Source organism: Echeneis naucrates, chromosome 8 (assembly GCF_900963305.1).
Source record: "Echeneis naucrates chromosome 8, fEcheNa1.1, whole genome shotgun sequence".
NCBI lineage: Eukaryota > Metazoa > Chordata > Actinopteri > Carangiformes > Echeneidae > Echeneis > Echeneis naucrates.
The window spans coordinates 11,302,627-11,440,814 of record NC_042518.1 but is presented as its reverse complement, the minus strand read 5'-3'; the positions used below and the strand labels follow the sequence as shown (position 1 = coordinate 11,440,814).

Below are 138,188 nucleotides of genomic sequence, written 5' to 3'. Positions count from 1 at the left end.
CCCTGCTGTCAGCAGCAGCGTTTCCAGCAGCAGACTCACACCGCTCCTCACCGGCTGACAAAAGCTTTTTCCTCCACAACTGCAGACCACGTTTCTGGTGTTGGTGCGAACCGCGTCGTCTCCAACCCGAGGAGAAATGTCAGGGAAGTTGGTGCTGTTGGAGCCAATGGGAAAACTGAGGGGGCCGAACTGCGCTACCCTAAAACGGTCAGTGGGGTTGGACTGCCCAACACAACACAACGCACACTGCTGGTTAGTCAACGTGTGTGTGCGCGCCCTACAGGCTCTGGGTACACACTAAATAACACATCATGCTTACGCTCACTTTATGGCTATTTAACACACGCCTGCAATTTAAATGCGCTCGTATTAATGTATTTAAGGTACAGTGCACACTTAGGTGCAGTCCGCGCGCGCAGCCTTTACAATTTCACGCGGCGCCCAAAAAGGTGCGAATGAATTTCCCGCTCTGCTAAATAACAGCACGCTCCTAACAAACTCTGCAGCTCGACCAATCAGCGCGATGACCCGACTTTGACTGACTTGTTACAATCGGACAAAAGGAGCAACGCGGTCAACCCCTGCTGCTAAACACAAACACAGGCTGGAGTTCTGCTTCTGCTCCGCTTTGATTTACTCTACATACAAATATAGCCCGTGATTGTGTACAATCACAAGCTGAAGAGCAAAAGCTGCGTGAAGCCATCATCTTCTCATAATCCTCAATGAACAGCTGAACTCAGTCAATAACTGATGCTGAAAAGCAGGAAAGAAGTGAGTGTTGTTTTCGTTCGTTTGTATTTTTCTGTACAGTGTTTTATTATTCCCCCTCCTTATTCTTAATGTTAAATGTTTGTTTTTATGTAAAGCACATAGACTCTGAAATGAGCTGCATAAATAAAGCTAGTTCACAGCAGTAAGTCTACAGAGAGAGAACAGGCAAACCTCTGCAGAGTTGTAACACCAATTCCTACAAACAAAAGATAATTACACTAAATTAACACGCCAAAGGCAATGCCAGTTTGCAGCTGCAGAGATGTTTTTATGCCACCAACTTTCCAATGGAGAACCCTTATCTTATAGTTTATACTAAAAGATAAAGAAAAAGTTTATTCTGGGTAAGAAAAGGAAAGAAAAAAAATTCCTGGAGCTAAATAAATCTGACATGACACTGATGGAAAGAGACAAGTTGTGTGGCCTCACAACTGGGCCATAGCAGTTAGTAGTAAATTCCCTGTCTCCACCACCTGTTGACTGAATATTAGGTCCCTGTTCCCTCTAGTGTCAAGAATGTGCCAGATGACACTAAATAATGAGGCCCTGCAATAACATTTTGACATTTAAAAAATAAAAATTGGAAACTAAAACTGAAGAAGGAAACCTATGTCTAATTATAAATTATGTGGGTGGTGAAACTAAAAAAAGAAACAAAACAAACAAAACTCGGATTTTAGTTTTTTTTTTTATTTTTTTCTTCATATCTTCTGACGTTAAAACAAATGTTCACTCTCAGTATGTAAATCTGTTTTTCTTCCACTGTTTTATTTTTTTGTTAGATGGGAAACAACTGCTCATTGTGCCATGAATGCAGAAGTCCGCTCAAGTAAGGCAGTTGACTAACCTTGTGGTGGTGGTTAGTTGTGGGTCCCCACCAGCCAGACAAGCTGCAGGAAATACGGCCCCACTCTCTCCATCCTGAGTTACAGCGTCCAGAAGTGTCTTCACAGAACTTTAAGATGTCACAGCGAAGTGGACCTTTGACTGTGAGTTGACAACAAGTCATCACTGTTAGGATACAAAAATCTGTGCTGTTATTTGTATCAAGCTTTAATGGTATCTGTTCTACCAGGTGAGACACGACGACGCCCCTAAATAAAGACCATCCTCAGAACGTGAAATGTCTCTGGGTCAGGGTGTCGCCATGACAATACCTAAACTAAATGAGGCGATTAGACTGTAATATATTAGTGCTTTAGTTCTTTTAATGCCATTTGTTTGTGCCAGTGGAACCTTTTGCCGTGTCTAATTTGTTTTCCAATACAAGTTGCTGTTGTTAACTTTTTCAAGTCAGGTTTTGTTTTCAATGGCAAATTTCATTTTCAATGCCTAAGTTTAGTATTAATGCAGAAAGTTATTGCCAATGCCAGGACTGTAAAACATGTGCAATTCACGCAATTGTGTGAGTACAGGACGACCCTGCATCCTGTGTCATTTGCTTCCTGTCTCAGTGAAAGTGACAGATAAATACACACAGCGCAGCAGCAGAGGCTGAAACAGCAGGAGTGAAAGTGTCCGCTCCCTCTTCTTCCCATTTACATCACAGGATCAGCCTTCACCCCTGCGATTGGACTGTGCATCACAAGGGTCAATCTGGAAATCAATACATCACTGAGAACTGCACAGTAAATCCTAAATGAATAATGGAGATCAACTGCAGGTCAGAATCATGTGATCTGTCAACATTAGTAAAACAAACTAACTAGGTTAATTTAAACACGGGGAAACAGTTCTGAAAATGTTTTTGTGTAGTCAGGCTTTAAGCATGGCCAAGACAAGGCAGCTGCAGAGTTGTAAAATTTCTGTCCAAGTATACTATTGCTACAGTCTGTCAGGGTCAGACAGTCAGTCAGCCCTTGTGTCTTTGTGTTAGGGTCAGTTTAATTTTGTTGTCACTTCCTGTTTTATTTTGAAGTCCTTGTTTTTTCCCTGTCATCCTGTCAAGCTTCCCATCTGTTGATTGCCTTCCCAGCCCTCATGTGCCTGCCTCTGGCGCCTCCATTTGGGTCCTCACTCCTGCATTCCCGTGACACAGTCAACATCTTCCCGGATATCTCACAGCAGAGCAGCTGGTCCAAAAGTGTGAGCCAACCAGACATTCAGGTGTTTTTCTGCTACTTACCTACATACATTCAATATCGATCTGAGACCCAATATTAAAGGTTTAAATCCTTCTCCTATATAATTTTTTTTATCATTTCTTTTTCAGACATTTGAAAAAAGGTTATCTCTGCCTTCTGACTTTGCACTTGGAAAAAAAAACTTTGAACCAATAAACATCTAACATTCACTTCACTTTACATCTCAGATTCTAAATGGATGCCATTAATTCAGACTTGCTTTTTTTTTTTTTTTGGTGTAATTTAAGCAATGAGTGGCATTTAGTGTAGGATTGGTAGGTGGTAGAATTTCAGAGGGAGCGCTCAAACCTAATTAGTTATTAGGCCAATCAATTGATCATTAAATCTCAATTTTCTACAGTTCTCAAACAAAACTTGACAACGCTGAATTGGTGTTGGAGTTTGAGAAAGGCTGCGTTGCATATTTGGAATAGCATCTGTCGCAGTTCAGATGGAAGCCCTGTGGCACAAACCAGAGGCAGTGGATGGTAGGAATGCCTGTTTGAAGCAAAGAGACGCTCACAGAGATGCAGGGAGGAGAATGGGAGGGAGTGAGTGCGTGCATGAGAGAGAGAGATGAGAGTGAAAGCAACACAGGTCGAGTGTGAAACTAATGTCAGACTCGTTTTTCTCGTTTGTGCATTTCTCTTGAAGGTGGAACGTGCCCGTGTAAACAGCTAAGCTCAGTGCACATACAGCTCAGCACAGGGATTGGTTTCTGTGCATTGGATTTAAACACTGGAGCCGCACTAAAAGGTACAGTGATGAATCTAGATTTAAGGTGTTAACGTTGCTGTGTAAACTGCGTGTGTGTGTGTGATACCTGTCATATGTTACACAGCTGCTTTGCATCAGACGCTTTGTACACTGTGAACACTGTGTGAGGGCACAGTTGGAAAGAGTTAACGCAGTGGTGTTCACTGCTTCTTGAACCTGCTGGAGGAGAAATTACAGGTGGAAGGTGAGAAAAGAGCTAAAGTGTATGTCTCCATCGAGCTCTGGTGGTTTTGTCAGCTGCATTTCATGCACCTGACAGTGGTTTTTCCTGTCAAATGCATGTGTCACTTTGGCGCACACAGACCTGCAATTGCACAGAATAGTTTGCATTCTTCCAATCAGCTTTAGGAATCTATCGCTATTCATCGGCTTTTATTAAATATTGGTCTAGATCAGTTAAAAACTGTAAATCAGTTGAGATAACAGTGAATCTTGGGGCTGAGACAACAGCATTGAAGGAACAAGAAATTATGAAAACATTGACTCAGGTAAAGCTGATATGAAGGAAAAAAGCTGAAATGTTTTAAACACTGTTCCTTGCAGAATATGCATACTTGATTTATTGTTTGCATGCTTGCACGCTAGATGTCTGCTCAGGTGGTCCCCAGAAAGCCTCCAGGGGTCCAGGTCATGATACCCCCGAGTCAGCAGCGGCCTCCTGGTGGCTGGCCAATCTACAGATATTCTAGCAAAGGTAGGTACACTCTTCTCTGCACACTATCTTCCTGCTTAGAACCAGTCGACTAATTCTGGCTCTGTTTTTTTCTATATTCATGATTGAGTTTGGTTTAATGGCTTTTTTCTTCTTCTGCACAGAGAATCGAGACTACGACGACTCCCGTCATACGTTTTCGGTGAACGCAGAGAGAGAAGTGGTGTGTACATGTGTAATAGTTTAGCTCTTCATCTGCGTAGACAATAATGTGGACCAGGTGTTTATCTTTAACTGAGAGCAGATGGCAACATGTGCAAAGATTTAAACAAAGTGTGAAACCCTGATTGAACGAAGAGACAGAAACTGTCTATATGCAAGTGAGGACATAACAGCAGTGATGAGGTGATAGCAATCTGCATATTGTTTAGAGCAGAAAAAAAGAAACATTTGTTATTTGTCACATTTGTATTTGTATGTACATTTTTAAAGAAGGAAGAAAACTGCCTCAGCAGTGATAGTGTAATATTCTGAGGCGTGGCCACCTCTTACTGAAGAAAAAGGCCTTCACATTAAAATGTGTCACAGGTAGCCTTTGGGATGTTTGTCTGTTGAAATAGAGCAATTTATTTTAGACTCTATAATTAGTAACGTCAAAACATATATTTCCAGTGGTGTTCTGTTTAATACCTGAAAAGAAAAGTGAGACAAATGCCAGAAAAAGGATTGGTGCCCTTGGAAAGAGATTGTTAAAAATACTTTGTTTTTGCTTTTTTGTTTAAAGTTGTATCATGGCTGGCTGTTGTAAGCTTTGATTCACAAGATGTTCATGTGGATGTGGTGTTTGGACAAAATAAGATTAACAGATTAGAAGTTTATGAATAAGCCAACGCCTCTTCCATCACAATTATTGAACATGATTAGCCCTACATGTGTAAAGTTATCTCCGGGCTATTACATTAGATGATGTGGTGGCTCTTTGTATCTTGTTTGGCTTAACTCATAGCTTTTTCAACTGTACAACATAACTGCGCTGCACACATTATTAAAATAGTTTCTGTTAATTACACGGGCAGCTCAAACATTCAGCGTATGTCTTTTGTCAGGGGATTCTGAACCACTGCTTTGACGATGTGGAGCGATTCATGGGACGATTGCAACAGACGGCTGAGGCCCAGAGCATTCTCAACCAGAGGAAGAAGAAGAAGGGGAGCAGGAAGAGCAACAATCCAAACCAGGAAGGTGAGAAGAGGGGGGTGCAGAGTAACAAGTAGAAGCAGGAAACTTGCCACAGGATGAACATTTGCACACTATTCAACAGACACTTTGCCAAGTGAAAACGACATCATTTAGAAAATTCTTGGCCGCAGTATTGGATCAGCAAGAAACACAACAATATGCTTCATTCACTATTTTGGGTTGATGGTGTTCCCATCATGAATTAGCTGTTGAGAAAAACGATCCAATTATTCACATTCAACAACTGTGACTTCATCGCTGGGACCTGGCAGTTGAGGTGTGATAGGTAGTTCTTGTATGTGCTTGCCTTGATAACCTTGATTTCTGGTCAGTGAACACTGGGCTAGGTGTAACCACAGACAAGACTAAAGACAATGAACATATGACATTAGTCATTGACTTTGCTTTGTAAAAGGGTGCTTGCTGGAACAAGCATGATGAAGCATGACTTTATTTTACTGTAATCTTTCTAATATTCTTTGGTAATTATACTTTCTATTATTATTTGACTTCCTAGCTATTTAACTGTGCTGTTGTGTGTGTGCAGATGATTTGTTGACCACAAAAGCTTGCCCTCCACCAGCAGAAGACTTTGTGGACATCTTTCAGAAAATCAAGTACTCCCTCAGTCTCCTGGTGAGAGCAGACAAGTCATGTGGCAACTGAAAGAATGTGATGACAGTGTGATGAAACTGCTGGAAATCAAAAAATGTTCATGACTATTTACTGTTGTCTCTAGGACCGTGTCAAGTCATTCATCTCACAGCCGGCCGCCCCGGACCTGCTGCATCACATCTTCGTGCCTCTTAGACTAGTGAGTCACCATTGTTTCTTTCAGAGGCTCCTCTCTGTGTGACACTGACCACGGTGACCTTTTTCACAGATGGTGAAAACCACCGGAGGGCCGGGGTTAGGCATGGCAGTGGTTAGTCCAGCTATGACCAGTGGGGCAGTTGTGCTGCTTCAGGAGCATCTCACTGAAGAGGAAAAGGAACTTTGGACTTCACTAGGGCCCAACTGGACTTCACCCTAGTCTGTGTTTGTGTGCATACTTGTGCAAATTGTTGTTATTAGAGCGTGCCATGTTGTACTAACAAAACCCCAAACCCCCTCTTTCCCCAGTTCGCACCTCAATTTATCGGTTCCTCCGTATTCACCTGTCTTCCTTGATGGATGGCAGCCTCAGGCTTATGACTCATCTGGCCAGCATTTGGAAGATCCCATCAAGCTGCAGCACAAGCAGGATGCTCTAAGGGAAGGGAGGGAGGCACGACAAATGGCAGAGAACCCTGATGAAGGCACAGACGATGTGTAAGCCTGTAGACATGAAAAGAAGAAATCATAATTATTTCTTATAACAGCAGTGGCAATAACAGCCTAATTCCTGATAGATGTAAACAACAGTATGGTGTTCAGTAAAATAGTTAGTGAGCAATGATTTCTGATTTGTCATCGTCTACATTTATGCTTTGAAACGACATTTTCAGAGATGGAAACAGGCTCCCACCGGAGGGAGAAAGATTTTTCTGCTGCAGTTATGACTTTGTGGCCAGAAACAGCAGTGAACTCTCTGTGCTACATGGGGAAACATTGGAGGTAAAAACCGATAATTAGAACGACCTGTTACACCTGTAAAACTACATAAACTGAGCGCAAACACATGTGGGACACTTGTTTTTGATCACATTTTTCATTGTCATTTAAGACCTTTTTGGAACAAGACTTATCTTGCAAAAGTTGTTCACAAATGACTTGAAATCTGAATTAGTGAGAACTCCTTCTTTGCCAAGACCACCCATCCACCTGACAGTTGTGGCCTATCAAGAGTCGGTTTCTGGTAGTTTGTGCAGTGTGGGTTGTCGGTCTGAGACGCTGTTACAGGTGAAGGGGCTGGAGGACACCGGAGACAACAAAGGGCTCTGTTCGACATTCAGCATGCCAAGTAAAAGCCCTCTTGAAATATGTGGCATCTTTGTCATTGTGTTGTGTGTGAAAAGTACACATTGACCAGGTGGAGGCACAGCTGCTGTGCTTGTCTTACCTTAATATGTAGGTGCGATAACTTGGCAAAGAGGAAGCTTTCGCTGACATGGATTTAACAAAACAGAAATAGCCCCCTGTGTTTGAGTTCATATTTCAACTTGTGAAACAAAGCAAAAGTGTTCTTTAATCCAGGATATATAGATGGAGTTTGTCACAGAACCCAACTGATTTGTGTGGCGTCTTCCCCACAGGTAATTGAGTCATCAAAGCGATGGTGGAAGTGTCGAAATCGTTTTGACCAGATTGGATTTGTTCCCTTTAACATCCTGGAGCCGCTGTCTGCTCTGAACAACACACAGAGGGATAACTTAGTGGAACGCACAGAGTCAAAGGTACAACCACACACCTTGAAAACACACTGTGGTTTTCAATCTCATGCATTTAGCAGTTTTTAATTAATTCCTAATTTGACACCACAGAGGACCCCTCTGAGCCCCCTGAGCCCTCTGAGCCCTTCGACAAAGTTTTTCCCATATGCTCCATCAAGCCCGGTTGGGACTAGTCCAACTGCAACCAGCCCAACAGTGCGGCCGCAGAGCATGATTTTACCATCTACAGCAATGGGGGAAGATAGTAACCGAGGTAACAAACTTCATTTGTACCAATTTTAAAGGGACTTGCTCATTGAACAAATCTGCATCCAGAGCCTAGTCAACAGCACACAATTCTAACAGCACTATGTTGTAGAGATTTCTCAATTTTAAGATGCTAATGCCAAACACACAAGTAACATTCAAAACCCTGGAGGTTAAAACCAAGTTTGAAAATACAGAACGATGCTTTAAACTTACCGTATTGTTTATTGGCTGTTTATGGCAATGTGCTGGTCTGCATGTGAGTTTTGTGTCTGTGCAGTCCTGATAATGAATGACGAGCTTCTTCAGAAGCTGGCTGAGAAAAGAGGCTCAGTCCGGCCCCCGGTGGTTTCCCGCACAGCTGACACTTTGGCTCCCCTGAACTACCACTCGCCCCCTGCTGAGGTGGAGGCCTGGCTCACCGCCAAGGGCTTCAGGCCACCGTGAGTGTCCACTGCTGGAGACACCTCCAGCTCTGACAGTTTCCTCCAACCTGATTCAGTCAGGCAGTCGAACCTCTTGGCTCGCTTATAGCCATGTTTCCTCTTCTCAAGCTCCTGTAGTTACCCTGTAGAATATCACATCCAACATGGGTTGTGTGCTAAAACGGATTAAATGTAGGCATCTTCCTTCTATCCAGTGGCGTAATGGCTTTTACAGTACCAGGTAATTTCAAAATAAAATAGATTTTATTGTTTCAGTGGAGGAGGCTTCAGTGAGGTGTCCAGAGGTGCTTATTGGACGCTTTTATGTTAAGTGGTTTTCACAGATGAGTGCACTGTTCATGCTGTTTAGGTGCACACTAGCGCCCCCCACATGTCTAAATTTGTGTCGCAATTACGTTTCAGCAACTGGATTCTTTGTCATGGCACTGGTATCTGCAATTTTCTCTGACAATAAAAAGGCGAAAAGGAACCAACACTGAGTTCGCTGCACTTTTCTCCTCTGTTAGGACAATTCAGAGTCTGGGCATTTTAACAGCAGCGCAGCTATTTTCCCTGAATAAGGAGGAGCTCCGTGCAGTGTCACCAGAGGAAGGTGCACGAGTTTACAGCCAGATAATGGTGCAGAAGGCTCTTCTTGAGGTTTGTCCAGTCTTACTCTGGCTGTACGCACTCACTCAGTCATCCTCTCCCTCCCTCTCTCTCTCTCTTTCTGAGGTTATTGTTGAGTCAATGAGTCCTGAGCCAGTTGTTTGCTCAGCCTTGGGCTATGCAAGACTTGTCTCATTTTAGCACTTTTTTCTTGACCTACATTGAGAAGAGACTATTCACCTTTCAATTTATGAATTCAAAATGCACAAAAGCTGCTGGGTACCTTATAGGTCAATGGTGGAACTGGGGGTTTTCCTTTAGTTACTAAGGAGTTGAGGACCGTTTTGTCCTTGATCTGAAAAGTAGAGAAATTTCACATACAAGGTTTATTTAGCTTCACCTGTGTTTTTCAGACTTTAGTTTAATATATGACCAAATATCTACAATGCATGTATCAAAAAAACACCCTTGAAATTCCTCCTCTGTTGTGTCTCCTCAGGATGTGCGTAAGGCCTCAGAATTAGAGACAGTGATGGAGAAGCAAAAGCTGAAGATTGGTCTGAAATCAGATCCAGACGTATTCTGAGCGAGTTTTCCACGTCCATGAATTCAGATGTGGCATCAAAGACTATTGGACATAAATGTAGGGTTGCTAACAGTTTGGGCCACAGAGAGAAATGCAGATGGAGTTTAATTTTTTAGTCATACCTGTTGTTTTATCTCTTCTGTGCCACAGATTGATAAGGCAAGAAGCTGCGTTAAAGTCAGTCACTAACTAAAACTCAGAGTTTAAAGTTTTTCTTTTCATTTATTTGAGTCAATTATCAATTATTTGAAACATGACGATTGCATATGCCATATAATAAATATAACATGATCATTTTAATGTGGTATAGTTGCAAGGTAAACACTAGTACAATGGACTGAACTACTTTTCCAAGCTACAGTATAAAACCCATGAAATGCTTTATGCTTTATGATTAAAATGTTTCTCTCCACAAAACACTGTCGTCTGATTGATTTAGAGTTATTGGTTACATGTCAACCTGCTTTAAGATGATGCTACTTGTTGTAGAGAGTTGCTGTTTTAGATAAAATACACATTTTAACTTAGTTCATACAATTTCAGCAGTGACCTTCTGTGAGATGAAGTTTTAAGATGTTGCCTCTTCAATACATCAAACAAATGATCTAATTAGAGGAGTCATTTATGAGTTTCCCTCGATAGCCAAACCATCAAAACTCAATACTTAGCAGCCATGTGAAGAGCTGCGGCTGTTTTCACATTTACAGCACTACGTCTTCAGCAAAGACTGGACTGCGGTGATAGAATTTGTCACAGCATTGTGGCGATAGTTTGTATTTTAGGTGTAACTTTCCAGTTAGATAAGAGTCCCAACCGAAAAACATAAGTGTTTTTATGTTTTTCAGGCAATACGAAATACAGGAATTATTTCAGCTGAAAACAGTATCTGCTAAAATAGTAGTACAGATTCATAATTTAAGTGCGTGACAAACAGCATTAAGTCATTATTAAGAAATAAATAATTCAAAAAGCAAGTCATTCTAAAAACCAATATCCGTTTTGTGGAGGTAAAGTGTCATCCTACAGCGCTGTGAAGTGATAAACACATTGCTTGAGTACATTTGTAGTCCACCTGAGATTAAACAAAATGTGTAAACAGTGATTATTAGAAGAATTATTCACAATTCCTGACATATACTCTTCCTTACTCTAGACATCTTCGCAATGATTTTTTTCTGCTCCACACTTTATCTCCTTGTTTTAAATTTTTAAGCCAAGTAGAATTAACCCCCCCCCCCTTTTTTTTTTTTTTACACAGGTATTTAAGGACATAGTTCAAGTAACTTATTTTGCTGTTTAGCGTCGCACTTAATACACCTAAAAACAACACTGCTAAGTATGTAATTCATTAAATTATAATATTTAACTTTCATTAATTATTCTTCAGGGAGGCTTTATTGTGCATTTACATCCATTTAAGATGTGATTTAAAAAATTCAATTGAAAATCAGTGGCTGAGAAATATTAAATTGGTTAATTATTTGAAAGTCACATTTATTTTAATAAAACTCTTTGGGACTATAATTGCACTAATGTATGACCCCACCACTGACACGAGAGACACACCTTTGAGCAGCAGGACAGGTAGTTTTACTGATTCTTGCTGCGTTCAGGTCTCAGCTTCGTCACACCTCACAGGTGATGCTTTGGTCACAGCAGTCCCAGTTCAGGAGCTCTTTTCCTTGAAACCACAGCTGGATCTCCCTTTGAGCTCCCTCTTGTGAATCACTGGCGTGGACCACGTTCCTTTAAATGACCAGCAAACATCAACATTTTATCTCCAAGATACAAAAGAACCCCCCCCCCCTCAAAAAAAAAAAAATGCATTCTGTGGTTATACAGGATTCATAATTTGGGTAGGATTTTCATACAGTCCTGAAATGTATGATTGGTCACCTGCTAACATGGATGCTGAAGTCTCCGCGGACTGTGCCCGCCCGGGCCTCAGCAGGGTTAGTATGTCCCACCATGGAGCGTGATGTCTGCACTACATTGTGCCCTTCCCACACCTGAACAAAAATAGACCAAACACACAAAGAGCTGTGCACTAACAGTCGCTGGTGAAGTAAAAATGAGAGTCAGAGATGGAGCCCTCACCATAGCCACCACAGGTCCTGAGGTCATGTAGTGGAGCAGACTGGGGTAGAAGGGCTTGGTCCTCAGCTGGCCGTAATGCTGAGACAGAAGATCCTCAGACACCTTGTCAAAAAAAACAGCTGTAGTTTAACAAAAATGACTAGGGATGTTCCACTTTACTTAAACATCATAAAACACTCTTCCATACCTGCACCATTTTCAGGCCGACCAGCTTGAAGCCTCGCTGCTCAAACCGCTGAATTATTTGTCCAACCAGACGACGCTGAACTCCGTCCGGCTTAACAGCGATGAGAGTCCGCTCCTGAACACCTGAGCAACCTGCAGCATCAGACAGAGCAGATCAGCTGATCAGATGTTCACCATCATCCTGTTAGTGACCCCCCAAACTCCACTTTGTGAACAGACACATCACAAACACTGCCAGATGAGTCGCGCCTGCGCACTAGGCAGAGCTAATGAATGACTACACTCGATCAATTAAACGCAGAAGTGTTTGGCACGAGAACAACGTGGTCCGGTGACATTTTAATGTTGGTACGGCGCCATGAAGCGTCCGGGCCCGCTTGTTTCCCCACCATCACCATCACCTCCGCCTTCTGTCCCTCTAACCCAGTTCCAGTTCATGACCCCTGAGTTTGGCAAACCACTTTGTTTTCTCAACGGGTCCTTTAACTTCAGGACAAATACGTTACGCAGTGGCTTACACTCAGCACAAATAATAATCTGCTCTTTAATAAAAAACATTTATATCATCGTCACACATTTATTGATTAGGAATGAAACCTTAAACAGTAGTTTAAGTTAGTTCCCTCATCCAAGTTCATTTCTCTCACAGAAAAGAGTTCAGTCACTTACTGGATGCGCTCCGGTGTCCGGCCAGCCTGGCAGACGGAGATCCAGGAACCAAACATTTGGCGATGTGTTGGTTCCTGGAGAAGAAGTGTCGTCCAGTTGTGTTAAAAAGTCCTCTGCCGCTCTGAAACAGGATCATGTTTGGAGGCTTTGCTCTGTCAGACTCACCTGAGAGAATTCGACCCTCCTCAAACAACCCCCCCCCCCCCCTAACTGTCTGACACTGACACTTATTTAACTCCAGTCATGCCAGATGTTGCTGTCCCTGTCCTGGACACATCCCCCTCATGTCCAACAGTGGACAGGTGACCGAGCCAAAGCCCAACACTGGTCCTGCACCTCAATCCCAACCACCTGAGCCTTCACGATATTCACCAAACTGGAACTTCAAAACTGACGCAATAACGTCAAAGGGATGTTCCAACTAACCTGAACAGCATCTTTAGGACTGTGGACGAGAAAGACACTAAAACCGCCGGGTCCTACATTTCTCATACTGCAGTGGCACACTGTATTCAATTACACACAATCCTCCACAAACCAAGTTTGTAAAGCAGATTAGGCACTTTAGTCCCTGACTCTCCACAAAACAGAGGATGTTATACATGTGATCCCTGTGCAGGAAGTTCCATTCATTAAGACATTTCTTAGAAGGGCAATATATGTAACGGTATGAAATTGGTGGAATTGCTTTAAAACAAAACTACAACTGACAATTTCAGTGATTTCAAGACATTTTAGGCTCTTTTCAATGAAGGTTAAATCAGCACTAACAATTTAGTTATATTACATTTTATAATAAGAATATAAATATCTGAATTTAGCATCAAAGATATTTTGAGCTTTAATTACATCAAGTGTCAAGCTGTACCATTTGTAAGATATCAGTCCGTTTTCTACTATCCAGCAGTCACAAAGCTGAAGATACACAATAAAGCTGAAATCATATCTGGGAACATTTGTTTTCAGTCCTAAAAACAGCAACTGGGAAAGCTTTAAAAAAAATAGAGAAACATCTAAAGCCTTGATAGATCTGCAGCAGCAGACACAGAGTGAAGCTAGATGTTGGTGATGTTGTGTTACTCTTCCTGTGCTGGTACTTTCTATTGGCTGCATGTGATGTGTCACATGTGTCACGTGAAGACGTCTGTCCGTTGATGCTCCCCCCTGTCAGGGCACTTGTCCATTCCCACATTTAGATCTGGTCAATCTTATCCATTAACTGATTTGTGCTCATGTTTACAAAACGACAGGTTTAGAAATACTGTTCAGCAGTATAAGTAGGTGGATTTAAGATGCGATTGTAAAGCAAATTAGTGGAAACATACAGAAAACATTTGAATTTCTTAATGCAACCATTATCCTGACACACAATATTGTAATACAGGGAACAGTGGAGGTGAGCAGACCTATGAAATCTTGAATTAAACAACACCTGACTTTTACTAAAAAAAAGCACTTTATTTAATTAAGCAGATTTTTTCTTTTTCAGAATGGAATGATATGAAAGTTGAGAGTCCGTCTCCTTTGGAGATGAAAAAAATTGAAGGCAAAATGAATAAAAGCAGACATTTTAAAAACTCAAAATGAGTTGAAAGTGCTCAGTCCCAGCCCAGCTTTGTGCAGAGACGTGGGGAAGGAGGCCTGGCTCAGACTGCTCCAGGTCTGGGCGTAAGCCAACTGCAGACCAGGTTTACATCTCTTGCCAAATTATCATTGGCATTACATAAGGAGGGCACTGCTTTAAAAAAAAAAAAATATTAATGCGCCAACCTTCTACAGTAGAAATCAAAGAAAAACAGCAGCATCCTCAACCTCCAACTACTCAACCTTACAAATGTGTGTTCCTTCCCATTACTTTGAACAGGTGGAGCGAAGCTGAGTGGGAGTGTTGGGCAAAGTGGTCAGCACAGGCAATCCTTGAAGATCTTTGTTGATGTGGGGAGTGGTTCAACAGTCATTGTGCTATAGCTTGATGGTGCCAGTGGGCAGGCTACTATTGCAAAGTCTGTAGTAGCGAAGGTCATTAACCAACCGCTGCACACTTTGAGTGAACGAAGGCAGGTCCTTGAGGGAGGGGAGAAGAGTTGAACAGTTACATTTATTTACAGTTTGCGTGTTTAGGGTGCAGAGCAGACAAAAACTTTCACAAAGCATAATTACACTACACAGGAGTAGTTAGGACCAGTCTCTCATCATCAACTAATGACTTTCAGATCTAAGAGTGGAGTTTGTACGGTCTCATGTAGCAGATAAAGGTCCTGGTGTTGGTCTACCATGAGCTTTTAAATGCACCTGTTGTTGTGCAGCAAATGTTTAACAAAATGCAAGTAAGAAGCAGATTGGTCCACGTAGCAGCTGAGGAGCTAGTGTAGTGGTTCTTTTGTTTTTAGTTAGTCAATGTTATGCTCATTTTCTTGTTTATGGTTTGATCAGTTCCCAGGGGTTTATGGCTAGTCTTGCATGCCTGTATTTGTTAATAAACCTCATTAATATTGGGCAAACGGTACCAAACTGTCTGTACAGTCATAAGATGCTGAGCCTTATTCTTAGGACCAGTGTCCAGGACTTAGCGGCAACTAGTAGTGACATTTAGAGACTGCACCAAACTGAATAACTCTGCCCTTTCCATATGCGTCAAAGAAGCGACAGTGTCATGGAATGTAAAAATTTCAAAGCTGGGAAATGAAAAGTAAGTAATAAAATAAAGACCAATTAAAAGTTAGATTAAATAACTCAAAATTGTTAAGGTAGCTTGAGCTCAGTGAGGCTGCTCTGATCTACATGTTAAAAAGGTTGCTAGGATGGCTGGACATCATCCAGAGTAAACAAGGAATATGTCCCTTTTGCTTATATGTGGTAAGATTTTGGCACGTTTGGTACACACGTGTATTTGTACCGAACAGTTGGGGACGAGTAAACCTATTGTTTCACCTCTAATTGCCATAGCTACCCATTAGGTAGAGAATATCTCACACATTTGGAATTCTTACCTGTTCAAGCTTGAAGTTTCGGGCAAGAACAGTTCGTTGGCTGGTGTCCACACCCTGGCAGCCACTGAGGAACTCTGGCATGAAGGCAGAGTAGAAGGCATCAAAGTCGACAGAAGCCATGTTGTAAATAGCGAGGGTGATTTCCTCCTGAAGAAGGTCGTGGCTTTTGTGGAGAAGGACCTGCAGCAGCACGTTGATGAAATGGAAGAGCATCGAGGTCCGGAAAAGCTTCTAAAACACAATAAACATTCCAATTACTGCCTTGTGACACTCTGCTTCCACCAACCAAACAAGTGGGAGGAAATCATGTTCCCCTTCCTGAATCACAGTGTTGACTAATGACCATAATTGTTTTTTGATGAACTATATGAAGTAAAGCTGAAATATTCAAGAGTTTTGGTTTAATCTTGTTTGTGACAGGTGGCCTAAGACAGCTGGTCCGTTGCTTTAATTACAGGCAGGTCCAGTATTTTCTTTGTTCTCAACTATGTTGTGAAGGCATTCATGTGTTAAACTTAAACAGCAATTACTTTTATTTTGCCAGTCTGAGGTGACAACAGTACCATCATCCAGTGAACATCGAAATATAAAATACTGATATCAAAGCTGAACTTACTCTGTGGTACAACTTGTGCTTGCTGTTGAGTGACTCCAAATAGGAGAGATTCTGCTTGAAGATATGGATGTCAGGCTGCAGGAAAGATTGGCCAAATGCCTGGGAAAAGATCGGGAAATTACAAAACCAGGTTTAACTATAACTTTACTGATTAGCTGTGTTAAATTTGTCATCATTTGAGATAGATGAATCTAGTTACTGCAATCGGGTTTTATATTCCATATTAGTTCCATGTAACTAATAAGCTATATCATTATTATTGTTATTATTATCATCATCATCATTATTATTATAATATCAAGAAGAGAATTCTTACTCCTGTGAAAAATCCAAAGCCCAACAAAGGAAACAACTCCTGTCAAGGTTTTAAAGCAATCGTAGAAAGCAATGGAATTTTTATGCATCAGTGAAAAACAAAAACAAACAAATGGCAACAAAAACAAACAAACAAAAAAAACCCAACAACTGTAGATGCATATGCCAACCTGCATGGCAGCTGTGAACTGGGCTTCATTTTCCATAGTATCTTCAGCAGCTCCTTTTTGGACACTTGTTAAGACTGAAGTTTTAAAGAAGTACCTCCAGTTTTGGTGAAGTATTTGGTATAGCAACTCAAACATCTCTGCCTTCACATCTGGGGAAGACCGCTGTCAAAAACAGGGATGCATACCATCACAAACTGTACCCTTAAGCACTTGACAATTTTCATTTTCAGAATATTTAAATAAAACAAATCTGTGACAAGTTTCATTTTTATTCTCATTAACTACTGGTTTGTTTGTTCCTTTGTTAATATTATGAAGCCACATGCAAATTTCAGGTGCCCGCTGACTAACCAAATCAAGAAGAAAACCAAAGACACGATAACTTAGGACAAGTGACCACCAACTGACCTCTGCCACCACAGGATAAACCTGCTCCATGCAGAGAGAGAGGATGCTGGGGAGAAAAGGCTTGAAAGCTTGACCAGGCTCTTGCACCACCACCTGCAGGATTTTGAGGAACTTCTGCACCACTCTACACCCTGCACTGCCTTCTTGTAAAATACTGGCCGCCAGCTGTTCCCTGGAGCACATATAAGTGACATTACATTTAGTGTTGAGTGTGAGACAAGTATTTTCAGTGTATACCCAAATGCCCCATAAATCTAAAGACAAGATTTTATAGTAAAGTAAACAACTAATATAAATAACTGCAGCAAGAGACACATTTTTTACCTGGTGAACATGCTGAGGAAAGTGTGGATGATCTGCCCTGTGAAGGCAACACCCATCTGGACTCGCAATGCCTGAAACAGTGTCAAGAAGAAGGCCAGCATCTCATCCGTCACATCTGGGATACAGAGGTGAAAACGAAAAATTAGGCCAGTCAGATCACCTTTGTATTTTAGCTTTAAGTCCTCAGAATTCTTTCACATTAATTATACTACTCTTTATTACTGCATCTATCTAGTTAGAAATACTTGTGAAATAAATTAATATATGTTCATTTGTATTTTGTATGCTATTTGACAACAACTAGATGCATCTCTCAATGCCAGCTGCAAGAGCAGAGACTAAAATGAAGTGTTTAAATTCTTTAGTGACATGGATATGGCCTGTTGCTACATGTACTGTTATCACCTTGCCTACACGAGTAGGATAGCAGCAGAGAAATATTCCGTCTTACGGAAATATTACGTCTATTTGCCCAACATAGTGCAGTCAACCAAGACAGGAAAAGGATGGGCAGAAATGCAGTGTGACCCTTCACCTTCATCAGATTTTTAGTTAACTATAAATGGGCAGCCCAGCTGTTGAGGAGACACTGACCTGGCTGCTGAATAAACACTGGGAAAAGACTGAGTGACACTTGAACAGACTCCTGTAGACTCTGGTAACAGATCTGACGTGATTTTGTGGATTCCCCAGAGATGCTATCCACTATGTCCCTGAGCACAGGCAGAGTCTGCTGTATCACTGCTTTCACTGAAGAAGATAGAAGGGGTCAGAAAAAGGAGGGTTAGAATAGTCAGACAAGGTCTAACAAAAAAGAAAAGAATAGGAAGAAAAAGGAAATACTGACTGCCATCTAGAGCAGGTTGTCGTGGAGTAATATTCACTGTCCCTCTTAAAATACGATATTCACGCGTGAGGGCTGCTAACAGGCTGGCATGGTTGCTGGAGCGTGTTTGCCACTGCTGCTCACTCTCTGGTAAATTTGGCCATGGGAGCAGTAGCATGTTGGATAAAGCTCTACACACCAACATGTGAGCCTATGCGAGAAGAAATAGGCACATAGAAACACAGATTGCATATAATTATTTCAAATATTGAGGACGTTTCATACTAAAGACACTACTTGAAGGGAATCTGGGGAATATAAAAACAGATTTTCAAGTCATAAATTGTATGTTACAACACTAGCATGCAAAAACAACTTTGAAATGGTTTTGTTTTGTTTTAATATGCAAAGTAATAGAAACATTTACCTCTTGGGTAAGTCTTCGGGTACGATTTTCTGTTGTAATGAGGTTAAAAATGTTCTGAACAGCTGGTAAAGTGACCAAAAACACAGGCCGCACAGTAGATGTGATGGAGACCATCAGATGGCATGCTGAGAGCATGAGCTTTTCAGGTACCTTGAGATAAAGACAGTATTTAAGAACTATTTCGTGATTATTTCTCTGGTTTGAATGACTAAATAGAAACAAAAGGCAATACTATCTTTAACACAGAAATGTAACAGTTAATTTGTTATGTCCAGATTATGAATTACACAAATAGAAATACCTATTTTCATGGGCATAGTTATCCTTATACGAGGGTCCCACCCACGTTTTGAAATGATTCATTTGGACCCCCAACTTTTACCATTTTGATAATCAGACCATCAGTGAGTTCACGCTGTGTTTCAGAGTACTTTGCTTTATTATCAAACCCTCTCCTCTTGTTTATTTAGTGAAAACACAAAATAAATAAAACTCCAGCCCATGTTTTCACCGCTACCAGCTGCTTCTTGCATTTCACATGCGCACGCACAGGCTCCTTTTTCCATCTGACAACTCTGACAAGTGCACTGTGCAATTTGAGAAAACCCTGCATCTGTGCCCTGTATCAGCCTGCTGCCTTGCAATTGGGTCTGTGAGGCTGTGGCTATTTTCTGCTTTGGGTCCTGTCTATTGTTGCCAACATTACTGGCTGAGGTCTGCACTTTACTTGTGAGTGTGGATACAGTAAATGCCTGCGGTTCTTAGTAGCTGAACTGAAATACTGTAGGAGTAGCTTTTGTTTGTGTAATTTGAGACACAGACCAAGAGAAGCTACCTTAGCTGTAATGAGTGGACTACTGGCATCTATTGCAGAAGTGATGAGGTTGATGAACTGGCTCTGATTTTGACTGTGGACTTCACTGTAGAACTGTGCAAGCCAGTGAGAGTAGGCTTGCAATGCAGCAAGGGCCTGTGCATGTCTGTAACAAATAAATCAGCACAGAGTTAAACATGGTGGGATGAACAGCAATGATTATTCCTTATAAAGCTTGCTCCAATTTTTTTTTTTTACTCAAATCATCAGTGTTCATCAGTATTTATTGTTGGATTTATAAAATATTTCTGATAAACATCAGTCAGATTCATCTGCATTACTATCAATTCACTACTGACAGAAAATTATTATGTGACTTTATTATTATAAATGAAGTTCCTCAAAGAAAGACAAAGTAACCAACATCACCAACACTGTGCACTTTTCAGCAGCTCTTACTCATGCTGTGAAATATGACTGTTCTCCTAGCACCTGTTGGTAAAACCGTGCTCAATGCAGGACAGCAAAGTCTTTATAGTTGTAACCAGTGCGTCCCATGTAAAGGATTATGGGTAGATTTTTCTTCAAACATGTGATACTCACACGTCAGCAAGGTCTGGCTTTAGGACAGAAGGCACAGCAGTCTCCAGGTCATAAAGGTTGGTCTGGGAGCCGTAGCAAGTCACTTCAACCAACCTAGAAAAACAAAAAAGATTTTATGATGGTATGTTGCTCTTTTAATCAAGCAAAGTATACAGTACACAACAAAGTACACAACAAAAATACCAAACATTAAGCTCTTTCACATATTCATTAAGATAAGTAAATAATAATTGAAACAGGATTAACAGAGATTACATAATAATGACTATAGAAATTGTACAATGAAACTGTTCAACAGTTCTTTCGGAAACACAGACTTGTGATATATGTACAATACATTTTTTATGTCAGGGATGAGACGCAGAGCACTTACCTCTCCACTACTGCAAGTGCGTCACTGAATCGTGCGGCAAAAACTTCCCCAATGAAATGCTCAGCTAAGCGTCCCACAGCTTGAAGTAGGGAGCTGAGGTCCCTGAGAGAACAGTGAAGTCGACGGCAGTCATTCTCCGCGGTAATGTTTAGTCTCCGACCTGAAAAATGACAGTCCATTTAAAAATTTTATTTAAAGGATGGAGCACCATTCAATATGATTGTGGCTAAAATATAAGAGAGGATATAAAACTGACAATGTGTAAAATGCAAAGATTTCTTACTTGTACCAGTGGTGACAATAAACTGCTGCAAACCCAAGTATACATCCAAATTTTCTTGAAGGACTGGAAACTTGAGAAAGAGAAGAAGTATAAGGAGGAGGTCGCCAGCTGCCACAGACTGGTATGTATACATATTCTTAACAACAAATGTGTTTCCAAAATATTCTTGACTCCCCCCCCCAAACACATTATCATCTAAACTCTTCACTGAAAACAGCAAACATACAAACACATATTGTGACCAAAGAGTTGAAGGAGAAAATTTAACTGAAGATCACAGTATATTGTACAGTAACAGTCAAGCATCTTAACTTCCTATAGACCAACATAGTCATTCCCCCATTCTGTTTCCTCATTGATTAAATAACATATACACTTGCATCGATCTGAGCATACAGGGGGGGTGGTTATCTAAAAAAGTGTGGTGAGACCAAATGTTTGGCAAGGTGCCAAGTTATTGTCATAGTGCAATATCAAAGAAATTATTATCTGTCCACATTAGAGGGTACACAGACAGCATACATTCTTCCCATTAATCACAATGCACCTTGGAGGTTTGGATAAGTTGGATGGGACACCAGAGTTGAGGCTAAGGTTAAATTACTGTTTGCTTTATATTGTGTTTTGTACAACATTGCTGTGCATGTTCAATGTGATCTAGAAAACCTGTGGCTCGGCAGAGAAGTATTCTCTTTTACTTCCTGCTAAAACCAGCACGGTGCTTCAGTTACTTACCAAATTTCATAGCGAAGTGCAGTTGAATGAACACTTCTCTTTATACAATACAAAAGTTGTACAACATTGTGACTTGTACCTTTACTTCTTCGTTGAGCTCTGAAAGCTCAAATTTCAGCCCTTCCTTTTTCTCATTGCTCACAGAGCTACTGTGTTTGTGTCAGGACTGGGCTCACATTTGTCACCAATATATTATCAAATCGCCACCTCTTACCAAAGTAGAGAAAGCATGGGATGGGAGCAGCTCCATCACCTTGGCAACAACCTCCAGACTCTGACGCAGGTACTTCTGCCACTCAGTCTGTTTCTATAGATACCAAATGGATTTTAGTCTTTTTGTTGCTGCGGAAGATAAGCTTAACACATCAAGGGAAAAGGTGCATATGACAGATGAAACAGAGGACAATGAAATATCCTGTATGTAAAATGTTCTTACATCATCATCCAGAGTTTCATCATCCAGCTCTTCTAACTGTGCCTGGTTGTATCTGAATTGTATGCGGTTCAGAACCTCCCTTAACAGAAGAACTAAAGCATCTTTGTACCTGTCCAATCACACATGAATACATTTAACAACAATAATTTTAACCACACACAGAATAAGATAAATAACATTTGTGCGTATATTTTTTTGCATGATGCAATGTGAGATCAATCTTTTTGTTACATTTTTTTCTTACCTATTTAGGACACTGTCTCTGTCTGCTAGTCGACTTTTGATTTTGGTGGTTAGAAAATCCAAAAACACACTCCAGATATCCAAACAGGCAAAGTAGCCTTCATGGGTAGGCTGAATAAAAAGGAGGCAATTTTTCAGGAAACCAATATAAATCAAGACCCTGTAGTGCCTTGTATGAAGAGTTATGATTATTTTGATCAAATCATCATTACCTGGTTAAAGGTATACTTGAAAAGCAGGGCAAGAAATTCTACAATGGGAAACTGTGGACTGGACTCAATCCGTCTCAAGTGAACACTGACAAACAGGCGCAGAAAATCTGTGAACTTCTCCAAGTAACTGCAAAATTAAACATGAAACAGATACCACATCATCAATCTTAATATTAAGATATTGCTTTTACAGGTACTCATATGCTTGGGGCTGGTTATTAACTGTATATTTTATATCACTTTTATATCACTCTACTGACAACAGAGAGACAATATGGCTTGTGTGTCTACCCAAACTACAGGCCCACTCATGAAAATATAATCTGTTATCTGTCTGAGAGTTGGCCTATTTTGGAATACCACAGTGCAACTTCTGACAATACATAAAGCTTGACTGTAATGAAGATATGTATGATTCTTTAGGGATATCATGCTGAAATTGTCCAAGTACACTGTTGCCCGCGAACCCTATAATTATGTGCAAACACCAGTGATTGGAGCCATACCTCTCATCAAGTTCTTGTAGGCGGCTCTTGACTGTATGAGCATTATTCTCTCTTGTTAGCCTCTGCAGTAGAAAGAAGGTCTGTTGGAACATACGCAGCAGGTACTCCTCAAAATCCATTGGCACACAGTTCTTTGACACCAGTTCATTGACACAGGTCATTGCAAGTAAACCAAGTCGGGCGCGATCCACCTTGCTGCCTTGACTTTGGTGTCCATTTTGCCCTCCTCCATTTGATGTTGGAGGCATTGACCCAGGGTTAAGCTGCCCATTAGAAGAGGAGTTGGAGGAGACAAAGGATCCTGTCTTTGCCTTTGTATGAAGATCACAACCAAAACGTGCAAAATGGAAAATGGATGCCAACAGTGTAGGTGTGATGCTTGTGGACAGAGGGATCCAGCTGAACAGGTGAGCCAAACACTCCAAAACTAGACAGCAGAGCTGCTGACTCTCAGTGTCCAATGCTGCCATTGGCTGGCAGAGTAGCTTTGAATACTGGCTGCCCTGAAACAAACTGCCCAGCAATTCCACTGATGGATTGAAGAGACACAAAATTATACAATTAAAGCATAACAATGGTTAAGTCCTTGCAATTCTGACTAACTAAAGGATGGTTCACTCACCACTTTCACCTGAAGTCGGTGAGGGAGGTGGAGTGGAAGCTATGACACTGTGCTTGTCCCAATAGGTCTCCAGGATTCCTGTAAAATTATTGGCATGCTGTTAAGAACATATTTCTAGCAACACGTTTGTTCTGACTGGCAGTTCAAGTCCAATTTCAACACAAAATAACCAGAGAGAATGAAACTTATTTAAATCATGTGAACTCATTGAACAATCAGTAGCTTCAGCTTTTCTGCTGGTATTGCTCACTTAAAACAGAACTGAATTTCAGACTGTCCCTTCTTTGCAATGAGGCAGGTAACACTAACATCACAAGCCTTTTATATACAAAGATATTCCTTGGCAAAAAAATCCTAAATGTTGTTCTCACCTGTCAAAAGGCCAAGTACAGTTGGTACCTGCTCCAGCAGCAGTTTACGCAGCTCATCTTTCCTGGCAACACTCAGGTCTTCTCGAGGACATGCAAGTTCCTCTGATGTAGTTTTCAACATTATCAGCCCCAACTGAGCCAGAGCTGGGGTCTGGATCAACTGTGGTTCACAACAAATTAACAGACATTCAATATAAAAGACTAACTCAAGTTTCCTGTCAAATTTCCAAAGGCTGTTTTGGCAGGATACAAATCCAAAATGATTATTATTAGCATGTCATATCCTCTACTAGCTCTTGCCATCTGTTTAGGTTGACAGTTCAAGGCAGGTTTTAGAGTGGATCCAGGCCATCCTGTCTGAAGCAGAAACAACTTCTACCATCTAATACAATTAAAACACTTGCAGGAAGCTTGCACTGTGTTTACTCTATTACTTTTACGCACATAATCTAGAACAGTAACAGAGAAATAGGAAAGAGGCTTTTGAGGATGAACTTTACATACATAAATTCTGGGATGGTTAATATTCCATTGCATCTGCTGTAGACTGTGCACATGGGGGTCAGGATGATTAAATATCTGCACGCACAAAAGCTCTTTTAATGTGCTCTGGAGCAGTAATCCATGGAGCAACAGTACAACATATATAGGTTAAATTAAAAGTCTGAAATGCTACAAAAATAAATTTGACATGTGCAACAATTGAAAATAGAGAGGGGATATTTAGTGCAATTTCACATTACCAAAGGACACATGTTCAATGTAACAGAAGCTATGTTGAGTTGAGAAAGCCGTCATTCCTGTATTTATTTATTTTTGTATTTCTATTATTTCTTCTACAATTACTATTTTCACTATGTATTGTGTACTGCTGCCAATATATTGTGCTTTTTATTTTGTGAAGCACTTTGGTCAATGTTTGCAGTTTTAAATGTGCAACATAAATAAAGATTGACTTGAATTCATGAACTTCCACGTCATCAACCAGCAGCAAGTTAATGATGATAAAACTTGCACAAAAAGATTTGAATAGCATACATAACATCAACAGGGCTTACCTGAAGGGTGTTTGTGAAAAAATCATGGTAAAACATTGGCCAGTCCTGGCGACCAATGTCCACGATGACTTTACATAGTTTATTACGGATGAAATAGGGCACAGATTTGTGCTGACCGAGTAAGAGTTTGGGAAGACAGCTTCGAATCTCCATCTTGTCTTGTGAAGCAACTCCAATCCACATCTTGTTCACCAGGTTCTGGAAGTAAACAGCGGTAAAAACTGTTATCAATAATTAATGTGTTTAGTAATTCCTTTAATTATTAAGAAAGTATTATAAATTATAATGTCCACTAAATAACAAACTCCTAACACAACTTCAACTACAAACATGCATATCTTAAGACACAGCCACACTGGTAAAAAAAAAAAAAACAACAACAACAACAACAAAAATCTAGTAACACCCACTGACATCTCTTTATCTTTGATCTTTGTCTGAAATAAATAAATAAATTTTAATTGCCGACTACTGAACTATGGCTAGGAGAGGAGTCAAGCACCTTTTCTGGGGGACTTGCATGCATTAAAAAAACTTGCATTTTCAGAATATTTTTTTTCTGCTCCATATTATCAAAGCATAAAATGTAAAGAAGGCCTTGGATATTACCATAACATTAGATGTGTTTCTCACACCTAAAGAACTTACTTCAAATACTGTGAGGCTATACATCATTACATACTCATTCCGAGTATTGGAGAGGAAGAACAAGCAGTGCCGCCACGCTCCAGTCTGCTGTGCGAAGTTGTTCAGCAGCTCTTCTGCAGAAAAAAGGAAGTCGGTATGACCACTGACTGTAGTACTTGACATTATAGTACTTCAGAGGCAGACAGACTGAAAGTAATGCGTCACAACACAGGAAGCGTTTAAAAAAGTAACACAAAACACTTAATAGAAACAAATTAATGCCAGTTCACATGAAAATGCTCCACAATGAGAAATTTTAAGTCTTTGGCATAGAGAATCCAACGTCTAAAAACTTTAACATTTGAAAAATACATATTCAAGAGAAGACATCTGTTACTTAATCAAACAAGATGAGATGCACAATTTAATCAATTTTACTTTGAATAAAACTTATCTTGGATAGTAAACTGACCCTTGGAAGCACAAACATGTAAACACTCTTACTTGTACCATACTCTTAATTCTAAGGTGCAGAGGTAGAATTTACAAGGCCAAACTTACCAATTTCTCTCTTTCGCTCATTGGTTGTGCAGGTGTGAAAGAACTCTGTCATGAGGCTCTCCAGTGCACGTAACGATGCCTCCTCTGACGCCTAGTGTGTGGTTAAAAGGTGATGTTAAACAGAAAGTCTACATCTCATCTCTCTATTTACCAATATGCATAATCCAAACAACTGAATGTCACATTTCTACATCAAAGGCATCTAACCATTTGAGAGACAAACAAATAAATAAGTAAAAAAAAAAAAAAAAAACTTATTTCATGATCGTACCATGATGATGTGCATGTGTCATACAATATACATGTATAATCAGATACTCAAATGTACACCGATCACAAGTTGTTTTTAATCCCTTCCTTCAAAATCACTTCAACACATAGCCTATAGACTGATTTAAGGAAGTCCTTTTACAAGTTGCCACTTACAGGTGTATGCACCATCTTGCTCAGGTGAATTACACAATGAGCCGGAAATTAATCACCACATGGGCATGCCTGCACTGAGTTTTAGCAGGCCTTTGCACATGCGCCACATGTAACATGCACCACATCATGTGCACCTTTTCTGCATGGCCTTATGGAAACACTTCGGGGTCCAGAGATCACAACTGCATTCCGACTTATTGGGATGGTTCATATTTTAGCAATGATTATTCAAGTTACAGTCTGGACCACATACAATCTGAATCAAGTTTAAAAAAAAAAAAAATCTGCTGCGTTACAGCAGGTTTTGACAGGAGGAGGAAGTTAGAAAAAAATAGAGCAATTGCAACTTTTAAGAGCAGCTCGTGTGGCAGGCGGGTCTGAATTCCTTAAATAAGCCACAACTTGCCGAGGCTTCACACAGCTCGAAGCAAATAGTCGGTTCTGCAAGATGGGCGTCTTGTTCCGCGAAATGGCTTAACAGGCTGTCACATCCCGTGAAATGCCTGACCTTTTATAAACCGTTATGTGACTTAGCAATCACATAGGACCCTAGTGCATACTAGCATGTGCTAATAGCTATATTTACGCCACTTTAAATGCACACTTCACAACATTAGGTCTTCCTGTTCAGCTAGACTCATCAAAGGGTCTTGCACCACATTAGCTATTAGCAACTGCGACAGGACGACAACAGGAATAACAATGTTAAAAACACACCATACGTGATACTCACCATGTTTAGTTGGCCCAGACGGATTCTTCTGCTTTGTTAGTCTTGGGTTAATTGCAATAATGAGCCAACATTAGCTACCTGACTAGCCACTTCTGTAGCTAACGTTAGCTTTGGTATTGGTGGCTAACATATCCACAGAGGGGCCTCATCGTGGTCCGCTCGCCTCCTTCAGTCGGTGCTCCATGCACAGCTTAGCTAGCAAAGGTCGACGTGGTTGACTCTGCTTACAATACCGACAGAAGAAAAAAACACCGACTAATCGATCCTAGCCTAAAATAAAACGCTCCCCGCTTACCAAGTACACAGGCTTCACACTGAATCGGCTATCTCCGATCGGTAGGTTAGCTGCATTGTCGTGTGTAACTCCCTTTACCGCGAAGTTAAATATAGAAATCTTGTTTTATGGGACATCTACCACTGACTCCGACACCGGAGAAATGTGCAGCGTTAATTAGCTCCCTCGGTCCTGTCGAGGTTAGGTTAGCTAGCAGCTAACGCTGCAGCGGATGGCTAACACGTTAGCTTTTCTAGAAGGATGGAGGCATCATTTTCGTTAGCTTGCTGTCAAACGTAGACATGCTTCCAGGGCTGCTGGTCACGACATCTTGCCTTTGTCGTTTGCAATTTTAAAACGAGTGAATGTGCACAGCTAAGTGGCGTGTCTGCCAAATTTGTAAAAACACAAAAAAATATGTCACTAGGCGCGCTTGGTCCTGTTTTTCGGCTTTTCAGTGCTTAGGGCGGCTCAAAATTACAGCTAGCTTGTTGGTTTCAGGGTTTCGCTCCGCAACTTCCTCTTCTGCTGCAGAAGTGAACCAACCCCATTAGTTGGTGTGAAATCAGTAATCCCATGTCCGGTTACTTCCAAATTAAATCATAAAAAACGTCTTTGTGAATAACGATTTATGTGAATTTAAATGGTAAGGAGTAATACAGAAATAATGAAAATATATGCAATTGCTTACATAATTAAGACTGCTCTAACCCACCAAGACACATAGAGTACAATGGCTGGTTTACACAGTGGCAGATATGGGAAAAGACAAGACAGGAAGAAATGATAAATAGGGCACAGTTTATGTAAGGTTATATTCCCTCAAGATGTCCTGTTATGAAGAATGTGTACAGTACTGTATCCCAAAGCTGAAAATTATATCCATCTGCAGCACCTTCCACATAACATTATACAATTCAATGACATCTGAACCTGTTTATTCTCTCCACTCCACACTATTTGTTCCTTTATGGATGACACTTGGTTTTATGCTGCGTAAAAAGCCCATTCAGTTCAAACTTCAGTGTCATCCTGAATGCTGCTTGTCTCATGCAGGCCATTATTCCTCCGGTCCACCAATGAATGTCAATATCTGAATTAAGGTGACACGTGTCCACTGGAGGGTGAAAGAAGGAGCACATTTATATTTCAAATATATATTTGAGCAGTTCCTTTTAATTATAGGGTATTTGAGAAGATGAAGTAAAAAGGATAGGCAGAAACAAACTGCTACATCTATGTCATATAATTAAAATAGCTATAATACACAGGGATACAGTCCTTTCTGTACAGACCCTTTACACACAACAGACCTCATAGAAGTTGCATGTTACATTCTGTTTAAGAGATTTGAGCTGTGACACAACAGCAGCAATTACAGATGACAACTTGCTCCCCCATTGCAGGTAATTTATAAAAATGTACAGGTATCTGGAGGCAAAAGAGTAGTTTTCATTTGAAGTCAACTCAAATCCCATTTTAGGAATCTCTGTTTCCAAAATCATTCGGATTTTGCTGATAGGAAATACAAAGCAATCACCAAACCTGTAGAATAAAAAGCATTTGTGCAAAAAAGTTGTCACTTCACTGCCACAGTGTAATTAAAAGCGCATCTACACACTTTGTCAGAAACATGCTGTTGTGGATGTATTATAAAAGTATTTAATCCTTAATTATGTATTCAGACAGTCAAGTTAGGTAAAATGCCCCGAATATTATATTCAGTAAATTATATTAACATTTGATGAGCAAAGTATAACTTAATATAGTATAAAAGGCTACCATTCTAGGAGGAACCAAGAATGTCCATGTAACTTCAATTGATCACCTCTCCTTGGTGAGTGCATTGTCAAAATTGATATCAATGGCTCAGAGCTTGTCATTTTTCCTGGAGTTGTGCTGTTTTTGTGCTTGCATGCTGTATGCCCAGGCTCTGTCCACACCCTGGCCTTCAATTCTGCAGGGTTTCCAGTCAGGGAAGGGGAAACGTCCAGCGACCACTATGGCATCATCAGGGAGCTCGGCCTGCAACTTATCCTGCAATAAGGAAAGCTAGGAACACAAGTATTTAATTAAACGATTGCTTTCAGTGGGCTAACCTTCAGTTCATCCTCATTTCTGCATTTTGTCTAGTAGTAAGCTATGTTGACACAAACTATTATTCCATTAATTTTGTTACTTACCACGCTTGGAGCCAAAAACACTGTGACATTCTTGCATTCTGTCAAGTCAACCTGTGATAAGATACAATGCAGGATGTTAAGCAGCTAATGAAATCACAATTTAGCTTCAGCTATAAACATAATTATCACCTTTAATAAACATGATTTTGAATTTTTAATAAATGCTGTGATGTCTTAAGGTAACTGTTACATACTTGTACTACATCGTTGCTAAAACCAAGTACAGAAATATAGTGAGATGTCTTACCTTCCATAGATCTTCCCGTCGATATGTCACTTTTCCATGAAAGCCTGCTCTCCATGCATGAAAGTTGGAGAGGCGAATCAGCCAAGGGTTGAGCTCATAACCTACAGCAGGAGCGAAGCCCTGCCGATGGGCTTCCAAGACCTGAAAGGTTAAAATGACCACAGTCAAAATGCCGTTGAGCAGAGCAATACAAAAAGTTCCAAACATCTGGATCATACTTACAATACGACCATCACCAGATCCTAAATCCACAAGACTGCCCTTCCGACCTCTCAATAACGTGATGACATTAGCTACCTGAGCTCTGCTGGCTGGAATGTAGGGGACCTGGAAGATTTTTTTTTTTTTTTTTTTTAATGACAGGTTCCTTTGCTTTTTGGGAGAAACAGTTGCACCAATAATTCATTGTTTTGGAGATGTAGACCCATACCTGCAACCTTAGAGGGACTCTACGGAAACCTGGCTGAAGGATTCCCACCCACATAGCATACACAGCAAGTCCACTACCAACAGCTATTTGAGCAACACCCCATCCTCCAAGGTGCTCGGTCTTAAGCTCGGCAAAGACCTCATCTGGTGTATCATTATCCATTCCTTCATAAAATGTACAATATAAGAAGAAAGAAAATCATTTAAGAGAAAACACTGAAACGGGCTGAGTGAGCCTGAACAGGGTGTTTTGCCAATATGGGGAAGTTATGTCTCAATGTTTTTGTTATACACACACACGTGTTACCCGGACACTTAAGTACGTATTAACATGTAATGTACACTTTACTAACTTTACTCCACCGGGACAGATGACGTATGTGCAGCGATGTCAGTCACATGCATTTATTGCCTTTGTAGCCACTCCATTCTTACTAGGTTTGTTAACTACGGACACATTTATGAATGAGAAAACACTAACACAACTACGTCGCACACAGAAAGCGTCACGACAGCGCTAGTATTCATATAGTTAATAAAAACCTCAATGACCTGCAAGGCGGCGGACTCATTACCCCCTTGGACCAGTCCGTCTGTGAAATAATCCGTACGAGTCTGAGCACTCATATTCTTAGTTCCGGGAATGCGCCGCCGACAAAATCTGTCCAATGAACGTCTTTAATGGATTTGCACTTTTCATTTCTACAAAATGAATAGGCCATTTTAATGTGTTTTCCCCCTTGTGAAAACAAAATTAACAAAATACTTTTATTTGAATAAAAAAAAAAATATATATATATCACATATACATTAAAAATATTTAACACTAATATCTAGCAAAAACTGACAATTTATTCAACATCATTCACATTTTTTTGTGCTAAAATGTTTTAATTTAAAGTATCTCTTGTAGAAGTGTCAAATTAATTAGCAAAGAGAAAAATCCAGCTTGGAGACTTTTATCAGTCACTGTCTGCATCATCACTGATGATTCCCTGCAGGTTGGCCCAGTCTGTTGCTCGTCTGCGTCCTGTGTGTGTGTTTTCTTGATCGTCAGAGTCAGAGTTCAGACTGTGCTGATACACTGAAGATGGAGGGTTATGTTGCCATGCCTGTCTGCGTTTAGGACGGCCTGAGAAAGATATTTACATCAATCATACATCAGTAGTGTCAAATTCTGCATGTGCAATATAGTGGTAAATGATACTAGCAATTTAATTTCCTGAAACCTGTACAACCCCAATTCCAAAAAAAATTTGGATTGCTTTGCAAAATGTAAATAAAAACAGTGCAATCTCACAAACCTATACATTTAATCAACATTTTTCACAAATGTATAAAATGTTAAAATTGAAAAAAGAAGGCAATATTGTATTAGATGGCAGAAACACATATCAAAAAAGTTAAGGCCCTGTTTACTGCCATGTAGCAGCTCTGCTTCTTTAACTAAGACAGTCTGCAATTGTCTGGGAACTGAGACCACTTGCTGGAGTTGAGAGAAATATTTACCTTGTGTGGTAATGATGTTACTGGCATCGAGCGAAGCTAGTTCCTGAGCTTTTTCTCGCTTCTTTAGGACTTTTTTACATTTCTGGATTGTTGGTGTACCTGTGTGAAAACACATGCATGCACACACAGGCATTAAAATGTGTTATTGCCTCAGCCAACATTTGCCTCGTTTCAGTAAATTTATTGCACAAGTGGTAAAAATAGTTAAATTTCTTCACAGCCCAAAAATATGATTTAGGTGTGTGACTTTGGCCTTTAGTTTAGACTACAGATGAGGTAAAAGGGAATCAAAAACATTGACTTCTTTCACCTTAGTGCTAAATGTAATTTACTGAAAATCTGCTGAAGATATTCCAAAAAGCTCTGGAAGAGAAAACTAATACATCTGAATTTCAGACTCCAAAAATATGCAACTATGTCCAGAATGTGTGGTTTGCACAAAAAGGTGAAAGTATTACAACTGACCATGGACACCGAGATCTTCAAGTTCCTTCCTTAGAACAGTCACCATGGAGTTAATAGTGCGACAGTCTCCAAGGAGCTTCTTGTAATTACGTTTCACACCACAAAGCGCAATGTAGCGTTTGAGCCTAACAACTGCTTTGTTGTCACTCTGCAAGGGTCAGACAGGTTGTTAAGAAGAAATGCAATTTAATTATTTTTTTACAAAAATGATCCAATATGTAAGCCAACAAAACGCAGTCTTAGTTTTTCTGTCACTTAGCTGACAGTGACCATTCATAGTAGTTACCTACTATGAATGGTTGGAGACAATGTTTTTTTTGAAAATTTTAGAACCCAAAACAATACATGACAGATTAAATTATAGCGTGCAAAGACAAAATTATTATTTATGAATTAGTTTTACACCCTCCCTTGTTCATTCATTTAACTTTTTTATCAAGTTGCTCAAACATAATAAAATAAAAATTATAAACAGAGAAGCAAAAGCAATGACCTTTGCAAAAAAAATATTCAACATAATCACTCATGGACTCACCTTTTGACCTCGAGTACCCTCTCCTTTTTTTATTGTTTTGGATTTCTTTTTAATTTCTTGCTTTTCTTCTTTACCACTATCCTTTTCATCCTCTAAAGAGGGAAGTGATGATGAATCTGAGTCGGTGTCATTTTTCTTTTCCACCGAGACTTTCTCTTCTGTATACGAAAAAGAGAGAAAATGTAATTATAGTTTTATTTGTAACACTGTAAATAAATGAGCATTTAGATATAAAACATGCAGGTATTCATTTTGCATTGTTACCGTTTTCACTCTCATCTGATGACTCATTACTGTTGATTTTGTTCCTCCTTTCTGATTTGTTCTCTTTGTCAGTGTTGCTTTCTTTGTCACTCTGAGGTGTTTTCCTTCCTTGACGTGTATTGATGTCTTTCTTCTCCCCATTTTGCCTTTTCACCTTTTCTTTTGGACTGTGACTCTTGTCCCCTTTTTTTTCTGACTCACTGATTTCATCATCTGTAGAGCCTTCACTGTAAATCTCTTTATGGCTTCCACTTGTCTTGTGTTGTGATTTGTTCAACTCTTTTTCTGAATCGTCAGACCCAGATTTCATTTGGTTTTCCTCCTCACTCTCCTCACTTCCTGATTTGCACCCCCCTTTATCCTCCGGTTCTGTTGTCGACCACAAGAAAAAAGATGAAACATTTTGTGGTTTACAACCAAGCAGTGAGTGAAAGTTTTTACAATGACAACTACTGTTAATTCGTCTTGATTTAAGTGCAACTACTCCCCTGAACTCAGGCTTTGGACAAATGAGCCACGTAAATGATTCTCAAGTAAGTAAGTAATATAAATCACCTCCCTTTACAGCCCAGTCCAAAAGAGGACTGGGCTGTAAAGGGACAAACTTGATAGCGTGTGTACTCAGTAGGACATTTAACCACCTTAAAACTATAGGCATCTAAAAGGATTGCTCGAAAAAACACAAATGTAACCTGATGACGAACAACGGGATTTCTTTGCTTTGGATTCGTCTTCGTCCTCACTTGTCACCTCATTTTCCTTTCCTCTCTTCCTTTTGTTTTGGGGCTTCTTGGTCTCCACTTCATCTTCACTTCCATCATCAACCTGAAGGAAAAAAAATAAATGAATGAATGCATATGAACTAAATCAATGGCAGTGCAGGATTAAAAATGATCATTATACAATCATCTGTAACACAAAAGGTTTATGAGGAGAATTCGGATACCTGCATTTTCATCAGTTCCTCTGCAACCACCTGCTTCATACAATCTCTGGCTTCCGGACTTAATGATTCAAGACCAACATGGGCTAAATATCGTTCTCTCAAAAGTCGTAATGTGAGTTTACTGTAAAAAAAAAATAAAATAAAAAATTGACGTTTACATTTACATTTTACATTTAAAGCGCGAGAAGAAATAATTTACAGCAACAGCCCAAAATTTACTTTTACTTCTAATATTTGGAATATGGACTGTAAAACATGTAAAAGGCTGATCTTTAAGACTGGGTTGCCACTGATGGCAATACTTAAAGGTGATAAAGATGTTTTCCAATATCACAATTGTCATCCGAGCATTATGGCATGTCCAATTTTAAATAAATTTGATCCACAAAACCAATTTGTAATTGTTTGTAAATTTGTGGTCTTAATTTTCCTGTTGTGGATAAAACCAATTCCAAGTTCTCATTTCTAATTATTAGAGGTTATCAATTGTGATTACATTGGAGTGCACAATGGGGAAGTGATCTCAGCCTTTGGAGATTTGTTTAAAGAGCATCGTTCACAACATACACAAATATGATCTAGCATTTTGTGTAATTTTCTTCATCACTAAAGCAAGACTACAGTAAATGTCATATCCTCAGAAACTTGGCAAACCAATTTTAAATTTAGTGAGACTGTAACTTACTCAATCAGGAGTGTCAAACTCAATTCCACAGTGGGCCAAAATTAAAAACTGGGACAAAGTCGCGGGCAAAACTCAATATTTATTGAAAAATGGACTGCAACGATGCACCTTTCCCCTTCTCTCCAGATATGTAATGCTGAACCTTTTCAACATGACCGTTTCTTGTGTTTTTGTGCCACTGAAAAATCCCAGTCCTCCCCAGCAGGGGTCGTTTATAAATCTACTACTTTATTGGTGAAGTCCACTGACACTGACGCCTGATTGTTCCACACAACCTAAAGTGCGTCTTTGGCCTTGAAGTGCTCTTTTAGCTAAAGTTTGGTGACACCCCCCAAACAAACAAACGAAACAACACAAAACTCCCATCACGTGTGAGTGCTGTCTCCAGTGAATAAAGAGTGCGGCAGTGTTGTGTGCACCTTGTCCACGTTACCTCAGGTCGGGCTCACCGCAGAGCTCCCGCCACACAAACCCTCGGATGGAGGCTGTCTCCTCGTTAGACGCCATTCTGTCTCACCTGCTTCTTTACTGTCTTTTTGGCGGCAGCCCGACGTACACGGAAGTGACGTCAACGCAGCACCACGCCCATCGACACCACAAACAACGTGCAAAATCCACAGATATTATTTCTCTTACACTTTTCAGTAATCTGAATCAAATTTAAAATTTGGTTAAATTTGTCAAATATATCTGGCCTTTATATATATATATGTATATATCTTTTGTATCTCATTATACATTTGCTATAAGTTTAGATCCTTTCTTTCACTGAAAAAGCTTTGGAAATTAATTGTTCTTTTGATTGTTATATGTAACAATGTATATGTAATATATATTACATATACAATATACAATATTGAAAATGTCATTCCTGCTATCATCACATAAGCCTTTTCAGTAACATGTACATGTGTCTGAGTTCATTTATTTATCAAATGTAAGGATGGAAAAAGAACACCAAGAAGATAAAGTTGCATTTTTATAAGTAATTTATTCATAACATTCCCATGACCACCATTGGACGGAAGTTGTTTTAGTGCATATTTTAATGTATTCCAAGGTGATTTTATAAAGGGTCTGAGATACATATTGCTCTCATTCAATGTTTTATGTTTTTCCAGTATTCAAAGTGATTAGATTTACATATGACACCTTTGACTATTAAAAGAGAAAATATTTCCTCTTCCTTGAGGAAATAAAAATAAAACCTATTAATTGATCGATTACTATATGGCCTATTACTTGAAACAAATTTCATTGGTTTGGTATAAGACATCAAGCATATGTGAAAAATCATGGCTCAGAATGAAATATAACTAGGAAAGTGTCTGTTCCTTTTGAAACTTGGAACTGAAATGTGAATTCACAATTTCATCATTAACAGTAGTAAGTTCAAAATTGGATGTGTGCTATAGAGTGCATCATATCATTTAAAAAAATGTTTAAACTTACTGGAGCACTAGTTAACACAAAGATTGCATACAATACAGAAGTTAAATACCAAACAATAAATTAAGTTCATAAATTAATTAATAAAAAACCTCTTGAAGCAACAGCAGTAAACATTTAAATAAGGAAAATTGAGCTGCTCAACAATCTCATTCATTGACAACCTGGCTAAAAATGGCTACTCAGTTTTATTCCAGTGTTAACGTATCTTAAGAAAAAAAGACCAAAAAAAAAAAAAAAAACAAAAAAAAAAACAAACAAGCAAAGCAAAACAAAACCCAACTAATCTTTACCATTCTCGGGCAGCATCTCAGTCTGACGTCTGAAAAGGCAACAGATGTCTCACAACCTGAACAACTCACACAGTGTCTCCTACAAATCAAACACCAAAGGGCTGCTAGTGCACATTTTTTAGCACCTACGTTATCAGTAGGCTGACTGCTCTAGAAATAAATAAGCCAATTTTGGGATGGCAGGTCGGTTTTGAGGCCCATTCAGTGATTGTTGTTGTTCAACATCTGAAAATGTTTCTGCCAGTTTCTTTTCACAGGATATTTTACATATTTCCTATTTAAATTATGTACACAGTTTGTTTTCTTGTAAACAGAAGCATTTTCCATGCCCAAATGACTCTTAATTCAGTCATCAGTTCCTCTATTTCTGCAAAGACAACTCAAGAACTCAAGTAATGAAATAACTTACTACCAAGCTATTGCAATGATGAAGGACATCACTTTCATTCCACTAGCATTCAAAAACAAACATACATCATATCGCTCTCCGGATGTCCTGTGTTTTCACATTATTAGTCCTTATACACAGTTTGCTGCCCATGCCCTCTTTCATCATGCATTATATGCCTCCTTACATGGATCCGTCTCACTCTTCTGTCCCCTCCCACAGCCCCCTCTTCCTCTGACTGGCCAAGTGATGAGCCTGGGCCTCTTGAATCTAAAAGGTGTAAGCCTCCAGGACCAGATCCTCTGCCATTCTCATAGATGAGGATATTGAGGGTTTCTTCAAAGATTCGAGCCTCTGGAAACTCAACCTAAAAACAAAAAAACACAACAAAATGGTCAAATTTGGTCTTGGGTTGCAAATTTTGCATTTGAAGACTATATGCAGAGCATAATTAACTGCCTGCTGTTGAACTCAATCGAAGTCAAGAAATAAACACCAAAAATTTAACTATTGCCTCTAAACTTACTGTACCGATAACTACAAGCTTACTTTGGTCTGTTTCTTCTCGGTAGCATAGACAATGGAGGTGCAGCATACTTCAGCAATCTTGCGGCCTTCACCGTAGAAAGACCAACAGCAGATCTCATCCCCAAGCACATCTTTGACAAAGAGGACCCGACCATTAAATCGTAGCACAAGCTTGTCAAAGAGTTCAATATTCTTCAGCAGGTTATCATCAGAGTTGCTGGTCATAAAAGGAGAGAAAAGAGGAAATCTCAATCAGATTAGCAAGCACTTAATGAACATGTCAAACAGACAGGTTGTTGCATCAAATGTTTTTGTCAAATTCTGTGTACACACATGCAGTCAGCTGTACTTTTTACCTGGTATAAGAGTATTTATTGTTTCCCCTGTTGTTCTGCAATTTCACGACTGGCTGTAGAGAGAAGAAACAGGAAGAGTGGTATATCAATGAAAAATTGTTGGACACAGCAGACGAGGGTTTCCATTGCTCGCAACATTAAAACTTTTCAAGCCATTTTATATTTTGTCCATGCTCCATGTAATTGGTGGACCATTGTATTTTGAAGAAATGCTGTTTACCTTTCGACAAGTAGCAATCATCTTCTGTTCTTCTTTGGCTGAGGTTATCATCGGGATGCGGCACACACTTTCAAAGACATCCTTTTGTTTCTGAGGTTAAAATAAGGAAGCTCATTAAACAAAATGAGCCACTAACACACTATCCCAAATTATGAGTTAACTGATTAAAAATAAACAAACTTTACCTGCATGGCACTGAGGCAATGCTGAATGAGTCCCTGGACACGATAGTACTGAGCCTCTTTCAGAACCTCATCCAGCTCTCTGTGTTCTTCTGGAAGTGGTACTGAGCCATCTCGTAGGAAATTCAAAACCAGCCCAAAATGTCGGCCAGATCTATCCAAAACGACCCAGCCTTGGAAAGCAGGAAAAACGACTTTCAGTCAGTGGCAGTCTGGATTAAACTGTTACTTTTTGTCAGAATGAAATATAAAATATGCCAAAATTATTATATTATGGTTGATAGTGATAGAAAATCATCACATCTGCAGTAACTACATCATTAAAAACACAAGAAACCCATATTCCACTATGTGAAATTTGAAAATAATAATGTGAATATATTACAAAGGCGTGACATCCACCCACCTTCTGAGTCTATGGTAACATCTGTACCTCCGTTGCATATGCTCCGCAGGAGACTGTCTTCCTTGCTTAATGTCTGGACGGTCGTATAATGCAGTGAGCCGCCCACATTCAACTTGACATACTTGCTCCCCAGCAGACCCCGATTTCTGTGCTCATCCGCGCCGTGGCAGGCAGGCAGGGAGCCGGCAGGCTGGGCAGAGTCGGCAGCATGACCGCCGACCGAAGCCTCAGCAGACATGGAGCTGGAGAGTCACTTCCCGACTGTGATGCACAAGAACATGGTGGCTCTTTTAGAGATCTGAACAAAGACAGCGACCTTCTTCTTTATTCTGGTCCATTTCAGATGTCTCTTCACTGACAGTTGAAAGGGTAAACCAATCTCAATGCGCTTCATCTCCAACATTGCGTAATTCCTTTCCATGCAAACTATGTCGGTTGAGTACAAATCTTATTTCCACACTTCATCTCGGTGACACACATGAAGGATTTGTTTCAGAGTAGAGCAAAAAAAGTGTAACACAATGACATTTTACATTAGCTGCGGACAAGCTGCTCATTTCGACTACTGGGCGAGGTCGAGATGTTTTCATAGTACGAAAATAAAAACAAAACAATAATAATCCAGTGATGTCAAATTAGCTATACTCACCACACTGAACATCCAAGGGGGCTGCACGACTGGAGCTAGCTAAACTAAGATAGCTAATGTGTTGGCGTTAATTAGACAGCAAACCCGTAAATAACCCGGTAGGAAGAGCCCAAAACACAAAAACAACTTCAGGACGCAGCCGACATCTGACAGCTCATTTCAGCCGCAGCCTACACTGCTACACCGAGGCGGCTAACATCAGCTAGCCTGCTTAGCTACGCCTGAAGCCGGTGACACACCTTTGTTTTGGTATAGTTTCTTGGATGAACAATCCTAAATTACCCGTCGAAAAACGCAACGTGTTAGACGGAGAGCGGCCAAATCCATCGTTGAGATTATTGGCTGATGCTAATGTAAGAAGCTAAGTGGGTCAAACGGAAACGAAACTACACCGTCTTCTTCCTCTGCTTTCTTCTTCTACGGCCAAGGCGACAGCCTCTGAGGTAAAAGGGCGCCCCCTATACACAGACCACCGTACTGCATGAGTGTGAAAGCATGACCACAAAGAGGTATTACTCATTTCATTCAATCATTCATCCATTCATTTATTCATCTGTTGCCTCTTATCTGTTTCCAGGTCAATCCCAGCTCACATTGGGCGAGGACGGGGTCACCCTGTACAGGTGACCAGTCCATCACTAGGGCAACCAACAGAGAGAGACAAAGACCAACAACCACTCACACACACTGAGACCTACAGACAATTTAGAGTCACCACTTAATCCAAACATGTCTTTGGATGGTGGGAGGAAACTGGAGTACCGAGAAGAAACCCACGCAGATACAAACAGAACCTGAGACCTTCTTGTTGTGGGGTAACAGCGCTAACCACAATGCCGGCGTGCTGCAAGAGGTATTACTTTTAAATCATAGATATACACCTTTCTGAGTAAAATTCTCTCAAGGTGTTTACCAATATAAACTTAAATACACATATATATATATATATATATGTTTGTTTTTTATGAGGTCTTCAGAGAACTTCAAGGGAGATTTGTGTGAAGTTAACATTCATGAATTTCTTGTAAAATTTACCAAAAGTTGTTTTCATAGAACCATAGGGAAATGTTCCCCTAAAGTTTTCCAAGTTTTTATACCTTCCAGAAATGTTAAAGGAAAATTAATTTTAATAGAGCCCTTCAGAGGCCTCTAACTAAAAGAACTTTCCCATAAAATTCTCTGAATACAATACAATCACAATGCTTCTTTGAAAATGTTTGAGACAAGTAACTTTTTAATGCAACCCTAAAAAAAATTAGAGCTTGGTTAGCTTAGGTCTTGGTTTCCAAGTTAAATAACTCCAGTGCTCATGACAGATGTTTTTTATGGCTAGTGCCAAATATTGTGGATTTCCTCACATTAAAACAAAATAAACATTTTTATATATTTCCAGTAAAATGTTTCAAACCAGGTATCAAACCATACAGGGTTATGCATGAGCTTACTTAAATTACATTAACGATGTTTGCTGAAATCTATATTACTTGGTTTACTATAAGATAGAAGCAATTTGAGTGACGTGGGTTGCTTCGTTTTATCATCTCACCTTGAACTGACATTAATATTCACATAATAAAGCCTATTATGAGACACATTTTATTTTGACTGATAAATTCATAAGAATAGTTGTCATGTTTGTAATTACTGATGAAATGAGTCCAGTATCAACACAACCTGAGTTCTTTGCCTGAGTCTATGTAGGGAAGAAGCCTCTTCTCCAAAGCTACACGAACAAAGCCAGCAACTGAGCACTGGGATATTCACTATGAATGAAATGAGTTCAGCTGTGTTACTAACCCAATGTATATTTTGTCGATGCATATTTTGAAAAAAATAAAAGCTCATATCTTAAAGTTTTACACCATTCAACAGACTTTATTTCCAGTTCAGCAAATAATTTACTGCCTTCAAATTAGTGTATTCATATATGATGCAAAAAAATGCTACTGATGATAAGAGAAGAATTAAGTCTACGAAGCAACGGTCGCCAGGATCCTTCATTTGGCACAGTGAATGAGGCTACATTCACTGTTCAAACAATCATTTGTAAATAAATACATAATGCATTACAGCAAGCAGCCAAGTTTGCAATTTGTCATCAACATAGTGCATACAACATCAAATCTGATAACAATGATAACTGTCAATAACTATAATGATAATGGCAAGATTGAGCAGAAGCAATATAATTTACAATCAGTGCATGCTTTAAGCATAATGACATTCATGTCCTCGCCTTTTCTTATATGTCATATGACACTGGGTGACAATGCACTCCAGAAACAGCAAAGAATAAAATAAACACTACCTTTGTAAACACTATTGCAACAACAGATGAAACACTTAGGGACATTAAATTATTTAACATTATATTTTGGCACTGAATTTTCATTATCCATATACATATGGATAATGAAAATATATAACCTCCAACCACCACATATAAGTGTATGTATGAGGCTCACATATATATATGCATATATATACATAAATATGTGTGTATCTATATGTACATCATAAGATGTATATAAGTATGTATATCAACCTCAATCAATATTAAGTCAGATATTTACATTCAATTTGTGTGTGTTTGTATTACACAGAGAAAAAAGACAGTGAGGAAGAGAAGGAGTGCTGATGTTAAACTTTTTTCATGATAAAAATGAAAGTATTCTTTCCCGTTACTGTAAAACTTTGTAAAGGCTAACATGAACCACTCTATAAAGCAAAAGAAAAACATTTAGTGTATATTGTACGCTCATGAATGTAACTTTGATTGTTACAAATAAAGTATTGCCAGGTTCTCTAACATTTTGGCCTCAAAATGAATTGGCTAAATAAGTAAATCTATTTCCCCATACCCATTCCCCATCTTCTGTTCTACTTTTTCAAATTTCTTACCCTTCATAAGGCACCAGTCCTAATGATACAGACAGTTGGATCATAAAGTGGGACCCATGTTCGGTAGACCACCATATCAGTGACAAATCAAAGCAAAGCACTTCCACTATTGATAAAGCAGAGATACTGCGACAGAAAGATAATTAAAAATTAATGATAGGGGAGGGGGCTTATAATTGTCTATGGAATTTGTCTTCCAAAAGATTTTAATCTTTGTATTTTTAATTTTCACCAAGTCATTTTTTTCCTTCAAATGGATACTTCATACTCCCGTGTATCCTGTGGTCAAAGTAAGAAGGAAAACAATAAAAAGAAGTCAGTTTAAACTCTGATAAAGCAGAATATTTTAAGGAAAAGACAGAATAAAATTGTGTAAATAAGCTGTCTTTTACTTACCCCAGCCTCATACAGAGGGTTGTTGAAATCTGACTCAACTGTGATGGGACTGTAGGAATGTGTGTGAGACAGAGACTTCCAGAAGAGTGGCTTCCATTCTAGCCTGCAGATGCTGTGGGTGAGAAAAATAAAAAGACATGTAACCATAAAAGTGACTATTATTTCCATTATTTCCACTGCTGTGGTTACTGACAGGTGGGGAAGAATTTGAATAAACTCATCAAGAATAAAACACCACTTTTAAAGTACTTACTTTGTATAGTACATATAAATCCCTCCAATCAGAAGAATGACCAGGATGATCGGCAGAATTATTGCCAAAGCGATGTTCTCACTGAGGATCTGATGTGTTGGCTCGAATGACTGGGACACTGAAATAACCAAAAAGTCAGCAGTAAAAAAACACCTTTGCTACCAAACTTTTTTAGTTGTTGTTCACAATGGGCTTTGATTTGGTGTAACACATCAGTCAGCACTTGTGAGACATTTCCTGAATTTAAATTGCCTACAGTAGTTCAGTTCAGCAACCCGCTCCTCCGCATGGGGCTCTTGAAATCCTCTGCTGTGGCTTTGAGAAAATAATGTGAATAAATAATGGCTATTTAATTTCAATATATTTTATTCTATTTAACTATTTCAATGTATTAGTCATTATTATTGGAGATATTGGTGATCTTGTAACATTGAAATAAAACATACAAGTATCACAATATCAGAATATATGTTGGGCCCTGTACGGTTCACCTGTTTCTGAGGAAAATAGAACCTAGTTCTTTTATTTCATGAATACAACAAACTATAGTTTTTATAGAGATAGCATATGTGTAATGAAACTATATATGCAGTGTTGCCTTCATTATAGCTGTAAAACAGCCTGGTGGGTTTTATTTGTTGGGAATCATGCCCAAATGGCTCTTTAAATGCTGAAGTTCGCTGACCCCTGGCCTAGCTGTTGATAATATTAAGTATTTATGTGTACAGAAATAACAAAATTTATTTAGATTTATAAATGTGGTTTGTTTATAAACGTAAAATTTATAAAGAAACGACAGTATTGTTCTTTACACGACCACTAGATGGTGACAAAGTAAATGATTCAAATGCTCAATTTAGTGGTACTAAGTACAACATTTTTCACATGGTAAACATGACAGAAGAAGAAAAATCCAATCACCTTCTAATTTGTGATCATCCAAGAGCTCCTCATATGCCACTGTGTGAAATGATGATGTAAAAGAGAGAAATACAATGAATGATTATAAAAAATGTTTTACGGTTGCAAATGCATTTTAGGACGTCATATATATGTATATGTACACAAGTTAAGACAAACATGTCATTTTCTCACTCTGCTTCTCAATTAAAAAACAAAACAACAAGCTAAAAAATCAAAAAAATCAAGGTCCAGGGCAGTATATAAAAAAAAAACAAAAAACTTTAACACCATAACCTTTACCTTTGCAAAAGGGTGGTGGGCTGTTCCACTGAGAGGGATGGCCGGGAACACAGCTGATAATGACCTCACCAATAAGTTCATAGCCCTCATAACAGAAGAAACGCAGAGTCTCTCCTGCCTGGTAGCTGTGCTTGTACAAGGTTTGGTAGCCATTGTCAGGGACTCCGGGGTTTGGACATGGGTCATATTTCACTGGTCAGAAGACAAAAACAATCAGGTGTGCAATTATATATTTGCAGTTAATTTCTAAATGTGCATTGATAAAAGCAACTGAAAAGCCACTTACACACACACTTTGGGCTGCGGTCACTCCATTTTGGGGTTCCAGTGTCTCGTCCGTGGCAGGAGATTTGGCTGGGACCTTCTAGTTGGTAGCCCTGGTTACAAGAGAAACGGACGACTGTCCCAACTGCAAAGCCTGCTTCAGGACGAACAGAGCGTGCTCCATTCACCACCTCTCCTGGATCAGGACACTGCTGGACTGTGGGGGACAATGTGGGATACACATTACAGCATAAAATTGAATAATTCAAGTGGAAATATTGAATATTTCCAGAATGTGCTTATTTGTCACTGAAGGTAAGTGAATGATTAACAGCCCTATGAAGTCTATATGGTAAAGAAATGTATATTCTGTGGTGGATTTGGATTTGGAGCCAGAGACCACTTAGCTTAGGTGGATTTAGTTGCCTTTGATCAGAGCCAGACAACCAACTTCCCCTTGTTCACAGCCTTTAAAGCTAAAATAACCAGTGACTGGCACCAGGTGGATCTTTACCACACACAATTCACAGATGTGCAGGGCTTTATTCTGCTACTTATCTCACCTTTGACACAGGTGGGTGGACTGCTGCTCCAGGACAGGTCCCACTGGCAGGTGATGATATCAGAGCCCCTGATATCATACCCTGGTTGGCACTGATAGGTCAGCACGCTGCCTCTCACTGGGGAAGAGTGGGACGAGCTGATCCAGCCAAACTCAATTTGAGGGAGGGTAGGGCACGTGTCATTTGGCTCGACCTCTGCTCAACACAGAGAGAAGTAAAGACTGAAGTAAAGTAGGGAGGGTAGGTTGTGAGCTTGTTTTCAACAATGGTCGATCTCATTTCTGAATTTTGACACACAGACTGTTACAAAGGCCTAATATAAAATTGAAATATGAAATATTTCATACAAATTCTTGTGTTCTTACCCCGATAATGAATGAGGAATCCCTGACTTAGGATAAAACTGGAATCATCTGGATCACTCTGAAACTGAATGGTGACCTCTGACCCTCCTGACACGACCTGGAAGCGCTCTCTGGACCCCATGTATTGCCCAATCACATGAGACATGAGATCACGTCCATCAAATATGGTCAAAACATCAGTGTGGCGGATATTTAAACTTTGAGATGGAAAGAGAAGAACAAAAAGAAGAAAACAAGGTTACACTTCAGAGGTTTAGAGTGTCCACCCACCTGATAGTTTTTATTTGTCAGTGCATAGTTCAGATGAAAGGTAGGAGAGGCAGAAGATGATTTAAAGCTGTAACATTATAGTATCTTTCTTATTTCTTGTTTCTATTTAACTCTTAAAGCAGCGAGATACATTTATACCTTCCTCAATATATAATTAGCACAACTTATTGTGAATGCACAGATAACAAAATGTAAACTAGAGCCGTTACGTTGTTGTTATTGTTTGTTGTTATTATTTGATTGCCAGCGACTTCAGCTAGCAATACTCACATCTGGACATCCAATTCAATGCGTTTCTCCTCATTACCGTGGATCTGCCATACGCAGTCTAGCCCCTTGCAGTAGCTCTGGGGCCAATCAGGAGAAAGGATGGTACCCATGGGTTCAGTCAACTCTCCTCCACACAGCGCTTCAAGAGCAGAAGAGAGGAGAGACACTGAGGTGAAGACAAGGACTGGACACCGAGAGGGTAATGATCAGAAACCGGAAAATGAAAAGCAAAGGGTGAAGAAATTCATTACTGGACAGCTGTTTGGCCTTATTATTAACAGCAATTCGCACATTTGTCTCTAGGCAGATTAATTAATTAATGTGATAAGCGATCACTTTCACAGTTTCACCTTGTTTCTTGACAACAGCCACATGGAAGTGTGTGGTCTCATCAAAGATACAAAACAAACAACTAGGAAAGTGTGCAAGATGACAAATTTGGGTGCAAATGGCAGCGATAGAAGCCAAAACCAGTGCTTCTGTTTCAATACAAAGCCACAGTTTTGCAAAAAAATTAATCTAATAGTATTTGGAGGATACCATTGACTCCAAGTACAATGCCAGGACTCTCTACCTGCCACCTGCTAAGAGGCATGAAACTGGCTTTTTCAAAGAGAGCATAAGGACAGTTGCATCCTACACAGATTCCCTCGAAAACATTCATTCATTCTCTACCACTCTGTTTCCAGGTCGCAGGGGGTGCTGGAGCCACTCCCAGCTCACTCTGGGTGAAGGCGGGGCACACACTGGAAAGGTCGCCAGTCCATCGCAGGGCCAACACACAGAGACAGACAGAGACCAACAACCACTCACACTCTGAGTCATTAATCAAACCTAAACATGCATGTCTTTGGATGGTGGGAGGAAACCGGAGCACCTGAAGAAAACTCGCACAATCACAGGGAGAACACGCAAACTCTGCATAGAAAGGCCCCATGCCCGGGGAGCCGAACCCACAAACTTATTGTTGTGGTGCAACAGCACTGAGCAGGACGCGAGGGAAATAAAGCCAATAGGATTGATGCTCTTTCAAATCTGAGATTTATGAAATATAATTAATCGTATAGACAAGCTCAGAAAAAATCAGTTATTCCACTTTTCCATACATCAGCGAATTAGCCACTTGTATTGTGAAAATATCCACAGCATGTAGTTTTCAGAGGATTTTTCTGTCACTTTAATGCTCTGTGAAACCTCAGCACCTGCATTTCCAGCCTGTTCCCAGTTTTTGCCAGTTTAATATCTGCCTCAGTCTACTCTGCTAGTTTTCACAGCATGCCAGCAGATCAACAGATGACACAGGCAGCATGGTTGTAGTTCTCATGTTTACAACATCTTGATGCTTCAGGCACTGATTACAACACAATTCAATTTGAATATTAATGAAGTGAATTACTTTGGCAATTAGAAAGTCAAAGCCAAAAAAAAGAAGAGAAAAAAAACAACAACAAAAAAAGAAAACAAACAATGAAATTTCATGAATTTCTGACTTATAGGTTGAAATAGTCTTTGATTCGGTTTTCCAAACTGTAACCAAAACACTGCCCTGAAACTTACCTCTGCATACAGGTTCACTGTCATTCCAGTGGGGATTGCTGGGGTCCACACACTCAATTGTTCCTGAACCTTGCTCCATGACAAAGCCTGGTGAGCAGGTGAAAGTAACAGTGGTGCCCAGCTGATATGTGATGTCACTGCTGCTGAAATTTCCATGGGGCATGTAGGGCTCCCAGCAGTGTTCATCGTCAAAAGCTAAAAAAAAGGGACAAAAATTAGACATGGTGCGTGTGCATATGCCGATCACATTAAGTACATCTGTGCTCCTGAGGCTTTTACCAGCCACAGGTGATTTTGAGTATGTGGACAGCTGTTGTCATCGTGATAACATCAGAAAACCTTACAGGTGTGTAGTTGAAATCACAGTGTTGGCTGAGTATGATGATGGATGTCGTCTGACCCACTTCTAAGGGTTCATGTAATAATCTAGCAATAACCACTGAGTACTGAATGGTCGGCATATAGACATGGTGCCAAGTATCATGTGTGATCCCATTGCAGGGCTGTCTCAAGGTTTTATAATCTAATAGGCATTATCCATTTATTTGAAAAGGGAGCTGGGTAGTTTTTCATTTGGCATGACCCAGAAACGTTACAACCCTCCTGGATAGAAAGACCCAAGGTGTAATGTGTTAAAAGCTTTAGCAGTGAGCACTTCCAAGGCCTAAAATAAATCCCATGGAAGCGTGGGCAGACTGTAAGCACTGCACTTATGTGGCTCATTATGTCCATCTTAAACTCAACAACAGACTAATGTGAAGGCGGTTTTCTTCAAGGCTGTAGCAATTGAACTCCATTGCCAGTGAAGCTATAATATCCAAGTTATCCAACTAAATTATTTCTAACTCACCTCAGAGGCTTTTGAATTCATATCTGCTGAATTTTGGTCATGATGTATAATATAAAATGTAAACCTGGGTTTTGAATATTATACAATAAGATTAGAACGATGCATAGGTCTGTTATTGTGCTTTCCAGAATGTGGAAAATAGCTCACCCTCATATCGCAGTGCCAGAAGCAGAGGGATGGAGGAAGAGTCGGCTGTGAGCTCCAGGTACAGTGTGGAGCTCTCACTGAGCAACCCTCGTTCAGGGACATCATCCATGTCTGAGTCAAAAAGTGTTGGAGACAGGGAACTGTTTCCACTACGCACAATTAACCTGAGAGAAACAAACCAAAAGAAGACACCTGCTGATATGTTCAAAAGAAGAAACAGGCACTGTGGTCACCGTCTGGGTGATGAATGCATGAATCCACATCAACTGGAAGGGTCTATTTTCCATATTTAGATAAACAGTCACATAATCTTGGATAATGAGAACGCAAATTCTATGCCTATCTTTAAAAGACAACACTGGTTGGGATGTGGATGTAAAAGGTTTTGTGAGCGTACTTGTCATCATCTTCATCCAACGCAATCCTCTCAAAGTGTAGGTGGAGTCTGTGCCCCTCTTTGGCTTCTATTAACCAGTGGCAGCTCAGGTTATTTCCATTGCTGTGGTTGCTGACAGATGGCGGGGGTGGAGACAGTATCCGGCCCACTGTTGCATTACGGATCCACCCTCCACAAGACACAGCTATTAAAAAAAAAAAAAAACAACACAGAAAAAAATTCCAACATACTTTCCATAATCCAAAACGATGACATTCCATTCAAATCTATGTTTACTGACCAACACACTGAGGTTCAGGAGTGCTCCAGTGTGGCTGTGTTGTGTTGACACATGTAGCCACCTCATGGCCTCGGACCTGGAAACCGGGGTCACAGTGGAAATGTGCCTGACCCCCTGGGTGGATGTCTGTTACTGTCACTCCCCCACCCTCAGGAGACAGGGGGAATGGGCAAGACAGCAGAAAGGCTGTGGATGTTGACATGGGAGGGATGAGATTACAATTCTTTTGAAATTGGTGTCCTATGTTGTGCATCCTTCCCTCTGTGACTATTCCAATTCCTCTTATTCCCAATTTCTGCCCAACTTTCCAAACTTTCCTTTATATTGTAATGAACATACGAGTTGGATGTTGATTTTTTAATCTTAAAATCCCTGTCATTGTGTCTTTCCCACCAACATGGCCAATAGGTTGTCCCGGGCCAATCTGTTTCTTATCCTACTGAATTTAATCCAGAGTGGGAAAACTCATTGTTGCTTGGGTGAACAAATGAAAAGAGAAGAAGGCCAAGCATAGAAATCATTCTCACTTAAAACGTTCAGAAACGTTCTGAATTCAGCCGAGGAAGATCTATCATGCTTCTATGGTTTTTCATTATAAAAGAAACACAACAAACATTTGAACACCAATGATGATTAAATAAAGAATGAACAGGATAGAGTAAACTTGCTGCTTTGGCCTGAGACAGAAGAAAAAAAGGACTTTTGGAGACTTGTTGCCTTTACCTTGGTAGTGGAGGCTAAATGTGCCATGGTTGGTCTGCCGGAGGCTGCGGTAGTGAATGTACACCTGATTGGTTGTGCTGCGAATCACCTGACCTGCTCTCATCAGGGTCTCATTGGCTAGCAACTCTTGTCCTGTACCTCCATATCCCATGATCATCAGAGATTCTTCCTTAGACAGATTCACTTTTCTGACCTAGGGGCCAAAAATGTAAACAATAAAATGAAATCCATTTTGGAGGATTCTATTCCAGGCATTGCAGCTGCATGTGAGTTCATCAATTTATCACATTTAATTTGCTAATTTAGATTCTGTAGAGGAGAATTTTTCTGTGTAATTCTATGTAAAGATATAGTGCAGCAATGATGTCCTGTGAATAGGACAAAGTCACCCCAAATCCCTGAGTGTATCTGTTTCAGTTTTGCTGATTTAACTGACTAAGAGGGATATTGTTGGAGTCCCTCCTCTTACATGGTTAGTTCTCTCCGTGTTTAAATATACAGGCACCACCTGCACCGGCTAACAAAGTGCAGCACGTAGCATTCAGGTGAAAGTGACTATACAGAAGTTCTTCAGTAAAGGAGACACTTTTAGTGAAGAAGACAGAGAAAGAGAAAGACAAATGAGACTGAAGTACATGCTGACTGTTGGGACGTGACGGTGGATAAATTAGATATCATTCTGATGGTAAACCTTCAAAGCTAACAGAAAGTCTTAACATTTTTGCAATTTCCATTCTACTTAGGCAACTGATAAACAAAAGTCTGAATTGGAAAGTTGGTTCCAGTTTGGTTCCAGGGCTGTCTACACATCTAGAAAGTTTGCCATGTCCATCTGTGTCTTTGCTGGCTTCTTCGGTGTCATTTATACAACTGTGGATAAAATCCAAGGCAGATTTTTTTTCCTCAGTCCAACATGGAGCCCATACTGGTTTTACTGGTTTTAGATTATGAGCCCTGCAAGCTGGTAAAGGCCTCCAGCATAACGTTAGGTGACTTCTTGTGATCAGTATTATGAATTAGTTTGGCAAATGCTGCTATCACTACCTGGTTAGCATCACTGGTGTGGAGAAACGTCCAGTGGCTGTGATGACTGTTTAACATTTGAAAAGATAAATATCTATCTATTCACAGAGAAGATGCACTTTACCTGAATTTCCACACCATAACCTGCATACACAGTAATGCTGTAGGTGCACTCCAGAGGGGAAAAAGATGATGATGACGATGAGGGATCTGGTGACTCCACAACGTCCTCCATTGCTAACAAAGTTGCATTGCACTGTACTGTGAAAAGAGTGAAAGGCAGGAGGAGACAAACTAAAACCGTGTGTCCAAAGATCCATAAATTCTCTTCATAATGGAAACACACGTACGTCATTAAACACACATATGCACTGCTATGATTGAATTGCTGTTCTCAAAGACTTCCTGCATGTATGTGAGGGAAAACCAACCCAGTAACCTGATATTTTCCTGGTGCGGATTGGTGTGATCAGGTGCGGACGAACATATTCAGTGATGTGAAAATGACGGCAAAGTCAAAGAGTCTTAAGAGCTTCTATTCAACTGTGTGAACTGTGTCTTCATTGAGCGTCGACATAGCTCCTACACTCACACTGAGCTCAGCTTCATATGCTGGTAAGTTAGAAATAATTTCCAATTATCATCAAAAATTGGGATAGAATTCCACAGATGTGTTTTGCTGGTTTATAAATCTGGTGATTGCTGCCCACGATTTATTTAAGATTCTGCATTAATTAAGGCATGTGTGCTTGTGCTAGAATTAAGTGATTACAGAGGAAGCTTTTAAATTAAAGGGTTCAGATGGGCCACACATGCCTAATGCACCGCTGTCAGATGTAGGGCAATGCTGTAGTGATTTCGTAAACTGAAAGAGAACCTTCATTCTTCATCTATTCAGTGGCTGGTGGCGAAGTCCAAGAATTATAGCCACACAAGTCAGACGCTATACTCGCCTGCAATTACTGCTATGATCAAATACACCGCACTGTTTCTGTGGTGAGCATTTAATGGATTTACTGGTTGAAGAATGTATAAGAAACAGATGATAAAATCAAACAGACAGTATACAGAGTGGAAGATTTTCTTCAGCTTTAGGCTTGCTTAGGTGTGCACCAATAAAATACAGTAAATAAGAAAAAAGCACGAAACATAATTGCTGCTGAAATCCACAAGCTCACAGGTTAGAGATGTAACTCACAGTCCCACTTCACTAGCAGAATAAATGACATTTGCTTACTTTACAGATAATCAAAATGCCGAAGGAAAACAAAAAATCAGTGTTTGAGGTTGGGAATATTTTCACCTTTTAAAGTTGGAAGCTAAACTGGTCTACGTTAAGCTGCCTTGGCTGTAGATTGAGTTGAATGGCATGAAGATGAAAAGGGATGTAAGTACTCTAAACAAGCAAATGGCATGACATGTTTTCATCATGCACAAGACATGTTTTTATTGTCTATTGTTGAGTTTATTGTTTTCAAGATGACTTGCCAGCAAGATCTCATATCTCATAAGAGTTTCATATTTCCAGACCTAACCCTAACCCTAAACCCTGTATCTGAATGCTTGGCAATACCATTTTCATACAACGTTAGTTTAGAGGACCACATCTGTCTTGGACTGGCTCTATCTGCTGTCTTCGTAAGCCACACAGCACCAGTATTAGGGACTAGACTTTCATTTTCATGTGCGCTTGTCGAAATCAAGAGAAAAACTTTGACACTTGTCAAATAGGATTATGTATGCTATAGTGAGTTATTTTTTATTGAGTGAAATTTATATAATTTAGCAATATATGTATGCAATGCATATGTAACACAACATATAGCATTTTGGAATAAAATTCCTAAATAGAATTACAAATTGATATCAGGTTAATATTTTTTAGAAATCCATAAATCATTTACAGTAAGTACAAATAGAGTAGTAACACAAATGAAACTAAAAATTGTGACATTAAATTAAAGGTATTTGGCATGAGTGAGCACCAGCTGACTTGAAGGGCAACTTTAGGTGATGATGGTCCGCATTGGATTTCTCAACATCGAGCTATTTTGTTTGACAACTACTAAAAGGCTTTGGAAGGTCAAATTGTTGTCAACCACTTGTAATATGGTAATGTGTGAAGAAAAAAAAAAAAAGATTTTTCAACCAAGGTGACAATGAATTTAAACAAATAAAAGAAGAGTGTTAAAGGCACCAGTGTGGGGGGAAGGCATCCCAACTCTTAACATTTGCTGTCAGTCAGCCATTTGTCAGTGTCAACTGAGCAGGTAGACCAAGAAGAGGTCAGTGGTTATGGTGGTGTGGCCCTATGCAAAGACAAGCCCATCAAAGCAGCCAAGTCCATTGGCAGATGCTAAAATTTACAAATAACCCTTAAACGCCTCACAGGCAGACTACTGGTGGACATTTGACTTTTCTGACATTTGGCTCCTGTGCAGGCTATGGGCAGACACTACAGAACAGACCACCAAGAGCCTGTCTGGGGGAGATCTTGCAACAACATCAGTGTGCTGTATTGCGAGGTTATGACTATAGTTTTGCCAATATTAGGGTTTACCTGGGGGCCCCTTCTCATCTAGGGCCCTAAGCATTTCTTTCATAATGGTATCACAATGGTTTGCCTCTCCTGACTGTGCATCTCTGGTAGAATAGAAAAAAAAAAAAAGCCTTTGAAACTGCACCTCAACAAAGTTCATCACAATTTAGTGCGTAGCAGCTGCAATTAAGACTACAGGACTAATACACACATTCCTTTTTAGATATGAAGAATGCATTGAACAGGCTGATATTTTCATCAACAAGCTTCTTTGCTTTCTTGCCAAGCATTACATGAGGAGATTGATACGACTCTCATTTCTGTCAACATAGCTGAATCCAGAAGTCAATTAGCATTAGCACTACTTAGTGTGAAACACAGAAAAAGCTAGCCTGGCCCTGCTCTAAAAAAACAAACAGACAAACCAACATGAGCCTGATGTGACAAGTGAGCTCCTTAGATGAAACAGCAGCCTATTGTTTGCGCAAAATGAAATAAGATAAAATAAAAGAAGTATGTATAAAATGGCGCCAGTGTCTGCTTACTTTGATTTTCAGCCCTCAAGTTCATGTTATGACTGTCATAATTGGACAATGAGTCAAGGCATGACTGTGTTGCTTGCTCGTTGCGGTTATGATACTTGATATCACATTTTCAGCTTAAATCAATTACAGTTGTGAAAGCACAATCTAGGCAGGCTGTCATAGCTCTCCTGATCTCTGATTGATATTACAACGAATTAGAGGAAAAGACCTTTTGTTTTCTTGTAATACCGGCTTGATTACCTCTTTATCCTCAGTTAAATTAACCAGTTATCACAAGAAAATGAGCTTTGCTGCCTTGAGATAGCAAAATCATTCAATTACAACTTCAGAATAGTGACAAATGGCAATAATTGGTGGCATCTGTAAAACCTAAGTAAATCACAGCCTGATAATACTCAGGGAATATTTCTTTGCACATTTCATGGCGCTTATTGTGTTACAGGTTTGTTTTTGTATCACTCGAACAAATGATGTTAACATTACAAATGTACACATATCACAAGTTTGGAACTCGTGGTGCGCAGATTTTGTTACATTAGGACAGCGTCTGAAAATTACCTTCACCTTCTTTCTAGTCGTCGTAGTATCAGTAGCTTTTTGGAGCTCATATTTCATGTACGGATAGACTAATATAAGAGAGTAAGCATATTTCCCAAAACATCTTACAATTCCATACAGACTTGGCTTTATTATTGTGATTATGCTTCAGGCATTTCCTTTCTACTTGGAGGATGTTTTACAGTAGGTTGGAAGAATACCCAGTTAAGACAAAGTAAGACCAGTAGATGATAAAACTGTCCCTCTTTCTCTGATCTTTTTGCTCAATTCTCATTTGTAGCTATGATTGTACATCTTTTATTCACTTTCATTGAAGACTTCAGGAAGAAAGGAAACATTTTCATATTGTCTCACTTAAAAGCATTTCTGACAATCAGTCATACAGGATGCTATCGTTCTCATTGCCACAACCTATTAACATTCTGGTCATGATGGCATTCCTCACTGACTCATATTGATTTGTCAAATTAATAGTTCTAACCATATCAGGACAATCATGCTGCTGATAATAGTATTTACAGGCCCAACTTGTTTCTTTATTCAGTTGATAAGTTGTATTCATGTTCACGGATTCAATGCTATCTAATCTTATTTTTTTAATCTAATAATAACTAAAAGGTAAAGAGTATATTTAGAATCTTTTTCAACATTATTCTTGATACAGACTCTTTCATGTGACAATGAAGGTCAAGAGAACACTAGCAATGGATGTGTTGCATCACAATAAACATAATTCACATCCAAAATTCTTCCAGATATTAGCCCTAGCCCCTCTTCCATTATGGCTCATCTCACTGGTTTAAAAGCATCAAAATCTTTTAGAAGTCATTTGCTTCCCTATCGCAGTGATTCTTTTGTTACTTTGGTTGATATAGATTTATTGAAGGTAATAAATAAGGATAATGAGACTGTTATATAAGGCTGATTACATAAGTGTTGGCATTAAAAATGTCAAAAATATAAATAAATTATAATACAAATAAAAAATATATTTTTTATGGGTGTTTCATGTTATTTTGTCTGGCAAGTAATCTGGTTGTTAATTTCTTCAAGGAAAGGCAGAAAAGAGAAATTACTGAAGCCGTGACACAGAAACAGAGAGGTTCAGTAAGAAAGTGCTGCCACTGCTGGAGTCACGGGTGAAATTCTTATTTATCTGTTAAAACCTTTTTTCCACATCTCTGTCAGACTCAAAAACATCAACTGTGGGAAAACTATGGTGGAGGCATGCAAGTACCTGGCGTGTGCATCGTGGTTATGGTTGTTGTGGTGATCAGAGTGGTGGTTGTCTCCTCCTCTACAGGCAACAAAGACACGGTATTCCTTGATCCCGTCTGGCTGGCAGCAGAAGATGAGCTTAAAGCGGTGGTTAGCAGCCCTGGTGATATGACTGTCGCTGCTGACTCGGTCTGCCCAAGCCCAGGCACAGCCTGTGTCGGGTTGGTAGTCGTACCTGCGGAGTCCAAAGTTTAGTGGAATGACCAATTACCCAAATCTCACTGTGGCAATATTACTTAGGCCATAAAGGCTTGCAATTACTGTACCTGTCCCTGCAGAAGCCCGTCCTAAGTATTCCTTACTCTGCAGGGCAGCATGGATCAGGTCACCCAATGGGTAAGTCTCTGGGGTTGATGTTGGCGGTATGTCAGGCTCAGGAGTTATAAAACTCATACCTAAAACAGTCAGGACTAAGTATTGATTTTGTTACTTGCAAAAACACATAATTAAAATCACATTATGAGAAGTACGATGCAAAAAAAATACACAGGCACATTTTCCTTGGTTTGAGATGAACAAAGTCTGCGTCGGTCCATACATACATACAGTTACCTGTAACTAGGTGGATCATGGTGACATACAGCAGCACAGCAAAGCGTGTGAACCCCATGGCTTTGGATGGTACAGAATGACCTGAGAAGGTTAAAGTGCGCAGATGTAGCAAATTATGACATGTGAAAATGAGCAAAAAGAGTAATTAGTATATTTTGTAGTACTGCAGCGGTTGTGAATATTAGTATATTACAATTACTACAGGAGGTACATACATAATCTATGTTAACTGGGGTGGTAAATATAGAAAACTGTTAGTCATAATATTAATTATTCTCTCGCAATCCAGAAGCTGGTCATATGTTTACACCACACAGGCCACGATGACTCGAATTAGGGAATCATTACGACGTGATGGGCACTGTAACAGATCAGTTAACACAACACAGAGGCATGAATAAAACATTTAATGAAAGTTATTTCACAGGCCTCGGAAAAACGAACACACACATATAACACAGGGGGTGTGAGGTTAAATATTCATACCCCCCCCCTCGCCCCCCCCCAACCCCCATCCCCCTGCGTTTTCTCACCCAAACCTGCAACAACATGCCCCGAAAATCGGCTATTCCAAAATTCAGCGAAGGAGATCACCACGGCGGCGGACACACATTGACCCTTATGCTGCCATTAATCACTCGGTGGCAGTGTCCAAAGGTGCATCAGCTGTTATTCGAGGCGTTTCTTTGCTGAAAACGCCAACCTGGTGTGACAAAATGATGGGGCTGTACGAAGCAGCATCACTCGCACCTCCCCCGGCCCTCTTTTGTGCGGAGGACGATTTTTTGCCATTCAGTCATCATCACGGTGAGAACCAACATCCATGACAGTGGCGCTATTACAAAAAAATAAATATATATATATAAAAAAAATAGGCGGCAACTGCTTACCTGTCTCTCCCCTCCAGGCTGCTGTGGACGGTATCCTGTTGCTTTAGGGAGCCCAGAAGACGGCGGGGGGTTTGTGCTGTTGAGGTGGCCCCTGGCTGTTTCACCGTGTGCTCGCTTGACGCATTCGGCTATGATGTGAGGGCATTTGTGTTGAGGCGGCAGGTGCGCTCTAGCGGCAGCGCGAGGTAACTGCAGCAGCGGCAGCGCGCGGCAAAAAAAAAAAAAAAAAAAAAAACAAGCCCTGTCTGAGGAGCGGAGGCCGGAGGAGCTGTCCGCGGTGCTGAAGTCCGGCAGGCACAGCAGCGCCGCACGGATCATCAAGGTAATCAGCCCGGACACGCATGATGCGGGTGCGCGGTGTCTGCTCCCTCTCTGCATGGGGCCCTACGGTGTGCGTGGCGGATACTGTGGTGCCGCGGTTTCCCGTGCATGTTTGCGCTGACATGATATGCGGACATTAAACATGGAAGAGTTGAGCCGTGGGAATGGGTGTTGGTCAGGAGAACAACAGAAATAATGTTGAGGCGACGCATGTTTCACAATGTATGGACCACCTTGGTCGTGCTCATGTTAGAGCCTGTGGGTGTTTCCAGTGGGCATGAACTTGATGCATCTATTAGGGAAGAGCCCTCCCATCGGCACACGCGCACACCCAGGGGCGCTCGCACTCTTGTTTTCTGCTTCTGGGAAACAGTTTTGCCTGACTGTCTGTGTATCTCTCATACATAGACACACGCGCGTGCATATACACAAAATTACAACACACCGTGTTGGGTGCAAATCCATTTTAAGAACTTGGCCTGCTCGGATGTCTTCATTTCTTCCCTGCTAATAAACAAGATTGCTACAGAAATCTGATTATGTATATAGTCCAAATTCAACATTCGGGATTTCATATTTGAAATCACTCAAATGTCTAAAATTCCTCAAAAAGTCTGTGTTTTTGTTCAAACATGTTATATACTGAGGACAGAAGAACCCTAGAGTTCAAACTAAGGTTCCTCTACAGTGAGCCAAAAAGTCCTTCACAGGGCTTTGTCTGAAGGCATGAATCATAACGGGACAAAAATTGAAGATAATAAAGGAAACTATTGGAATGTTATAATTAAAAGGCGAAATAAACTTTAATCCTAAATATTGATTAAGTTGACTGCTTATAACTGCTTTAGCTTCACCCACAGCTAGGGAGCTAATGGAGCAATACATCCAAGATCACATGACTTAGGGCCTATATAACACTATGAGGTAACTAAACCAAAGGGTCAGAGGCTGTGTAAGGGAGCTAAACCATCCAAGTGCATGCTGGGATAGGGCTTAGCCCCCTGTGACCCTGTGGGAAATGAAAGTAAAGGAAATAAATGAATGAGTTGGCTCTTTGAAAGCAGGTCCTTCCCCTTAGGCTTTGTGTGTTGGTATTAAAAGATCTCAATAGTTAAAGTCACCCCCCTCAGAGCTAATGGTACCAGCTGCAGAAGGAGTCTGGAGTCACATGTAAAATTAAGTTTTGCTCAGTAAAACCATACAGCAAGATTACTTTGTATTACTGTCCATAGTCTCTTGCTCTCCTGTGTGTGTGTATTTGTGTATGCACTGCAATAAGCTCCTAATTTCTTTCTGTTTCAGTATTTTGGTGCCTCACAAATTCAAAAGATGCACTGGTCAATCAACACATTGCCCATGCCTCCATACGTAGAGCTGGGTGTCCATTCACTGAGTGGCCTTCTTTGGACTATACTCCTCCTCTTCCTGTGGCATTGTTATCGAATGGGCTCTGATCTCCCAATTCCTGGCCATGCACATAGTGGAAAGCTCAAGTCAGGCTCAAGGCGGTCCATGATGTCCCGGAGCGGTATCTGTGCTGGAACAAGATGTAGTGCGCGATCCAAGCTGTCAAGGAGTGATCAAATTAGTCCCTTTATTTCCATGGAAACAGGGGAGGATGAGGAGCAGGGACAGGGCTACCTCACCCCTGTGCTGAGTCATGCCTTGTTTCCAGCCCAGGCATCTGCAGAAGCCAAAAAACTCTATGCAGCACTTCAAGAATATGCCAAACGCTACAGTTGGGTGGGCATGGGCCGCATTCACAAAGGCCTTCGTGAGCAGGTACAATTTTATTCCACGCAAGACATAGGATGGAGTAAATCTTGTGTATATGGCCTATTCATTATTTCCATACACTGATTTTTATTCTGGTCCTTCAATATTTTTCACAGGATATATATGTTGTACCAGAATACTAACACCTCATCCTGGACTATTTTTGCTCAAGGGTAAACAGCAGTGGAGGGAAGACTCTCCAGAATCAATCACTCATTTCACCTTCTTACATTTACATTCTCACTTTAGGTCAGACTAAATGATCACTCTGCGATACAGAAGCCGCATCTCTTCTTCCTGCCAGATGTCCCGAGTGTTCCTTTCTTCCCACGTGACGCTCATCGACATGATATTGAGGTCTTGGAAGCCAACTACTCTGCAATTTTAGCTGAATTCCAGGCTGTTTACCAGAGAGGAACTGACTCAAAACTAGGCTGGACCTGTCTTGGACCAAAGGTACACAATGAAACATTTCAGGGCCAATGTGACAAAACCGCAGCAGATAAAGTACCCAATCCTTTCAAATTGTCATTATCAGTTATGCTAAGTACTGTGGAAAGAGAGAGGCACAGTACTCCTTCATTTTCCTATGCTGTATTTGGACGAGGAATAAAATTATTACAGTTTGTTGGTCAAAGGTCAAAGAGAAAGTTAACACGATCTGATCTCTCCAAAAAAACTGGTCAATTAATGCAGCAACTGTGTCAAAAGTTCTCACAAGAACAAAGTCGGATATAACCTGATACTAATCTGAGTGTCAGAAATGCAATGTCGTAATTCTACTTTGTGATTGCAAATGTTCACGTTTCTCTCCATCTATAGGTCTGATATTTATAAACAGCAGGGCTGATTGATCACGTATATTACGCATCTTAAATGTTATTACTGTTGAAGGTCATTGTCTCTTTCAGGGCCAGGCAGTGTTTCCCTTGTACAGTGCTGGCGTCTGTGTGGCGGGAAACTGTCGCTCTTGTCCCTGCACCTATCGGACGCTTCTCTCCCTCCGCACATTTATAAGCAGCAACTCTCTGGGATCTGCTGGATTCTGGCTGTTGGGGCCTGGGGCTACTTTAGGAAGTTCGTATGGACCCACCAATACGCGTCTGCGCTGTCACCTTGGTGAGTAAAAGAATTGCACTCGTCACAGTTGATCTGCATTCATCTGCGTCTGACTCTTAGAATTGAAATCTGCTGACTCATGGGAATGCTTCACACATGATGTTGTGTTTCATTAAAGGCAAATAGCAGTAACTGCTCCAATTTACACAAAAATCTATATTAAGATCTAAGAGATTACCAAATTATAGGGACAAGCATCAAGCACCCCCTGAACCCACTTCCATCCCAGGACTGATATTTCTTTCCTTTCCTCCCTTTCAGTCAGTTAGCAGAGCCCAGATCAAATCATTGTGATTACCTGCTACAGGCACAGGCACTGTCTAACAAAACTATTCAGACACGTTGAGGCCCGCCATGGTTTGAAAATACATGGTATAGACTACAGAAGGAAGTAGTCTAAGTCCAGTATGGGGAACGTTGGAACTGAAACAAATATACTGATGTCAGACTTCATCAAAAGCGGGATCATCTACTAAACCATGGCGTAATGTAATAGTTTGTGGGTCAAAGCTCCCCCTTAGTCCATTTTGTGCTATGATCTGTCTGGCTATAATCCTTTCTGTTTTAAAAACAACACAGTGCTGCACTGCATGCACGTCTTTGCTGAATGTGTCACAAAAGTTCAAAGGCAGACTTTTCTTTTGTAGGTCTGCAGACACCACCCCTGTGTGAGTTGGTGGTGGGAGGGGAGCCCCAGTGCTGGTCAGAGGGACATTGCCTGCTGGTTGATGACTCGTTTCTTCACACCATCTCCCACAAGGGTCAGTGAAAAGTTCCTTTGTGATGATATATAGTATTTCTGAGTGAGTGAAAAAAGTATACTTCGCTGGTTATACATCACAATGTAATTACCACAGTTAGTAGCACATAAATAAAACAGAAAGTGGGGAAAAAAAAGTACTTGTCTTATGTATCGTAAGTTTTTCATGAGTTGCTCTCAACAGGTGCAAAATTTTTCGCCTCAATGCTAACATCCTAATTTTACAGGGCCTCCAGATGCTGCACCCCGCGTCATTTTGAGTGTGGACCTCTGGCATCCGAATGTGGCTGCGGCAGAGAGACAAGCTCTGGACTACATGTTCAGCCCTGACCTCTGAACAAAGAGACAACAAACAGGGATGCCTTAAATTAGTCCTTCTTGTTGTGGTTCACACATCTCATGACAATAGATGGATCACTGTGTGAATTCGTCCTAAGAATTACACAAGCCATTTGCCACATTCACATTCAATGGTGTTTGGCTCATGGTCTACACTAGGAAGTGCCCCTTGAATGTGTCATTCTGGATGATGCTAGACAATTCCATGAAACAGATAAACTCGCTACAGACTGACATCATTTGAAAGCACAAAGAGATTGAACCCAAGAAGAGCCGGTCTGTTGACTATTAATATAATCAGCATCTCAACTGTAGGACTAAACTGTACCACTGAATGCTACTTGCATGTAAAACATTCCTGTCGTGATAACTGGATGTCAAGCTGCTGTTGCATGTGCTAATACGCCTTAAGGATAAGAGGCCATGATTTACATCGAAATGTATGTGGTTTGCTTATGAATGAACCAAACAAACTGTGAAAACATAAATATGTGTAAAATTTCAATTTATTTTTGTTGTTCAAAATGAATGCCAAATATATAAACATACTGTGTTCAATCTCCGTCTTCTTCGTGCTACCCTGCGTGTATGCTTCTATGTTTCTATCTATGGAAATATATTTTTTCTTTGTTTTGAACTATGACCTGGTTTACCTACTGTATGACATGCATATATCAGGGTTTTTATCCATTCCATTTTTTTTTCTTGGAATTCAAATACCAAACATATGACAAATAAAATCTGTTTTGACTCTGTGAACATATTACTGTTGTGAATTGTAGTCAGACTGAAACAAAAAGCTTAAAAAGAAAGAGAAATATAAGAACTTGTGAGTCTTGTTATAATGCCGTTAAATTCAGGGTATAACGGCGGCTCAACAATTTTCAGTGGAGTAAACACTTTTGTCGAGAAAGAACTCAAAAATGAGAGATGATTGTTTTCTACAAGAAAAGATGGCACAGGTACAAGATGGACTATGGGGAAACACAATTATATTGTTTTTGTGACAGAAAGTATCCAATTCGCTGCCCAGCTTGTCAAACAATAGCGCTGTAGATCATAATAAACATTTCCAGTGAATATAGCGTTTGATTGAAACACACTGATACATATTTTAAAAATATACTTTAAACTCTCACAGCTCTTTTTTTGGTTCCTTTTTTTTTCAGTCACATGATGAGAATTACTGTGGTTATTTTGTCTTATCTGCCATCTGTTCATCTGGGGGTCCCATGATGAGGATTACAGGCACTGAACTAATCCACCCTGTGAGACAGATTACTCCTGAGATTGTTGATATATACTAGTATGTTCATGAATGTTGTAAAATGATGTATGATTCCCTCAACAGTGGACATTGACTCTATGAGTAGGGTAAGGATTGAATTGAGGCAAAAAATTAAATTAAATTTATCATCAAATGACATAAATTATTTTAATGACCGAAATAGTGAACATTATCTCCAGATGTCAGACTTGGAATAAAACGCATTTCAAATCTCTTTGACTGCCCACCTGTTCCTCACAAATCAGACTTTGTACTACTTGTCGTCTTACATTGACTCAGTGTAGAGATGGCACCAACACAAGCATTATGTTTTCACAAGCATGCTAATATTGGTCACCAAAATCTCACCAAACAATATTTAATGGTTTTCCAGTGATTGTGTGCCATTAGGATGTATTGCTTTAGATTGCACGGTGTGCCTATAACCCTAAAAGACCAGAACATCTATCTGAAAGACAAATATAGCTATTGTTACACATTTCATGTTTTGTTATGCAACAGCTTTAGCACCATCTGTGGGATTATTTTCAGAAAAAGATGCCAAACGAACAAACTGGAGGATACATTTGGAACATTTCTTGTTGGCAATCTGTCATTCAGAAAATGTTCATTACCCTGCCAGGTAGACACATCAATTGATTCATAACTGTAAATGTTTACTTAAGCACAGGACTTAAACAACTGTGTATAAAACATAAAAGAGCTGTAATAAACACTCCAGGAATTAACAGTAGGACAAAAAAACTATATTTATTATGAACTATTATTTTGGAATGTTCTTTGCATTATACAAAATGCATGCATATGCACACATGCAGTTATTCGGGTGACCAAAGCAAAGTCTATTACTCCTCAACTAAATGTAAGAAACAAACACATAAATGTTATTATTAGCCATATTTATGTTTTATTAGCAAGGGAAAAGAGCTTTAAAAAATATCAAGAACAAAGTGCAAGACGATGAAACTATAGCTCTTTGTAAAACCTTGCATGTTTATTATAACCTTTATAATCAATACCCTCTGATTTATCTTTTTTCCAAAAGCAAAACCAAATACATTTTGCACCTAAACCTAATCAAACCAAACCCATCTGGCCTAACGTGCAAAATAGGAGCTTGTTGTCAGAATATAATAATTAGGAATTTGTTTAAATTAAAATGTGTTTTCTGTGAACTCTGAGCGTGTGCATGACAAATCACTGCATTCGCATTAATAATCATATCTTACAGATGATTTGGGCAGTACGACTATACTTTGCTTACTGCCACATAGCCACACCAGCATGATGGAACAATTTCTCCGAACTGCAGACTTCCAAAAATACCTTGCTGTTTTATTTTCTGAAATTTGCATTTGTCTTTGGCCAAACACTGGGAACAAAGAAATGAAACATCAAACAGATGGTGAGCAGCCTTTATATCCCTAACAGACAGATGCATAGGAATTAACGATGGCCTGTTGCCTTATTGTGATCCTGTTCTCTGAATATTTCTGCAAGAACTGATTGTTTAGATGCCAGAGTAATAGCTATATTCACATGAAAGTGCCAGTGGTGGAGGAAACCATTACCTTTTGAGGTAGGTGCTGAGTTATAATGTCCTCTTGAATGACACAATTTGCTGTAACTCAGCTCAAATCAACTTAAATTTATTAATGTTTCACACAAACACGCAACCCAAAGTGCTTCACAGGACAAGATTAAAACAACACAGACAAAAACATCAAGCTAAGCTTTGCTGACACTCCATATAGTGAAGCAGGTGAGGAGCGACAGCTCATTAAAGAAAGGCTGTTGTCATTGTCCACAACCATTACAGCTTTGAAAATGATCAGGAGCGTGCACGAGGAGATAACCGTGCGCCCAAGTCAGCGCTCAGACCAAGCATTGGAATGGTTTCTATGGACTGAGGCATGTGAATCTAAAACCACAGTAATTGTATTTTAACCCAAATTGAGAAAAGATAAGACTCAATATAACTGCCAAATTTAAATGGCTATGGTATTAACTGTCCAGACAAACTATTTTTTTAAACCCTTTATGTTCAGGTCAGTAATTATACAATAGCACAATACAACAGATATTGCAAACATTTGCATGTTGTATAAAATAGAATCATTCCCTTTTCTAAAATCAAGAGAGTAAAGAGATATAATTTCTGCACCCAGGGTTAATCCAGGTAGGAAGCAGATGTGGACATGGCTGCATACTTTAGTAATTTATTTCCAACATATCTTTGTTTCTATACCATCTAATACCACCCATAAAAGTAGTTCCTGAGATCACTTCATATGGCAGCAGACATCATGGCCCTTTGTTGTCTTGGTTGCAATAATAAACTTATGGAACAGTCATGGCTTGGTGAAGTTTAGGCGTGAGACCAACTTCTTTAGTTTGATATTTTGTTGTGGTTTTGGTTTCAAATGTTTCCTTGGTCCTCAGACATGCTGATTTATTTCACTTATGTAATCATCAAAGTTTTACTTTAAGTTCCTCAAGGCCAACCCAGAGCAGAGCACAGCATCTGCATGACACAGATGTATGGGCGGTGCGTCCTCTTTTGCTGCATACTTCCAAATGCATGTTGGTTAACCATATTTTCTTGTGGCAATGACATGCACATTCGGTGCTGTACAGGAGAGGTCTGTGGGATTCAGGGAAAACTAGTTTATAGCAAAGCAAAAAGGTTAGGTTATCTCCATAAAGAGCTATAGATTAAATGTGAATCGTTTTACATTCATATATTTGACAGAACCTTAGAGTTCACTTAAGATGAACACGCTCCAGATAATCATGTTTGATACAGATGCCACTTACACAACAAGAATAAAAAGTGAAATTATACACAAGAAGAATGACATAGTCAGCGTAAAGTTCAGTAAAAATTACGTCTCCATTTACATCATCCATTCATTCTGCTGTCCTCATTTCTGTGACATCATTTTCACAAACTCTGTAAAGACAATAGAGGAAATGTTGATAAGCAAAAATTTTTATATGGTTAACAGTTCATTTAGCTTTAGTTAGGTCACATCGCATACTGAAGTTAAATATAGGTCCACTTTAGGACAATGGTCTATAAGTAAAGAGCCCGTGTAAAATGTTTGACTGCATAACAAAAAGAGTCTTCCTCAGCAGACATTTGTTAGTGTCCTACATCTTTTGGACTTCTGGGCTTTACTTGGGTTGCTTTCTGTGTTATGGGCATGATAATTCTCGCTCTGCTTTCTGACAGCAAAAATGGCAAACCCATGATATAATAGACTCTGTAGGAAGTAGTGAATGATTTCAGTAAGTCGTTGAGTCATGTCATCGCAGAAGTGAAACAAGAAACACTGAATGTAGAGGCCTGTTACGGGGACACTAAAGTGGAATATTAAAAAGGTGGGAAATTATTATTTCAATTATTCATGAGCATATAAAAAAAATAGACTTTTTCTGCATTCTTATTCTTCTTATTATTGAAACAATAATTATTAAATTCTTCAACTTATACCTCTAACAGAGTATTCTTCTTCTAGGTAGAGTCATTAAACATGTGTATTTGTATGTGTTTGTGTTCAACTGTATCTCACCCTCAAAATCAACTGTTCCGTCCCCGTTGTTGTCAGCTTCTCTGACAACTGCATCAATTTCATTTTTGCTGGTGTGTTCACCTAATAGCTTTATCATGGCATTTCTCAGCTCATCTGATGTAATTGACCCATCACCATCTATGTCAAACTGTAGGCGAGGAAAGATGAAAATGAAATACATTTTTTTGACACATATTGCTATAACAATGTAACGGTGTAAATTTGAAATTTTGTATTTTACAGCATGTTCCTTGACTATCCACCACGGGGTGCCAAAGACTAAAAAGAGAGAAAAGGTACCTCACCTCTCTGAAAGCATCTTTAAGTTCCTTCAACCCAATCATCCCTGCAGTTTCAGCCAGGAGCTTCGGGGTCATTAATTCTACAAAATCTTCAAAGTCCACCCGTCCCCCCACTGTGTTAAAACAAATAGCTATAACTAACATAACCACTGCATAAACGGTCAGTAATCAGAGTTTAAGATCAGTCAATTATCCTCTTTGGTTCAAATGATCAACAAAGGAGCTGGTTAGTAAATGTCTACAGGCTCACATTTCGTTATTAAGCATCATGATTCAATTTATGATAACATGAGATAATGCTGAGTCAGCCAACAGACCATGAAGTCAAGTTGTTGCTCCTGCCTAGTCACTAAACTTCACAAACTTGTGTCGAGGTGAAAAATGCAAATAAAGTCCTCCACAGCTGACTTTCAGAACGTTAAATCGAGAGTAGAGCAGCAGTTTGTCGGATCAATGTCTAAGCAAAAGTATGAATTTCTTTTCTTAGTACGAGTAAATGAATAAACGACTAAAAATGATGCATTACAAATGCATATTTTTACTATGTAGGAAAAGAAATTTATAACATGCTATTCATGTCTAGGCTGTAAAAGGTTTATACAGAAATAAAGCATTAATGATGTGTTTTCCTTTGACCTCATTAGAAAACATTACTCACAGTTCATGTTGATGTTCTGGCTCAGTTCTATCAGCTCCATTTCAGTTGGCATGTAGCCCATCGTCCTCATCAGGTTCCCCAAGTCTTTACAGCTTATGAATCCATCTTTGTCTTTGTCAAACTCTACAAACGCTTCATGCAACTCTGGAAAAAATGAGAGTGGCATGTGACTAAACTGTGAAAAGGTAACAAAAAAATATTATACAGAACTGTAACAAGTAGAAGAACATTAATTACCTTCTATCTCATCATGTGTCAGAGCTCTTGTCTGCAAAATGATGATAAAATGAAATATTAGTGCGTCACAATATTACCACGACATCTGCAGTCACATCTCCATCATATCCCTCAGATTGATAATGAGCTTCCATAAGCTCTAAAGCTCCATAAGACATGCTGATGAAAAATAGAAATAAAATTACTGTCCTGCATTTTTCATTATTACATGGCACATATATAATTTAATTTCAAAATAACACCTTTCCATGTGAACGGTATCATTTTGTGTATTTTATGAAAATGAATTGCAAATTATTTCAGAAAAAAAAAATCTGTAATTATGCCTCTATGTGGGGATTGATCTGATTTAAAGGTTTTTATACAGTATTTGCAGGAGATTTCCTCCAACTTTGTGTTGCTGGTCAGAGTATCATGTAAGTGATGAGGGCAGAAAGGAATCTATGGATTTTAGTGTCATGTCATAAATGTAATCTTTTAAATTTAGAGACAGAGCCCGGAAACTGAGTGCCACAGCATCAGCTAAAGTGCCATTTAAAAAGTTTGCCCTCCACCTCCACTAAGCTTCTTTTCCCATTAGCTTGAAATAGTATCATATGAGAATGACCATTTAAAAAAAATAAATCAATAAATAAAATCAACCAAATAAAGCAGAACGCATATAATCAGAGAAAAAAGAAATACTTTTTGTTTTTTGACCTGCAAATGAAAATAATATTTAATAGTTTTTAATATTTAAAATCTTACATGTGCAGTTCATTGATTCATTTAGAGCTCAAAAACTCTTGAGCTACATTAAAATTACACCGTGAACACAAACAGTTTTTGCAAAACTATCACACAACAACAATAAAAATATATGTCACTATAATAAAAGTATGAATACTGACTTACTTGTCTCCTTGTTCCTCCTCGAAGAAAGATGCAGGCTTGTTTCAGACTCATGATGGCAACCTTTGTTGGGCCTGATCTAATGTTCACGATTTTTTTCTTCTAATACAGAAAATTCTCAGTGTTGTTATCATCTAGTTTCCGTTTTTCCGTACTAGCATGTGTATGTGTGCAAACTGTGATCGCCAGTGATCTGCGTATGCCAGAGAGGAGATTATCTCTAGAGCTTTGGTCTGGTAAAGGAAGATGGGCTTAATGATGTGTGTATACTGTACACAATTTCATATAGAAAAACACTTTTCATTTAGCCATTTGGGAAAAGGAGACCCATGTAGAATAAGATATTCATGTTTGTATCTTGTTTGCAGTGCTCGTGACCGAAACTTTCTCAACCATCACTGAATGGGATATGACAGGAGACATCAGAGAGGACTGTGAAAGCAACACAAGTCCAGCATTAGAGGGAGGGTGAATCACATGCACGTGCATACTGTTGTAATGGTCACGCTCTGCATGCATATTGATTTATTGAATTATTGTTGTTTACAAGGCGCTGCAGCAGTTGCAATCAAAATACACACACTAACAGCCTATTACATAAGTCCACATGCTTTGGCAGAAAATGATTTATGACATTTTCTCACATTTGTATGTTGTGTATGTCTGGGTCAGCATTATCTGACATGAGCGGGTATCTTTTTACATAACAGCGTTGATATTACTCACATACTATTGGTTTGGTACATACAAATAACCACACATATAACTGCAAGTTTAGAGTTTTGTTTTTGTTGTTTTGAAGCTTTTTTCAGTATATTAAAAGCACTGGAATTTATCATGAACAATTCAGCAAGTTACTTTAGGTTGAATTTAAATGCAGAACAACCAAACTTGCTCTACTACTCCTCCTCCTTCTACTCTTTTTCTGATGAATTCACTAAAAAAGAAAGTTTGTCATGGAGACTGTCAGAATAATTGCTCCTCCCTTGTAAAATCTTCATGCAAATTCAAGCTTTTGAGTGGTGTACTTCTGTCCTCAGGCTCTGTCACCGTGTCGTCAACTTCAGTCTCAACAAGATGGACAAACTGTCTATTCTGCTGACAGCGCTCTGCCTGCCCTGCAAGTTGCTTTATGCTACAATATTCCAAAAAGAAATAGATACGTTTAATGTTCTGGTACTTAGCTTACTCCTTTTTCATTTCCTCCCTCCTTTTTGTTTGTAGGTTTCAATGGCCAAGCTCTGGAGTCCATTCCCTCCTCCTCAGTGCTGAAGAAGCCTCAGGAAGCACTCAGTCTTTCCTGCAGGGGAACTGGATTTGATTTCAGTCAGTATGGAATGCATTGGTTAAGACAACCTGCAGGAAAAACACTGGAATGGCTCGGGCTTATTTACTATGATGCAAGTAAAACTGTGTATGCCAGCAGTGTGCAAGGACGTATAGAAATCACCAGAGAAAACAGCAAGAGTCTGGTACATTTGAGACTGTCCACCCTAAAGCCAGACGACTCTGCTGTGTATTACTGTGCTAGAATCACACAGTTGTTACAGGAGGCTGAGAGGCTTTACAAAAACCGCAAACCACGTGTTCACAGTAATCGACAGGGGGCAGCAGAGGATCACAACAGTTTGGCAGCATTCTTACACAAAGGGAACACCACAGTCTAAGCACCACCTGTGTTTGTGGTTTGTGACTTCCTCATTTTTTTATTTTTCTGCAGCACTTTTGGGAATATTATTGTGAGATCAAGCATGTTTGAAACATTAACTGTCATCTATCAACTGCCTAACGAGGAACGTTAAACAGCTGTAAAGGGATTATAATAAATAATAACAATAATAAAGAGGTAAGTGGTTTGTGTTCAGGAGAAAAAAATGGAATTCAGATGTCTGAAGACTGGAGGACTGATGCAATTATATCCATCATGAGGTCATTATATCCTGTCAGAATCCCTCCCTATGCAAAGAGGTCTTCATCACATCCTTGTATAAGGACTTCTGACGCTGTCACTTACAGCAGAAGAAGAGAAACTCCATCAGATCTACTTTCAGTACTAACCATGCTATCTTTATCTCTGCTGCTGCTGCTGGCAGCTGGATCCTGTGAGTCTCATTGAAGCAATGACTGAATATTGGAGGTACACTGTTTACTGTTTTCACAAGATCTATATTGATTATTTCTCCTCCACAGGTGTGAAGTGTGAACAGTTGACACAGCCAGACTCTTTGACGGTTCAGCCAGGTCAACGTCTGACCATCACCTGTCAGGTCTCTTATTCTGTTAGTGGCTACTACACAGCTTGGATCAGACAACCTGCAGGGAAAGAAATGGAGTGGATTGGAATGAGAGCAGGCAGCACCTCATACTACAAAGATTCACTGAAGAACAAGTTCAGCATCGACTTAGACTCTTCCAACAACAGAGTGACTCTAAATGGACAGAATCTGCAGCTCTGCTGTGTATTACTGTGCCAGAGACTCACAATAACACAAAGCATCAGTAGACCTGAACAAAAAGCCCTCAGTGCCTGAACACTTGATACATGAAGCCACCAGAGGAGGAGCCCTCAGACCACTGATGGTTTCACACCAGCTCACTGTGACAGTAAAGAGGGAAACACTCTTGAATATTCAGTTCATAACAATGAATACACTGTAATACTACTTTGACATCATAATCACTAATATTTCACTGCATTTATTTCCACAATGAAAATCAATAAAATGAAACTGCTGCATTTTGAAATAATGAAATTATCCCTGATGAGGGAAAAAGATTTAGAACAAAAACCCCTAAAACCTCAAACTTTTACTTCTGTGTGAAAACACTTTACGTCACTATCAGGACAATGATCTGAGTGCTATAAACTACAGAAATAAATTAATCAATAAATTACAAATTAAGAAAGGATCTGTAAGCAATGTGGAATAAAAAATGAGTCATGTCATGACTAAGAAACAGTTTTGACATCAAACCATGCCAAATTTTATTAGACCAAATACATGCAAATATATTTTTTTAAATTAATAATATTCAGATCTCAAGATCCAACACCTGAAGTCTTTTCTCTCAGTGGGGATTAATACTCTCCAGGTTATGGTCCAGTCCAGTCCACCTCTCTGCTCCCTGTGAGGAGGAGTCCATGCAAAACTCAGATGTCTTCCACCTCTACTTATCTGACTGCAGAGAGGAAGACAGAGGACAGTGGACACACAGTTTAACATGATGGACTACAGGACAGGACTGCTGCTGTTAACTCTCTGCTGGGCAGGTCAAGAGTTTCTCTGATTCTTAGTTTGAAATGGTAGCAGCTTCAAACAGCTGACTCTATGATCTTTTTCTTTCTACAGGTGTTGATGGTCAGACTCTGACAGAATCTGAACCAGCAGTTAAAAGACCTGGAGAATCCCACAGACTGACCTGTTCAGCCTCTGGATTCACATTCAGTGACTACTGGATGGGCTGGATCAGACAGACTCCTGGAAAAGGACTGGAGTGGATTGCTTATATTAGCAGTGGTGGCAGCACCAAACATTACTCTCAGTCAGTCCAGGGCCGGTTCACCATCTCCAGAGACAACAGCAAACAGCAGCTGTATCTGCAGATGGACCGTCTGAAGACTGAAGACTCTGCTGTTTATTATTGTGCCAGAGAGCCTTCCTCACATTGAATGAAATTATTTGAGCAGCAGTACAAAATCCTCCTGTCCTGATCTTTGGGATTTGTAAAGTAAAATTATAACATCCTTAGAAAACGGAAAGGTGAAATCTTGCAATCTGATTGGTTGTTAACTGTGATATGAGCGTATACGACAGCTACTATTCTAAAGCGTTGTCATGTTGTCAATGTCAATGTTACAGTAGGAAGCAAAACTTAGCGGCGGTGTTTTGATGAAATTAGCAAATAGACTAAATTGGTTGAATGCACCTGTTTATGACGAGGGGGTCAGGACACAGAGTGGACCCAAAAGCACAACTTCAAAATAGGTTCTCCAAAACAAGGATTTAATGACGTTTCGGTACACAGAATAGCAGTCCGTAAGGGCAGAAGTACAAAAGGGACAGAGCAAGGGCGAGGTCAAAAGGCAAATCCGAGGTCAGAAAACACTGTAGAGAGATCACAAAGAGAAAATGCTGCAACGATTGCTAGGGAACTGCTAAGACAATCTGGCCGAGGGAGTAGGGACCACAGAGACTAAATACACAAGGGGAGTGAGGGTCATGAGGCACAGGTGGAGCCAGAAGTCACCTGACTGTGACCGTCGGGGTCCCCATCGATGACCTGGGGGCGGAGGGGGTCTGGAGGAGGGAACCAGAGAGCTGTCCTGAATGGGCTTAACTCAGGAATCTTGAAAGATGGGGTGGATTCTCCAGGTCCTTGGGAACTTGAGGCAAACAGCAGCTGGGTTCTCGACTTTGGAGATAGGAAAAGGGCCAACAAAACGGGAGCTAGAGCTTATGTGACTCTTCTCTGAGGGGGACATCCTGAGTGGACAGCCAAACTGTTTGTCCTGGCTGGTAGGAGGTGGCTGGAGTCCGTCACCTGTCTGCAGCCCTCTTGTTTCCCGCTGCGGTCCTGATCAACTGACGCCGGGCCTGGCAAAAAATTGCAAAAAATTGATTAAAACCACAGGATATATCATACGGATTGTTTATCATTCTCCCGTCATTCAAAAATTGGGTTTTTGTTTTATTTCAAAATTGATTGATGACTTTCCAAGTGGAGCTAATATTATTAGCAGATTCCTTAAATTTCTGATCAAAGTAATTCTTTTTTGATACACAAAGTAAGTGGGTAAATTTGTTTTTATATTTTTTGTAATTAGTAGAGTTTAAGAGACATGGGCTATTTTTTTAAACCAGTGGTAAACCAAGGTTTGTCATGATCAGGGTCCCTCTTTTTGACCAGAGGAAAACATTCATAAAAGACTGAATTGAATAACTCCATTCCATTTCATTCCATTTGATAGGCTGTTTCTACATCAGATTCTTTAAGAACATTTTCCAATTAAAGTTTTAGAGCAATCCGTATTTTTCTTGTTGAATAATCTGTTTGTTTGCATGAGGAAATGTGAACTGAAAAAATAGGAAATTATCTGAAATATCTGCATAGAGAACCCCACTTTGAGTTTTGCGGCCTAAAGAGTGAAAATATCAATTAGAGTAGCAGAAGTACTTGTTACTCTGGTGGGCTTATAGATCGTGGGATACAAATAACATAATACATGGTATTCCAAAAATGTGCTGTTTGTGTGTGCTTCTCACTCATGAACAAGTTGATATTACAGTCCCCAAGTAGACAACAAAATCTCCCCTCCTTATCGATGAAATCCAGCATGACTGAAAGAGCAGCAGAAAAATGATTAATATCAGTATCAGGAGGACTGCATACACAGCCAATTATCACGCTTTCCACCAAAGCAGGAACAAGGGGGGATTTCCACAAAAACAGATTCTGCGACATCAGACTGACACTGTAACATAAGATCATCTGTATGGATGAAGTGAATATCTTTAGGCAAATAGAGGGATACTCCACCTCCAATTCTTAACTCTCTGCGGTAATGAACAGCATTATGATTGGGCAAGTCATAGAGGGATTCCACATCTTTAGCCAACCAAGTTTCTGAAAGGCCAATAACAGAAAATTCATGTTCCAAGCTAGACAAAGAATTATTTAAAGGATCATAGTTTTTAGGAAGGCTGCTTATGTTGAGATGAATGGAAGAAAATACATTTATATCTAGTGGGAGAGTGCCACAGAAAGAGTTAAATTCACGCTTGCGATATAATATTTACAATTTGTTGACCCATCTATTGTTGGATTTTTTAAAGTTTGAGTCAGGGTCAAAACAGCCATTATACCGCAAGTCATTTTCATCATTATCATTGATGTCAAATGCATTAAAGGCTAAATGATCGAGATAAATGTGACTTTTTACCGCAGACAATAGGCTAAGGAAACAGGGTAAGGCATTCATCACATGTCCAATGTGATGTCCAAGTATTAGCATTTAACTTATTAATAGGTTTAGATTTTTTGTAGATTTTTGATGGAAATGTTGATGCAAATGTTTTTTGAAATGTGGTGAAATGCTAATATGATTGATAGACAGTGGGAGGGCTGTATACACGAGTGGTCCGACTTGAGTTGTACAGGTCTGTTACTCTGCATGGACTGCTTGTGAGCAGGGGGGTGGGCAATCAGTTTGTCATGCCACAAGGCTATGTCCCTCCGATCACGGGCAGCCTTCATGGCTGGCAAGAGTTCTTTCGTTTTTGTCTTACAGCTTCAGTGAAGTCCTCATTTATTCATATGTGAGATCACTGTAAAGAAATTTTTTGCCAAGATAGCAAGTTTGTCCTTGAATTTAGAAAGTTTGAAAATGGTCTTTCCCTGTTGGTATCAGGTTTCCCTGTCCGGTTTACACGATGGTCCATTTGTAGCTTCTCAGAGATCATTTTGCCTTTTCTTCTGACTCAGACCAGTTTTCGTTAGGAGTTTCTTGGATACCATCAATGACAATATTATTTCTGCCCTTCTAGGTAATCCACCTTCCCTGTTAGAGATAGGAGAACTTCATTCCTTTTGGATGTGTCCAGTTGCAATTTAGAGATCATCATGCTGTTTGTTTGTTCCTTTGCTGTCAAGTCATCCACAACTGTTTGCGTGAAATGGATGCTCTCTCTCAGCTCAATGGGTTCTTTGGAGAGTCCATCCACCCTTTTGTTTGATGCATCTACCAAGATTTGCATGCAAGTCCTAAAATTGCGTTCTTGATGCTCTAACAGTCCAGTAATTTTTTTTTTTAAATGTTTTTTTATGTTCAAGCATACCTGGCAATAGACACCATTTCCTCTTTTACTCGCGGTGGCATGATTTATATCAAGGTAGATCCAGCTGATTGTTGCGTAATTTCAGTAGGAACAAAGAGATTTTAGATGGATAGTCTTCATATCATTTCTCAGAGAACCAACATAGAGATTTATCAGACCTGGAGGCCTCTCTGGTCTGAGGCTGAGCTGCTTTCAGGAATGGTGTTTCCAGTTTTCATGACTCAGCGTGTGAAGGCAGAAATGAGCAGCCTGACGGAGAGAAAGCAGAGCTCTGTGTCTCCATGTTAAAGCTCTTGGTGTCATCAGGAATGTGGATCTGAGTTTCAAAGTCCACGTCAGAGCTCCGACTGACCATGTCAGAGCCACCAAAGTTAAACCCAGAGGCTGTAGACGGCAGGCTGAGGGATTCTCCAGGTCTTTTAGCTGCTGGTTAGGACAAATGGACTTGGTTGGAGTTTCTTGAAGATGTTTTATCTCATCCAAGAAGCTTCACACAGGAGGACCAACTCATCAGGACTAGACTCAGCAGTTTCCTTCCACCAAAAGAAACAGTCCACTCTTTGAGTCACAACAGTGTTTGTATTATGTGGTTATAAAGAGTGAAGAAGAAGATCTGTGTCACAGTAGAGGAAGCATCCCTCCACAGAGGAGGAGGCCTCAGACACCATCTACCCCCCCACAGTGCTGTCCTCTCATCCATCCACACTTGGCCTCATGTGACTTCCACTACTGTCCCTCATACCTGAAACGCTTCTATCCAGGTCATTAACTGATTAAGTTCAGGGTTGTTTTTCTTTCTTTGTTTTTTGTAGTAGTTTCCATTTGTTACAGTTTTATCTTTTACACTTTTTATTTTTGATAGAGTTAAGTCCAGCTCAGTATTATTACTCTTTGGTGGCTTTAACAACACATCAAGCCCAACACAATAAGCATTTGAAAAAAAGGATGATTAATAATGAATATTTATCATGTTTTCTGACTTGCTTTCCATAAATGATCCAGCAGCTATTTTCTTCTACATTTTTAGTGGTTCAACTGACTGTAACAATGGCTTTAATTTGGTTGACATTTTATTGGCTTAATATTGAACCGGCCCTGGACTGACTGAGAGTAATATTTGCTGCTGCCACCAGTGTTTATCCAGGCAATCCACTCCAGTCCTTTTCCAGGAGCCTGTCTGATCCAGCCCATGTGGTAGCTGCTGAATGTGAATCCAGAGGCTGAACAGGTCAGTCTGTGGGATTCTCCAGGTCTTTTAACTGCTGGTTCAGATTCTGTCAGAGTCTGACCATCAACACCTGTAGAAAGAAAAAGATCATAGAGTCAGCTGTTTGAAGCTGCTACCATTTCAAACTAAGAATCAGAGAAACTCTTGACCTGCCCAGCAGAGAGTTAACAGCAGCAGTCCTGTCCTGTAGTCCATCATGTTAAACTGTGTGTCCACTGTCCTCTGTCTTCCTCTCTGCAGTCAGATAAGTAGAGGTGGAAGACATTCAGGATTCACATTCAGCAGCTACTGGATGAGCTGGATCAGACAGGCTCCTGGAAAAGGACTGGAGTGGATTGCTATCATAAGATATGACGGTGGTGAGATCTACTACTCTCAGTCAGTCCAGGGCCGGTTCACCATCTCCAGAGACAACAGCAAACAGCAGCTGTATCTGCAGATGGACGGTCTGAAGACTGAAGACTCTGCTGTTTATTATTGTGCCAGAGACTCACAGTGACTGGAGCTGGTTGATCAGCTGTACAAAAACCTTCCTCCCTTATTTCATGTTCTGACGTGACAGATCATTAAAAATACACAAGCTTTCATTTTAATTTGTAAAAAAATTTGTGAAAAATTTTAGAATGTCAACAACATATCACTTTACACATAATTATACACACACACAAACAACTCTGGTAAGTGTTTAAAAACATACTAGGATGATCTCAAAATAATGATATCTACTGTGATAGAATATATTGCCGAGCCTGTCTGTCATATATTCAATTTGAGCTTAAAAGAGTATTTATTTCCAGAAGCTTGGAAATTGGCAAAGGTTATACCCCCACCTAAAAATAGTAAGCTGGCTTTTAGTGGCTCCAACAGTAGACCGATCAGTATGTTACCTGTTCTTAGTAAATACATGGAAAAACTGTGCAAATTTTGAAATATTTTACAAATTTTAACCTTAGTTCTGATTTTCAGCATGCCTACAAAGATAGTCATTCTACCTCCACTGCATTGGTGCAAATGACTGATGATTGGCTGTTTCAAATTGATGCAAAAAAGTATGTTGGTACGGTCTTTTTAGATTTTATCACAGCCTTTGATTTGATAGATCATGGTGTACTGCTGGAGAAACTGTCTGCACATGGGTTTACACGTTGTGCTCTTAAATGGATGAAGAGTTATTTAATGAACAGATTAGAGGCTGTTTATTTCAATGGCAGTTTTTCTACTATCAGGAGACTAGATTGCGGTGTTCCACAGGGTAAATGCCTTGGTCCTCTATTATTAATTTTTTTTTTTACAAATGATCTTCCTCTTGTTTTAAAGAGTGCCTCTATATCAATGTATGCAGATGATTGTACTTTATATAATACAACTGATAATCTTTGTATTTTAAATATGAAATTGCAAAGTGAATTACACAGTGTTTCTAATAGGCTTGATTTAAATATCAGTAAAACAAAATATTTAATTATTGGTTCTAATTATTCATGAAGGAATGTTGGGTCATTGTCACTCACTTTGAAAAGCAAACCTTTGGAGCAGGTGCAGAAGTTTGACCTTTTATATCTGACTATAAATGAACAATTGAACTGGTCTAGTCATGTTGACAAGATAGTGACCAAAATGTGTGGGACTGTTTCTGTCATTAGAAGATGACAATTCAACAAGTTATACTGTTATTAGTATTATCTCGTCTTGATTATTGTTCAGCCATATGGTCCTGTGCTCCAAAGAAACATATTAATAAGCTTTAAATATTGTAAAACAAAGCTGTGCGACTGGCTCTTCGCTGTCCATCATGGACCCGCATTGACTATATGCATCAAAATCTCTCTTGGCTACATGTTGAGAAAAGATTATTGAAATGCTACCTTGGTGGGAAACTAATGGGGATCCTAATAACAAATAAACAAACCAAAGACAAAACAGCAGCTGCTTCAGACCGTGCCATAAAGGGGCTTTGGGGCAAAACAGACTTCAGGAACCAACATGTGACCGAGGAGCTGAGCCAGTTCTGTGGGGGGACGTTCACAGGCCGACACGTTCCTGCTACCTGAACAGTGTTCCTACTACACTGTTGGTGGTTTTCAAACCACTAGAGGTCAGGCAGTGACAATTTTCTGTGTCTTTTGGACCTAAAAGGAAACACTGATATCTGCTGTTGTGTTAATTTTTGGTGACTTACAAGTTTTCCAACTGACACGACCTCATCATTGATTTATTCTTCAGTCAGATGACAAAGCTTGTGATACAGAATGATTTATTTTTTATTTTCACATGGAAAAGTTAACATGGACAATTTTAAAATGTTACATTTCAGTCTGAAATAAAATCACATCACTTACTAGAAATATTTTTTTTGTTCTGCACATAAAATAATTTTATTTGTGGAAGCTTCTTTCATGATTTCATCCTCCTACTTCCAGATATGTTTGGTTCTATGCAAACTCAGGGACCTTCCTTGTTCCTCAGCTATAAAAACTTCCCATCAGACTGTCAGTGGAGTTCACAGCTCATCACTTTCACCATAAACCATGTTTTCTGTAGCTCTGCTGCTGCTGTTGGCAGCTGGATCCTGTGAGTCTCTCTGGATTTGTCTCACTCAACATTTCTGTGTTTGGAATTGATGAAAAACAAAATGATTTTCTTCCTCTTTAACAGGTGTGAAGTGTGAACAGTTGACACAGCCAGACTCTGAGACTGTTCAGCCAGGTCAACGTCTGACCATCACCTGTCAGGTCTCTTATTCTGTTAGTGGCTACTATACAGCTTGGATCAGACAACCTGCAGGGAAAGGACTGGAGTGGATTGGAGCTGCACGTGTTGGATACACCTCATACTACAAAGATTCACTGAAGAACAAGTTCAGCATCGACTTAGACTCTTCCAATAAGAGAGTGACTCTAAATGGACAGAATCTGCAGCCTGAAGACTCTGCTGTGTATTACTGTGCCAGAGACTCACAATAACACAATCAGAAGGCAAGGGAATTAGAAGGATTTACTTTTTCCTGTGATGATGTAAAGAAAAGATTTTCAATCATTAAAATTTGAATATCATGATCAAATGTTGTAATCATCAAATCATAATAATGACAATGAACTTGATTTTCCAAAAAGGTCTATATCATTGTTTTAATTGAATTGTTGGATGTAAGTTCAGTTTCTCTGTGATCAATGTACAGATTAATCATTCATGACAGTATCAACAGCTTTAGTTCTTTCTGGTCGTCTTCACAATGATTTTAATCAATGACATATTCAATATGATGAAGGTGACTTCACTTGTATGAACTATAAACAGAAAGTCATTTTACAATGTAACCAGAAGGTGCTGAGGAGAAAACACTGTGACTGATATTTTCATGGACAAGATTCAAACACATTGTTTGTAAAACCACCAAATGAATGACTTCAAAGTTGTCATCACCAAATTCTCCTCAATGATTTAACAAAACACAAAGTGGAGTCACAGTCCAGTCCACCTCTCTGCTCCCTGTGAGGAGGAGTCCATGCAAAACTCAGATGTCTTCCACCTCTACTTATCTGACTGCAGAGAGGAAGACAGAGGACAGTGGACACACAGTTTAACATGATGGACTACAGGACAGGACTGCTGCTGTTAACTCTCTGCTGGGCAGGTCAAGAGTTTCTCTGATTCTTAGTTTGAAATGGTAGCAGCTTCAAACAGCTGACTCTATGATCTTTTTCTTTCTACAGGTGTTGATGGTCAGACTCTGACAGAATCTGAACCAGCAGTTAAAAGACCTGGAGAATCCCACAGACTGACCTGTTCAGCCTCTGGATTCACATTCAGTGACTACTACATGGCCTGGATCAGACAGGCTCCTGGAAAAGGACTGGAGTGGATTGCAACCATTAGCAGTGGTGGTGGCAGCGACAAATTTTACTCTCAGTCAGTCCAGGGCCGGTTCACCATCTCCAGAGACAACAGCAAACAGCAGCTGTATCTGCAGATGGACCGTCTGAAGACTGAAGACTCTGCTGTTTATTATTGTGCCAGAGACTCACAGTGACTGGAGCTGGTTGATCAGCTGTACAAAAACCTGATCTCCTGATCACATTTTTGTTTTGATATTTTCTTTTAACACAGAAGGTCATTCAATGTTGACTTAGTTTGCTTCTCCTTTGTTGCAAAATCTGTATGAATTCTGATTTTTAATGCTCTTGACCAGATCACACTCATCTTTCAACTATCCCATTTTGATTTCAACTCAACCCTTCAAGTGTTTTAATATGTCATCTCTTGGAGTAGTGACGCTGTCTGGCTGACACTGACAGACATTTCAAAATCTGCCAAATGGACAAAAAAATCTCTTCCTGAGTTCAACATACACACACAGATTTACAAGGTGATTCCAGCAGGAGCCACATTGCTGCTGCAGATTAAAATGGGATAAAGAAAGAATAATATTTGCAATTGCTGTGAAATCAAAAGTTAATCAAATCTTGAGAGTGGAAGATAAACTTTCTGTGTAAACTTTGTCTCCCATTTGAACACTGAACTGAACAGAACTGACAATCCTTCTTAGATAAGATAAGATAAAGTCTCACTTCCATTTTTTTAGATGTTTCTTTTTGGAGGAAAATGTTTTGCAGACAATGAAACCATATTTTCATCTAAACATACAACCCACCTGCGGCAAATTAGACTTTTTACAGAACTGACATAAATAAGGCTGCTGTAGGTATGCCTGTTTGAATCAAATATGTTAGCAAGGAGATGAATAAATCAAGACTTATTTTGTATTTAATTTAAATCATCTTTCCTGTCATGTTGGTGTAGACGTCTTAAATTACTAAAAGTTGTTTTTTAAATCATACCATAAGAATGATTGTCTCGAGTTACACCAACACTGAAGATTCATATGTTTGGTTCTATGCAAACTCAGGGACCTTCCTTGTTCCTCAGCTATAAAAACTTCCCATCAGACTGTCAGTGGAGTTCACAGCTCATCACTTTCACCATAAACCATGTTTTCTGTAGCTCTGCTGCTGCTGTTGGCAGCTGGATCCTGTGAGTCTCTCTGGATTTGTCTCACTCAACATTTCTGTGTTTGGAATTGATGAAAAACAAAATGATTTTCTTCCTCTTTAACAGGTGTGAAGTGTGAACAGTTGACACAGCCAGACTCTGAGACTGTTCAGCCAGGTCAACGTCTGACCATCACCTGTCAGGTCTCTTATTCTGTTAGTGACTACTGGACAGGTTGGATCAGACAACCTGCAGGGAAAGGACTGGAGTGGATGAGTAGGGATGGAGATGTCAAAGATTCACTGAAGAACAAGTTCAGCATCGACTTAGATGCTTATGAAGCTTTATCAAGGGAAGATTCTCCATGCTCACCCCGATGGAGAACAGTCCACAGTACCAACATCCCTACTTACCCAGAATGGCAGGCCAGCCTTCCAACACCTGACGATATAATGTCCCCTTATGAATACTTCAAAATGTTTTTTTCTGAAGACATTCTGGAAGCAGTTGTGGACCAATCCAGTTTATATTCCATTCAGTGTAACACTGAAAAGCCCCTTTCCTTCACTACTAAAGACCTGGAGCAGTTCATTGGTGAAGCAATGTGCATGTCATTATTTGGTCTACCAGCCACCCGAGTGTCCCAGGTAGCAGACACCATGACACTGAACAGATGGGAGTTCATCAAAAAGTCCTTCCAATTCAGCAACAACAAAATCAGACAGGGAGAAAACATTGATCCACTCCACAAAACCCATCTCACCTGGAAGCTGCAGGCGATCCAAATGGGTGAGAAGCTGGCTGTGGACAAGCAGATGATCCCTTTCAAGGGAAGAAACAGGCTGAAGCAGTACCTGCCTGCAAAACCAAGGAAATGGGGCTACAAGATCAGTAACGGCGTGTCACACATAGACACACTCACACTAGCTCTCTCATACGCGCACATGATCAATCACACACACACACAGCCACTCTGCACTCTTACGGGAGGGTTGGGATGTCTGCGGATGAGCTGTCAGAGCGTTCTGGTTGCAGCTTTCTGCTCGTCCAACTCTCCACTAAGACACAAAACTATTTAAACACTGCTCTGTCCACCTGTTGCACCTGTTTTCATTTCCACAGATTCTTAGTAGATCACCCGCAAAACACAGTCTATTGCACTGTGCACACAATTTAGTACCCTTTACGTGGGATCTTAGTAAATCAGGCCCAAAGTGTGTGATTGTGCTGTATTACTCTACTTTAGAAAAACGTATTGCGTGCAGTAGAACCAGAATAGCTGTGTCCGTGTTATCCATGCACAATTACGCATCCATGTCAAAGAGCAGGGCCTCACACACACACAGTATGAGGAGAGTGAAGTAAAATCCCACAGCCTACTCTCAGAGAGAAGACTTGAAAAGAGAGCTTTTATTTGACATGTTGATTTTTCTAACACATATGAGACATAATTTCTATCATTATTTTATTCCAGAGATTTTACATTTTACATTTTATTCATACATATATATATATATATATATATACACACACATATATATTACAATTTTAATAATAAAGAATGTTCAGTAACCGCAGAGAAGCCTATCTGAATTCTTTAGGAGCTGGTCTAGGTCGGCCTGCATCGGTTACAGGGGGGCGGCTAGCTACACTAGCATAGATTGGGCTAGCTAAGGTGCAGAGCTGTGACTCTAACTTGCTAAATTTCTTCTCCATTTCTACCATCTTCCTGCATCTTTGACTAGAGGTGCTACCATGAAAGGAGGCAGATGAATAGCTACATGAGGCACACGGAGCTACAGGCCATTGCTAATTGTGTAGTTTGATTAGTGGATAAGCTTCCAAAAGGGCAGAGATATTGAGCTCTGTAGCCGTCAGACAACCTGCAGGGAGAGAACTGGAGTGGATTGGGGGTGCACATGCTGGACACCCCTCATACTACAAAGATTCACTGAAGAACAAGTTCAGCATCCACTTAGACTCTTCCAACAACAGAGTGACTCTAAATGGACAGAATCTGCAGCCTGAAGACTCTGCTGTGTATTACTGTGCCAGAGACTCACAATAACACAAAGCATCAGTAGACCTGAACAAAAAGCCCTCAGTGCCTGAACACTTGATACATGAAGCCACCAGAGGAGGAGCCCTCAGACCACTGATGGTTTCACACCAGCTCACTGAGAAGAACTGACTGAATAGAAAGTCATTTATACAGAATATGAGCTGATCATCTAAATTCTGTTATTAATTATTATATTAGGCCATAGAGGAATTTTTATTTGGTATATTTATGACCAAAATCATAGTTTTTTCAGTGTGTGTGTAAACACTTTCTTTCTTAAATCAATTTCAGATGAAATCTCAAAGTCAATATGAATCACACAGTCTTTAATTGAATGAAGATACAAGAATTAACTTTTTCCTGGAATTACATTTAATGCAAATATAAATTGTCATAATTATCTAACAATAACAATGACAATGCATTTCATTTTCCAAAAGGTCAATATCATTATTGATTTGATCGATGTACAGATTCATCATTAATGACAGTATCAACAGCTTTAGTTCTTTCTGGTCGTCTTCACGATGATTTTAATCACTGACATTAATTTTTATTCTTTGATAAAAAGTGAGACTAATAAATAAACTGTTACAGTTTCTAATATGATGAAAGTGACTTGACTTGTATTAACACTAAACAAAAAGTTAATTTACAATGTAACCAGAAGATGCTGAGGAGAAAACACTGTGACTGATATTTTCATGGACATGATTCAAACACATTGTTTGTAAAACCGTCAAATGAATGACTTCAAAGTTGTCATCCCCAAATTCTCCTCAATGATTTAACAAAACACAAAGTGGAGTCACAGTCCAGTCCACCTCTCTGCTCCCTGTGAGGAGGAGTCCATGCAAAACTCAGATGTCTTCCACCTCTACTTATCTGACTGCAGAGAGGAAGACAGAGGACAGTGGACACACAGTTTAACATGATGGACTACAGGACAGGACTGCTGCTGTTAACTCTCTGCTGGGCAGGTCAAGAGTTTCTCTGATTCTTAGTTTGAAATGGTAGCAGCTTCAAACAGCTGACTCTATGATCTTTTTCTTTCTACAGGTGTTGATGGTCAGACTCTGACAGAATCTGAACCAGCAGTTAAAAGACCTGGAGAATCCCACAGACTGACCTGTTCAGCCTCTGGATTCACATTCAGCAGCTACTACATGGCCTGGATCAGACAGGCTCCTGGAAAAGGACTGGAGTGGGTTGCATATATTAGTGATGGTGGTGGCAGCACCAAATATTACTCTCAGTCAGTCCAGGGCCGGTTCACCATCTCCAGAGACAACAGCAAACAGCAGCTGTATCTGCAGATGGACCGTCTGAAGACTGAAGACTCTGCTGTTTATTATTGTGCCAGAGACTCACAGTGACTGGAGCTGGTTGATCAGCTGTACAAAAACCTTCCTCCCTTATTTGATGTTCTGAAGTGATAGATCTTTAAAAATACATGAGCTTTCATTTTCATTTGTAAAAAATGTGTGAAAAAATGTTATAATGTCATAAAAATATCACTTTACACATAATTATACACACACACCCACAAACAACGTAAGTTGTTTAACAACATATGGGGAAGATCTCTAAATAATGATTTCGCTATTATTGAAATCAGTGGATATTTTTAAACTAAGCCTTTTGAAATAGCCAATTATTTCAATGACTTTTTTGTTGCCAAAGCAAACCAAATAAGACAAAATATATTGCACAGACCTAGTTTGCCAGTGATAGTAACAACTCAATGGAACTGATTAAAAAGTTACAATGAAACATAAAAATTGCAAAATCTCATTTCGTTCTAAACAACTTCAACAAGTGAAAACACTCTTGAGTTGTGTAAAAAACATTCAGTTCAGATTATGTTGACGGAAAATTAATATCGACTATGATGGAATATATGGCTGATCCTGTCTGTCATATATTCACAGAATGTTACAGAATATGAGCTGATCATCTGAATTCTGTTATTAATTATAATATTATGCCATAGAGTAATTTTAATTTTTAATTTTATTTTTATTTAACACAAAAATTATCATTTTTTCAGGGTGTTTGTTCTTTGTGTTTTTTCTTTATTAAATCAATTTCAGATGAAATCTCAAAGTTATTATGAATCATAAAGTCTTTAATAGAATAAACTACAATCAGAAGTTACAAGGATTTAATTTTTACTGTAATTATGTTGGAAAATGGAAATATCAATTGCAATAATTATCTAATAAGAACAATGACAATACATTTCATTTACCAAAAGGTCTATATCATTATCGATTTGACTGAGTTGTAGGATGTAAGTTCAGTTTCTCTGTGATCAATGTACAGATTCATCATTCATGACAGTATCAACAGTTTTAGTTCTTTCTGGTCGTCTTCACAATGATATTAATAACTGAAAAATAATGTTTCTTCTTCAAAGAAAAATCTGAAAAATTAATAAACTGTGAGAATGTTGAAAGTGACTTGATTTGTATTAATTACAAACAAAATGTCATTTCACAATGTAACCAGAAGCTGCTGAGGAGAAAACACTGTGACTGATATTTTCTGGACAAGATTCAAACACATTGTTTGTGAAACCGTCAAATGAATGACTTCAAAGTTGTCATCACCAAATTCTCCTCAATGATTTAACAAAACACAAAGTGGAGTCACAGTCCAGTCCACCTCTCTGCTCCCTGTGAGGAGGAGTCCATGCAAAACTCAGATGTCTTCCACCTCTACTTATCTGACTGCAGAGAGGAAGACAGAGGACAGTGGACACACAGTTTAACATGATGGACTACAGGACAGGACTGCTGCTGTTAACTCTCTGCTGGGCAGGTCAAGAGTTTCTCTGATTCTTAGTTTGAAATGGTAGCAGCTTCAAACAGCTGACTCTATGATCTTTTTCTTTCTACAGGTGTTGATGGTCAGACTCTGACAGAATCTGAACCAGCAGTTAAAAGACCTGGAAAATCCCACAGACTGACCTGTTCAGCCTCTGGATTCACATTCAGCAGCTACTGGATGGGCTGGATCAGACAGGCTCCTGGAAAAGGACTGGAGTGGATTGCAACCATTAGCAATGATGGCAGCAGCTACAAATTCTACTCTCAGTCAGTCCAGGGCCGGTTCACCATCTCCAGAGACAACAGCAAACAGCAGCTGTATCTGCAGATGGACGGTCTGAAGACTGAAGACTCTGCTGTTTATTATTGTGCCAGAGACTCACAGTGACTGGAGCTGGTTGATCAGCTGTACAAAAACCTTCAATGATCATAGAGGACACAACATCAACACAACACTCTGCTGAAACCATTCTCAGTGTAATTAAACATCCAGAAAGTATCATTTATACAAAATAACACAGTTTTGCAAACACAACGTAGAAATATTAATATTCATTCTTTACTCTGATGGGATTCACTAGAACAACAACAACCTCCAACAATAGTATTGAATTGAACTATATTTCATATTTTAACCTTTGACCTTCTGGCCTCTGTCTCTGTAATGAAATGATATTTTAACCATCAGAGTTTAACACTTTGGATAAGTTCATGATTTATTCTAAGATATATATCTAAAAATGGAAACCTGAATAACTAAGAACTCAGCTGGTCTACGTCATCTGAAGAGATCTTTAATGAGCTTTATGTACGACCAAAAAAGCTTCAGCTATCTGCAGGAAACACACGACTTCTTCCTCTATATATGATCTACATCAGTTTTCACAAAGAAGAAACTTTAATATTCAGCAACATGCAAATGAAGGTTCCTCATAAAGAAGTGAAGTGTGTGTCTGTGTGTCAGTGAGAGGACAGAAGAGCTCACATCAGTTCAGCTTCAACATCAAACCATGTTCTCTGTGCTTCTGATACAGCTGCTGGCAGCTGGATCCTGTGAGGAGCTTTCAGTGGATTCACACTAATAAACACTTTAGAAACAGTCAACATTCAGATGACTGATGGAGATAATGCTGATTTCTGTTTCCACAGGTGTGTACAGTATTGATCTCATCCAGCCAGACTCAAAGGTTGTTCAGCCTGGACAGTCTTTGACCATCACCTGTCAGGTCTCTGGTTATTCTCTGACTGATAACAGCTACGGAACAGGTTGGATCAGACAGCGTGAAGGAAAGCCGATGGACTGGATTTGTCATCAGTATGGAGGAGGAGGCTTTTATCAAAATGAAGCCCTGAAGAACAAGTTCAGCTACAGCAGAGACACTTCTGCTGGAAGAGTTACGATAACAGGACAGAATCTGCAGCCTGAAGACTCTGCTGTGTATTACTGTGCCAGAGACTCACAATAACACAAAGCATCAGTAGACCTGAACAAAAAGCCCTCAGTGCCTGAACACTTGATACATGAAGCCACCAGAGGAGGAGCCCTCAGACCACTGATGGTTTCACACCAGCTCATTGTGACAGTAAAGAGGGAAACAGTCTTAAACAGTCATAACAGTGAATAATACACTGTAATGTTTGCTGTGCTTGCTCTTGGAGGGATATGTTGGGTCTCTTAAACAAATCCATAAAGAGTTTGGTCTGGACGTGCTCTGAATGTAAAGTCCTTTGATGTAGCTGGTATGATTTCGTGCAACATATTCAATTTGATTCAATTTGAATACTTTGATATCATTATCACTAATATTTCATTGCATGTATTTCCACAAACGAAAATAAGTCAGTTTTAAAATAATGAAATATTTCTGTTGTAGAGCAAATAATTAAAAGTAAAACCCCTCAAACAACATATTTTTGTTTCTGTTATGTCATTGTATTGAAACAAATGAACAATACAACAACAAATCACACACATATAGGGATGAAAATTAAAAAAAAAAAACAAAAACAACTTATGAAGTCTTTAAAAACAATTAATATTATTAACAGCACAAGGATCTAATTAGTGAGAATAAACTACAGAAATGAATTACGTTCCTACAGAGTAAGAAAGAAATAAATCTTTAAATGATGTGGAATCAAAAGTGAGTCAAGTCATGATTAATCAACACAATTACAGTAATGAGAGAAAATGTTTTGATATTCATTTCAACACCATGTCGAATTTTATGAGAGAAATGTGTTTGTTGTCAAAACATCGAACACTTTTCTCTCAGTGGGGATTAATACTCTCCAGGTTATGGTCCAGTCCAGTCCACCTCTCTGCTCCCTGTGAGGAGGAGTCCATGCAAAACTCAGATGTCTTCCACCTCTACTTATCTGACTGCAGAGAGGAAGACAGAGGACAGTGGACACACAGTTTAACATGATGGACTACAGGACAGGACTGCTGCTGTTAACTCTCTGCTGGGCAGGTCAAGAGTTTCTCTGATTCTTAGTTTGAAATGGTAGCAGCTTCAAACAGCTGACTCTATGATCTTTTTCTTTCTACAGGTGTTGATGGTCAGACTCTGACAGAATCTGAACCAGCAGTTAAAAGACCTGGAGAATCCCACAGACTGACCTGTTCAGCCTCTGGATTCACATTCAGTGACTACTGGATGTACTGGATCAGACAGGCTCCTGGAAAAGGACTGGAGTGGATCGCAGCCATTAGCAGCAGTGGTGGCACCAAATCTTACTCTCAGTCAGTCCAGGGCCGGTTCACCATCTCCAGAGACAACAGCAAACAGCAGCTGTATCAGCAGATGGACGGTCTGAAGACTGAAGACTCTGCTGTTTATTATTGTGCCAGAGACTCACAGTGACTGGAGCTGGTTGATCAGCTGTACAAAAACCTTCAGTCCTCATACGACAACCTCACTGTAAATAGTTCAACTATGATTTTGGAATCAGTGATATTTTTATCATTCTTTAATCTGTCTTTAAACGGTAAAGTTCAAGCCGCAATGAAATTACTGAACTTCACCAACCTTTTGAATTTACCTCAAAATAATTGTCCTCAAGCACAATCACTAGACTACAAAGAACAACTGCACTTTAAAATAGTGAGTTCACAGATGATGAATCTCTGCAGAAGATTACCGTGAAATTATTGGAAAATATTTATGAGCATTGATGGATTTAAAAATAATCTTTCAACAGACATGTTTTTCCACCACTTTTCATCTTCTCAATTTTAAATAATAATAAACAAAAATATATTTTTTGATTGAGAAAAAATTTCCTGTTGAACTCAGTGGGTCATCTTTTGCATATCCTCATTCAGGTTTCATTTCCTAAGTAGTTAATTTCTTCTCAAAGTTCCAGGTGTCTCTGTGGCTTCAAAAACCACAATTTGCATTTAGAAAAATTTTAAATTATGGACAGTTAACCAGCTGCAAAGTGAAATACTCAATAAGACCATGGTGTTTTCATTAAAAAAATTAGATAAGCAAATAAAGATGCAAACCAAAAGACAAATTCAATATTAAGTCGATGAAAAGTCAGCTGAATTAAAGTCATTTGAAGAACTAAAAAGGCAGAAGAAACTAGATCATTTATGGAAAACAAGTCAGAAAACATCATAAATATGAATTATTAATCAACCTTTTTTTCAAGTTCTTACTGTGTTGGACCTTGATGTGTTGTTAAAGCCACCTGTTACAACCCGGCTCTCAGGGGAGAGGCAAGTAACACAAAGAACCCAGGTGTTTGTGGGTATGATGTTGTTTCTTGTAACTCAAATTGGAAACTGGTTAACAGGCAAACAAAAGATAAACCAAGGAACAGGTTGGTGGGTGCTGCTTTAAATCAAATCAGAATATAGCCAAAAGAGGACTCTCCAGGAGCCAAACAGTACCATTAGGACTAGTTTCAAAGTAAAAGGAAAACAAAGACTGGCTACAGCTAGCTAAAAACCAAACTACACAGAAACAGCACCCCTGAACCTAAAGTACAGAATAAGCCCAACGATCAACAACGATCAACAAAACAGACAGTCAATAACTAAAACTAAATCTGGCCTCTACGTCCGAGGTTTTACCAAATATATAAAGTTTTCACCATCCAACACACACAAGCTATAAAGAGGTCTGCTTTGTTAGCCTTTAGAAACCACAAAGGCCACAGCCAAAGGGGCGAGCTGTCACACAGTCAAGTGAGCAGAGCGGTGGCCGTAACACCACCAGAGAGAAATAATCCTGAGCTGGATCAAAAATAATCAGGGTAAAAGCCCAAACTGGAACAAATGGAAACTCTGTCTGTGAGATTTTAATGTCTGTTACTCATAGTTTTTATGCCTTTTTATGGCTTTTTCTTGTTGAACCTGCTCTTCATCACTCTCGCTGCTTTACTGGCTGGATTAACTTCAGAAATTCGCATGGATCATCACACTGGTCTGCTTTGATAGTCCTGCTGGCGTCTCCACCTGCTCCTCCCTGCCTGCCTGCCTGTCACTCCCGGTCAGGTACCTCTCTCCCCCGCTCTGCCCCCCATCCACATACACCACGCTACACACTAAACAGCGGTGACTTTGAGCGCACAGATCCCCCTCGTATACGTTTTATTATCGGATCCGATCACGGACTGCAAGATCTGGTTTGGGTATTATTCATTTAAATGCCCGAAGTCTTCTACCTAAAATAGACTTTGTTGGAGTGTGGGCGCACACAACCAATGCTGATATCATTGTCATTTCTGAGAGTGGGTTAAACAAATCTATAAACCATAATGCCATTTCTATTGGTGGTTACAATATAAATCGTGCTGATCGTTTTGAACGTGGTGGAGGTGTAGTTGTGTATTCTAAATGTAAATTCCACACTAAAGTATTGGTAAAGAAGTCCATACCTAATCAGCCTTGCAGACTGAGTTGTCCAAGGGTTGTTATATTACTGTTGTTGGTTGCTACAGACCCCCTTCTGCAGCCAAGGAAACCCTGTCCTCCTTATCTAATATTCTTTCTCAACTATCTGACAGCCAGATAGCCCTTTGTGGTGATCTGTACTGGGACTGGCAGTCACCAGCCTCTGATGGATTTTAAACCTACTGGAATTCAATGAATTTGACACAGTTAATTGATTCTCTCACTCATCCAAATCTAAAATGTCCAGAAAAATCTACTTGAATTGATTTGCTCATGACTAATAATCCTCATAAGTATACCTCTGTAAGTGTATTTCCATACGATGTGAGTGATCACTGTGTTATTGCAGGTGTCAGGAATACTACAATTCCAAAGGTTAAGCCTCGTTCCAGCACAAAACGTGACACAAAACACTTCAGTGAACAGGCCTACAGGCACGACCTGAATTTCACTGATTGGAGCAGGGTCTCCATAATACTTCACGTTGAACTAGCCTGGCCTTATTTTGCTGACTTGCTTATGTCAATCATTGATAAACATCCCCCCTACAAAAGGTATAGAGAAAGGAGTGGGGAAAAAACTGGGTCTCTGAAGAATTGGCTAATTTAATTCGCAAAAGAAATTATTATGGGGCGAAAGCAAGAAAGTCAAATAGCGATGCTCTCTGGACGACTTTGGGATGCTTAAGGAATAAATGTACTGCCTTATTTAAGAAGGATCAATCCAGCTATTATCTGGCCCTTACAGCAGAAAGTTTAAATAACCTTTGGAAATTCTGGCAGACAATTAAATCATTATCTCCAGCTAACTCCTCTAGTCTCCCAACTTGCATTGTGTCAGAGTCGGCCACTATCCATGACAGAGCTGAGATGCTCAGTAGTTTTAACAAGCATTTTGTTTCTTCTGGTTTTCTCTTTGACAAAGAAAATGTCCTCTTCTGCCGTGGCTACACTTGCTGCTGCTGAGCCCCCTTTAAATAGCAAATTTCATTTTGGACCATTCACCGCTGCTGAAGTCCATAAAGCTCTTACAGAATTAGATCCTAAAAAGCAAGCAGGGCCAGATAATAAAGGTGTCTATTTCTTAAAACTCCCTGCAGACTTTATTGCAGAACCACTGACCTACGTTTTCAACTTAACTCTACCTAGTAAGAAAATACCCAAAATCTGGAAAATGGCTCATGTTCTTCCCCTCTTGAAAGGTGGTGAACAGTCGAGCCTCAATAACTACAAGACTATTTCAAATCTGACCCCTTTAGCTAAGATTTTGGAAAGTGTGGTAAGTGATCAGTCAAAGGATTTCTTGTGTTTTAATGATAATATATCTTGTTATCAATCTGGTTTTCCAAAATCGCACAGCACAGTCACTGCAACTTCCAAAGTATTAAATGATATTGTTATGGCCCTGGATAGAAAATAACACTGTGCTTCTCTTTTTAGAGATTTTTCCAAGGCATTTAATTCGGTGGACCATGACGTATTAATGCACGGACTGGCTAATATAGGACTGTCTAATTCTGCTATTGGTTGTTGATGGTTGCTCCTCTGATGCCTTGGATGTCCATAAGGGGCTGCCACAAGGCTCTATATTAGGTCCTTTGTTGTTTACTATTTATTTGGGGAAAAATGTTCAAGATACAAATGTCCATTTTTACGCAGACGATACTGTCATATGTTGCTTTGGAAACACGGTGCTGACTGCCGTTAATCACTTACAAGCTGCTTTTAAAGAAATTGAAGGCCAACTTCTGCTTTTGAGACTGGTGCTTCATGCAGATAAAACCAAAACGATGACATTTACCAAACCCAGAGACAAAGCTAACTTTTCCTGCTGTATATACATCTCAAAGTACTGTTATCAAGAATGTTTCCACTTTTAAATACTTAGGCATCATGCTTGATGACAATTTGTCTTTTAAACCACATATTGAGAACTTGGCAAAGAAGCTAAGGGTGAGATTGGGCTTCTATTTCAGAAATAAATCCTGTTTCTCATTCGTGTCTAAAAAGAGGCTTGTTGCTGCTACTTTTATACGTTATTAGATTATGGTGATGTACTGTACATGAATGCCTGTTTTACCTCATTCCATATGCTGGATGCCACTAATCACAGTGTCTTAAGATTCATCACTGGTTGTAAATCATTCACCCATCATTGTACACTGTACCCTAAAGTAGGCTGGCTGTCCTTGTCTGCACGTAGACTTCTCCACTGGTACACCTTCAGCTATCCAGCAATGACTGGACTACTTCCCTCAGACCTCTGCGCCGACCTCACTTTCACATCAAATCCGTCATACAGATTGCGCTCGCTGGACTTTTTAACTGCCTCTGTCCCCAGAATGACTGAGTTTGGGAAGAGGGCTTTCATGTTCTCTGTTCCCGCAGCTGGGAACAATCTGCAACAATCACTGAAACTCCAGCAACGCATCACCATCACTGATTTTAAAACACAACTCACAGGCCAGGTTTTAATGTATAATATTTTATCATCAGTACATTAGTGTTTTTGAGCGTGTATTGTGGTGCACTGTTTCTGTTTTTGATTTAATATGATTTTTCCCTCCTGTGGATGGATCCCCACTTACCACCGTCACTGCCCCCTTCCAGCCCTCTTCTCATAGGACTTTGAGCCTTTTCACTCTTCTGTGTTATGTTCTGCTCTGTGTTTGTAAAAAAGAAAAAAGAAAAAGAAAAACAACCCTGAACTTAATCAGTTAATGACCTGGATAGAAGCGTTTCAGGTATGAGGGACAGTAGTGGAAGTCACATGAGGCCAAGTGTGGATGGATGAGAGGACAGCACTGTGGGGGGGTAGATGGTGTCTGAGGCCTCCTCCTCTGTGGAGGGATGCTTCCTCTACTGTGACAGAGATCTTCTTCTTCACTCTTTATAACCACATAATACAAACACTGTTGTGACTCAAAGAGTGGACTGTTTCTTTTGGTGGAAGGAAACTGCTGAGTCTAGTCCTGATGAGTTGGTCCTCCTGTGTGAAGCTTCTTGGATGAGATAAAACATCTTCAAGAAACTCCAACCAAGTCCATTTGTCCTAACCAGCAGCTAAAAGACCTGGAGAATCCCTCAGCCTGCCGTCTACAGCCTCTGGGTTTAACTTTGGTGGCTCTGACATGGTCTGCGTCTGTGGACTGGGTTGGATTACATATATTAGCAGCCACAGCAGCAGGAGCAAACCTACTCTGAGTCAATCCAAGGCTGGTTCACCGTCTGCAGAGACAACAGTACAGAGCTGCTGCATCTGGAGATGAGCAGTCTGAAGACTATTTCTTATTGTGTTTGGGAGCCACGCTGACTGGAGCCAATCACAGCTGGCAACTCAGAGTAAAATTAAGATAAAAATTTGTTTAATTTACATATGCAAATTAAATTATTAAAAAAAAAGGAAAAAACCTATGACACTTTTATAAGAATGAAAATTTATATATTTAGATTATGTGGAAATATAAAGTTATGCCTGGAAATGATGTCACATTAAAAGTTATTCATGGCTCAGTTCATAATGATGTTGGAGTTTGTGTTTTCAAACCACTAGAGGTCAGGCAGTGACAATTTTCTGTGTCTTTTGGACCTAAAAGGAAACACTGATATCTGCTGTTGTTATTGATCCCAGCTGACTGACACTTCAGCCCTGGACTGAAAAACACATCACATTTGTTCCTTTTGTTTCCATGAGTGCACATCATCACCATTAAATCATCATTTACATTCAAGTTTTTGGAAATTAATTGACTTACAAGTTTTCCAACTTACACGAGCTCATCATTGATTTATTCTTCAGTCAGATGACAAAGCTTGTGATACAGAATGATTTCTGTCATATTTTCACATGGAAAATTTAACATGGACAATTTGAAGATCTTACATTTCAGTCTGAAAAAAAATCAGATCATTCGCTGGAAATATTTTTATTCTGCACATAAAATAATTTTATTTGTGGAACCTTCTTTCATGATATCATCCTCCTACTTCCAGATATGTTTGGTTCTATGCAAACTCAGGGACCTTCCTTGTTCCTCAGCTATAAAAACTTCCCATCAGACTGTCAGTGGAGTTCACAGCTCATCACTTTCACCATAAACCATGTTTTCTGTAGCTCTGCTGCTGCTGTTGGCAGCTGGATCCTGTGAGTCTCTCTGGATTTGTCTCACTCAACATTTCTGTGTTTGGAATTGATGAAAAACAAAATGATTTTCTTCCTCTTTAACAGGTGTGAAGTGTGAACAGTTGACACAGCCAGACTCTGAGACTGTTCAGCCAGGTCAACGTCTGACCATCACCTGTCAGGTCTCTTATTCTGTTAGTGGCTACTATACAGCTTGGATCAGACAACCTGCAGGGAAAGGACTGGAGTGGATTGGAATGAGAGCAGGCAGCACCTCATACTACAAAGATTCACTGAAGAACAAGTTCAGCATCGACTTAGACTCTTCCAACAACAGAGTGACTCTAAATGGACAGAATCTGCAGCCTGAAGACTCTGCTGTGTATTACTGTGCCAGAGACTCACAATAACACAAAGCATCAGTAGACCTGAACAAAAAGCCCTCAGTGCCTGAACACTTGATACATGAAGCCACCAGAGGAGGAGCCCTCAGACCACTGATGGTTTCACACCAGCTCACTGAGAAGAACTGACTGAATAGAAAGTCATTTATACAGAATATGAGCTGATCATCTGAATTATGTTATTAATTATAATATTAGACCATAGAAGATTATTATTTGGTATATTTTGCCCCAAAATCATACATTTTTTAGATTGTGTGTGTGTGTGTGTGTGTGTGTAAACACTTTTCCTTTATTAAATTCATTTCGGATGAAATCTCAAACGTATTATGAATCACAAAGTCTTTAATAGAATAAACTTACAATCAGAAGTTACAAGGATTTAATTTTTACTGTAATGATGTTGGAAAATGGAAATATCAATTGTCATAATTATCTAATAAGAACAATGACAATGCATTTCATTTACCAAAAGGTGTATTTCAATATTGATTTGATTGAGTTGTTGGATGTAAGTTCAGTTTCTCTGTGATCAATGTACAGATTCATCATTAATGACAGTATCAACAGCTTTAGTTCTTTCTGGCTGTCTTCACAATGATATTAATAACTGAAAAATAATGTTTCTTCTTCATAGAAAAATCAGAAAAATTAATAAACTGTGAGAATGTTGAAAGTGACTCCACTTGTATGACCTCTAAACAAAATGTCATTTTACAATGTAGCCAGAAGCTGCTGAGGAGAAAACACTGTGACTGATATTTTCATGGACAAGATTCAAACACATTGTTTGTAAAACCTTCAAATGAATGACTTCACAGTTGTCATCACCAAATTCTCCTCAATAATTTAACAAAACACAAAGTGGAGTCACAGTCCAGTCCACCTCTCTGCTCCCTGTGAGGAGGAGTCCATGCAAAACTCAGATGTCTTCCACCTCTACTTATCTGACTACAGAGAGGAAGACAGAGGACAGTGGACACACAGTTTAACATGATGGACTACAGGACAGGACTGCTGCTGTTAACTCTCTGCTGGGCAGGTCAAGAGTTTCTCTGATTCTTAGTTTGAAATGGTAGCAGCTTCAAACAGCTGACTCTATGATCTTTTTCTTTCTACAGGTGTTGATGGTCAGACTCTGACAGAATCTGAACCAGCAGTTAAAAGACCTGGAGAATCCCACAGACTGACCTGTTCAGCCTCTGGATTCTCATTCAGCAGCTACTACATGGGCTGGATCAGACAGGCTCCTGGAAAAGGACTGGAGTGGATCGCCTGGATAAACACTGATGGCAGCAGCAAATCTTACTCTCAGTCAGTCCAGGGCCGGTTCACCATCTCCAGAGACAACAGCAAACAGCAGCTGTATCTGCAGATGGACCGTCTGAAGACTGAAGACTCTGCTGTTTATTATTGTGCCAGAGACTCACAGTGACTGGAGCTGGTTGATCAGCTGTACAAAAACCTTCCATGATCACAGAAACGACAAAGTCAATACAACACTCTGCTGAAACCATTCTCAGTGTAATTAAACATGCAGAAAGTATAATTTATACAAAATAACACAGTTTCACAAAGACAACGTAGAAATATTAATATTCATTCTTTACTCTGATGGGATTCACTAGAACAACAACAACCTCCAACAATAGTATTGAATTGAACTATATTTTATATTTTAACCTTTGACCTTCTGGCCTCTGTCTCTGTAATGAAATTATATTTTAACCATCAGAGTTTAAGACCTCTCAGTGAAAAGTTTTAAGCTTTAAGTTTGTACATTTGATGTAAAAACTGTTTCCAATGTAAGATTTGATACAACAACAACAAACTTTGTGTTGGTTCATTTATTCTCAGAAATAGATCTAAAAATGGAAACCTGAATAACTAAGAACTCAGCTGGTCTACGTCATCTGAAGAGATCTTTAATGAGCTTTATGTACGACCAAAAAAGCTTCAGCTATCTGCAGGAAACACACGACTTCTTCCTCTATATATGATCTACATCAGTTTTCACAAAGAAGAAACTTTAATATTCAGCAACATGCAAATGAAGGTTCCTCATAAAGAAGTGAAGTGTGTGTCTGTGTGTCAGTGAGAGGACAGAAGAGCTCACATCAGTTCAGCTTCAACATCAACCATGTTCTCTGTGCTTCTGATACAGCTGCTGGCAGCTGGATCCTGTGAGGAGCTTTCAGTGGATTCACACTAATAAACACTTTAGAAACAGTCAACATTCAGATGACTGATGGAGATAATGCTGATTTCTGTTTCCACAGGTGTGTACAGTATTGATCTCATCCAGCCAGACTCAAAGGTTGTTCAGCCTGGACAGTCTTTGACCATCACCTGTCAGGTCTCTGGTTATTCTCTGACTGATAACAGCTACGGAACAGGTTGGATCAGACAGCGTGAAGGAAAGCCGATGGACTGGATTTGTCATCAGTATGGAGGAGGAGGCTTTTATCAAAATGAAGCCCTGAAGAACAAGTTCAGCTACAGCAGAGACACTTCTGCTGGAAGAGTTACGATAACAGGACAGAATCTGCAGCCTGAAGACTCTGCTGTGTATTACTGTGCCAGAGACTCACAATAACACAAAGCATCAGTAGACCTGAACAAAAAGCCCTCAGTGCCTGAACACTTGATACATGAAGCCACCAGAGGAGGAGCCCTCAGACCACTGATGGTTTCACACCAGCTCACTGAGAACAACTGACTGAATAGGAAGTCTGTTATTAATCATATTATTAGACCATTGAGGAATCATTATTTGGTATATTTAGCACCAAAATCATACATTTTTCAGGGTGTGTTTGTTTGTGTCAACTTTTTTTTTATTAAATCCATTTCAGATGAAATCTCAAATTAATATTAATGACATATTATTTTATAGAATAAAGTTACAATCAGAAGTTACAATTTATTTTTTGTAAAGCTGTTGGAAAAACATTTTCTATAATTAAACATGGAAATATTAATTATTAAATAAATAATTATCAAATAAGAACAATGACAATTTATTTAATTTTCCAAAATGTCTATTTCATTATTGATTTGATTGAGTTGTTGGATATAAGTTCAGTTTCTCTGTGATCAATGTACAGATTCATCATTCATGACAGTATCAACAGCTTTAGTTCTTTCTGGTCGTCCTCACAATGATTTTAATAACTGAAAAATAATGTTTCTTCTTCATCAAAAGTCAAAGTAATGAATAAACTCTTACAATTTTTAAAATGATGAAAGTGACTTCACTTGTATGACCTCTAAACAAAATGTCATTTTACAATGTAACCAGAAGGTGCTGAGGAGAAAACACTGTGACTGATATTTTCATGGACAAGATTCAAACACATTGTTTGTGAAACCGTCAAATGAATGACTTCAAAGTTGTCATCACCAAATTCTCCTCATTAATTTAACAAAACACAAAGTGGAGTCACAGTCCAGTCCACCTCTCTGCTCCCTGTGAGGAGGAGTCCATGCAAAACTCAGATGTCTTCCACCTCTACTTATCTGACTGCAGAGAGGAAGACAGAGGACAGTGGACACACAGTTTAACATGATGGACTACAGGACAGGACTGCTGCTGTTAACTCTCTGCTGGGCAGGTCAAGAGTTTCTCTGATTCTTAGTTTGAAATGGTAGCAGCTTCAAACAGCTGACTCTATGATCTTTTTCTTTCTACAGGTGTTGATGGTCAGACTCTGACAGAATCTGAACCAGCAGTTAAAAGACCTGGAGAATCCCACAGACTGACCTGTTCAGCCTCTGGATTCTCATTCAGCGGCTACTACATGGGCTGGATCAGACAGGCTCCTGGAAAAGGACTGGAGTGGATCGCAACCATTAGCACTGGTGGCAGCTACAAATATTACTCTCAGTCAGTCCAGGGCCGGTTCACCATCTCCAGAGACGACAGCAAACAGCAGCTGTATCTGCAGATGGACGGTCTGAAGACTGAAGACTCTGCTGTTTATTATTGTGCCAGAGACTCACAGTGACTGGAGCTGGTTGATCAGCTGTACAAAAACCTTCCTCCCTTATTTCATGTTCTGAAGTGACGGATCATTAAAAATACATGAGCTTTCATTTTAATTTGTAAAAAGTGTTGTGAAAAAAATGTTATAATGTCATAAAAATATCACTTTACACATAATTATACACACACACCCACAAACAACTCCGGCAAGTGTTTAACAACATATGGGGAAGATCTCTAAATAATGATTCCGCTATTATTGAAATTGGTGGAAATTTTTTAACTAAGCCGGTTGAAATAGCCAATTATTTCAATGACTTTTTTATTGACAAAGTGAACCAAATAATACAAAATATATTGAACAGACCTAGTTTGCCAGTGATAGTAACAACTCAATGGAACTGATTCAATATAATGAATATAATGAATAATGAAACATAAAAACTGCACCTTCTCATTTCATTCTAAATAACATCAAGAAGTGAAAAATCTTGAGTTTTGTAAAAAATTACAAGCAGTTGGGTTCAGATTTTGTTGATGGAAAATTATTATCTACTATGATGGAATATATTGCTGAGCCTGTCTGTCATATATTCAATTTGAGCTTAAAGGAGTGTTTATTTCCAGAAGCTTGGAAATTGGCAAAGGTTATACCCCCACCTAAAAATAGTAAGCTGGCTTTTAGTGGCTCCAACAGTAGACTGATCAGTATGTTACCTGTTCTCAGTAAAATCATGGAAAAAATTATATTTGTTCAAATTTTGAAATATTTTACAAATATTAACCTTAGTTCTGATTTTCAGCATGCCTACACAGATAGTCATTCTACCTCCACTATATTGGTGCAAATGACTGATGATTGGCTGTTTCAAATTGATGCACAAAAGTATGTTGGTACGGTCTTTTTAGATTTTATCACAGCCTTTGATTTGATAGATCATGGTGTACTGCTGGAGAAACTGTCTGCACATGGGTTTACAGGTTGTGCTCTTAGATGGATGAAGAGTTATTTAACTAACAGATTTCAGTCTGTGTATTTCAATGGCAGTTTAATACGATCAGACTAGATTATGGTGTTCCACAGGGTAGTTGCCTTGGTCCTCTATATTGTTTTTTTTTTTTTTTTACTTTTACGACAATAGTGACCAAAATGGGTAGGGCTGTTTCTGTTATTAGAAGATGCGCCTACTTTATGACCGACTTTTCAATTCAACAAGTTATACCGTTATTAGTATTATCTCGTCTTGATTATTGTTCAGCCATATGGTCCTGTGCTCCAAAGAAACATATTGATAAGCTTTAAATATTGCAGAACAAAGCTGTGCGACCGGCCCTTCGCTGTCCATCATGGACCAGCATTGACTATATGCATCAAACTCTCTCTTGGCTACATGTTGAGAAAAGATTATTGAAAAATCTTCTCATCTTTTCTTCTAATATCTGTAAAAGGATGAAGCCTGAGCCCTTGTATTCTAGATCTATGTATGTCCATGAAAGGCACAGTTATTCCACAAGGCAACAAGCCACTGACCACATCATTGTTCCAGCAGCTAGAACCTGCACAATGCAGAGGACAGCGTTGTATAGAGCTGCTGGTCAGTGGAACAGATTGCCTTCTGTTGCAAAAAGGGCTCACAATGTCAGATGATTTAAAATCATTCTAAGAACTTTTTTTTGTTAACACTTCTTTTTGAATGTCTCTTAAAGTTTCCGATTGAGAGTATATTATTGTTTTATTGTTACTATTTCCCCTCTTCATTATATTTTAGTGTTGACTGTTTCTTGTATATATTATTTTATTTTATACTTTGTATGTATTTATTGTGGTGACGGACCCAATGAAGACTAGTTGCTACCTTGGTGGACAACTAATGGGGATCCTAATAACAAATAAACAAGCCAAAGACAAAACAGCAGCTGCTTCAGACCGTGCCATAAAGGGGCTTTGGGGCAAAACAGACTTCAGGAACCAACATGTGACCGAGGAGCTGACCCAGTTCTGTGGGGGGACGTTCACAGGCCGACACGTTCCTGCAACCTGAACAGTGTTCCTACGACAGTTTTCAACCCCTTCTCCATCAGGGTGTGGTGGCTGCTGGAGCCAATCACAGCTGGCATCTCCAAGTAAAAATAAAATAAAAATATATTTATTTTACCAATACAAATAAAATAATAATAATAGAAGAATGAAAAAAACTGCGTTAAATAGCGTCAATATTTTGATTATGTGGAAATACAAACTTATGCCTGGAAATGATGTCACATTAAAAGTTATTCATGGCTCAGTTCATGATGATGTTGGAGTTTGTGTTTTCAAACCACTAGAGGTCAGGCAGTGACAATTTTCTGTGTCTTTTGGACCTAAAAGGAAACACTGATATCTGCTGTTGTTATTGATCCCAGCTGACTGACACTTCAGCCCTGGACTGAAAAACACATCACATTTGTTCCTTTTGTTTCCATGAGTGCACATCATCACCATTAAATCATCATTTACATTCAAGTTTTTGGAAATAATTTTTAGTGACTTACAAGTTTTCCAACTTACAAAAACTCATGATTGATTTATTCTTCAGTCAGATGACAAAGCTTGTGATACAGAATGATTTATGTTATATTTTCACATGGAAAAGTTAATGTGGACAATTTTAAAATGTTACAATTCAGTCTGAAACAAAATGACCTCATTCACTGGAAATATTTTTATTCTGCACATAAAATAATTTTATTTGTGGAAGCTTCTTTCATGATATCATCCTCCTACTTCCAGATATGTTTGGTTCTATGCAAACTCAGGGACCTTCCTTGTTCCTCAGCTATAAAAACTTCCCATCAGACTGTCAGTGGAGTTCACAGCTCATCACTTTCACCATAAACCATGTTTTCTGTAGCTCTGCTGCTGCTGTTGGCAGCTGGATCCTGTGAGTCTCTCTGGATTTGTCTCACTCAACATTTCTGTGTTTGGAATTGATGAAAAACAAAATGATTTTCTTCCTCTTTAACAGGTGTGAAGTGTGAACAGTTGACACAGCCAGACTCTGAGACTGTTCAGCCAGGTCAACGTCTGACCATCACCTGTCAGGTCTCTTATTCTCTCAGCAGCTACTACACACATTGGATCAGACAACCTGCAGGGAAAGGACTGGAGTGGATGAGTAGGGATGAAGATGTCAAAGATTCACTGAAGAACAAGTTCAGCATCCACTTAGACTCTTCCAACAAGAGAGTGACTCTAAATGGACAGAATCTGCAGCCTGAAGACTCTGCTGTGTATTACTGTGCCAGAGACTCACAATAACACAAAGCATCAGTAGACCTGAACAAAAAGCCCTCAGTGCCTGAACACTTGATACATGAAGCCACCAGAGGAGGAGCCCTCAGACCACTGATGGTTTCACACCAGCTCACTGTGACAGTAAAGAGGGAAACAGTCTTAAACAGTCATAACAGTGAATAATACACTGTAATGTTTGCAGTGCTTGCTCTTGGAGGGATATGTTGGGTCTCTTTATCAAATCCATAAAGAGTTTGGTCTGCACTTGCTCTGTATATAAAGTGCTTTGATGTAGGTGGTATGATTTGGTGCATTATTTTCAATTTGAATATTTTGATATCGTAATCACTAATATTTCATTGCATGTATTTCCACAAACGAAAATCAGTCAGTTTTAAAATAATGAAATATTTCTGTTGACGAGCAAATAAATAAAAGCAAAACCCCTCAGACAACATATTTTTGTTTCTTTTATGTCATTGTATAGAAACAAATGAACAAATCAACAACAAATCACACACATACAGGAATGAAAATTTATTAAAAAAAACAAACGTATGAAGTCTGTAAAAACAATTAACGTTATTAACAGCACAAGGATCTAATTAGTGAGAATAAACTACAGAAATGAATTACGTTCCTACAGAGTAAGAAAGAAAGAAATCTTTAAATGATGTGGAATCAAAAGTGAGTTAAGTCATGATTAATCAACACAATTACAGTAAAGAGAGAAAATGTTTTGATATTCATTTCAACACCATGTCGAATGTTATGAGACAAATGTGTTTTTTGTCGAAAGAAACAATGTTCAAGTCACAACATCGAACACTTTTCTCTCAGTGGGGATTAATACTCTCCAGGTTATGGTCCAGTCCAGTCCACCTCTCTGCTCCCTGTGAGGAGGAGTCCATGCAAAACTCAGATGTCTTCCACCTCTACTTATCTGACTGCAGAGAGGAAGACAGAGGACAGTGGACACACAGTTTAACATGATGGACTACAGGACAGGACTGCTGCTGTTAACTCTCTGCTGGGCAGGTCAAGAGTTTCTCTGATTCTTAGTTTGAAATGGTAGCAGCTTCAAACAGCTGACTCTATGATCTTTTTCTTTCTACAGGTGTTGATGGTCAGACTCTGACAGAATCTGAACCAGCAGTTAAAAGACCTGGAGAATCCCACAGACTGACCTGTTCAGCCTCTGGATTCACATTCAGCAGCAACTACATGGCCTGGATCAGACAGGCACCTGGAAAAGGACTGGAGTGGATCGCCTGGATTAGCAATGGTGGCAGCAAATATTACTCTCAGTCAGTCCAGGGCCGGTTCACCATCTCCAGAGACGACAGCAAACAGCAGCTGTATCTGCAGATGGACGGTCTGAAGACTGAAGACTCTGCTGTTTATTATTGTGCCAGAGACTCACAGTGACTGGAGCTGGTTGATCAGCTGTACAAAAACCTTCAGTCCTCATACGACAACCTCACTGTAAATAGTTCAACTATGATTCAGTGATATTTTAATCATTTTTTCCAGCCTCAGATTTTTTTTGAGTCATTGAACTTCACCAACCTTCTGAATTTACCTCAAAATAATCACTAGACTACAAAGAACAACTGCACTTTAAAATGGTGAGTTCACAGATGACGAATCTCGTCAGAAAACTAAAGTGAAACTATTGGAAATAATTTCTGAGCATTGATGAATATAAAAACCATCTTTCTGAACAGACACATTTTTCACTTTTACATAAAAAAATAAAAATATTTTTCTGTTGAACTCAGTGGTTCATCTTTTGCATATCCTCGTACAGGTTTCATTTCCTAAGTAGTTCATTTCTTGTCAAAGCTCCAGGTGTCTCTTTGGCTTCAAAAAACATAATTTGCATTTTCGAAAAATGTAAAAGTGCAGACTGTCAACCAGCTGCAAAGTCAAATTGTCAATAAGATGATGGTGTTTTCATTAACTAAATGAGATGAGTAAATAAAGATGTCTGAGGCCTCCTCCTCTGTGGAGGGATGCTTCCTGTACTGCGGGGTGCCCAACCTTTTTTGGCCCAAGATCAACTTTTCAAGTAGCCAGCCTCCAGAGATCTACCAGTCCAGTTTCAACATGACAAACCCCCACACATCGTTTCCAGCCTGCAGTAACTAACCTCACAACACTGTCCCATAACCATTTGACATCATCACATCACAAACCCTCCCTCCTCTCTCAAACAAACACACACAAACCAGTCTGCATAGGCCGCTGTAACACAAACCCACTTTCTCTGCTTCTCTCTCTGTCACACACACACACACACACACATACAATTGGCAGTCTGCATTGGGAGCCATAACTGTAACTGACCTTAATATGAACCAAACAGAAAAATAAACCAGATACCAAACTGGTAGATCTCACAGTTTGGAAAAAAGAAACCACTTCCTACCTTAGTGGGAGACCAGGCACTGGGAGGAGGAAGCTAGTTTCTGTAGTCAGGACTGTAGCAGCTGGTTAAAAGGTGGTCATCAGTCATTGTTGATCTGTACTTGGACTTGATGATTTTTGTGTGTGTTGAAGCAGACTCTCACAAATTAGTTGATTAATTTCAATGTCATTTTGCAATTTCCAGATGTCATTCTCAGCAGAGCTGTTTATTATTGTGCCAGAGACTCACAGTGACTGGAGCTGGTTGATCAGCTGTACAAAACTTCCCTCCCTTATTTCATGTTCTGAAGTGACAGATCATTCAAAAAAAAAAAAAAAAGCTTTCATTTTCCAAACAAAAGACTGACTTATTCATGATGTCCATAAGATGGAGTTAAAAATATGACCAGCTACACAACTAAAGGTTAGGCCTGTTGTTCTCTTGATAAAGAGAAGATAAAGTCATCCAAAGAGCTCCAGAACAGAGAAACTACAATGAGCATTGAAATTTCATGGCCGAGGTTACAGGTGCATATATGAGCCACTTGTATGAAAAACACCCAAATACTCCATCTGGTCATTGTAGTGCCGAAGTGTGTGTGGCTGCTGTGCTGGCCCCCTCTCTCTAGCCCAAGGTGGATGTCTCTGCCACGAATAAAGGTGTTTTGCATTCCCTGGAGCAAATATGTCAGCTTTATTACAATATAAGAATCTAAAATTTCAGGAAAATAGGCATAAGGCAAAATAAACAGAACACTCCAAGACAATAAATGGATGGTAGAAATGGGTTACATGTCCTCAATAAGAAGGTGGAGTCTGCTCTGCACAGCAACCAAGGAAGGCTGTGGGAGACAAGAAGGATGGCGATGGCGTACCTGGTAAGGTACTCAGAGCGTGTGTCGACCAACTGGCTGGAGTTTTCAACAGCATCTTCAACCTGTCCCTGTCGCAGGCTTTCATCCCACCCTGCCTCAAAGCCTCCACCATCATCCCCGTCCCCAAGAAGTCAGCAGTGGAGAGCATCAATGACTACAGTTGCACTTACACCTGTGGTCATGAAGTGCTTTGAAAGACTGATCTCTCAACACATCAGGGCCTGTCTGCCTCCCACTCTGGACCCCCACCAGTTTGCCTACACAGAGGATGCTATCACCATAGCGCTCCACACTGCGCTGAGCCACCTGGAGCACCTGGGGAGCTCTTCTTGGACTTCAGCTCAGCATTCAATCACATCACCCCGGTGCCCCATCTGCCTGTAGATCAAGGACTTCCTCACAGACCGCCCACAGTCCGTGAAACTTGGCCCCAACCTCTCCTCCACCATCACACTCAGCACCAGCTCCCCTCAAGGATGTGTATTGAGCCCCCTCCTGTTTGCTCTTTACACACATGACTGCTCCCCGACCCATCTCTCAAACAGCATCATCAAGTTTGCAGATGATACCACCGTGGTCGGGCTGAGCTGATATCTGCACTAAAGAGAATAAACAATCTGGAATAAATGATACCAAAGGACACAGTTGATGTCAAGAAAACAAAGCAGTTGGTTCAATCTAAAACAGTTCAGTGCTATCAAAGTTAAAATACAACAAGCCAAAGACAAAACAGCAGCTGCTTCAGACCGTGCCATAAAGGGGCTTTGGGGCAAAACAGACTTCAGGAACCAACATGTGACCGAGGAGCTGACCCAGTTCTGTGGGGGGACGTTCACAGGCCGACACGTTCCTGCAACCTGAACAGTGTTCCTACGACAGTTTTCAACCCATTCTCCATCAGGGTGTGGTGGCTGCTGGAGCCAATCACAGCTGGCATCTCCAAGTAAAAATAACATAAAAATATATTTATTTTACTAATACAAATAAAATAATTATAATAGAAGAATGAAAAAAACTGCGTTAAATAGTGTCAATATTTAGATTATGTGGAAATGATGTCACATTAAAAGTTATTCATGGCTCAGTTCATAATGATGTTGGAGTTTGTGTTTTCAAACCACTAGAGGTCAGGCAGTGACAATTTTCTGTGTCTTTTGGACCTAAAAGGAAACACTGATATCTGCTGTTGTTATTGATCCCAGCTGACTGACACTTCAGCCCTGGACTGAAAAACACATCACATTTGTTCCTTTTGTTTCCATGAGTGCACATCATCACCATTAAATCATCATTTACACGTTTTTGGAAATAATTTTTGGTGACTTACAAGTTTTCCAACTTACACAAGCTCATGATTGATTTATTCTTCAGTCAGATGACAAAGCTTGTGATACAGAATGATTTCTGTCGTATTTACAGATGGAAAAGTTAACATGGACAATTTGAAAATGTTACAATTCAGTCTGAAGTAAAATCACATTATTCACTGGATTTTTTTTTTTTATTCTGCACATAAAATAATTTTATTTATAGAACCTTCTTTCATGATATCATCCTCCTACTTCCAGATATGTTTGGTTCTATGCAAACTCAGGGACCTTCCTTGTTCCTCAGCTATAAAAACTTCCCATTAGACTGTCAGTGGAGTTCACAGCTCATCACTTTCACCATAAACCATGTTTTCTGTAGCTCTGCTGCTGCTGTTGGCAGCTGGATCCTGTGAGTCTCTCTGGATTTGTCTCACTCAACATTTCTGTGTTTGGAATTCATGAAAAACAAAATGATTTTCTTCCTCTTTAACAGGTGTGAAGTGTGAACAGTTGACACAGCCAGACTCTGAGACTGTTCAGCCAGGTCAACGTCTGACCATCACCTGTCAGGTCTCTTATTCTGTTAGTGGCTACTACACAGCTTGGATCAGACAACCTGCAGGGAAAGGACTGGAGTGGATTGGAATGAGAGCAGGCAGCACCTCATACTACAAAGATTCACTGAAGAACAAGTTCAGCATCGACTTAGACTCTTCCAACAACAGAGTGACTCTAAATGGACAGAATCTGCAGCCTGAAGACTCTGCTGTGTATTACTGTGCCAGACACTCACAATAACACAAAGCATCAGTAGACCTGAACAAAAAGCCCTCAGTGCCTGAACACTTGATACATGAAGCCACCAGAGGAGGAGCCCTCAGACCACTGATGGTTTCACACCAGCTCACTGAGAAGAACTGACTGAATAGAAAGTCATTCATACAGAATATGAGCTGATCATCTGAATTATGTTATTAATTATAATATTAGACCATAGAAGATTATTATTTGGTATATTTTGCCCCAAAATCATACATTTTTTAGGGTGTGTGTGTGTGTGGGTGTGTGTAAACACTTTTCCTTTATTAAATTCATTTCGGATTAAATCTCACGTAAACGAAACGTATTATGAATCACAAAGTCTTTAATAGAATAAACTTACAATCAGAAGTTACAAGGATTTAATTTTTACTGTAATGATGTTGGAAAATGGAAATATCAATTGTCATAATTATCTAATAATAACAATGACAATGCATTTCATTTACCAAAAGGTGTATTTCAATATTGATTTGATTGAGTTGTTGGATGTAAGTTCAGTTTCTCTGTGATCAATGTACAGAGTCATCATTAATGACAGTATCAACAGCTTTAGTTCTTTCTAGCTGTCTTCACAATGATATTAATAACTGAAAAATAATGTTTCTTCTTCATAGAAAAATCAGAAAAATTGATAAACTGTGAGAATGTTGAAAGTGACTTCACGTCTATGACCTCCAAACAAAATATCATTTTACAATGTAGCCAGAAGCTGCTGAGGAGAAAACACTGTGACTGATATTTTCATGGACAAGATTCAAACACATTGTTTGTAAAACCTTCAAATGAATGACTTCACAGTTGTCATCACCAAATTCTCCTCAATAATTTAACAAAACACAAAGTGGAGTCACAGTCCAGTCCACCTCTCTGCTCCCTGTGAGGAGGAGTCCATGCAAAACTCAGATGTCTTCCACCTCTACTTATCTGACTGCAGAGAGGAAGACAGAGGACAGTGGACACACAGTTTAACATGATGGACTACAGGACAGGACTGCTGCTGTTAACTCTCTGCTGGGCAGGTCAAGAGTTTCTCTGATTCTTAGTTTGAAATGGTAGCAGCTTCAAACAGCTGACTCTCTGATCTTTTTCTTTCTACAGGTGTTGATGGTCAGACTCTGACAGAATCTGAACCAGCAGTTAAAAGACCTGGAGAATCCCACAGACTGACCTGTTCAGCCTCTGGATTCTCATTCAGCAGCTACTACATGGCCTGGATCAGACAGGCTCCTGGAAAAGGACTGGAGTGGGTTGCATATATTAGTGATGGTGGTGGCAGCAAATATTACTCTCAGTCAGTCCAGGGCCGGTTCACCATCTCCAGAGACAACAGCAAACAGCAGCTGTATCTGCAGATGGACGGTCTGAAGACTGAAGACTCTGCTGTTTATTATTGTGCCAGAGACTCACAGTGACTGGAGCTGGTTGATCAGCTGTACAAAAACCTTCAATGATCATAGAGGACACAACATCAACACAACACTCTGCTGAAACCATTCTCAGTGTAATTAAACATCCAGAAAGTATCATTTATACAAAATAACACAGTTTTGCAAACACAACGTAGAAATATTAATATTCATTCTTTACTCTGATGGGATTCACTAGAACAACAACAACCTCCAACAATAGTATTGAATTGAACTATATTTCATATTTTAACCTTTGACCTTCTGGCCTCTGTCTCTGTAATGAAATGATATTTTAACCATCAGAGTTTAACACTTTGGATAAGTTCATGATTTATTCTAAGATATATATCTAAAAATGGAAACCTGAATAACTAAGAACTCAGCTGGTCTACGTCATCTGAAGAGATCTTTAATGAGCTTTATGTACGACCAAAAAAGCTTCAGCTATCTGCAGGAAACACACGACTTCTTCCTCTATATATGATCTACATCAGTTTTCACAAAGAAGAAACTTTAATATTCAGCAACATGCAAATGAAGGTTCCTCATAAAGAAGTGAAGTGTGTGTCTGTGTGTCAGTGAGAGGACAGAAGAGCTCACATCAGTTCAGCTTCAACATCAACCATGTTCTCTGTGCTTCTGATACAGCTGCTGGCAGCTGGATCCTGTGAGGAGCTTTCAGTGGATTCACACTAATAAACACTTTAGAAACAGTCAACATTCAGATGACTGATGGAGATAATGCTGATTTCTGTTTCCACAGGTGTGTACAGTATTGATCTCATCCAGCCAGACTCAAAGGTTGTTCAGCCTGGACAGTCTTTGACCATCACCTGTCAGGTCTCTTATTCTGTTGATAGCTACATCACAGCTTGGATCAGACAACCTGCAGGGAAAGGACTGGAGTGGATGAGTAGCGATGAAGATGTCAAAGATTCACTGAAGAACAAGTTCAGCATCCACTTCGACTCTTCCAACAACAGAGTGACTCTAAATGGACAGAATCTGCAGCCTGAAGACTCTGCTGTGTATTACTGTGCCAGAGACTCACAATAACACAAAGCATCAGTAGACCTGAACAAAAAGCCCTCAGTGCCTGAACACTTGATACATGAAGCCACCAGAGGAGGAGCCCTCAGACCACTGATGGTTTCACACCAGCTCACTGAGAAGAACTGACTGAGTAGAAAGTCTGTTATTAATCATATTATTAGACCATTGAGGAATCATTATTTGGTATATTTAGCACCAAAATCATAAATTTTTTAGTGTGTGTGTGTTTGTGTCAACTTTTTTTTAATTAAATCCATTTCAGATGAAATCTCAAAGTTAATATTAATGACATATTATTTAATAGAATCAAGTTACAATCAGAAGGACAGGGAATTAGAAGGATTTATTTTTACCTATTTTTACCTATATTAAATAATTAAATTCATCAGATGCAGATTCATCATTCATGACAGTATCAACAGCTTTAGTTCTTTCTGGTCGTCCTCACGATGATTTTAATAACTGAAAAATAATATTTCTTCTTCAATGAAAAGCTAGAATACTCAATAAACTTTTAAAATTTTTCATATAATGAATTTGACTTGACTTGTATTAACTCAACAATATTAACATATTAACAATAAGTCATTTTACAATGTAACCAGAAGGTGCTGAGGAGAAAACACTGTGACTGATATTTTCATGGACAAGATTCAAACACATTGTTTGTGAAACCGTCAAATGAATGACTTCAAAGTTGTCATCACCAAATTCTCCTCAATAATTTAACAAAACACAAAGTGGAGTCACAGTCCAGACCACCTCTCTGCTCCCTGTGAGGAGGAGTCCATGCAAAACTCAGATGTCTTCCACCTCTACTTATCTGACTGCAGAGAGGAAGACAGAGGACAGTGGACACACAGTTTAACATGATGGACTACAGGACAGGACTGCTGCTGTTAACTCTCTGCTGGGCAGGTCAAGAGTTTCTCTGATTCTTAGTTTGAAATGGTAGCAGCTTCAAACAGCTGACTCTCTGATCTTTTTCTTTCTACAGGTGTTGATGGTCAGACTCTGACAGAATCTGAACCAGCAGTTAAAAGACCTGGAGAATCCCACAGACTGACCTGTTCAGCCTCTGGATTCACAATCAGCAGCTACCACATGGCCTGGATCAGACAGGCACCTGGAAAAGGACTGGAGTGGATCGCCTGGATTAGCAATGGTGGCAGCAAATATTACTCTCAGTCAGTCCAGGGCCGGTTCACCATCTCCAGAGACGACAGTAAACAGCAGCTGTATCTGCAGATGGACGGTCTGAAGACTGAAGACTCTGCTGTTTATTATTGTGCCAGAGACTCACAGTGACTGGAGCTGGTTGATCAGCTGTACAAAAACCTTCAGTCCTCATATGACAACCTCACTATAATTGGTTCAACTATGATTTGGGAATCAGTGATATTTTAATCATTTTTTCCAGCCTCAGATTTTGTTTTGAGTCATTGAACTTCACCAACCTTTTGAATTTACCTCAAAATAATTGTCCTCAAGCACAATCACTAGACTACAAAGAACAACTGCACTTTAAAATGGTGAGTTCACAGATGACGAATCTCTTCAGAAGACTAAATTGAAACTTTTGGAAATGATTTCTGTGCATTGATGAATATAAAAACCATCTTTCTGAACAGACACATTTTTCTACAACTTTTCACTATTAGATAAAAAAATTTTGATTGAGAATTTTTTTCCTGTTGAACTCAGTGGTTCATCTTTTGCATATCCTTGTACAGGTTTCATTTCCTAAGTAGTTCATTTCTTGTCAAAGCTCCAGGTGTCTCTTTGGCTTCAAAAAACATAATTTGCATTTCGGAAAAATGTCTGTCGAAAAAAAGACTGTCAAGCAACTGCAAAGTCAAATTGTCAATAAGATGATGGTGTTTTCATTAACTAAATGAGATGAGTAAATAAAGATGTCTGAGGCCTCCTCCTCTGTGGAGGGATGCTTCCTCTACTGCGGGGTGCCCAACCTTTTTTGGCCCAAGATCAACTTTTCAAGTAGCCAGCCTCCAGAGATCTACCAGTCCAGTTTCAACATGACAAACCCCCACACATCGTTTCCAGCCTGCAGTAACTAACCTCACAACACTGTCCCATAACCATTTGACATCATCACATCACAAACCCTCTCTCCTCTCTCAAATGAACACACACAAACCAGTCTGCATAGGCCGCTGTAACACAAACCCACTTTCTCTGCTTCTCTCTCTGTCACACACACACACACACACACATACAATTGGCAGTCTGCATTGGGAGCCATAACTGTAACTGACCTTAATATGAACCAAACAGAAAAATAAACCAGATACCAAACTGGTAGATCTCACAGTTTGGAAAAAAGAAACCACTTCCTACCTTAGTGGGAGACCAGGCACTGGGAGGAGGAAGCTAGTTTCTGTAGTCAGGACTGTAGCAGCTGGTTAAAAGGTGGTCATCAGTCATTGTTGATCTGTACTTGGACTTGATGATTTTTGTGTGTGTTGAAGCAGACTCTCACAAATTAGTTGATTAATTTCAATGTCATTTTGCAATTTCCAGATGTCATTCTCAGCAGAGCTGTTTATTATTGTGCCAGAGACTCACAGTGGCTGGAGCTGGTTGATCAGCTGTACAAAACTTCCCTCCCTTATTTCATGTTCTGAAGTGACAGATCATTCAAAAAAAAAAAAAAAAAAAGCTTTCATTTTCCAAACAAAAGACTGACTTATTCATGATGTCCATAAGATGGAGTTAAAAATATGACCAGCTACACAACTAAAGGTTAGGCCTGTTGTTCTCTTGATAAAGAGAAGATAAAGTCATCCAAGGAGCTCCAGAACAGAGAAACTACAATGAGCATTGAAATTTCATGGCCGAGGTTACAGGTGCATATATGAGCCACTTGTATGAAAAACACCCAAATACTCCATCTGGTCATTGTAGTGCCGAAGTGTGTGTGTGTGGCTGCTGTGCTGGCCCCCTCTCTCTAGCCCAAGGTGGATGTCTCTGCCACGAATAAAGGTGTTTTGCATTCCCTGGAGCAAATATGTCAGCTTTATTACAATATAAGAATCTAAAATTTCAGGAAAATAGGCATAAGGCAAAATAAACAGAACACTCCAAGACAATAAATGGATGGTAGAAATGGGTTACATGTCCTCAATAAGAAGGTGGAGTCTGCTCTGCACAGCAACCAAGGAAGGCTGTGGGAGACAAGAAGGATGGCGATGGCGTACCTGGTAAGGTACTCAGAGCGTGTGTCGACCAACTGGCTGGAGTTTTCAACAGCATCTTCAACCTGTCCCTGTCGCAGGCTTTCATCCCACCCTGCCTCAAAGCCTCCACCATCATCCCCGTCCCCAAGAAGTCAGCAGTGGAGAGCATCAATGACTACGGTTGCACTTACACCTGTGGTCATGAAGTGCTTTGAAAGACTGATCTCTCAACACATCAGGACCTGTCTGCCTCCCACTCTGGACCCCCACCAGTTTGCCTACACAGAGGATGCTATCACCATAGCGCTCCACACTGCGCTGAGCCACCTGGAGCACCTGGGGAGCTCTTCTTGGACTTCAGCTCAGCATTCAATCACATCACCCAGGTGCCCCATCTGCCTGTAGATCAAGGACTTCCTCACAGACCGCCCACAGTCCGTGAAACTTGGCCCCAACCTCTCCTCCACCATCACACTCAGCACCAGCTCCCCTCAAGGATGTGTATTGAGCCCCCTCCTGTTTGCTCTTTACACACATGACTGCTCCCCGACCCATCTCTCAAACAGCATCATCAAGTTTGCAGATGATACCACCGTGGTCGGGCTGAGCTGATATCTGCACTAAAGAGAATAAACAATATGGAATAAATGCTACCAAAGGACACAGTTGATGTCAAGAAAACAAAGCAGTTGGTTCAATCTAAAACAGTTCAGTGCTATCAAAGTTAAAATACAACAAGCCAAAGACAAAACAGCAGCTGCTTAAGACCGTGCCATAAAGGGGCTTTGGGGCAAAACAGACTTCAGGAACCAACATGTGACCGAGGAGCTGACCCAGTTCTGTGGGGGGACGTTCACAGGCCGACACGTTCCTGCAACCTGAACAGTGTTCCTACGACAGTTTTCAACCCCTTCTCCATCAGGGTGTGGTGGCTGCTGGAGCCAATCACAGCTGGCATCTCCAAGTAAAAATAAAATAAAAATATATTTATTTTACTAATATAAACGAAATAATCATAAAAAAGCAATCAATAAAACCTATCATGCTTATTTAAAGTGTCAGTATTTTGATTATTATGTGGAAATACAAAGTTATGCCTGGAAATGATGTCACATTAAAAGTTATTCATGGCTCAGTTCATAATAATGTTGGAGTTTGTGTTTTCAAACCACTAGAGGTCAGGCAGTGACAATTTTCTGTGTCTTTTGGACCTAAAAGGAAACACTGATATCTGCTGTTGTTATTGATCCCAGCTGACTGACACTTCAGCCCTGGACTGAAAAACACATCACATTTGTTCCTATTGTTTCCATGAGTGCTGCTTATTAAATCCATTTCAGATGAAGTCTCAAAGTTATTATGAATCACACAAGTCATTAATAGAATAAAGTTACAATCAGAAGGACAGGGAATTAGAAAGTTTTATTTTTACCTATTTTTACCTATATTAAATAATTAAATATCATGATCAACTGTCGTAATTATCAAATCATAATGACAATACATTTCATTTTCCAAAAGGTCTATTTCATTATTGATTTGATTGAGTTGTTGGATGTAAGTTCAGTTTCTCTTTGATCAATGTACAGATTCGTCATTCATGACAGTATCACCACCTTAATTCTTTCTGGTTGTCTTCAGAATGATTTTAATAACTGAGAAATAATGTTTCTTCTTCATCAAAAAGTCAGAATTATGAATAATCTTTTACAGTTTCTAATATGATGAAAGTGACTTCACTTGTATGACCTCTAAAGAAAATGTCATTTTACAATGTAACCAGAAGGTGCTGAGGAGAAAACACTGTGACTGATATTTTCATGGACAAGATTCAAACACATTGTTTGTGAAACCGTCAAATGAATGACTTCAAAGTTGTCATCACCAAATTCTCCTCATTAATTTAACAAAACACAAAGTGGAGTCACAGTCCAGTCCACCTCTCTGCTCCCTGTGAGGAGGAGTCCATGCAAAACTCAGATGTCTTCCACCTCTACTTATCTGACTGCAGAGAGGAAGACAGAGGACAGTGGACACACAGTTTAACATGATGGACTACAGGACAGGACTGCTGCTGTTAACTCTCTGCTGGGCAGGTCAAGAGTTTCTCTGATTCTTAGTTTGAAATGGTAGCAGCTTCAAACAGCTGACTCTATGATCTTTTTCTTTCTACAGGTGTTGATGGTCAGACTCTGACAGAATCTGAACCAGCAGTTAAAAGACCTGGAAAATCCCACAGACTGACCTGTTCAGCCTCTGGATTCACATTCAGCAGCTACTACATGGGCTGGATCAGACAGGCTCCTGGAAAAGGACTGGAGTGGATTGCAGAAATTAGCAATGGTGGTGGCAGCAAATATTACTCTCAGTCAGTCCAGGGCCGGTTCACCATCTCCAGAGACGACAGCAAACAGCAGCTGTATCTGCAGATGGACGGTCTGAAGACTGAAGACTCTGCTGTTTATTATTGTGCCAGAGACTCACAGTGACTGGAGCTGGTTGATCAGCTGTACAAAAACCTTCCTCCCTTATTTGATGTTCTGAAGTGATAGATCTTTAAAAATGTATGAGCTTTCATTTTGTAAAAAATGTGTGAAATAATTTTTATAAAATTTTATAATGTCATAAAAATATACCTTCACACATAATTATACACACACACCCACAAAAAACTCTGGCAAGTGTTTAACAACATGCTGGGAAGATCTCTAAATAATGATTCCGCTATTATTGAAATTGGTGGAAATTTTTGAACTAAGCCGGTTGAAATAGCCAATTATTTCAATGACTTTTTAATTGACAAAGTAAAGCAAATAAGACAAAATATATTGAACAGTGTTGCCAGTGATAGTAACAACTCAATAGAACTGATTAAAAAAGTTACAATGAAACATAAAAACTACACCTTCTCATTTCATTCTAAATAACATCAAGAAGTGAAAAAAACTCTAATTATGTAAAAAACGTTTGTTTTCGATTTTGTTGATGGAAAATTAATATCTACTGTGATAGAAAATATTGCTGAGACTGTCTGTCATATATTCAATTTGAGCTTCAAAGAATGCTTATTTCCCGAAGCTTGGAAATTGGCAAAGGTTATACCCCCACCTAAAAATAGTAAGCTGGCTTTTAATGGCTCCAACAGTAGACCGATCAGTATGTTACCTGTTTTTAGTAAAATCATGGAAAAACGTATATTTGCACAAATGACTGATGATTGGCTGTTTCAAATTGATGCACAAACGTATGTTGGTACGGTCTTTTTAGATTTTAGCACAGCCTTTGATTTGATAGATCATGGTGTACTGCTGGAGAAAATGGCTGCACATGGGTTTACAGGTTGTGCTCTTAGATGGATGAAGAGTTATTTAACTAACAGATTTCACTCTGTGTATTTTAATGGCAGTTATCTACTATCAGACTAGATTATGGTGTTCCATGGTGACCTGCTGCTGTCAGGTCTCTTATTCTGTTGGTGGCTACTACACAGCTTGGATCAGACAACCTGCAGGGAAAGAAATGGAGTGGATTGGAATGAGAGCAGGCAGCAGCTCATACTACAAAGATTCACTGAAGAACAAGTTCAGCATCGACTTAGACTCTTCCAACAACAGAGTGACTCTAAATGGACAGAATCTGCAGCCTGAAGACTCTGCTGTGTATTACTGTGCCAGAGACTCACAATAACACAAAGCATCAGTAGACCTGAACAAAAAGCCCTCAGTGCCTGAACACTTGATACATGAAGCCACCAGAGGAGGAGCCCTCAGACCACTGATGGTTTCACACCAGCTCACTGTGACAGTAAAGAGGGAAACAGTCTTAAACAGTCATAACAGTGAATAATACACTGTAATGTTTGCAGTACTTGCTCTTGGAGGGATATGTTGGGTCTCTTAAACAAATCCATAAAGAGTTTGGTCTGGACGTGCTCTGAATGTAAAGTCCATTGATGTAGCTGGTATGATTTGGTGCAATATCTTCAATTTGATTCAATTTGAATACTTTGATATCATTATCACTAATATTTCATTGCATGTATTTCCACAAACCAACCACCTGTCAGGTCAAACTGTTATAGTTTTGAAATAATTAAATATTTCTGTTGAGGATGAAATAGTTAAAAATAGAACCATTCAAACAAAATATATTTATTTCTGTTATGTTATTGTCTCGAGACAAATAAACAAATCAATAGCAAACCGCACACTCATGCAGATACAAAAAGAATAAAAAAAATATGAAGTCTGTAAAAACAATTAATGTTATTAACAGCACAAGGACCTAATTACAGAGAATAAACTATAGAAATAAATTATGTTCCTTCAAGATATAAATCTTTAAATGATGCTGAATCAAAGTGAGTCATGATTAATCAACACAATTACAGTAAAGAGAGGAAATGTTTTGATATTGATTTCAAAACCATGTCGAATTTTATGAGACAAATATCTTTTTTCTCTAAAGAAACAAGATTCAAGTCACAAGATCCAGCATCTGAAGTCTTTTCTCTCAGTGGGGATTAATACTCTCCAGGTTATGGTCCAGTCCAGACCACCTCTCTGCTCCCTGTGAGGAGGAGTCCATGCAAAACTCAGATGTCTTCCACCTCTACTTATCTGACTGCAGAGAGGAAGACAGAGGACAGTGGACACACAGTTTAACATGATGGACTACAGGACAGGACTGCTGCTGTTAACTCTCTGCTGGGCAGGTCAAGAGTTTCTCTGATTCTTAGTTTGAAATGGTAGCAGCTTCAAACAGCTGACTCTCTGATCTTTTTCTTTCTACAGGTGTTGATGGTCAGACTCTGACAGAATCTGAACCAGCAGTTAAAAGACCTGGAGAATCCCACAGACTGACCTGTTCAGCCTCTGGATTCACATTCAGCAGCTTTGAGATGAACTGGATCAGACAGGCTCCTGGAAAAGGACTGGAGTGGATTGCCTGGATAAACACTGGTGGCAGCAGCAAATATTACTCTCAGTCAGTCCAGGGCCGGTTCACCATCTCCAGAGACAACAGCAAACAGCAGCTGTATCTGCAGATGGACGGTCTGAAGACTGAAGACTCTGCTGTTTATTATTGTGCCAGAGACTCACAGTGACTGGAGCTGGTTGATCAGCTGTACAAAAACCTTCAGTCCTGATCTCATGAATTGTTTTATCAATAATTCCCAAATTTTATACATTTCTTATGATATGATATTTTTTTATATATATTGAGATAAGAATAAAAAATTCATAATTTTTCTGTGTTCTTGTCACCCATCAGTGTGTGTGTGTCTCCAGCCTGGCCTCACTGAATGCCTTCCCCCTTCCCCCAGTTCACCTGCTGATTCTGCTGACTGCCTCTCTGCAGTACAACAACCAGGTCGTCTCGTCCAGGTTTCATCAGCTCCATGTTTCAGACTGTGTGCTCATCTCGTTCTGACTTGCTCCTGTCCCAGGTTTTCCCGTTCCCATTTTTTCCTCACAGAAAGAAGCAGCAGAAACATTCAAGAAGTTAACAACTTCAGGGAAGATGTTTTTGTCAACACAACAAGTGATTTATGATTACAGCTGTATGTGCTTGCACTCCTTTTGAATCATTTCAGGTTATAGTACCGCAGGTGACTTCAGGCCAACATAGTAACATAGAAAAGAGTGAAAGAAAGGAAATGACTCGTTATCTAACATCAGTGTTGTAGGGCCTCAAAGCTGGTGTCTCTGTAGCTGTTGGATGCTTGGATTACTCTCTAGCTGAACAAGCTCCTGATGCTGCCTCTTGATGGTATGGTAATTACACACCTTCTAACAAATGAGCTTTTAGATAACCAGTCATGAGTCATATGAGCCACGTCTCCACAATATATGGAAGCCTTCATGATTAGACATCTGAGAGTTGAATTGGATTTGTTCTCTTCCTTCATCAGTCCAGAAATCTGTGGGAACAATGTGACCACAGTCATATCTCTGTTTCCTCTTCACAACTTACTCACATCTACTGACAACTTTTTATTTTGTGGCGACATATGTTAAATGTGTGACATGTAAGTTTGGATATTATTTTATACGAGCTAAAATATATATTTTTTTCAATTATTGTTTGCTTTTTATGGTCCAATGAATATCTGATCTTTGTACTATTTGCTCATAACATTAAGGTCTTTAATAAATGCTGTTATCTGATTTTCTTCCACAATAATCAGGAGTCAGCAGTAATTCTAACATTATCTATTATTTATCTTCATACGTGTTTCCTTCTGAGTTTGAATTTCTTTCGTCATCCAAATTACAAATAGATTTCTCATATTGTATATCTGTTATTTTATTCGTGTTCTGCTTTTATAGCCTTTGAATTTGACTAGAAAAGCACGTCATGGGTAGGAGGAGCTTCCTGTAAACAAATTCTCACACTGATCCAGTTTACATTATTTATAAAGAAGATCAGTAGAGTCAAAAACCTACTCAGCAAACTGTCAACATGGCTGACACACAGCTCACCCTGCTGGTTGTTGTTTTGTTTGTTTGGATTGGTGCTGAAGGTCAGACCATAACAGAGTCTGAACCAGCAGTGAAAAGACCTGGAGAATCCCACAGACTGACCTGCACAACATCTGGGTTTAACTTCAGAGGCTCAGTATGGAACTGGATCAGACAGGCTCCTGGAAAAGGACTGGAGTGGATCGCTTTGGTGCACACTTCTAGTACTCCGATCTATTACTCTCCGTCAGTCCAGGGCAGATTCACCATCTCCAGAGACGACTCCAGCAGTAAAGTCTATCTGCAGATGAGCAGCCTGAAAACAGAGGACACAGCAGTGTATTACTGTGCCAGACACACAGTGAGAGACGCTGATAGAAGAGTCATACAAAAACTACTTCCTCCATTTATCATCACTGAGAACATTCACTTCTTTCTGTATTGGATTCATGAGAGTGCTGATATCTGTGAGTGTTTTATTACAAGGATTGAAATAAAAATCCCAATCCTCTTCAATCTCATCAATTTTCTAACACTAGTGTAGTATTAGACTTACATTTACAAATTGACCTCAAAAACATTGAGTAATTCCTACGAAACTTAGAAAAGGTTAAATCTAACTCCTCCCAAGGATTTTGGCTTTTTTGCATTTTGGATTTCGGTCATCACAAGTCAAACAATTAAACAATAATGAAATCAATAATAATATTAACAGTCATTTTTTTAGGATGGCTGAAGGATGGCCGCTAAACCATGAAACACATGATCAGTCAAAATGGGTTTGTCTGTGTTTTGGCACTTTATTAGTGATTATCAGGAAATCTGTGAATGTTGTTAGATGCTATGCCTGGAAATGATGTCACATTAAAAGTTATTCATGGCTCAGTTCATAATGATGTTGTAGTTTGTGTTTTCAAACCACTAGAGGTCAGGCAGTGACAATTTTCTGTGTCTTTTGGACCTAAAAGGAAACACTGATATCTGCTGTTGTTATTGATCCCAGCTGACTGACACTTCAGCCCTGGACTGAAAAACACATCACATTTGTTCCTTTTGTTTCCATGAGTGCACATCATCACCATTAAATCATCATTTACATTCCATTTTTTGGAAATTATTTTTAGTGACTTACAAGTTTTCCAACTTACACGAGCTCATCATTGATTTATTCTTCAGTCAGATGACAAAGCTTGTGATACAGAATGATTTCTGTAGTATTTACAGATGGAAAAGTTAACATGGACAATTTGAAAATGTTACATTTCAGTCTGAAAGAAAATCAATTCATTCACTGTCAATACTGTTTTAATTTTACACATAAAATTGTTTTATTTGTGGAAGCTTCTTTCATGATATAATCTTCCTACTTCCAGATATGTTTGGTTCTATGCAAACTCAGGGACCTTCCTTGTTCCTCAGCTATAAAAACTTCCCATCAGACTGTCAGTGGAGTTCACAGCTCATCACTTTCACCATAAACCATGTTTTCTGTAGCTCTGCTGCTGCTGTTGGCAGCTGGATCCTGTGAGTCTCTCTGGATTTGTCTCACTCAACATTTCTGTGTTTGGAATTGATGAAAAACAAAATGATTTTCTTCCTCTTTAACAGGTGTGAAGTGTGAACAGTTGACACAGCCAGACTCTGAGACTGTTCAGCCAGGTCAACGTCTGACCATCACCTGTCAGGTCTCTTATTCTGTTAGCAGCTACTACACACATTGGATCAGACAACCTGCAGGGAAAGGACTGGAGTGGATGAGTAGGGATGAATATGTCAAAGTTTCACTGAAGAACAAGTTCAGCATCGACTTAGACTCTTCCAACAACAGAGTGACTCTAAATGGACAGAATCTGCAGCCTGAAGACTCTGCTGTGTATTACTGTGCCAGACACTCACAATAACACAAAGCATCAGTAGACCTGAACAAAAAGCCCTCAGTGCCTGAACACTTGATACATGAAGCCACCAGAGGAGGAGCCCTCAGACCACTGATGGTTTCACACCAGCTCACTGTGACAGTAAAGAGGGAAACAGTCTTAAACAGTCATAACAGTGAATAATACACTGTAATGTTTGCAGTGCTTGCTCTTGGAGGGATATGTTGGGTCTCTTAAACAAATCCATAAAGAGTTTGGTCTGGACGTGCTCTGAATGTAAAGTCCTTTGATGTAGCTGGTATGATTTGGTGCAATATCTTCAATTTGATTAAATTTGAATACTTTGGTATCATTATCACTAATATTTCATTGCATGTATTTCCACAAACCAACCACCAGTCAGGTCAAACTGTTATAGTTTTGAAATAATTAAATATTTCTGTTGAGGATGAAATAGTTAAAAATAGAACCACTCAAACAAAATATATTTATTTCTGTTATGTTATTGTATCGAGACAAATAGACAAATCAATAGCAAACCGCACACTCATGCAGATACAAAAAGAATAAAAAAAATATGAAGTCTGTAAAAACAATTAATGTTATTAACAGCACAAGGACCTAATTACAGAGAATAAACTATAGAAATAAATTATTTTCCTACAAGATATAAATCTTTAAATGATGCTGAATCAAAGTGAGTCATGATTAATCAACACAATTACAGTAAAGAGAGGAAATGTTTTGATATTAATTTCAACACCATGTCGAATTTTATGAGACAAATACCTTTTTTCTCGAAAGAAACAAGATTCAAGTCACAAGATCCAGCATCTGAAGTCTTTTCTCTCAGTGGGGATTAATACTCCAGGTTATGGTCCAGTCCAGACCACCTCTCTGCTCCCTGTGAGGAGGAGTCCATGCAAAACTCAGATGTCTTCCACCTCTACTTATCTGACTGCAGAGAGGAAGACAGAGGACAGTGGACACACAGTTTAACATGATGGACTACAGGACAGGACTGCTGCTGTTAACTCTCTGCTGGGCAGGTCAAGAGTTTCTCTGATTCTTAGTTTGAAATGGTAGCAGCTTCAAACAGCTGACTCTATGATCTTTTTCTTTCTACAGGTGTTGATGGTCAGACTCTGACAGAATCTGAACCAGCAGTTAAAAGACCTGGAGAATCCCACAGACTGACCTGTTCAGCCTCTGGATTCACATTCAGCAGCTACTACATGGGCTGGATCAGACAGACTCCTGGAAAAGGACTGGAGTGGATCGCATATATTAGCAGCAGTGGTGGCAGCACCAAACATTACTCTCAGTCAGTCCAGGGCCGGTTCACCATCTCCAGAGACGACAGCAAACAGCAGCTGTATCTGCAGATGGACCGTCTGAAGACTGAAGACTCTGCTGTTTATTATTGTGCCAGACACTCACAGTGACTGGAGCTGGTTGATCAGCTGTACAAAAACCTTCCTCCCTTATTTGATGTTCTGAAGTGACAGATTATTAAAAATTGCATGCTTTCATTTTAATTTGTAAAAAATGTTGTCAAAGCTCTCTGAGGAGAAAATGTTCATAAACAGATCACTTTCCACATAATTATACACACACACTCACAAAACGTTCAAAAATAAATAAAATTAATGTGACCGTGAGTAAAATATTTTTCATCATTGTAAATAGATTTTATTGAAGTCAACCACATATTGTTGGTCCACATGAAACCTTCGGAGGACAGTTAAAGCCTCTTTTTTTTTTTATAACAGCTCATCACATTCATCATAACTAACTGATCTTTGAAAACTGATTCGAACTTGAAAAATGTTTGACAAGTTTTCAGTCGTTGTAGTGAAAGACCCAAAGTGTCAGAATTAACAAAGGAATGAAACAACAAGCTTATTTATTCATCATGTCCATAAGATGGAGTTTAAAATATGACCAGCTACACAACTAAAGGTTAGGCCTGTTGTTCTCTTGATGAAATGGTCTCTGGTGATTTCTTCACTGAGCTCTAGTGAGAGAACAAGGAGGAGATTTGATATTAGAAAATTCAAATTTCTACTTTACTAGTTTCCCTCACATTGTTAAAGCTTGTCTTACAGTAACTACCTACTGGGACTGTCCACAGAAAGTAACTGGTGGATTGTGGACATTTGGGCCCAAATACATTTATTTGAATCTATCAACTACCTCCAGGAAACCCAAGTCTTTATATGATTTTTATTCCTTCACTTTCTTGACAAAAGAAAAATTTTAATACTCAGCAACATGCAAATGAAGGTTCCTCATAAAGAAGTGAAGTGTGTGTCTGTGTGTCAGTGAGAGGACAGAAGAGCTCACATCAGTTCAGCTTCAACATCAACCATGTTCTCTGTGCTTCTGATACAGCTGCTGGCAGCTGGATCCTGTGAGGAGCTTTCAGTGGATTCACACTAATAAACACTTTAGAAACAGTCAACATTCAGATGACTGATGGAGATAATGCTGATTTCTTTTTCCACAGGTGTGTACAGTATTGATCTCATCCAGCCAGACTCAAAGGTTGTTCAGCCTGGACAATCTTTGACCATCACCTGTCAGGTCTCTGGTTATTCTCTGACTGATAACAGCTACGCAACAGGTTGGATCAGACAGCGTGAAGGAAAGCCGATGGACTGGATTTGTCATCGGTGGGGAGGAGGAGGCTTTTATCAAAATGAAGCCCTGAAGAACAAGTTCAGCTACAGCAGAGAGACTTCTGCTGAAGAGTTACGATAACAGGACAGAATCTGCAGCCTGAAGACTCTGCTGTGTATTACTGTGCCAGAGACTCACAATAACACAAAGCATCAGTAGACCTGAACAAAAAGCCCTCAGTGCCTGAACACTTGATACATGAAGCCACCAGAGGAGGAGCCCTCAGACCACTGATGGTTTCACACCAGCTCACTGTGACAGTAAAGAGGGAAACAGTCTTAAACAGTCCTAACAGTGAATAATACACTGTAATGTTTGCTGTGCTTGCTCTTGGAGGGATATGTTGGGTCTCTTAAACAAATCCATAAAGAGTTTGGTCTGGACGTGCTCTGAATGTAAAGTCCTTTGATGTAGCTGGTATGATTTCGTGCAACATATTCAATTTGATTCAATTTGAATACTTTGATATCATTATCACTAATATTTCATTGCATGTATTTCCACAAACCAACCACCAGTCAGGTCAAACTGTTATAGTTTTGAAATAATTAAATATTTCTGTTGAGGATGAAATAGTTTAAAATAGAACCACTCAAACAAAATATATTTATTTCTGTTATGTTATTGTATCGAAACAAATAAACAAATCAATAGCAAACCGCACACTCATGCAGATACAAAAAGAATAAAAAAAACATGAAGTCTGTAAAAACAATTAATGTTATTAACAGCACAAGGACCTAATTACAGAGAATAAATTATAGAAATAAATTATTTTCCCACAAACTAAGATATAAATCTTCAAATCATGCCGAATCAAAAGTAAGTCAAGTCATGATTAATCAACACAATTACAATAAAGAGAGAAAATGTTTTGATATTAATTTCAACACCATGTCGAATTTTATGAGACAAATACCTTTTTTCTCTAAAGAAACAAGATTCAAGTCACAAGATTCAGCATCTGAAGTCTTTTCTCTCAGTGGGGATTAATACTCTCCAGGTTATGGTCCAGTCCAGACCACCTCTCTGCTCCCTGTGAGGAGGAGTCCATGCAAAACTCAGATGTCTTCCACCTCTACTTATCTGACTGCAGAGAGGAAGACAGAGGACAGTGGACACACAGTTTAACATGATGGACTACAGGACAGGACTGCTGCTGTTAACTCTCTGCTGGGCAGGTCAAGAGTTTCTCTGATTCTTAGTTTGAAATGGTAGCAGCTTCAAACAGCTGACTCTATGATCTTTTTCTTTCTACAGGTGTTGATGGTCAGACTCTGACAGAATCTGAACCAGCAGTTAAAAGACCTGGAGAATCCCACAGACTGACCTGTTCAGCCTCTGGATTCACATTCAGCAGCTACTACATGGGCTGGATCAGACAGGCTCCTGGAAAAGGACTGGAGTGGATTGCAGAAATTAGCAATGGTGGTGGCAGCGGCAAATATTACTCTCAGTCAGTCCAGGGCCGGTTCACCATCTCCAGAGACAACAGCAAACAGCAGCTGTATCTGCAGATGGACCGTCTGAAGACTGAAGACTCTGCTGTTTATTATTGTGCCAGAGACTCACAGTGACTGGAGCTGGTTGATCAGCTGTACAAAAACCTTCAGTCCTCATACGACAACCTCACTGTAAATAGTTCAACTATGATTCAGTGATATTTTAATCATTTTTTCCAGCCTCAGATTTTTTTTGAGTCATTGAACTTCACCAACCTTCTGAATTTACCTCAAAATAATCACTAGACTACAAAGAACAACTGCACTTTAAAATGGTGAGTTCACAGATGACGAATCTCGTCAGAAAACTAAAGTGAAACTATTGGAAATAATTTCTGAGCATTGATGAATATAAAAACCATCTTTCTGAACAGACACATTTTTCACTTTTACATAAAAAAATAAAAATATTTTCCTGTTGAACTCAGTGGTTCATCTTTTGCATATCCTCGTACAGGTTTCATTTCCTAAGTAGTTCATTTCTTCTCAAAGCTCCAGGTGTCTCTTTGGCTTCAAAAAACATAATTTGCATTTTCGAAAAATGTAAAAGTGCAGACTGTCAACCAGCTGCAAAGTCAAATTGTCAATAAGATGATGGTGTTTTCATTAACTAAATGAGATGAGTAAATAAAGATGTCTGAGGCCTCCTCCTCTGTGGAGGGATGCTTCCTCTACTGCGGGGTGCCCAACCTTTTTTGGCCCAAGATCAACTTTTCAAGTAGCCAGCCTCCAGAGATCTACCAGTCCAGTTTCAACATGACAAACCCCCACACATCGTTTCCAGCCTGCAGTAACTAACCTCACAACACTGTCCCATAACCATTTGACATCATCACATCACAAACCCTCCCTCCTCTCTCAAACAAACACACACAAACCAGTCTGCATAGGCCGCTGTAACACAAACCCACTTTCTCTGCTTCTCTCTCTGTCACACACACACACACACACACACACATACAGTTGGCAGTCTGCAAAGGGAGCCAGAACTGTAACTGACCTTAATATGAACCAAACAGAAAAATAAACCAGATACCAAACTGGTAGATCTCACAGTTTGGAAAAAAGAAACCACTTCCTACCTTAGTGGGAGACCAGGCACTGGGAGGAGGAAGCTAGTTTCTGTAGTCAGGACTGTAGCAGCTGGTTAAAAGGTGGTCATCAGTCAATGTTGATCTGTACTTGGACTTGATGATTTTTGTGTGTGTTGAAGCAGACTCTCACAAATTAGTTGATTAATTTCAATGTCATTTTGCAATTTGCAGATGTCATTCTCAGCAGAGCTGTTTATTATTGTGCCAGAGACTCACAGTGACTGGAGCTGGTTGATCAGCTGTACAAAACTTCCCTCCCTTATTTCATGTTCTGAAGTGACAGATCATTAAAAAAAATATATATATATGTTTTCATTTTCCAAACAAAAGACTGACTTATTCATGATGTCCATAAGAAGGAGTCAAAAATATGACCAGCTACACAACTAAAGGTTAGGCCTGTTGTTCTCTTGATAAAGAGAAGATAAAGTCATCCAAAGAGCTCCAGAACAGAGAAACTACAATGAGCATTGAAATTTCATGGCCGAGGTTACAGGTGCACATATGAGCCACTTGTATGAAAAACACCCAAATACTCCATCTGGTCATTGTAGTGCCGAAGTGTGTGTGTGTGGCTGCTGTGCTGGCCCCCTCTCTCTAGCCCAAGGTGGATGTCTCTGCCACGAATAAAGGTGTTTTGCATTCCCTGGAGCAAATATGTCAGCTTTATTATAATATAAGAATCTAAAATTTCAGGAAAATAGGCATAAGGCAAAATAAACAGAACACTCCAAGACAATAAATGGATGGTAGAAATGGGTTACATGTCCTCAATAAGAAGGTGGAGTCTGCTCTGCACAGCAACCAAGGAAGGCTGTGGGAGACAAGAAGGATGGCGATGGCGTACCTGGTAAGGTACTCAGAGCGTGTGTCGACCAACTGGCTGGAGTTTTCAACAGCATCTTCAACCTGTCCCTGTCGCAGGCTTTCATCCCACCCTGCCTCAAAGCCTCCACCATCATCCCCGTCCCCAAGAAGTCAGCAGTGGAGAGCATCAATGACTACAGTTGCACTTACACCTGTGGTCATGAAGTGCTTTGAAAGACTGATCTCTCAACACATCAGGGCCTGTCTGCCTCCCACTCTGGACCCCCACCAGTTTGCCTACACAGAGGATGCTATCACCATAGCGCTCCACACTGCGCTGAGCCACCTGGAGCACCTGGGGAGCTCTTCTTGGACTTCAGCTCAGCATTCAATCACATCACCCCGGTGCCCCATCTGCCTGTAGATCAAGGACTTCCTCACAGACCGCCCACAGTCCGTGAAACTTGGCCCCAACCTCTCCTCCACCATCACACTCAGCACCAGCTCCCCTCAAGGATGTGTATTGAGCCCCCTCCTGTTTGCTCTTTACACACATGACTGCTCCCCGACCCATCTCTCAAACAGCATCATCAAGTTTGCAGATGATACCACCGTGGTCGGGCTGAGCTGATATCTGCACTAAAGAGAATAAACAATATGGAATAAATGCTACCAAAGGACACAGTTGATGTCAAGAAAACAAAGCAGTTGGTTCAATCTAAAACAGTTCAGTGCTATCAAAGTTAAAATACAACAAGCCAAAGACAAAACAGCAGCTGCTTAAGACCGTGCCATAAAGGGGCTTTGGGGCAAAACAGACTTCAGGAACCAACATGTGACCGAGGAGCTGACCCAGTTCTGTGGGGGGACGTTCACAGGCCGACACGTTCCTGCAACCTGAACAGTGTTCCTACGACAGTTTTCAACCCCTTCTCCATCAGGGTGTGGTGGCTGCTGGAGCCAATCACAGCTGGCATCTCAGAGTAAAAATAAAATAAAAATATATTTATTTTACTAATACAAATAAAATAATAATAATAGAAGAATGAAAAAAAAACTGCGTTAAATAGCGTCAATATTTTGATTATGTGGAAATACAAAGTTATGCCTGGAAATGATGTCACATTAAAAGTTATTCATGGCTCAGTTCATAATGATGTTGGAGTTTGTGTTTTCAAACCACTAGAGGTCAGGCAGTGACAATTTTCTGTGTCTTTTGGACCTAAAAGGAAACACTGATATCTGCTGTTGTTATTGATCCCAGCTGACTGACACTTCAGCCCTGGACTGAAAAACACATCACATTTGTTCCTTTTGTTTCCATGAGTGCACATCATCACCATTAAATCATCATTTACATTCAAGTTTTTGGAAATAATTTTTGGTGACTTACAAGTTTTCCAACTTACACGACCTCATCATTGATTTATTCTTCAGTCAGATGACAAAGCTTGTGATACAGAATGATTTCTGTCGTATTTACAGATGGAAAAGTTAACATGGACAATTTGAAAATGTTACATTTCAATCTGAAGTAAAATCACATTATTCACTGGATTTTTTTTTTTTTTCTGCACATAAAATAATTTTATTTGTGGAAGCTTCTTTCATGATATCATCCTCCTACTTCCAGATATGTTTGGTTCTATGCAAACTCAGGGACCTTCCTTGTTCCTCAGCTATAAAAACTTCCCATCAGACTGTCAGTGGAGTTCACAGCTCATCACTTTCACCATAAACCATGTTTTCTGTAGCTCTGCTGCTGCTGTTGGCAGCTGGATCCTGTGAGTCTCTCTGGATTTGTCTCACTCAACATTTCTGTGTTTGGAATTGATGAAAAACAAAATGATTTTCTTCCTCTTTAACAGGTGTGAAGTGTGAACAGTTGACACAGCCAGACTCTGAGACTGTTCAGCCAGGTCAACGTCTGACCATCACCTGTCAGGTCTCTTATTCTGTTAACAGCTACTGGACAGCTTGGATCAGACAACCTGCAGGGAAAGGACTGGAGTGGATTGGAAGTAGAGTGGGCAGCAGCTCATACTACAAAGATTCACTGAAGAACAAGTTCAGCATCGACTTAGACTCTTCCAACAACAGAGTGACTCTAAATGGACAGAATCTGCAGCCTGAAGACTCTGCTGTGTATTACTGTGCCAGAGACTCACAATAACACAAAGCATCAGTAGACCTGAACAAAAAGCCCTCAGTGCCTGAACACTTGATACATGAAGCCACCAGAGGAGGAGCCCTCAGACCACTGATGGTTTCACACCAGCTCACTGAGAAGAACTGACTGAATAAAAAGTCTGATATTAATTATATTATTAGACCATTGAGACCATCTGAAGTTACAAAAATTTACTTTTTCCTGTAAAGATGTTGGAAATAGATTTTATATAATTAAAAATTATGAATTTATGAAAATTTAGGAAAATGAATTTGGTAATTCACAATTACCAAATAATAATTATTCATTTCATTTTCCAAAATGTCTCTATTATTATTAATTTGATTGAGTTGTTGGATGTAAGTTCAGTTTCTCTTTGATCAATGTACAGATTCATCATTCATGACAGTATCAACAGCTTTACTCTTTCTGGTCGTCCTCACAATGACTTTAATCAATTACATAAATTTTTCTTATTGATTAAAAAGTCAGAATAATCAATGAACATTTAGAGTTTTTAATGTGATGAAAGTGACTTTACTTGTATGACCTCTAAACAAAATGTCATTTTGAAATGTAACCAGAAGCTGCTGAGGAGAAAACAGTTACTGATATTTTCATGGACAAGATTCCAACACATTGTTTGTAAAACCGTCAAATGAATGACTTCAAAGTTGTCATCACCAAATTCTCCTCAATGATTTAACAAAACACAAAGTGGAGTCACAGTCCAGTCCACCTCTCTGCTCCCTGTGAGGAGGAGTCCATGCAAAACTCAGATGTCTTCCACCTCTACTTATCTGACTGCAGAGAGGAAGACAGAGGACAGTGGACACACAGTTTAACATGATGGACTACAGGACAGGACTGCTGCTGTTAACTCTCTGCTGGGCAGGTCAAGAGTTTCTCTGATTCTTAGTTTGAAATGGTAGCAGCTTCAAACAGCTGACTCTATGATCTTTTTCTTTCTACAGGTGTTGATGGTCAGACTCTGACAGAATCTGAACCAGCAGTTAAAAGACCTGGAGAATCCCACAGACTGACCTGTTCAGCCTCTGGATTCTCATTCAGCAGCTACTGGATGGGCTGGATCAGACAGGCTCCTGGAAAAGGACTGGAGTGGATCGCTGCTGATGGTGGTGGCAGCAGCAAATATTACTCTCAGTCAGTCCAGGGCCGGTTCACCATCTCCAGAGACAACAGCAAACAGCAGCTGTATCTGCAGATGGACGGTCTGAAGACTGAAGACTCTGCTGTTTATTATTGTGCCAGAGACTCACAGTGACTGGAGCTGGTTGATCAGCTGTACAAAAACTACTTCCCTTATTTGATGTTCTGAAGTGACAAATCATTAAAAAAGTGGATGCTTTCATTTTAATTAGTCAATTTGTAAGCTCTCTGTGGAGAATATGTTATTAAAAATATCACTTTACACATAATCATGCACACACACACCCATACGTTCAACAAAAATAAATAATATTAATGTGACCGTTAGTAAAATATTTCTTCTAACCGTAGCTGAGCTCAAGCTTTTCCTCAGAGCACACCTGTTAGACAAGAGTAGTACAGTTATTTCAGGAGCTTAGCAATGCAGTAAGTGTATATGAGTAAGAAATATGCACATGTCAGGCGAGACCTTAAACCTCTTTTTAGCAACATAAGTGTAACTGATGATTTTATCCTAGAGATAAATACAAAGTCAGTTCGTGAAGAGGTTGGGAGACAGGCACGCCTAAGGCAAACATACAAAACCAAAACAGTCACAGTCAATGCCACGCAACAAGGGGAGAGGCAACATGCAGTCCAGCCTCCAGCTGAAGTTCAAGCCAGTGCTCTGCAAACTAAAACTGAAGTCCAGGCCAACGGCACAGCTATATATGAACTGACAGTACATGTTTCAGCCTTGGCAAAAACTATTGAAAAAGCTCCTATGACCAGTACCCCAGAGCAGTCACAAGTCGACACAGTAAGTACTGTGTCACCGCCCAAGCCATGCATAGCACGAGGGACTACAAGCTACAACCACTGCTTCAGGTGTGGCAAGGAAGCTAACCGAGCTGTTGGTTGCCTGTCAAAGACCAAACTAGCGGAAAAACGTGGTGAGGTCACTGGGGAGGGACCACCAGTCACCAAACAAAAACCAGTGTCACTTGTCACAGTCATCAGCCACAACTCCATGAGTCCATCTAACAGCCAGCCACCATTAAAACACAGAGCAAGGAAAGGAAATCGGGATGCAAAGCTGATAGGCAAAAGATGCATGTTACCTGCTGTCTCAAATGTGTGAAGACTGACATGTTACTGGATAGTGGAGCACAGGTCACCATACTGGAAAAGTCCTGGCTAGAAGAAAACCTGCCCAATGCCAAAATTCAGTCACTTTAAAAACTGCCAGAAGATCCACTCAGAATCACAGCAGCTCATGGGACAGATGTACCTTTTGAGGGGTGGACTGAACTACTAGTGGAAATCAAACGTGCAAAACACGGTCAAGTAGCCATGAATGTACCCACGCTAATGAGTCGGAGCTGTATTAGTAGTCTACTGCTAGGGTTCAATGTGATAAAGGAAATCATTCTAGATAGTCTTGAGAAGCCAGGGAACCATTGTCACTGTAATCACTGAAACACCAGCTCAGGAAACACTTAGGAATGACACCATCGGAGTAGGAAAGAGGGGTCTCGCAGTTCCAAGTGGCCGAATTTGTGAAATAAAGGTTCATGTCAGGTCGTGGCCAAAGGGAGGAACAATGTTATTTGAACCCACCTTGGAGAGTCTCCTGCCAGAGGCAAAGAACTGTTTTCTGCATTGGTTGATGTGCCACCTGTTACCCCCAAAGCTGTAAAAATCTCAGTCTGTAACTCCCCCAAGCATGGCATATTCCTGTCACCACCAACAGCATTAGGCTGTATTGAAGAATTCATTGACAGCAGGCCAGTAAATCCCTGTTCATCTTCCCAGCAGCCAGCAATGTCAAACAGTGACACACACCTGTGCACTGCACAGGTCAGCCCAACCAACAACACCAGTGAGAGGACCAGCAACTCAGCAGAATCACACGTACAACAAAAGTGACATCCTCCTGTCAGTTTAGACCGTCTTGATCATCAGCAGCAGGAGGTTGTGCACCAAATGCTTTTTGAGGAATCTGATGTGTTTGCAAGAGGAGAGGGAGACATAGGCTGTATACCCAACCTACAGCTCAAGATCAATGTTGTGGATAACGACCCGGTTCAGAAGTGCTACAACTCTATACCCGAGCCCTCGAATAAGGAGGTGAAAGAGTATGTGCAGAATCTCCTAGACCGAAGTTGGATCCGCAAATCTGTCTTCTTATTCCTCCCCAGTGGTTTGTGTCCGGAAAAAGGACCAGAGTCTGAGACTTTGTGTGGACTTCCTTGACAGCTTGCAGGGCAATACGTGGTTCTCCATCCTGGCTCAAAGGAAGTGCATACCATCGAGGGTTTGTGAGTGAGGAATCCAGACACCTCATGCAGAGAATGCAGATGTTGTGCCAGCCGACCGCATTCTCAGTGTTACACCAGAAAACATCTGTGCAGCACAACAAGACGATCCAGCCATCAAGGAAATTGTCTCTCTAAAACTGCAAAACTGGGCTCCTAATGAAAGAGATGAGAAACACAAGGAAAGAGACCAAGAGACTGCTGTATGAGTGGAATAAGCTGGTGTTGGATGATGGGATTCTTTGCTGACAGACTGAACAGCACAAGCAGCTTGTTCTCCCTGAAAAGTTGAAACCCATGGTGCTAAAGACTGCACAATGACATGAGCCACGTCGGGGCAGAGAAGGTAACCCATCTTGCCCGTGAGAGGTTTTATTGGCCCAATATGCAACATGACATAAAGAATTACGTTAACAAAAGATGTGCCTGCATTAAACAGAAACGTCCTAATCTTCCCCAGAGAGCGCCCATGGGACACATCTCCACAAGCAGCCCATTTCAGTTAGTGTGTATCGAATATCTCCACCTGGAACAGAGTCAAGTCATCCTTGTTGTTGTTGACCATTTCACACGCTTTGCCATGCTTCATCCCTCGCTCCGGCTATCCTGAGAAGCTCCACCATGATCAGGGTAAGGATTTTGAGAACAGTTTGTTCAGCAGGTTGGAGCAGCTGGCGGGTATGGAGCATTCACAAACAACACCTTACCACCCGCAGGGTAACCCAGTGGAGAGACTGAACTGAACACTTCTTCAGATGCGCACACTAGAAGAGGAGAAAGAGTCAACGGAAAGATCACCTTCCACGTGTCGTGCATGCCTGTCAGCAGGCATGAAGCCACCAGCTTTTCCCCATTCTTCCTCTTGTACGGTCGACCTCCACACTAACCGCTGACTTACTGCTCCCACCCAAGAGAGTCTGGAACACCTGATTGGCAGACGTACGCAGAGAAATGGGCAGAGAGGATACGTTCTGCATATGAAATTGCGGCAAACAACAGTCAAAAATCTTCAGCCAAAGGCAAGGGACAGTATGGGGTGTTGTTCTTCAGCCAGGTGACCGAGTGCTGGTGAAAAATTTGTCAGAGCAAATTGGGCTTGGCAAGCTGCGGGCTTACTGGGAGCAGGTAGTGCACCGTCTTGTGGAGAGAGTTGATAATAGCTCAGTGTATGAAGTGCAGCCTGAAAAAGGACCTAAAACACTACGTGTACTCCATCTGAATCTACTTCTGCCAGTGAATGAACTGCCCCTGGAGCGAACACTTCCTGCACAACGTCAAGAAAACAGAAACAGACAGTTACCAACGCTCATGAAGACAATACAGACAGCTCTGATGAGGAGTATGCTTACCAGGAGATCCCATGCTACAGGTTAGTGAGATCCCAACAGACCGAGCATCGTCAAACAGAGAACCATCCACAGGCAGAGCAAAGGCTGAGTTTCACCCTGCTGTCAGGGAGGAAATACACACAGGACCAGAGGGAGAATGTACCACCAGCACAGGACAGAGCTCTTGAGGATGTTGCATTGGAGGAGGAACCACAGGACATGCTACTGGAGGACATGGTAGCAGAGGAGGATGGACACCAAGCAGAGGCTGAGGCTGTCAGAAGATCCCAAAGGAGAGCCAGGCCAACACAGATGCTGACCTATGGCACTCTGGGACAGCCGTCATACCAGCAGTGGGATGCACGAGTAAACTCACTAATGCCAAGCTCTTCTCTCCCAAGTCATTTCAGCGCTCTTCCCCCTCCATACCCTGACTGCTACAACTGCTTTACCCAGACATGTGGACATGTCTTGTTGACTCAAGTACGTCCCCCATCATAGACAAATGTCAGGAGACATAAAAAAAAAACCAGGTTTAAAATGTGTTTAAAAGGAATAAATATTCGGAATAAATGGTTAAAAATACAGATGTTAAAAAGTCCATGGGACAATGTTTCAGTTCATTATGGGATTTTGGTACAGTTCATGGTTGAAATAAGTAAAATAATTTAAATCTGGTGAAAACTAGACACCCCTCTCTATATTTTTAAGTCTCCTGTGTCTTGAATAGCAATGAAAATACCAATTTTCTTGTACTGGTTACAGTGTTAGTGTAATCCTCAGAAGGGTCAGCAGAGGGTGCGTAGCGCTTGGGAAGAACCTAAAGCCACAAAGACGCAGCGCTGCATAATAAATCCTGCAGCCGAGGTGAACACTCGCGACAGTTGTCTGTCTCTTTGCTTATGTCTACAGTGGCGGCAGGGTATTATCACACACCCTCGACACACACACGAGGCTGGGGGGACAACATGTACGTCACCCACAGTGACACAAACAGCAGCAGACCTGCACACAAACCCATCAACAGTGTGACTGAAGCATACAGACAGTGAAAGTTACAAAATTAACGAGTAGTTTCTCACATAACGTTACTTTATTGTTTATTATTATTTATTTAGTTAATTTTCCATCAAAAGTACATCTGTCTTCCATCTTTCATCATGTTTATGCTCTCAGTCAACATGAATGTCATCGTTTCTCTCAAAAATCACTCAAATTCAGAAACTCTCCGCTCTGATGTTCTCTCTGATCTGAAAACACTCTTGAAGGCTGATCTGAACTAAACCTTGAAAATCCTGCTAGTGTTGTACAGTTGATGATAATACATTCAATGTATTTCATTCTGCAATGACTTTAAATAACAATAGATGAACCTCGTCATTATAAGCTCTGACATTGTATGATTAAATATTTCAATAAAAGGTAGAATGGCAGAAAAAAGGCAGAAAAAATAGAAATAAAAATAATGTGTTGAACTCAGAGATGTAATTTTTTCACTTTGTAAAGTCGACTGAAAAGACAAAGTAGCACAGAACACTTTAACACTCCTCTATTGTCTCCAGTTAGACCAACACTGACGATTCATATGTTTGGTTCTATGCAAACTCAGGGACCTTCCTTGTTCCTCAGCTATAAAAACTTCCCATCAGACTGTCAGGGTGTGTATGTTTGTGTCAACCTTTTTTTATTAAATCCATTTCAGATGAAATCTCAAAGATAATATTAATTTCATAGTATTTAATAGAATAAAGTTACAAACAGAAGTTACACATTTTTTTTTCTGTAAAGAAGTTGGAAAAAGATTTTCTATAATTAAACATGGAAATATTCATAATTAAATAAGTAATTATAAAATAATTATAATGACAATGCATTTCATTTTCCAAAATGTCTGTATCATTATTGATTTGATTGAGTTATTGGATGTAAGTTCAGTTTCTCTGTGATCAATGTACAGATTCATCATTCATGACAGTATCAACAGCTTTACTTCTTTCTGGTTGTCTTCACAATGATTTTAATAACTGAAAAATAATGTTTCTTCTTCATCAAAAAGTCAGAATTATGAATATTCTGTTATAGTTTCTAATATGATGAAAGTGACTTGACTTGTATTAACTCTAAACAAAAAAGTTAATTTTACAATGTAACCAGAAGGTGCTGAGGAGAAAACACTGTGACTGATATTTTCATGGACAAGATTCAAACACATTGTTTGTAAAACCGTCAAATGAATGACTTCAAAGTTGTCATCACCAAATTCTCCTCAATGATTTAACAAAACACAAAGTGGAGTCACAGTCCAGTCCACCTCTCTGCTCCCTGTGAGGAGGAGTCCATGCAAAACTCAGATGTCTTCCACCTCTACTTATCTGACTGCAGAGAGGAAGACAGAGGACAGTGGACACACAGTTTAACATGATGGACTACAGGACAGGACTGCTGCTGTTAACTCTCTGCTGGGCAGGTCAAGAGTTTCTCTGATTCTTAGTTTGAAATGGTAGCAGCTTCAAACAGCTGACTCTATGATCTTTTTCTTTCTACAGGTGTTGA

The 138,188-nt window shown here is 39.7% G+C and overlaps 10 protein-coding genes, 3 pseudogenes and 25 gene segments (V, D, J or C); 30 read left to right on the top strand and 8 right to left on the bottom strand.

Annotated features, from left to right (window-relative positions):
- slc6a16a (solute carrier family 6 member 16a) overlaps positions 1-78 on the bottom strand; it is a 9,481-nt gene extending 9,403 nt beyond the window's left edge. The window contains exon 1 of the mRNA XM_029508153.1: positions 2-78. The gene's annotated coding sequence lies outside the window, so the exon portion shown is untranslated. The remainder of the gene's footprint in view (position 1) is intronic.
- A 2,684-nt stretch (positions 79-2,762) lies between these two features.
- Positions 2,763-10,214, top strand: eps8l1a (EPS8 signaling adaptor L1a). 2 transcript variants are annotated; one of them, XM_029508623.1, is made up of 15 exons: positions 2,763-2,880; positions 3,552-3,653; positions 4,260-4,368; positions 4,491-4,549; positions 5,433-5,568; positions 6,113-6,201; positions 6,305-6,379; positions 6,449-6,597; positions 6,688-6,876; positions 7,053-7,161; positions 7,800-7,940; positions 8,028-8,190; positions 8,464-8,626; positions 9,136-9,268; positions 9,717-10,214. In XM_029508623.1, the coding sequence occupies exons 3-15, from the start codon at positions 4,260-4,262 to the stop codon at positions 9,801-9,803; spliced, it is 1,602 nt and encodes a 533-aa protein (XP_029364483.1). In that variant the 5' UTR covers positions 2,763-2,880; positions 3,552-3,653; the 3' UTR covers positions 9,804-10,214. The 2 variants fall into 2 exon arrangements, with proteins under 2 accessions (XP_029364483.1, XP_029364484.1); XM_029508624.1 differs by lacking the exons at positions 2,763-2,880; positions 3,552-3,653 and adding an exon at positions 3,732-3,858.
- Positions 10,215-11,428: 1,214 nt separating this feature from the next.
- On the bottom strand, positions 11,429-12,891 carry nme4 (NME/NM23 nucleoside diphosphate kinase 4). Its single transcript, XM_029508060.1, has 5 exons — positions 12,756-12,891; positions 12,088-12,218; positions 11,901-12,002; positions 11,700-11,812; positions 11,429-11,549 (listed from the first exon to the last, which is right to left on the bottom strand). Exons 1-5 carry the CDS (start codon positions 12,889-12,891, stop codon positions 11,429-11,431), a joined length of 603 nt encoding a protein of 200 aa, XP_029363920.1.
- Positions 12,892-13,381: 490 nt separating this feature from the next.
- On the bottom strand, positions 13,382-28,223 carry xpo6 (exportin 6). The gene is made up of 24 exons (XM_029508943.1): positions 27,435-28,223; positions 26,276-26,366; positions 25,736-25,848; positions 25,088-25,285; positions 24,030-24,189; positions 23,659-23,736; positions 23,037-23,565; positions 22,531-22,657; positions 22,320-22,429; positions 22,076-22,184; positions 21,854-21,946; positions 20,905-20,974; positions 20,622-20,781; positions 20,249-20,341; positions 19,667-19,811; positions 18,832-18,981; positions 18,426-18,615; positions 18,173-18,328; positions 17,579-17,693; positions 17,255-17,426; positions 16,847-17,008; positions 16,362-16,460; positions 15,746-15,976; positions 13,382-14,819 (listed from the first exon to the last, which is right to left on the bottom strand). The coding sequence occupies exons 1-24, from the start codon at positions 27,435-27,437 to the stop codon at positions 14,718-14,720; spliced, it is 3,456 nt and encodes a 1,151-aa protein (XP_029364803.1). The 5' UTR covers positions 27,438-28,223; the 3' UTR covers positions 13,382-14,717.
- Positions 28,224-28,365: 142 nt separating this feature from the next.
- antkmt (adenine nucleotide translocase lysine methyltransferase) lies at positions 28,366-31,171 on the bottom strand. Of its 3 annotated transcripts, none has more exons than XM_029508244.1 (6): positions 31,120-31,171; positions 30,569-30,732; positions 30,361-30,465; positions 30,139-30,279; positions 29,892-29,942; positions 28,366-29,760 (listed from the first exon to the last, which is right to left on the bottom strand). In XM_029508244.1, the coding sequence occupies exons 2-6, from the start codon at positions 30,728-30,730 to the stop codon at positions 29,578-29,580; spliced, it is 642 nt and encodes a 213-aa protein (XP_029364104.1). In that variant the 5' UTR covers positions 30,731-30,732; positions 31,120-31,171; the 3' UTR covers positions 28,366-29,577. The 3 variants fall into 3 exon arrangements, with proteins under 3 accessions (XP_029364104.1, XP_029364105.1, XP_029364103.1); XM_029508245.1 differs by having other exon boundaries at positions 31,111-31,161; XM_029508243.1 differs by having other exon boundaries at positions 30,921-31,143.
- Positions 31,172-31,231: 60 nt separating this feature from the next.
- On the bottom strand, positions 31,232-35,521 carry hirip3 (HIRA interacting protein 3). Of its 3 annotated transcripts, none has more exons than XM_029508240.1 (8): positions 35,405-35,521; positions 34,287-34,407; positions 34,033-34,165; positions 33,341-33,709; positions 33,077-33,234; positions 32,542-32,689; positions 32,077-32,175; positions 31,232-31,699 (listed from the first exon to the last, which is right to left on the bottom strand). In XM_029508240.1, the coding sequence occupies exons 1-8, from the start codon at positions 35,476-35,478 to the stop codon at positions 31,530-31,532; spliced, it is 1,272 nt and encodes a 423-aa protein (XP_029364100.1). In that variant the 5' UTR covers positions 35,479-35,521; the 3' UTR covers positions 31,232-31,529. The 3 variants fall into 3 exon arrangements, with proteins under 3 accessions (XP_029364100.1, XP_029364101.1, XP_029364102.1); XM_029508241.1 differs by having other exon boundaries at positions 34,084-34,165; XM_029508242.1 differs by having other exon boundaries at positions 35,391-35,491.
- Positions 35,522-35,954: 433 nt separating this feature from the next.
- kctd13 (potassium channel tetramerization domain containing 13) lies at positions 35,955-39,846 on the bottom strand. 2 transcript variants are annotated; one of them, XM_029508411.1, is made up of 7 exons: positions 39,443-39,846; positions 38,794-39,091; positions 38,391-38,560; positions 38,206-38,295; positions 37,986-38,038; positions 37,651-37,846; positions 35,955-37,468 (listed from the first exon to the last, which is right to left on the bottom strand). In XM_029508411.1, the coding sequence occupies exons 2-7, from the start codon at positions 39,029-39,031 to the stop codon at positions 37,226-37,228; spliced, it is 990 nt and encodes a 329-aa protein (XP_029364271.1). In that variant the 5' UTR covers positions 39,032-39,091; positions 39,443-39,846; the 3' UTR covers positions 35,955-37,225. The 2 variants fall into 2 exon arrangements, with proteins under 2 accessions (XP_029364271.1, XP_029364270.1); XM_029508410.1 differs by having other exon boundaries at positions 38,794-39,054.
- A 2,746-nt stretch (positions 39,847-42,592) lies between these two features.
- On the bottom strand, positions 42,593-57,711 carry sez6l2 (seizure related 6 homolog (mouse)-like 2). The gene is made up of 19 exons (XM_029508059.1): positions 57,507-57,711; positions 56,377-56,457; positions 56,091-56,219; positions 55,784-55,999; positions 51,024-51,165; positions 49,882-50,069; positions 49,159-49,344; positions 48,879-49,062; positions 48,482-48,645; positions 47,485-47,679; positions 45,928-46,066; positions 45,388-45,584; positions 45,023-45,217; positions 44,482-44,676; positions 44,196-44,387; positions 43,914-43,952; positions 42,993-43,110; positions 42,740-42,851; positions 42,593-42,622 (listed from the first exon to the last, which is right to left on the bottom strand). Exons 1-19 carry the CDS (start codon positions 57,709-57,711, stop codon positions 42,593-42,595), a joined length of 2,907 nt encoding a protein of 968 aa, XP_029363919.1.
- Positions 57,712-58,916: 1,205 nt separating this feature from the next.
- Positions 58,917-61,579, top strand: asphd1 (aspartate beta-hydroxylase domain containing 1). The gene is made up of 5 exons (XM_029507757.1): positions 58,917-59,369; positions 59,613-59,819; positions 60,275-60,482; positions 61,130-61,243; positions 61,470-61,579. The coding sequence occupies exons 1-5, from the start codon at positions 58,917-58,919 to the stop codon at positions 61,577-61,579; spliced, it is 1,092 nt and encodes a 363-aa protein (XP_029363617.1).
- A 4,214-nt stretch (positions 61,580-65,793) lies between these two features.
- On the bottom strand, positions 65,794-68,586 carry cabp5b (calcium binding protein 5b). 2 transcript variants are annotated; one of them, XM_029507758.1, is made up of 6 exons: positions 68,528-68,586; positions 67,642-67,667; positions 67,405-67,548; positions 66,750-66,859; positions 66,445-66,592; positions 65,794-65,822 (listed from the first exon to the last, which is right to left on the bottom strand). In XM_029507758.1, the coding sequence occupies exons 1-6, from the start codon at positions 68,584-68,586 to the stop codon at positions 65,794-65,796; spliced, it is 516 nt and encodes a 171-aa protein (XP_029363618.1). The 2 variants fall into 2 exon arrangements, with proteins under 2 accessions (XP_029363618.1, XP_029363619.1); XM_029507759.1 differs by having other exon boundaries at positions 67,642-67,672; positions 68,536-68,586.
- Positions 68,587-70,564: 1,978 nt separating this feature from the next.
- LOC115048044 (Ig heavy chain V region 5A-like) lies at positions 70,565-71,019 on the top strand (annotated as a pseudogene).
- An 8,076-nt stretch (positions 71,020-79,095) lies between these two features.
- On the top strand, positions 79,096-79,559 carry LOC115048031 (Ig heavy chain V region 5A-like). The segment is given in 2 exon segments: positions 79,096-79,167; positions 79,252-79,559. Coding segments are annotated over 2 exon segments (351 nt in total).
- Positions 79,560-80,178: 619 nt separating this feature from the next.
- Positions 80,179-80,624, top strand: LOC115048009 (Ig heavy chain V region 6.96-like; annotated as a pseudogene).
- Positions 80,625-81,555: 931 nt separating this feature from the next.
- LOC115048046 (Ig heavy chain V region 5A-like) lies at positions 81,556-83,764 on the top strand. The segment is given in 3 exon segments: positions 81,556-81,627; positions 81,712-81,867; positions 83,505-83,764. Coding segments are annotated over 3 exon segments (348 nt in total).
- An 814-nt stretch (positions 83,765-84,578) lies between these two features.
- LOC115048030 (Ig heavy chain V region 6.96-like) lies at positions 84,579-85,011 on the top strand (the record flags this gene model as incomplete). The annotated part of the segment is given in 2 exon segments: positions 84,579-84,627; positions 84,707-85,011. Coding segments are annotated over 2 exon segments (354 nt in total), but the record flags the coding sequence as incomplete, so codon positions are not given.
- A 1,410-nt stretch (positions 85,012-86,421) lies between these two features.
- LOC115048051 (Ig heavy chain V region 6.96-like) lies at positions 86,422-86,854 on the top strand (the record flags this gene model as incomplete). The annotated part of the segment is given in 2 exon segments: positions 86,422-86,470; positions 86,550-86,854. Coding segments are annotated over 2 exon segments (354 nt in total), but the record flags the coding sequence as incomplete, so codon positions are not given.
- Positions 86,855-87,452: 598 nt separating this feature from the next.
- LOC115048023 (Ig heavy chain V region MC101-like) lies at positions 87,453-88,063 on the top strand. The segment is given in 2 exon segments: positions 87,453-87,531; positions 87,628-88,063. Coding segments are annotated over 2 exon segments (360 nt in total).
- An 837-nt stretch (positions 88,064-88,900) lies between these two features.
- Positions 88,901-89,345, top strand: LOC115048010 (Ig heavy chain V region 6.96-like). The segment is given in 2 exon segments: positions 88,901-88,952; positions 89,032-89,345. Coding segments are annotated over 2 exon segments (363 nt in total).
- Positions 89,346-95,455: 6,110 nt separating this feature from the next.
- Positions 95,456-96,027, top strand: LOC115048040 (Ig heavy chain V region 5A-like). The segment is given in 2 exon segments: positions 95,456-95,527; positions 95,612-96,027. Coding segments are annotated over 2 exon segments (348 nt in total).
- A 787-nt stretch (positions 96,028-96,814) lies between these two features.
- On the top strand, positions 96,815-97,345 carry LOC115048013 (immunoglobulin heavy variable 3-30-3-like). The segment is given in 2 exon segments: positions 96,815-96,952; positions 97,032-97,345. Coding segments are annotated over 2 exon segments (363 nt in total).
- Positions 97,346-98,012: 667 nt separating this feature from the next.
- On the top strand, positions 98,013-98,506 carry LOC115048021 (Ig heavy chain V region MC101-like). The segment is given in 2 exon segments: positions 98,013-98,093; positions 98,190-98,506. Coding segments are annotated over 2 exon segments (360 nt in total).
- Positions 98,507-99,472: 966 nt separating this feature from the next.
- LOC115048016 (Ig heavy chain V region 6.96-like) lies at positions 99,473-99,977 on the top strand. The segment is given in 2 exon segments: positions 99,473-99,524; positions 99,604-99,977. Coding segments are annotated over 2 exon segments (363 nt in total).
- A 2,767-nt stretch (positions 99,978-102,744) lies between these two features.
- LOC115048048 (Ig heavy chain V region XIG14-like) lies at positions 102,745-103,537 on the top strand. The segment is given in 2 exon segments: positions 102,745-102,816; positions 102,901-103,537. Coding segments are annotated over 2 exon segments (336 nt in total).
- A 621-nt stretch (positions 103,538-104,158) lies between these two features.
- LOC115048027 (Ig heavy chain V region 914-like) lies at positions 104,159-104,782 on the top strand. The segment is given in 2 exon segments: positions 104,159-104,207; positions 104,287-104,782. Coding segments are annotated over 2 exon segments (360 nt in total).
- Positions 104,783-108,100: 3,318 nt separating this feature from the next.
- Positions 108,101-108,561, top strand: LOC115048041 (Ig heavy chain V region 5A-like). The segment is given in 2 exon segments: positions 108,101-108,172; positions 108,257-108,561. Coding segments are annotated over 2 exon segments (348 nt in total).
- A 991-nt stretch (positions 108,562-109,552) lies between these two features.
- Positions 109,553-109,997, top strand: LOC115048015 (Ig heavy chain V region 6.96-like). The segment is given in 2 exon segments: positions 109,553-109,604; positions 109,684-109,997. Coding segments are annotated over 2 exon segments (363 nt in total).
- Positions 109,998-110,580: 583 nt separating this feature from the next.
- LOC115048049 (immunoglobulin heavy variable 3-30-3-like) lies at positions 110,581-111,172 on the top strand. The segment is given in 2 exon segments: positions 110,581-110,661; positions 110,758-111,172. Coding segments are annotated over 2 exon segments (336 nt in total).
- Positions 111,173-111,916: 744 nt separating this feature from the next.
- On the top strand, positions 111,917-112,412 carry LOC115048026 (Ig heavy chain V region 914-like). The segment is given in 2 exon segments: positions 111,917-111,965; positions 112,045-112,412. Coding segments are annotated over 2 exon segments (360 nt in total).
- A 3,879-nt stretch (positions 112,413-116,291) lies between these two features.
- Positions 116,292-116,733, top strand: LOC115048019 (Ig heavy chain V region 6.96-like). The segment is given in 2 exon segments: positions 116,292-116,340; positions 116,420-116,733. Coding segments are annotated over 2 exon segments (363 nt in total).
- A 2,176-nt stretch (positions 116,734-118,909) lies between these two features.
- Positions 118,910-119,677, top strand: LOC115047250 (Ig heavy chain V region 914-like). The segment is given in 3 exon segments: positions 118,910-118,958; positions 119,038-119,339; positions 119,519-119,677. Coding segments are annotated over 3 exon segments (510 nt in total).
- Positions 119,678-122,160: 2,483 nt separating this feature from the next.
- Positions 122,161-122,742, top strand: LOC115048045 (Ig heavy chain V region 5A-like). The segment is given in 2 exon segments: positions 122,161-122,232; positions 122,317-122,742. Coding segments are annotated over 2 exon segments (336 nt in total).
- An 843-nt stretch (positions 122,743-123,585) lies between these two features.
- On the top strand, positions 123,586-124,030 carry LOC115048005 (Ig heavy chain V region 914-like). The segment is given in 2 exon segments: positions 123,586-123,634; positions 123,714-124,030. Coding segments are annotated over 2 exon segments (366 nt in total).
- An 891-nt stretch (positions 124,031-124,921) lies between these two features.
- LOC115048029 (Ig heavy chain V region MC101-like) lies at positions 124,922-125,545 on the top strand (annotated as a pseudogene).
- Positions 125,546-126,399: 854 nt separating this feature from the next.
- Positions 126,400-127,049, top strand: LOC115048008 (Ig heavy chain V region 914-like). The segment is given in 2 exon segments: positions 126,400-126,448; positions 126,528-127,049. Coding segments are annotated over 2 exon segments (366 nt in total).
- A 3,333-nt stretch (positions 127,050-130,382) lies between these two features.
- LOC115048033 (immunoglobulin heavy variable 3-7-like) lies at positions 130,383-130,953 on the top strand. The segment is given in 2 exon segments: positions 130,383-130,454; positions 130,539-130,953. Coding segments are annotated over 2 exon segments (348 nt in total).
- Positions 130,954-131,683: 730 nt separating this feature from the next.
- LOC115048042 (immunoglobulin heavy variable 3-23-like) lies at positions 131,684-132,113 on the top strand (the record flags this gene model as incomplete). The annotated part of the segment is given in 2 exon segments: positions 131,684-131,735; positions 131,815-132,113. Coding segments are annotated over 2 exon segments (348 nt in total), but the record flags the coding sequence as incomplete, so codon positions are not given.
- A 4,889-nt stretch (positions 132,114-137,002) lies between these two features.
- The window catches only part of LOC115048043 (Ig heavy chain V region MC101-like), a 2,840-nt gene continuing 1,654 nt past the window's right edge, over positions 137,003-138,188 (top strand). The window contains 1 exon segment of the V gene segment in view: positions 137,003-137,032. Coding sequence covers positions 137,003-137,032 — 30 coding nt within the window.
- Positions 138,054-138,188, top strand: part of LOC115048007 (Ig heavy chain V region 914-like) — a 445-nt gene continuing 310 nt past the window's right edge. The window contains 2 exon segments of the V gene segment in view: positions 138,054-138,102; positions 138,182-138,188. The exon segment at positions 138,182-138,188 is cut by the window's right edge and continues 310 nt beyond it. Of these exon segments, the coding sequence occupies positions 138,054-138,102; positions 138,182-138,188 (56 nt within the window).

Excerpts from the sequence above, each read along its gene's own strand:
- eps8l1a (XM_029508623.1), top strand. The coding sequence starts at position 4,260 with ATGTCTGCTCAGGTGGTCCCCAGAAAGCCTCCAGGGGTCCAGGTCATG. Across the intron at positions 6,202-6,304 it reads AGTACTCCCTCAGTCTCCTG|GACCGTGTCAAGTCATTCAT; the intron begins GTGAGAGCAGAC and ends TGTTGTCTCTAG. Across the intron at positions 7,941-8,027 it reads TGGAACGCACAGAGTCAAAG|AGGACCCCTCTGAGCCCCCT; the intron begins GTACAACCACAC and ends TTGACACCACAG.
- nme4 (XM_029508060.1), bottom strand. The coding sequence starts at position 12,891 with ATGATCCTGTTTCAGAGCGGCAGAGGACTTTTTAACACAACTGGACGA. Across the intron at positions 12,219-12,755 it reads CGGACACCGGAGCGCATCCA|GTTGCTCAGGTGTTCAGGAG; the intron begins GTAAGTGACTGA and ends CTGATGCTGCAG. Across the intron at positions 11,550-11,699 it reads TTCAGCATCCATGTTAGCAG|GAACGTGGTCCACGCCAGTG; the intron begins GTGACCAATCAT and ends GGTCATTTAAAG.
- xpo6 (XM_029508943.1), bottom strand. Across the intron at positions 23,737-24,029 it reads TGTACTTGGCCTTTTGACAG|GAATCCTGGAGACCTATTGG; the intron begins GTGAGAACAACA and ends ATAATTTTACAG. Across the intron at positions 23,566-23,658 it reads ACCGACTTCAGGTGAAAGTG|TGGAATTGCTGGGCAGTTTG; the intron begins GTGAGTGAACCA and ends TCAATCCATCAG.
- antkmt (XM_029508244.1), bottom strand. The coding sequence starts at position 30,730 with ATGGATAATGATACACCAGATGAGGTCTTTGCCGAGCTTAAGACCGAG. Across the intron at positions 29,943-30,138 it reads GACGGGAAGATCTATGGAAG|GTTGACTTGACAGAATGCAA; the intron begins GTAAGACATCTC and ends ATCTTATCACAG. Across the intron at positions 29,761-29,891 it reads TGTTTTTGGCTCCAAGCGTG|CTTTCCTTATTGCAGGATAA; the intron begins GTAAGTAACAAA and ends TTGTGTTCCTAG.
- hirip3 (XM_029508240.1), bottom strand. The coding sequence starts at position 35,478 with ATGGCGTCTAACGAGGAGACAGCCTCCATCCGAGGGTTTGTGTGGCGG. Across the intron at positions 34,408-35,404 it reads TGCGGTGAGCCCGACCTGAG|TAAACTCACATTACGACTTT; the intron begins GTAACGTGGACA and ends TTTTTTTTACAG. Across the intron at positions 34,166-34,286 it reads AGGAACTGATGAAAATGCAG|GTTGATGATGGAAGTGAAGA; the intron begins GTATCCGAATTC and ends TTTTTCCTTCAG.
- kctd13 (XM_029508411.1), bottom strand. The coding sequence starts at position 39,031 with ATGTCTGCTGAGGCTTCGGTCGGCGGTCATGCTGCCGACTCTGCCCAG. Across the intron at positions 38,561-38,793 it reads TGTTACCATAGACTCAGAAG|GCTGGGTCGTTTTGGATAGA; the intron begins GTGGGTGGATGT and ends CTGCTTTCCAAG. Across the intron at positions 37,847-37,985 it reads AATAAATACTCTTATACCAG|CAACTCTGATGATAACCTGC; the intron begins GTAAAAAGTACA and ends TTTTATGACCAG.
- sez6l2 (XM_029508059.1), bottom strand. The coding sequence starts at position 57,711 with ATGTCAGCGCAAACATGCACGGGAAACCGCGGCACCACAGTATCCGCC. Across the intron at positions 45,585-45,927 it reads ATTGAATTGGATGTCCAGAT|TTTAAATATCCGCCACACTG; the intron begins GTGAGTATTGCT and ends TCCATCTCAAAG. Across the intron at positions 43,953-44,195 it reads CCCACCACCCTTTTGCAAAG|TGGCATATGAGGAGCTCTTG; the intron begins GTAAAGGTTATG and ends CATTTCACACAG.
- asphd1 (XM_029507757.1), top strand. The coding sequence starts at position 58,917 with ATGCACTGGTCAATCAACACATTGCCCATGCCTCCATACGTAGAGCTG. Across the intron at positions 59,820-60,274 it reads GGACCTGTCTTGGACCAAAG|GGCCAGGCAGTGTTTCCCTT; the intron begins GTACACAATGAA and ends TGTCTCTTTCAG. Across the intron at positions 60,483-61,129 it reads GCGTCTGCGCTGTCACCTTG|GTCTGCAGACACCACCCCTG; the intron begins GTGAGTAAAAGA and ends TTTCTTTTGTAG.
- cabp5b (XM_029507758.1), bottom strand. The coding sequence starts at position 68,586 with ATGAGTCTGAAACAAGCCTGCATCTTTCTTCGAGGAGGAACAAGGAGA. Across the intron at positions 66,860-67,404 it reads CCAGAACATCAACATGAACT|TGGGGGGACGGGTGGACTTT; the intron begins GTGAGTAATGTT and ends GTTTTAACACAG. Across the intron at positions 66,593-66,749 it reads TTAAAGATGCTTTCAGAGAG|TTTGACATAGATGGTGATGG; the intron begins GTGAGGTACCTT and ends CCTCGCCTACAG.